General features: G+C 36.1%; 3 protein-coding genes, 1 long non-coding RNA gene and 2 other non-coding genes across 6 annotated transcripts; 2 read left to right on the forward strand and 4 right to left on the reverse strand.

Annotated features, from left to right (window-relative positions):
* The first annotated feature begins 21,320 nt into the window (after positions 1–21,320).
* On the forward strand, positions 21,321–21,393 carry Trnak-uuu (transfer RNA lysine (anticodon UUU)). The gene has a single exon. It is a non-coding gene; the product is annotated as a tRNA-Lys (tRNA).
* A 2,726-nt stretch (positions 21,394–24,119) lies between these two features.
* Trnak-uuu (transfer RNA lysine (anticodon UUU)) lies at positions 24,120–24,192 on the forward strand. Its single transcript has one exon. It is a non-coding gene; the product is annotated as a tRNA-Lys (tRNA).
* Positions 24,193–28,867: 4,675 nt separating this feature from the next.
* LOC140143370 (uncharacterized) lies at positions 28,868–37,428 on the reverse strand. The gene is made up of 5 exons (XR_011857748.1): positions 37,303–37,428; positions 35,482–35,597; positions 33,989–34,121; positions 31,078–33,530; positions 28,868–29,052 (listed from the first exon to the last, which is right to left on the reverse strand). It is a non-coding gene; the product is annotated as an uncharacterized lncRNA (long non-coding RNA).
* A 594-nt stretch (positions 37,429–38,022) lies between these two features.
* LOC140143414 (atrial natriuretic peptide receptor 1-like) lies at positions 38,023–65,341 on the reverse strand. The gene is made up of 20 exons (XM_072165269.1): positions 65,278–65,341; positions 61,473–61,618; positions 56,350–56,505; positions 54,998–55,133; positions 53,002–53,096; positions 52,472–52,678; positions 47,245–47,307; positions 47,062–47,139; positions 46,312–46,416; positions 45,933–46,004; positions 45,120–45,288; positions 44,141–44,290; positions 43,674–43,842; positions 42,757–42,906; positions 42,255–42,378; positions 41,656–41,724; positions 40,122–40,296; positions 39,345–39,443; positions 38,262–38,353; positions 38,023–38,091 (listed from the first exon to the last, which is right to left on the reverse strand). Exons 1-20 carry the CDS (start codon positions 65,339–65,341, stop codon positions 38,023–38,025), a joined length of 2,388 nt encoding a protein of 795 aa, XP_072021370.1.
* Positions 65,342–66,767: 1,426 nt separating this feature from the next.
* LOC140143415 (uncharacterized) lies at positions 66,768–67,445 on the reverse strand. The gene has a single exon (XM_072165270.1). It carries the CDS (start codon positions 67,443–67,445, stop codon positions 66,768–66,770), a length of 678 nt encoding a protein of 225 aa, XP_072021371.1.
* Positions 67,446–76,476: 9,031 nt separating this feature from the next.
* On the reverse strand, positions 76,477–121,539 carry LOC140143416 (atrial natriuretic peptide receptor 1-like). The gene is made up of 22 exons (XM_072165271.1): positions 121,116–121,539; positions 104,577–104,722; positions 103,944–104,099; positions 102,926–103,061; positions 102,561–102,655; positions 97,202–97,340; positions 96,695–96,779; positions 95,756–95,877; positions 90,835–90,893; positions 88,469–88,546; positions 88,223–88,327; positions 85,226–85,297; positions 84,478–84,640; positions 83,359–83,508; positions 82,861–83,029; positions 82,296–82,445; positions 81,846–81,969; positions 81,360–81,428; positions 78,024–78,198; positions 77,306–77,408; positions 76,757–76,847; positions 76,477–76,545 (listed from the first exon to the last, which is right to left on the reverse strand). Exons 1-22 carry the CDS (start codon positions 121,537–121,539, stop codon positions 76,477–76,479), a joined length of 2,880 nt encoding a protein of 959 aa, XP_072021372.1.
* Positions 121,540–121,896: the final 357 nt, after the last annotated feature.

The raw sequence follows: 121,896 nt of genomic DNA on the forward strand, positions 1-121,896 counted from the left end.
GCAGGTTCAAAGACCCACAGAAGGAAGATGACAAAACAGAGTCCTGACCCTATCCGAATCCTATTTTGACCTTTACACAAATAAACCACCAGCCCCCTTCTTCATCACATAGGCCTACAATATTTTTATAAAAACATCCAGCATGTCCAGTGTTAAACAAAAATCTTTTTGTATTGCGCTGGTATAGGAGTTGCAAGGGCCTGATACTTTGCTGATATCGAATGATGAAATTCGCCATCTTCCTCCTGTGAAAAAATTTGAAGAATAGAAGGCTGACGTTGCGCCAAAACACGCACGCCTATGTAAGCGTATAATTATGCCTATTTAATGATAAAATGAACTACCGGTACCACTAAATGTTCTTGTCAGTGCTGCAGTGCAAAACTTCTCTTAAACATTACATTAAAATAATAATAGTTACATTGTAAATTGGAACTGACACCAATTTTTTTCAGGAATACTTGTTTGTTATAGAATTACTTTATACAGGGTATCCCATAAAAAATTACCGGGCGAATAAATTTGGACGTAAGTCGAGAAATAGACATCAGAATCCAAATATCTAAAAATCAGCGTATAGCCCATCTTATTTTGCATCTTATACGTAAATTTTACTGGAATCGGTTGACTTATTACGAAGAAATGTGCGATTACATAACGCATACATCAATTCACTTCATTCCAAGTTTGAACGAAAGACCATTCAACACAATGCGCACTAGTGGTTAACTGTCAATGGGCTTCATATTTTGTACCGTGAAATCCTTTTCTTTCTTTTCAAATAATCTGTTTCTTGCAAAACATTTAATTATAGGTTTTGTTCATTGACAACCTGCAAGATATTGTAAATGAAAGCTTGCATGTAAGATGATGCTCGGTACTAGTAAATATTTTTTTCGTAAATGTTGATATAAGTTGTATAAAGAATTATTGCATAAAGAATTCCATCTGGCTTAAAAAAACCACATTATTGTTTTTGGAATATTTTCAAGAAATTGTAATACAAAGTATAAATCTTTTAAAACTTCATGTTGCATGGTATCAAAAATCACGCGTAAAGCTGTAAGCACTTGTTCATTGTCATTCGTGGCTCAAATGTTCTTTGGAAAGTTAAAATATCAAATATTTGCACAACATAAAGAATTAAAGATGGAAAGCTTCCAATTGCAGAAATCAGAGTTTTCTCGGACAAACTTTTATTCATCTTCAGTGAAAGCATGAATAACATAACACCTTCGGATTATAAAATAAATGTGGACTAAATTTAATGAGATACACAAACTGTAGGAAGCGGTGAGCGAGTATGAAAAAAGCGCCTGTTGATCAAACTTGGAATGAACTGCATCGATGCGCGCATTATGTAATTGTTAATTTCAACCGAATCAAATAAAATTTTTGCATGTGATGCACAATAAAATAGGCTATGCGCCACATTAAATTTTTTGAATGTGATGTCTAGTTCTCGACTTACGTTCAATTTTATTCACTCGGTATTATTTTATGGGACACCCTGTATTGATTCAGTAATTCATTTCGAGTCATTTTGAGTCTTTCTAGAAAAAAATCTGACCGTGTTTTTTCTCTATGCTTAGAATTTTTTGTTGCGTTATTGGGTTAAATACATTTTTTGTTACGTATTGAGCTCTGGTTATTTTTATAGCAAATTATGGTGATTAGGTGCATTTGTTTGTTATTGAATTACTTGATATTGACCCAGTAACTCATATTGAGCCTTTCTAGAAAAAAACATTGGACAATGTTTATTCTCTATAGGTAAGGTAAAGGTAAAGGAGACGATCCTGTATAAACAGTGATCGGAGTGCCCATCTCTCTTTCATTGGCGATTGGGCCAGACTCCTCCATGTAATGTTGCTATAGGGGATCGCTACACCTCCTCTACAGCGAGTCTGTTACCTTCCCAGCATTTAATAATGCCGGTACCCATTTAAACACCTGGGTGGAGAGGAGTAATCTAGATAAAGTGTCTTACTCAAGGGCACAACACGACGTCGTCGCCGGGACTCGAACCCGCAACCTTCCGATTATGAGTCAGTGCCCGTTCCGCTAGGCCACCGTGCTCTATACTTAGAATTTTTTGTTACGTATTGGAATCTGGTTATTTTTAAAGCAAATTATGGTTATTAGTTTTTTTTTAGTTGTTTTTTTAGAATTACTTTATATTGACTCAGTAACTCATTTTGAGTCATTTTGAGTCTTTCTAGAAAAATAATTTTGACAGTCTTTTATCTCTATATACTTAAATTGATTTTCAACAACTCTTCCTATACCTTTGTACAGGAGCCAACCGTTGTTAAACCGTGATGAACCCACACTTTTACTGTAGCGTATACGCGAACGCGAGCGAGATTACGTGGCATTGGCAAAGAGTGGCAATGATGAACTGACATTCCTCGTAAAATAATCGTGAATTATACGATATTTAGCTTCTTTTCGTTGTTGAAAGGATTCAATCATGTTTCACCGTTGTTCATCACCGTTTAACAACTCGCGTCCGGCGCGTCTGCGTGGTTTACTTCGCTCGGCAGCCCTCTCGAAGTAAACCACGCAGACGACGCGGCCGCATCGTTGTTAAACGGTGATGAACAACGGTGAAACATGATTGAATCCCTAATACATTTTTTTATTACGTATTGGGCTCTGGTTATTTTTAAAGCAACTTATGGTTATCAGGTGCGTGTTTTTTGTTATAGAATTACTTCATATGGACTCACTAACTCATTTTGAGTTATGTTGAGTCTGTCTAGAAAAAATATTTTGATAGTGCTTTTTCTCTATACTTTTTGACCAGCCGAGAGGGGTGGAAAGCGATTTTTGGCACACATTCATGGGCCGCTTTTTAAATAAAACGCTCTAAAAAGGCTTAGGAAAACAGTACGGAAACGCTTTAATATGCAAATTTTTCTGCTCGCTGCGCTCGCAACATTATGTGATGCGATTAAGCAAAATCAGGCGCAACTCGGAAATATTGATTTTGAGAACCGGATGTTCAATTTCAACGGGATTTTCAGCAAAAAAAATTTGTAAATGCTTTTTATTATCCTTTAAGGGATCTGGAATGAGCGTTTTGAGCGTTTCGAGCGTTTCGACAGTATTTTTAGGGGACATGAGAGCACCTCAGACGTATCGAATTGTATTCTAAATACGAAGCATGTATATCTGATATCAAATAATTTTCATTTTTTGAAAATCACAATATAATACAAATTTTATGACAAATTATAAAAAATTGATATTTTTCAAATTTATGATATATAACAGTCCTCGAAGTAAATTTTACAAATCTAATGATATATTCTTAAAGTGTATGTAGATGGGAGGAAAAGCCGACGATCAATTGAAAATTTTGACCTTTTATATTGAGGATATGGATTTTTTCCCAAAAAGCCCTAATTTTTTTTTTTTTTTTGTTTTGGGGAAAAAAATCCATATCTTCAATACGAAAGGTTAAATTTTTCAATTGATCGTCGACTTTTCATCCCACCTACATACACTTTAAGTATAAATCATCAGATTTATAAAGTTTACTTCGAGTACTGTTAAATATCAAAATATCAATTTTAATGATTTGCCATAAAATGTGTATTACATTGCGAATTTCAAAAATCAAAATTATTTGATATTAGAAGGACATTCTTCGTATTCAGAATGCAATTCGATATGTCTGATGTGCTCCAATGTCCCACAATAAATACTGTCCAAACGTTCATACCCCTTCCCTTAAGAAACTGGAAATTTAATATTTCCGAGTTCCGACTGATTTTGCTTGATCGCGTCACATATATCTAGACCATTTAAGGTTTGCAAATTGGGATCCCAAAAATTTGGCATGTGTAAAGGGGGGGGGACGACGATTTTTTGGCGGGCCGTTCGGAAATTTTACTCCCCCGGGCTCATAATTATTGCACAGCCCGTTATTTCAGCTCAAACTGAACAGAAACCCTTCCCGACAATTATTACCAGTATTATTTCAGATTTTTGAGTATAGAATAACAAATCTAAAGTAATATTGTAACATCGATCAATCAATCAATCAATCAATTTATTTCATCCATTCATTATGCAACAATATAATTATGATACAATGAGTTTACAATAAGGATGTATTTTATATGCAATAATAAAATGGAAAAAGCAACTATTTTTATGAAAAACGTCAATGAGATGGACGAGGACACTGCTAAACGCAGAGCGTGAGGTGCAGTGCCCTCGGCCTAAAGTTACAACATACAACATTTGACCAAAAAATAAAATACGCACGGTACAATTTTCACTAAAAATCGTGCAATGAGTGCCTATGGACGAGATAGTGAAAGCAAACAGGGCTGTCCATGCACTGGGCACACAATTTGGAGTGAAATGATACATAATTGGAAAATATAAAACTGATGGTAAACTAAATAATGTACCAAAAAATTAGGGTGCCGACATAAAGCTGACCTGATAGCAAAAATGAGAGACCGTTTTAAAGTTGCAATGAAACATGAATGTAATTACGATTCACTTGGCAAATATTTTCCAAGGAGATGTTTTTTCATGTGTTGTTTAAAAACAGCTACTGAAGGTGCGCTTTTCAGAATTGGTGGTAAATTATTCCAAAGTAATGCACCTTGGATTCTGATGGTGTTATATGCAAGGCACGTGTTCGTTTGCTCAATATGGATATCACCTGCATGACGAGTGTTGTAGTTATGCACATCACTGTTGATAGTAAAATAATTTTGATCAAGTAGGTCGCTATGGATTCCATGATTATGAAAACCATTTTGTCTGTCTGTTTGTTTGTTTATTTACCTAGGATGAGGTCCATGGGAAAATCCACTGTCCAAACCTAGAAAAATTCGCGTGTTATTATAGGGGATTTTAATTTTCTGTCCCTCCTATCTCCAGGTGAATTTTGAATGACCCCCCCCATCGCGGGTTGGCATTTTCATTACACTCTTCAGACTTGTGTTCGGGTTTGTTTTTAATTTGACATGTAGGCCTATTTGTCATAATTTAGCGCTATAGGACCTGCTTTCTAAATGTATAGCTATAACCGTGCTATATAAATATTATTATGTACCGGTATGTAATATTATGTAGGCCTATGGGGGTGGAGTGGGTGCAGAGGTGTGTGATGTGGGTAGTGGGCTGTATGTAGGGATGGTGGGGTGGTACTCAACACATTAACCATGACTTGCAAGGCTCATTGTTGCCATAAATGTTTTTTCCTTTAGGTTAAATACCACTAATAGGCCTGGGCGATACATTGATATACGACGAGTATCTATTTGTTTTCATGGCATTCGAAAAGACTGCATTAAAATCGCTGAAATTGATCAAATTATATAGCCAAAAAAGTACTTTTTAGAGTTAGATGCTTCAAAATGGTACATTTTCTCTCATTATATGACATTTTTGTTGTAATAGTACCAAAATTCATACGCACGGCTTCGGTTTTTAGTAAATATTCGCCCTATCATATTGTAACTTTCAGCTTCGAGGGCGCACTGTCATTTTAAGGTGTTTACGGTTCAGTGCGTTAAAACAAGAAAAGTCTCAGGTCAACCTATGTTGAATTTTTGATCATGTGGCATCTAAATCATATAGTTTCACCTGATATTAGTGGCATTGAACTGTGAGAGTTCTGAATATGAGAAAATTCCACCCGAAATTAGGCATTTTCCCATTGAAACCCGTGTAATACATAATTAGTGGTATTTAACATTTAGGTCATTTAATAGGTTGTTATAAACTTCCATGTTTAACTTTGTATTGTTTTGGCTGCTTCATTATGACTTTCGGTGGGTTTCCAAAAGCAATTTCAAACAAACACAAACAAAAGGCACTATACCCATTCACCTTCATGACAATTGAAACACTAGGTCAAGTATTAACATCCAAGTTATTCTGTTTTTAGGCAAGCAATTTTTTATTAATTGCTTGAACAGGTTTTTGTTTAAAAACAAAAACCTGTTTAAATTAACAATAATAATGAATGATTCTTATAAGGCACAATCTCTTCCGATGAGGAACTCAAAGCGCGTAAAACATGAAATTGACAAACAAACATAAAAACAATCAATTTACAAAGATTGGTTTTAAGCTGGCGTTTAAATAACGAAAGTCTGGGGATGTTACGAAGGTTATTTGGAAGTGTGTTCCAAACAGTTTGCTTGATAAAACATACAGCGTAATATTTATGTTTTGTACTGAATGAAAGTTTTGTTTAAAATATTGCCCAATTGCATGTAAGATTGTTGATTTTTTTAACCAATTGGGCAAAGTTGTTTTGAGGAGAAGCAAATTTCAACACATTGGTCCGATGATCACGGTGATGATGAAATCAAATAATTAATCACTCACGTGATGAACTTCCTCATCGTGCTTATAACATGATCAATTTCATAGGAGCGCTAGGCCTGGAAATTTCTTTGCTATATTGAAGTTCTGGCAACACTGTAGCCAGGCCGGGCACCCAGAGATGTCGATCCACAATGCTAGTATTAGCCTAAGATTTCACGCGTGGATTTTCAAAAATTTTCAGCCGGCAGTAAAAAATGGGGGAATCAAAACGGAAATTCTGACAAAACTATGATATATCGCTCACGGTGATGTGCGTTAGAAAGTTGGGAAAATCCTTCTTTAGCGAACTATATTACTTTGAAAAGCTAAAAGGTTGATTCAAAAAAAGGCTCGCGGCAGAGTTGAAGCCTATCAAAATCGAAAATCTTACACTAAATGACTGAATTTCACGCCTAAGTTTAACACTAGGATTTGAAAAAAATACAGTATCAAGCATTACAGTTTTTCCTGACATTTACTGAAAAAATTAAAATTATTGCTTTTCATTTGGCCGAGAAAATTAATTTTACATTGAAAAGGTGCAACTCAAAATTTTGCTCATTTCAACACCAAATTCGATCGTTTGTATTGCCTCATTAAATGACTGAGTGAGCCTTGCATAACAAATGAATTGGTTGTCCTGCGTAGAGACTGCATCGGTATTCTAGACATATCAGTGAAAGCACAGTTTTCTCTAACATGACACCTCATTTGTCACCACTGCTCATTCCACTGCTGATTAATTTAACTTGGAACATAAAGAGGTATCAAGGCAAATGTGTCAAAATTGTCATTTTCTGTGCTGTATAGCAATGGCCTAATTGTTTCTGTAGCTTATACCCTTATCCCGGCGCTGTGCTGTTTGTTATATTACATGTTGTAATGCAAATCTTTATGGTAAATTTTACATTTTTCATTTTCAACCTTCTCAGTTTTCATGTTCCAAGGAAGATGAATAGGTGATTATAAATGACAATTAAAGTGACTGAATTGAGATTATTTTTTATTCATTTTATTTATTTATAACATTCGCCGAAGCCAGGCTAAGCCCAATAGTGCTCAGAGGCTACTAAATTCATGGAATGTCATCCGGATGTGACGGGACAGGGATATGGGAAGAGGTCCGATTTTAGATGCAGGAGGAAACCCGGAGCACCCGGAGAAAAACCTTCGAGGACGAACATGGATCGGAAACCAAACTCACATGTGGTACCGCGGGGAATTGAACCCCGGTCAGAGTGGTGAGAAGCGAGCATGATGCAGTCTTTCCTAGAGTAGAATTCACCAAGACCTTTACAGGACTTAAACCCCATTAAAAGCTATTAAACCAAGATAACACTCATTGAGAACAGCTCAACTGATTAAATCAGATCTTCTCTGGTTAAATCCACACTACACATGTTTCTGTTTTACCTGTGCAATGAACAATGAGCTGGTATTATAGTTTCAGTTGGGTGAACGATTATAAAGCAAATGCAAGGTAGCAATACTGTGTGGGCTTTTGTTACGAAATGAGACAATAGTCTGCTTATTGCTAACCAGTATTCCTGAAAATGAGAAGCATAATGGTTGCAGATTTAACACGGTTTGGAAATAATTTCTTCATATTTTTTGGTGTTATCTGTCGTTTACATATCCTTCCTAAAACACAAAAGTGCGAATATTTCCAAACACCTAAATTAGCTAAAAATTTAGGACATGTTACAAAACTATATTTTCTAGAATGGCAGAGAATACCTTAAATATTTGCCGGTTATTTTTCACACATTGACGTTAACTAGGCAATGTAATATTACCTATAACATACACTAAAACACCAAAGTGCGAACATTTCCAAACCTAAATTAGCTAAAAATTTAGGACATGTTACAAAACTATATTTTCTAGAATTTCAGAGAATACTTTAAATATTGGCTGGTTATTTTTCACACAGTGGCGTTAACTAAGCAATTGCCTATACTTCTAATATACACTATGTGTAGAGGTCACGCGTCAATGGTGAGAGCACTGTGTATAGGAAAACGGACAGTAACTGCAGTATGATGGGAAGACCATTACACTAATCCGCCCTCCAGTTTTACGTTTTATGACACGACATTGAACATTCTGACAATCCAACAATATATTATACTTATTCGACCTCAGATGACTTTGAACAATTTTGGGGCAAAATTGTGATCGACAATCTGACAATCTATGTACTTAACTGAGCCAGTGGCGTAGCTGCCGGGGGCAGGGGGGGAATTGCCCCCTGGCAATGACCCCCCTGGCCCCCGTCCCATTTGGGCAACCGCCCCCCCCCCTAGCGCAGGGCAAAATAATAAAGGAGTGAGAGAGATGGAAAAAAGGGGAAAAGAAAGAGAAAGAGAGAATCCATATGCCAACGATATAAGGTGCGGATAGAATTTTGTTAAAAAATGGAACTATATTACATCAAAATGAAGTCGCTATCCCTTGTATTCCATTTTTTTTTGCTCTTCACTTTTTCAAACCACCGAAAAAAAATTTGGGTCAACCTTTTTGAGGAAGGGGCGGCAAAATTTTTGTTTGGTTGAGTGGCCCCCCTCCCTGGGAAAATCCCAGCTACGCCACTGCTTCACCTCGGATGACTTTGACTTGACCCTCAACATTTTTGCGCTTACACCCATCATGTCCATAACAATTTTAATTCTAGCTACTTCTTGTCAACTCTCTAATTCCCAACTCTAAACTTCTGTCTGTTTGCCTTTTCTGTCTTTACCATACCATTTAGTATACTACATTTGTTTTAAAAATTAAATGGCTAAAACTGAAAAAAATGGATTGGTCACGATTAGTAAGGTTAAGTGGGAGAGATCGAGTAATTTTGAATGATTATAAGCAGTACTGACTGGCATGATTTTGCATGTAAATTAGACTTCAAGGGCCAGTCGTAAAAAATAATGACTGTCAACCTATTTTTCCCAACCAGAGCCACCTACATCTGCCCTATAGCCTAATACTGGCTTTAAATTGACTCCCTACTTTCAAAACTTCCAAGCTAAATTTGTGAAAATATTACCAAAATTATTTCTTATCATATTTGTATTTGCCTATGTCTATGAGAGAGAGAGAGAGAGAGAGAGAGAGAGAGAGAGAGAGAGAGAGAGAGAGAGAGAGAGAGAGAGAGAGAGAGAGAGAGTTAGAGAGAGAGAGAGAGAGAGAGACATGCAGAGTAGCTAAGAGAAAAAGAGAGACATGCAAAGAGAAATATTATTTGTATAGACTATGTGAGAGAGTAGGATGTCAATAGAAAGTGAAAATTAAATTAGCCTTATCGATGTGGAAATCTCCTTTTGTTCATAATCTATTTTTATTTTATATCGCGGCAACGCTATCACGAGATAAGCTTAGAAGATGATAAAAAAATTATATACTTGTATTTTCCACTTCATTACTAAAATCTGCCTGGTTCAGCTAATGTTCAAATGATAAAGGAAAAGTCTGCATGCTACTAACACACGCATAGCATATGGGAAACGCAGCAAACAGGTTCTAACATGTTTATTAACAGAATTGAAATACAATTTTGGTTTTAGTCTGTCTGTTTGTTTGTTAGTTACCAAACTTAATCCCAACCATTTTATGTAAGTGCCAACTGCAACTGTAACACAACTTATGACAGGCTACAAATTATACTTTGTGTTTCCAAAAAAGGCAAACACAACAACCCTCTCGCCCGATCCTACAAAACATGGAACACTAAACTGATTTTGTAGATACATACTTTGAATGATACATACCATAAATATTGGGCAATATTGAAATTGATTTTTAGGGTCATTGGTCATGATTTAAATGATTATAAGCAGTACTGGCATGATTTTGCATGTAATTTAGGTAATCCCCTTTGAATTTTTTCCTTTCTTTGATAAATATAAACCGGAGATCAAGTCAAGTCCATTCAAGGGAAAAATCCGGACAAGCGAACTTATTCCGACAGTGTAACCTCCAAAACGCATAACGTAACAAAGAAATAGACACACTCGAATTTTTTTTTTTCTTCGATAAATATCAACCGGAGGTCAAGCCAAGTCCGTATAATGTGAAAACATCCGGACAGAAGAACTTTTCCGACAGTGTAACTTCCAAAACGCATAACGTAACAAAAAATTAGACCCACTGGAATTGTTATCTTTCTTCAATAAATATTAACCGGAGGTCAAGTCATATCCATATAATGCGAAAAAATCCGAATAAAAGAGCTTTTCCGACAGTGTAACCTCCAAAACGCATGCATAACGTAACAACAAATTAGACCCACTCATTTTTTTTCTCATTTTTTTCTTCGATAAATATTAACAGGAGGTCAAGTCATGTCCATATATGCGAAAAAAATCCGGATAAAAGAGCTTTTCCGGCAATGTAACTTCCAAAACGCACAACGTAACAAAAATTAGACCCGATCGATTTGTTTTTCTTTCTTCCATAAATATTAATGGGAGGTCAAGTCATGTCCATATATGCGAACAAATTTGGATAAAAGAGCTTTTCCGACAGTGTAACCTCCAAAACACATAACGTCCAGAGAAAAAACACTGTTAAATAATCTGTTCTAGAAAGACTCACAATGAGTCACTGGGTCAATATAAAGTAATTCTATAACAAACACATGCACCTAATAAACCTAATTTGCTTTAAAACCAGAGCTCAATACGTAACAAAAAATGTACTAAGCCCAATACATAACAAACAATTCTAAGTATAAAGAAAAAACATGTCAAAACTTTAGAAAGACTCAAAATGACTCAAACGAGAGACTGAGTCAATATAAAGTAATTCTATAACAAAAACATGCACCACCTAATACCCATAATTTGCTTTAAAAAAACCAGAGCCCAATATGTAACAAAAAAATCTAAGTATAGAGAATACGTAACAAACAATATCTAAGTTCTGAGAAAAAAAACACTGTCAAATATATTTTTCTAGAAAGACTCAAAATGACTCAAAATGAGTTACTGGGTCAATACTAGTATAAAGTAATTCTATAACAAACAAATGCACCTAATCACCACAACTTGCTCTAGAAATAACCAGAGCCCAATACGTAACAAAAAATGTATTGAGCTCAATACGTAAAAAAAGAGAAAAAACAATGTCAAAAATCTTTTCCTAGAAAGACTCAAAATGACTCAAAATGAGTTAGTGAGTCAATATAAAGTAATTCTATAACAAAAACATTCACCTAATAACCATAATTTGCTTTAAAAATAACCTGAGCCCAATACGTAATAAAAAATATCTAAGATCTGAGAAAAAACACTGTCAAATAATTTTAGAAAGACTCAAAGTGACTCATAATGAGTTACGGGGTCAATATAAAGTAAGTTTATAACAAACAAATGCACCTAATCACCATAATTTGCTTTAAAAATAACCAGAGCCCAATACGTAACAAAAAATGTATTGAACCCAATACGTAACAAAACCACTACGGAGGGAGTATGAATAAAGTAATTTTAAATAGATTTTAGTTTTGTTACGTATTGGGCGGGATGATTTATTTTTTGCCACTTTTTGTCTAGGTAGAAGAGATTGAACCCAATACATATCAAATTGTTACGTATTTGGCTTTTGTTACGTATTAAGTTCTTACATACGATGTGTTTAGAAATAACTACGTTGCCTAACGTGATAACCACGTTATTTGACGTGGTTATTGTTAACCACTGCGTGGTTGAAAGACAACTGTTTTAACTAAAATCTAAAGTCTATCATTTGAGCATAAAAATAAGACGAAGAAGAAGAAATAGGCAGAGAAGCCAGGGGGTGCCCATTTTTGCGCTGTAACTGCGAATGTTCATCCACTTATGCACCATATTTTAATTACCATTTTAGTTTCAATTCAAGAGCAATTGTTTTTCACACGCGCATTTATACCATACACTTATTTTGTCGCCAAAAGGCGCTGGATTCACTATACTTCAAGAAGAAAAAAGAAAATAAATAAATGGATATTATGTTCTCAACTATGCACACACACCCTAGTATTCTTAATTAAAAGTATAGTCAAAATGATACTTACTTCTTCTTCTCTCTACTGCTGCTTGCAAATTTTTTATCACCGTTTCTTCATCAAATGAATTCATCATAAAATCACGTATTCTAATACCGTCATTTCCTAATGAATTCAAAAGACTTGGAGTAAGAATAGACCTCCAAAATGCGCGGGTGTTGTCCCAAATTATGGAACACTGCTTCCAACCATACTTCCTGAAAACAACTCTCATAAATTGAACCAAGTTAGAAAGTTTATTCGAAGTACGCGTCAGTGTTGTGTACCGGGATTTGTTATCCAAAATGCTCGACGTAGAACCACCAGAAAGTAAAGGTATCTGCCAATGCGCACACAAATCAGCAGCAGACTGTGTTTCAGGGCTACACAGAGGACCAACGAATGCCGAAACATGATATTGATAGTATATATCAGCCGCGATACCCGGGGCACTCATCGTCATTGCTCCGCAGTTGTTATCACTTTTTCGAAAAATGTAAGACATTGAAAAATTCAAATATTCTCCCGTTTGAACTCGACGATTTACTTCATCAAATGCAATATCAACAGATGGTTTAAAATGCAGGTAATCTATATCAAATGGTGCGTCATTAAGAATAAGACCGACTAAGATTTCGGGTATTTGGTCTGATGACACCATTGATGATATAAGAACATACAATACAATTGCACTCCAAATTTCCATTGTGCGTAATCTGTTTCTCTTCTGTGATATGTAAAGTATTTTAAGAAGGTGTGCTTTCCACGCACAACAGTGATTTGAACCAATAATAACCATTCAATCATGCCTGCAATATGCCCATAGAGGGCACTTGTTTAGATATAATATCAATCAATCTGATCAGTACATATTCTAATTTCAGCATAAAATCAACTAGAAACGTCAATAATGATTAAGTCAATTATTTCTTCATTTCAATCAGCTTTCTTTATCTGAAATTTTTATTTGATTTATTAAAGAAATTTGAGGGTCTGCTCTTTGCATATGCTAGTTTCTGGATTAAATAATTCGGTAGATACCATAAAAACATTAATTTCCGTACCTTAAAGGGGTACTACACCCCTGGCTAATTTTGTGCCTATTTTTACATTTTTCTCAAAAATTATAGAGCATTGGTGACAGGTAAGATATGTATATTATAAGGGCAAGGACTACAACTACTGCACTGGAAATTCAGCAACTCAAAGCAAGTAGATTTATTGATCAAATACTGGTTTTCCCTCACTTTAGACTGTAACACCACAACTGTTGTCTGTGCTGAAATAAAATTTCCAGTGCAATAGTTGTAGTCCTTGCCCCTATAATATGCATATCTTACTTTTTGAGAAAAATGCAAAAAATAGGCACAAAATTGGGCAGGGGTGTAGTACCCCCTTAAACTAATCATTATTTACCCTATCAAACCAAGTGCATAACGTTTCATTCTGTTTATGGTAATTTGTCGGCCCATGGGCTAAATACAACAGCAAAATGCCTATGACTTTGACTACCGTAAAACACCGTCTACAAGCATATATAGTGTTTTTTATAAAAGCTTAATTAATTCGAAGCAAGCGTTAATATACCAATACAATAGATCGGTCTTAAAATAATACTTGTTTGTATATGCTTGGATCCGTAATTTATTTGCTCAAACTCCATAATGGCGACTGGATTAATGTAGCTTTCATCAGAAGCACACTATATGCTTGTAGACGGGGTTTTACGGTATTTCAATTTAACTTACTCTATTTAACATTGACGAACATGTAATTCTATGAGCAAATTCATTTGATATTTTGAATTGGTTACCACGCAAACAGCATGCGGATTATTAAATTATCAATTTTTCCAATCATTGCGCTGACATTTCTTATTTAGAAATTTTGTAGTTAAAATATCACGTTTTACATTATGTTGAACTATAACATGATAATAATAATAATAGAGACGTTGTGATTCCCACACGCCGTGATTGTACGTCCGTCTATCTATTCAAAATCACTCTCCTGTGACGGAGTGAGGCTGCTGATGTAGCCAGTATTGACGATTCTGCACGTACAAAATCAACGCGCAGACAATGCAGAAATGCTCAAAAGTCTTACTTTTTACTATATATTAAAACTGTTAAGAATATTGAAAATTCGAAGTAAAGTCCAACTATTAATATGATTCATTTTGTTTGTAATAAATCATTATAATAAAGCAACAGTGAGGTGTGCAAATTTGCTTTCATTCATACGTGCGGTTCATACGCATAGAATGTCCAATGAAATGTGTGTGAGATCGGCAGTATAAAAAGAGGTTGCGATATGTGTTCATATTTGAAACAAACGTCCGCTTGTATAAATTGTAACACTGCTTAATTCTTGTTTGATGTATATAGAATTGGCTTCATTATTAACTAAATGCAAACTATAGATGGCGCTATTTATCTTAAATCATATGTCTTTATTTGCAAGGGGTAGGTGATTAATACTGCCATCAAAACAGCTGGAATAGTTGAAACAAGCAATAAGGAAATTTAATAAACACATTTTATCAAGCAATAAACGGAATTATGTGTATTAAAAGCTTGAAAGAGTAATATCCAGTTACTAAATAGCGCCACCAATTTGGTCATAAAAGCTTTGAAAAATGCTATAAAAGTGAATAATTTTGTAAAACAGGGAAAATTTAAGTTGAGAATGACTCAAAAGCATGTGTAAACATTAGCATGATATCACATTTAGCTGTTTAAGCCTAAAATTTGGTTGTGCATGATGTTTTGTTTGAAAAACTAATAAATGATCCCATCAAACAACCGTGGCTTCACTTTGCTTATGCAACGCGACTAATTTTCCCCACGAAAAAGTATCATTTTGAAAATAAAGCTCTATGATATATGCATGTAGTGGTCCTTAATATAAAGATGTTTTGTTTTGTTTTGTTTTTTGCAACCAAAATATTCGGGAAGCACTAAAATACAACTGTACATACGCTGGTCAGTTTTGATTGAGGACGACGATTTTGCAGTGAATGAATCTGATCAGTCAGCCGCCTGGACAACCAATTCTTTAGAAATGCTTAGTCGCGCTAAAAGTCGATCGATACATGTAAAAATCAGCACAATTCAGAGATACAACTTTTTGCTATGAAATTAATTTTCTCGGTCAAATATAAAGCAATATTTTTTTTTTCTTCAGTAATGTCAGTTAAAAACTTTTTTATACATTTTTTAAAAATCCTGGTGTTAAAATTAAGCATCAAATTGTGTCTTTTAGTGTGATATTTTTGATTTTTATAGGCCTTGAATTCGCCTGCGAGCTTTTTACGGAATTCATGTTTTAGCGTCTCAAACTAACATAGTTTGCTAAAGAAAGATATTTCCCACCTCTGTAAAGCACATCGTGTGGGTCTATATGTTATAGTTTTGTCAGAATTTCCGTTTTGTTTTACCCTTTTTCCATTCATCCTCCGAAAATGTCAAACTAAGTAAAAGTAGGTAATGGTGAGTACTTTTATCTCGAGAGCAACCAGCAGAAATAGTCGATATTTCCTTTGTTGTTATCCAGGTCAATTTTTCATTGAAAGCAAATTGCCCGACCAGCGATTAAATCCCCAATTGGGTGTTCTGGTTAAACATGATCAGTAGGAGCGCTATAGGTCTGGGAATTTCTTTGCTATATTGAAGTTCTGGCAACACTATAGCCATGCCGGTATTCCTATTAAACCCAGGAATATCGATCCACAATGCTAGTACTAGCCTTAGATTTCACGTGTTGATTTTGAAATTTTTTCAGCCGACAGTGAAAGATGGTGAAATCAAAACGGAAATTCTGACAAAACTATGATATATCGCTCACGGTGATGTGCGTTAGAAAGTTGGGAAAAATCCTTCATTAGCGAACTATCTTACTTTGAAAAGCTAAAAGGTTGATCCAAAAAAAGGCTCGCGTGCAGAGTTTAAGCCTATCAAAATCGAAAATCTTACACTAAATGACTAAATTTCACGCCTAAGTTTAACACTAGGATTTGAAAAAAAACCCCAGTATCAAGCACTACAGTTTTTCCTGACATTTACTGAAACAATGAAAAGGATTGCTTTTCATTTGGCCGAGAAAATTAATTTTACAATGAAAAGGTGTAACGCAAAATTTAGCTCATTTCAACACCAAATTCGATCGTTTGTATTGCCTCATTAAATGACTGAGTGAGCCTTGCAGAACAAAAGAATCGGTTGTCCAGGCTGCTAACTGTGATTGGTGTGTGTTGCTATATTTAGAAATGATGTACACAGATTACGGATTGTGATTGGCTCATGGTGATCTAATGAGATATTTTTAGAAATGCTGTAATATGCTATACATAGTTAAGATTGTTCTAGAATGGTAAAAAATTATAAGGGGGAACTCTTTGAAAGTTTTGCTAGCCAGTGTTGGTACAAAAGTCTTAAAACTTTTCGCGGTTCTTGTGCGTGTTGGAGAGAATAAAGTACGCCAAAGGCGGTAGTGAAAGCCAATAGTGCTTATTTGTTTGTCGATACAAAGAAGCGGCAGACTGAAATATCTCCATCAACGAACTATGGTATTTTGGTGGACTAACATAGTGTGTTATGTCAAGTGGAGCAGAAAGCTTGCTCAAGAGATCTCCGAGAGAGGAGCTTATGGTCAACACAGAAGACCATTTGGAAACACTATAGTATAGCAGCTCGGATAGTGAAAACATATTCTTCAGGACTTGGACTGAGACTGTGGTAGACAAGGGGTTTCCCATGGATAGACAGGATCTTAAACATTGCCAGATCTCAAAGGAATCTCATCAGAAAGGCATATGGACCGTTCACAAACACTTGTTAGGGGGCCTGATGCAAAAAAATTTCATCGCGAAAATTTTTGCGGGACACACCCCCTTTACAGATCTCAACATTTTCTGCCCCCCTCCTCTTTTGACATGAAAATTATGGGTCAATCCCATAGAAAAGAATATAAACTCAAGTTTCCCAGGAAAATTTGTGGTCATTTTTCAGACCCCTCCCCTTTAGGAGGGTCAAAACTTTTAAGGGCCCCCCTTTTTGCATCAGGCCCCCTAACAAGTATTTGTGAACAGTCCCTTAGTTGAGTAAACATGCTTAAGAAATTCTTGTAGCAATATTAAGATAAATAATAAATAGATCTATGTAATCATAGATCATAATAATTATAATAAAGAATGTGTTTGCGTGTTGGCTGTTGAGTGAACTCGGAAGTATGTGATTTTGGCCTGGGTCATTTTAGTGACCATAACAACTTTAAAACAAAATATGACATATTCTGTAAGTCAATTATTCTTACAGAAAGGTCAAACTTTTAAGTTGTTTTGTTTCTTATCGAGAGCTTTTTTCTCTTCATTATTATGATTATAAATACAATGGTTTCCTCTCGCCCGCTCCAAACACACAAAAAAAGTTACGATCATACAAACTTTTGCACCCTGACCCATTGCCACTATCACATGATCAGATGAACTGCATTACACTCTTCGTATTTAGAATTTAATTAACACTGTCACTCACTAATTATGATGCAAACTCTGATATGCATATGATTTCATGTTATTGCACAATGAGCACTCGACAACATTAATGAAACTTTTTTTATTAATTTATTTAATTACCTTTTTTACTGTTGCACATGATTACGTATTGGTTATAATTATCAGAGAAGACGTTCCCTGTGTATTGAATATAGAGAAAGCAATTATCTTCTTAAGGGGTCGGTTCATTACTGGTGGACACACGATAATTCACCCTAGCCTAAAGGCCGGCCAGTTCCAAATATTGCTTAAGTACTAGGTTCTATGGAGAAACCAATTCTTTTGTTGTGCATTCACCCATATAATAATAGCAATCAGATTTTGGGATGGATGTATGCACAGTGATTTGATGATAACAGAAACACATCATCATTATTTGCCTTTATTATGGATGAGTAACCAAATGTTGACATAACTGTAAGTTGGAAATGTATTTATCTTAACTCCTCAACACTGGTCACTAACCTTAGTCAATGGACTAAATCTACAGAACTTAGCCATAGCAAATCATGGCTAACTCTTTGAGCTGTGTGAAGGATCAAGAATATCTTCTAAGGTATTGTTGAGCCAACTATCGAGTGACCACCGAGTAATGAACTGTGGGACCTGAGAGCACATCAAACGTATCGAATTGCATTTTGAATACAATGAGTGTCCTTCTAATATCAAATAATTTTTATTTTTTTAAATTCGAAGTAAATAAAATAAATCTAATGATATGTACTTAAAGCTGAGATGAAAAGTCATCCTTTGTATGAAAATGGGAAAAATTATATCGCGAATTAAAAAAAAAATCAAAATTATTTGATATCAGAAGACTTTCCTCATATTCAGAATACAATTTGATATGTCTGATGTGCTCTCATGTTCCGCAAAAATACTGTCCAAACGTTGCTAACAGAGCCCTTAATGAAACTTTATTATTTTTTTAATTAACTTTTTTTTTATCTATTGCACATGGTTACGTATCGTTATTATTAGAGAAGAAGTTTTCTGTTTATTGAATATAGAGAAAGCAATTATCTTCTAAAAGACTCCGATTAAACATTGCAATAACATTTAATAAGCATATCGTGTTATTCCAGTTTTTTAAATAACTTCTTCGTGGAACACTCCGCTGTGTCTGACAGTGATGTGAACATTTTGCCAACTTAAGCAGCATTATTCTGCTCCACCGTATCAGCACTATTCATCAGCTATTATATTAACAAAGCTATTATAATTACAAATAAGACCTTCTTGTAGACATATAGGCTAAGTATTGCAGCATAAAGGGGGTACTACACCCCTGCCCAATATTGTGCCTATTTTTGCATTTTTTCAAAAATTATAGCGCATTGGGGACATGTAAGATATGTATTATATTATAGGGGCAATGCCTGTAACTACTGCACTGGAAATTTTTATTTCAGCAAGACAACAGTTGTGGAGTTACAGTCAAAAATGAGGGAAAACCAATATTTGATCAATAAATCAATAACTACTTGCTTTGAGTTGCTGAATTTTCAGTACAGTAGTTGTAGTCCTTGCCCCTATAATATACATATCTTACTTGTCACCAATGCGCTATAATTTTTGAGAAAAATGCAAAAATAAGCAAAAAGTTGGCTAGGGGTGTAGTACCCCCTTAAGCAGCATTATTCTGCTCCACCGTATCAGCACTATTCATCAGCTATTATAATTTACAAATAAAACTTTCTTGTGGACATATAGGATAGGGCCTACAGGTACTGCAGCATAACAGTGATATGTTAAGAACATCATCATGCATTTCAATTATTGCATTCCTATGGATACAGCATTTGCACAACAGAATTTTCTGTAAAGTAATAATTATGATAATTGTTATATAGTGTAATGATACCAAAATACTGACTAGATCGAAATACACTACACAATATTATTATTTTTAGAAGCTTAATGACCGAAACTTTCTTTTTTAATAACTACGGGGTGGGGTCTTCTCCTCTTAGGTATAGCCACCACCAACACACTGAAGGGTCTATTGTTCTATTGTGTCCGATTTGAGCGCTGACATATTGGAAAATGTTGCCAATCAATATTCATGAGAGTGTACATTCAACGTCCAGTTATCGAAATTGGGTGATTTGTGTTTGGCAGGTGTGAAATATATCTGACTGGGTGTTCTAATTACGTAACGCATCAAGGTTTGGGCATCATTGAATGGCTGCCTAGTGCTGTTATATGCTTAGATTCTATAATAATAATTATTATTTTCTTTATTCCTTCATTTATTTTCCTTTCTCTGCACTTATTCTTTCTTATGCAAACACTTAATATCCCTGAGCAGTGGCGTAGATTTCTTTTTGGCATGGAAGGGATTTTTTTTAAAGTACCCGGTACAGTGAAACTTATGGTACAAATGCGCGAGAAATTTTAGCATAGGCCTATTGAAACTAAACTGGTGAAATATGGGACAAAAGTGGGATAAATTCGCGCGAAGCGCTAAAAATGGCATTTTGTGGCTAAAATGTCAACATATGAGGTTAATTTCGACAGAAACAAATACACAGGCGTCAATATGGGGTGGGGGTGGGGGTGGGGGTGATTACATCGACCACCCCCCTGGCAAAATATTGGGAGGATTTAGCCCACCCCCCGATCTACGCCTATGTAATTTAGAGCCCTGTGACTCCATCACTCTCTTTCTCCCTCTCCCTCTCCCCGTCTTCCTTTCTTTTTTGTCTTCCTCCCCTCCCCTAAAATCTCGATCACCCATCCGCTTCTCCTCTTTTCACCCCTCCTTCACTACTTCAATTGGCACTGGCTTTTAAAAATGGATATTCGTGATATTAAGAAATCCATTTGATTTTATTGAACATGCCTATAACCATGATAACAACATATATAGCTGCGAAGTAGTTAATTATAGAAAGTGACACAGATAGACCTAATATACCTGGCAGCAATGACACGTTGTTACGGACAATCGATCAGCAACTCTTGAATTTATTTAAATGAGGCGCCTAAATTAAGATAGGTGGTAAATAGTTCTATATCGACGGTAAAGTGTGCTTTTGTGTTTATGCGACAAATCATGCACACCCTTAGGTGTTATTATAACAAAAGGTACCTCTCGTCCGTGTAGGCGCTTTCACGTGACTTTCATTTGATCACTTATTGACAGTAGCCTGCCTATTATAGCGTTAATGCGCTGTCAGGTCAGTAACCGATTTAATGGCGGACGCCCTTTGTCCCGAACAAAAGGTACCTCTCGATGAATAGCTTGGCGCAAACTCTAATTGGCACAAAGGAACAACATGCGTTACGTAATGTATTTCCTCTCCTTTCTTTTTCTAACCTTCTTGGCCACCACTATTAATTAATATCGCACATAGTTGTTATTCTTGATATCAATATTGTTATTGTCTTTATGTAATATTAGCCCGGTTAGCTCAGTCGGTAGAGCATCAGACTTTTAATCTGAGGGCCAAGGGTTCGAGTCCCTTACCGGGCGCAACTTTTTTTTTCATTAATTTAAAGCTTTATTAAAATCTTTCCACATTTCTATAAAAACGAGGAGTGTATGTATTGCAATTGGATTTTTGACTTTTTTCTTGAATGCAAGAGCTATTTTGTATATATATTTGTTTGAAATGTCATTAATTGTGTACAATTAAATTAATATATTATTTATTTTTTATTTATTATTTATTTATTTATTTGGCTTCATACACTGGTTACAATATCAAATAACAAAATTAGATACAAGATGGATAAATATATTGCACAAAGTAAAAGTATAAAAGATATATATATATATATATATACACATGTGAATAAAACGCACCACGGATCCAGCACATGTAGGAGAGATACCAGTGTAGAGGATTATTATTATTAAGCAAAGCTATCAGTTATCTTTTAATTGCAATTTAACTAGTTATACATAACAGGCTAAATCGTTTGTAGGGCTTACACGTATTGCAGCTTATAGTGATAAGTTTACATCATCTTGCATTTCAACTATAGTATTCTTATGGATACAGCGTTTGCACAACAGCATTTCTTGTAAAAAAGGGTAATGAATTTATCACATTATTCTGAATTAATAATTAATATGATATTCGTAGTGTGATGATCATTGGTAATAATGAAATACCAAAATACTGACCGAAAACAAACAAAAACCCAACAATTGCACCATTCCTCTGAAAACTCACTTTTTAAATCATCTATATGTGACCATCCATCTCAAAGCGCTCGTAAAGTCGGCAAATTGTATTTCGAGTTACAGTGCAAAATGTACATAAAGGTTATAATTATAATAAAACGGCATTTATCCACGCTTTCTGAATACTCAGATTCCTCAAAGCGCGCCACGGGTCGATATGCTGCCAAGCCCCAAAGGGCAGCGCAAGTTGACCTCAATGATGAGTGTGACGGACAACAGGCCCGGGCTGATCCCCTGCTCTTTACGAAAAGACCTGCAACATTTACATATCCAGATATTGCTCTTCTGGTACATGGAACCACCATTTTACGTGACTCTCCGAACCACGGCATGCTATGCACCCACTGTGGTGTCTGCACTTTTAGGGCCACAATGAGTGGGATAGAGGATAATTGAAAAAGCTCATTATCTTACAACCTTCCGACCGATAGCTTAGCACACCAAACTACACATGATGCAGTCATGTCTACAGTAGAATTCACCTCGACCTTTGCAGGACTTAAACCCCATTAAAAGCTATTAAACCAAGATAACACTCATTGAAAACAGCTCAACTGATTAAATCATATCTTCTCTGGTTAAATACACACAACATATGTATCTGCTTTACACGTACAATGGAGCAATGCGCTGGGATTATAGTTTCAGTTGGATGAACGATTATAAAGCGAGCGCTAGAGAACAATTCTGTGTGGTCTTTGTATACGAAATGAGACAATACGTGCTTATTGTTAACTAGCGTTCTTGAAAATGAGAAGCATGGTGGTTTGCAGACTTAACACGGTTTGGAAATAATTTCTTCATATTTTTGGTGTTATCTGTCGTTTACATATCCTTCCTAAAACACCAAAGTACGCATATTTCCAAACATCTAAATTAGCTAAAATTTAGGACATGTTACAAAACTATATTTTCAAGAATTTTAGAAGAGTACTTTTAATATTGGCCGGTCATTTTTCACACAGCGACGTTAACTAGGCAATGTACTATTACCTATAACATACACTAAAACACCAAAGTACGCATATTTCCAAACATCTAAATTAGCTAAAAATCTAGGACATGTTACAAAACTATATTTTCTAGAACTTTAGAAGAGTACTTTTAATATTGGCCGGTTATTTTTCACACAGCGACGTTAACTAGGCAAATCCCCATACTTTTAACGTAGGCTATTAGTAGAGGTCACGCGTCAATGGTAAGAGCACTGTGTATTGTGTATAGGAAAACGGACAGTAACTGCAGTATGATAACCACCCTCTACCTCTAGGCTAATACTGTAGCCTTCTACAGGGTGGACTAAGGATGACCACCATTTCCCTCTCCTCTGTTCATCCGCAAGTGGACTGCCGTTGACTTTGGAGGTCGTAACTCATCCGCCTTCACTACCGATGCTAACTGCTAGTGCTAGCACGCTAGATCCGCCGTTGGTCTTCGCCATAACCCTGGCCAGGGAAGCTAAAGTGGGTACCCAGTGCTTGCCCAGGGCATATTCATGTACCTAATGTTTGGCCTACATGTCTCTCATTTTAGTGTCAGTCAAACGCCAATCCTTAATCCTATTGTTAGTAAATAGCTCTAGTCTTTGTTTCCTTTGGCCAAATCCTGTTCAAGTGGTGGGTTAACCAACAATCAACAATGAGAGTACATTCCTGAACCTCGTTGACTTGGGGATGATTTGAAGTGACCGTCAATTTTGACAATTTGATATGTATTACCAGCGATGTGGAAAAAGAGAAATAATGTAGCATACCCTTTTACTGAAGGAGCAAAGTTTAACAAAACATAACTCCGCTTCTGGATAATGTTTGAAGTCAAATGATATATCATTGTAAAGCTTATGATAAATATTTCCTAAACACGGAAGAAAACAAAATTGACCAGGGGCCGACTCTACGAGCGTTTCGACGTGGACGGTCACATATGGTCTTCTCCTCTTTATCCAACTACCACTATTAATAACATTACAAATAGTTGTTAGCACCGATATTATTATTGTTATTGTATAAGCCCGGCTAGCTCAGTCGGTAGAGCATCAGACTTTTAATCTGAGGGCCAAGGGTTCGAGTCCCTTACCGGGCGCATGTTTTTATGCGCTTAATTATTTTCGATTTTTGATGACACTACGATAATCCATTCGCTACTTGCACGGTTCCGCCATTATGCACTATGTGCGGGGAGAGCCTCGAAATGGCAGCATACATGAAAGGAAGAATTATGTAACCTTACACAGAACGTTATGACTAGTTCAATTCCCATATAGTGCATAATGGCGGAACCGTGCAAGTAGCGAATTGCCAGACATTGTAAACTAAACTACTAACAAAAATCTTACCAACGTAACAGTCCGGTAAATTAAATTACTGGTAATAAGTGACTAATATCCGACCGTGTGAACACGCCTTTTGTCAGTTAAAGTGTTTTAGTTTGTTAATTATTGTTACATGAGTGGTATTAAATCAGATTCTGAGGGGTGTACAATTGACACCCCTTTGCGTTTCGAGCTATCCAAAGTCAAAGTTTATTCAGGGGTCAAAATTAAAAACTTGCCCAATTTTGTTCGAACCTACATGAAATTATTGCTTTGGTCATAAGGTTTCAGAAAATAATATAGTTTTACATTATTATCTACGCCTTATCGTTGTGGAGCTATTATGAGCAAAAAGGTCGAAGGTTAAATAAAAAACTGCACAGTGATTAAAATAGAAAAAGGCCCCAATTTTGATCTCAAATTGTTGGTACTATTATCTCAATCTAATAAAGAATAGTTTGAACCACCTAGAATGACTCGTTGCTTTACAATCATCCCCCAATGTTGACGCCTGTATGTGGATTTCTGACCAAATTAACCTCATATTGGGAGCCCCCAAAGTGGAATTTTTTGCGAGTTTATTCCAGTTTTGCACCATATTAGGTTCAATATGGCAATTGTTTTCGCTCGCTTTGTGCGCATTTGTACCATCAACTTATTTTATCGCCAAAAGGTGCTGGATTCACTATACCTAAAGAATTTTTTTTCAACCACATCCCCCAATGTCAAAAAGAAATCTACGCCAATGCATTTTTCGCGGTTGTACAGTGTGGACCAAAAACAACTTTACCCAATTTCAGTGGGTGGTTGCTCGAATTGTAGAAGAGCTATTCATAATATTGTTACATATTCTAAATGTAGTAAGAAATTATAGTGAAACCATCACTAGATAAAGTGCTCAACTATAAAATATAGGAGCGAAATATATTATTATTAGTGAAATTACCACATCGTAATTTCACTAATAATAATATATTCTAAATTCACTAATAATAATATATTCTAAATGTATATATTTCTAAAAGTATGTGATGAAGAAATGAAAGCAAAAAAAGCTAAATTAACAAAATTGTGCTAGTTTTACGTCCGAGGGTCAAAAATCACTTTGTCCACACGTAATTCAATGGGACGTGTCCGATTGCTAAGAGCAAGGCATACATGTAATTGGTAAACACGTTTGGCTTTTCTTTGAAAAGTGATGATTGTTTTACATGCATGAAAGAAATACAATCAATTTTAACCCCCATTTACTTGTCATGTACTCGAACTTCACTCCTGTCATTGACCAACAATTAGCATAAAAATTACACAATTACAAAGGTTTTATCTGGCGCAATTTTTGAATTTTAAATAGGCCTTCGTGCATTTTGTGACCGCGTGGCTTATTTCTAAATAGGTTTGCAAGGTGTCAAGATAAAGTTCACAACATAAGAGATGACTTTTATGGCAGAGGTATACTTAAGCTTACTTAATTAAGCAGAACAGAAAGCTTTTTGGTAGTACAGCGTCAATTTTGGATTCGTTTCCCGAACGTAAGATCCCACCGAAACCTACCATAACACTACATACGAACAACTTTCACAACCTCGGAAGTGTGATGAATAGATGCAAAGCACGGAGCGGACGTCCAAGAACTGGTGGTTCAGCTGCAAATATTGAAGTGGTTCAAAGGGAACTTGCAGCTAACCCCAGAGTCAGTTGTCGACGTAACAATTTGCCGAACATACCACGAACGCAAAAAGTTAAATAACTTCAAACTTTCTTGTAGATAACATTTCGTAATGACAAAAAAATCAGGTCTGAGGTTACAATTACTTTGCGCATATTTGAAGAGAATTGTTTATCTTTGCAGCGTGAAAGCTGCATATCATGACGAAATATCATAGCTTGACATTTAAATTCTTCATGTTTGATTTATTTGATTGTGTTATATAAAATTGCTGAACAAATTTGTGGTTCTCATTCTTTATCGAACTCGCCATTGCAATTAAGTGATGCGACGCGACAGCTAGTAGGCCTTCGCGTGGACAAAGTTAATTTTGACTCTTTGATTTAAAACTAGCGTCACATTTTTAATTTGATACATTTTTTGATAGTTTTTTCACCAAATACTCTAAAGAAGATGTTCTTTACGAATATGTGAAAACAATTTGCAACAGACTTTTCAGTTTTGAGATATATGAACCTTTTAAAGTGGGTAAAGTTGTTTTTGGCCCACACTGTACAGTATGGTCAGGCGGTGTAGGTAGCGCCTGTTCCTGGATCAAATGTGGCAACAGCCTTGCGACGAGGCCGATCAAAACGGCAAATCAGACGGCAACCCGGTTGACCCCGATGCCGATCAGCTGTTTTGTGTAAACATTGAATCAAAACACGGAAGTCTGCAAAAATAGCGACTTTGCCATCGAAGGCAGAATATTACATTATTTGTGTTTCCAGGGAGTTGAAGCAATGTATGGCAGTCGTATCTGGAGTACTGGACAGGCAAGCACTTTACACGTCAAGTCATTCAACGACTGACATGATTGCACGATTCGGTTGGGACCAGTCATACACATACTCTCTATGCACCACCATGCAATTTTGTTCACCGGGTTTGTTCATGAACCATCGTTATACACCCAGGCATACTTCTTCTTCTTCTTCTACGTGATAATCAGCTGAATCCAAAAGTCTGGATTTGATAGAAACATGTTCACTCCGAGTCATGAGATGATGGATAAAACTATTGAACAAGTTCACTAAACAAGCCATGAAGCCCCGGCATGAAGCAGTGCAACATCGCCAGCCAATACTGAATGTTGGGTGCGTGAAACCGAGCATACAGCATCGCCATGTCAAACATGCAGAATGATGTGACCGACACAGTGTCAGTGACAAGAACCTGGACTCGACTCATTTTAAATGGGGGAAAGCAAGCTGCACTTAGAAATGGACAAGCAGTCGCCTTCACCAAAAAAGCAAGCCTTGCTATAATCAATAGGACTGCGATTTATTACAAACATGTATTTCTTAAAACTCAACCCCTGCATAAATCTTAACGGCATTACCCAAGGACTTGGAACATGAAACTAATACTTGTATGATTGTGGAAATAAGAATAAAAATTGAACGTTTATTGATGAAAGCTTTGTGTAAAGTGTTCAAAATGCATTTATGCAACTTTTAGTATCATATATATTCCCCAGCCGCAATGTAAACAGAAGGGGGTGCACCGCTCAGTCCGACATGCCTCTAGTCCGACACACTGCTAGTCTGACTTTCACAAATTCCCTATGCTCAGGGGTACGCCAGTCCGAAAATGAAAACCACTGCAACAGTCCGACACGGCGCTAGTCCGACTACACAGGTTGCATATGCACGGGGGTGCCTCAGTCCGAAAATGAAAAACACTGCGTTAGTCCGAAATAAGCATGAGCTAGTCCAAAAATGAAAACCATTGCAAGTTGCAACAGTCCGACACGAAGAAGTCCTACATGCCGCTAGTCCGAATCTGAAAACACCTTTTCATTACGACACACTGCTAATCCGATTTATCCGAATCCGAAATACACTGTGCTAGTCCATATCTGGAAAACAGTTCTTCAGTCAGACACTGCACTAGTCCTAAAATGAAAACCACAGCACTAGTACGAATCTGAAAAACACCTCGCTAGTCCGAATATTGGACTAGCGCAGTGTTTCCCAGATTCTGACCAGTGCAATGGTTTTCAGTTTCGGACTAGCGCTTTGTTTTTCAGATTTGGAATAGTGCAGTGATTTTCAGTTTCGGACTAGTGCAGTGGTTTTCATTTTCGGAACAGCGGTGTGTCGGACTGGCAAAGTGTATTTTAGATTCGGAGTAGCGACTTGTCGGACTAGTGCAGTGCATTTCAGATTCGGACTAGCAGCATGTCGAACTAGCGGAGTGTCGGACTAACGCCCTGTACCCAACAGAAGCCCTTTAGCAAAAACAAGCAAACCATGTTTGGATTGCCTATTGTTTATAAATGTGTGATCTGATCTGATCCACCCATAAGGGTATAGTGCAATAACTATGTATACCCCCAGGGTGAAGCAATTTTGGCACAGATATTTGCCCGGGATATTTGGGTATCGTTTCAATATTATGCCCTAAAAAGATGTAGAAACATTTAAATGTGCAAAATTTTCTGCTCGCTGCACTCACATCACACAATTGGGCCATTTCAGGTTTATATTGGGGTTCCCAAAAATCTGGCATTTGTAAAGATTTTTTGGCATCAATCTGTGAAGTGGTGTGCACAGGTATTCCCAAATGAGGGACCAGGGTCTTGATCCCCCCCCCCCCAACTGCTCAAATTTGACGACTCACTGAAATTGGTAACCCATAAACCATAATCCCCTTGGCTTGGTGCATTTCCACAGATAGACTGACAAAAGTGGAAGTCCCCTTTGTACATGCCACAACATCTGAATGATACTTGGTTTTCAGAGTGTCTTTAGAATGATCTTGTTTTATTTTGCAAATTAAACGAGGTACATAGACCTTTTATTATATACAATAGACAACATACAAACTTAGATGCCATCCTATAAATTTAAATATAAATAATAAATTCAGTATCTTTGATACATGAATTGGGCCATTTGTGTTTATGTTATGTTTGTACCTGTCACTCCCAACCGAAGTGCAATTAAAACCCTAATATAGCTCAGTAAGGACACTAGGAAAAACAATCAGACGGACCAGTGTATACTATAAATTATTTACAAGTAATTTAATTAATAATAATAATAATAATTCATTGAGTTTTTCTCCATCAATAAAAAAAAAAACAATACAGAGTTAACCAGAAAACTGGTTACCGGATGATATAACCTTATGTTTATGATCTTATTAAACCACACTGATTTCCTAATACAATTTGTTATGAAAATGGACTAAGTCCACAATGACCTGGATTAATTAATTACTTCATGAACATTCCAAAATTTGTCAAAGTACAAACACTTTTGATTCCAAAATTCAAATTACAAATATTTTCAAAGTACAAATAGGATCTTTGTTGAATAATAATCAACTATAAAATATTGCAAGTCCAAATATGAATGTTGATGACAATCGATCTCAGAAATATTCTAAGTCCAAACGTGAATTTTGATGAAAAATTGTAAACACCAAGATTATTGTTTAAATACTTTTCCCTTCCTTAGTGTACTACATTTTTAACAATTTTGATATAAACCCCAAACTTAATTTACTTGTGCACATTCGCGATGGATTTCGAAGAATCTTTTATAATTTTATAAATACCATGCAGGCGAATATAACGTCTGAAAATGCATTGAAGCGATGACTTGAATATTCGTTGTAATTACGGAGAAATACAGTTCATAAAATTGTAGCGAAGAGTTCTGAGATGAAATGTTGAGTTGACCTAGTTGACCCTCATGTAGACTTGACTTTGACCCCAGTTGTTTCCGGTTTTCCACACTCAGGATAATCAGATAATTACAGGAACAAAACGGTGGACTACAGATTGAAAAATACAAGACCGAAAACATACTAAATTTCTGTAGGCCTTCTTTTGATTTACACATATTGTTAATTTAAAACATAAACATGGACTGAAAAGTTTTCTGATAAAACTTTCAGAATTATGACGATATTTTCCCGGCAATTTATTTACTTTCTTTTAAACAAAATCATTATCAAAATCATATTTATAATAACCTTTTACAACCTTTCAAAATCAATTGCACTTTTGTTGTGCTAGCTTTTGATGCTTAATTTTGTTTCAAAAGGCGACCTTTAATTTCTCAACAATTCCTTTTTAGAAATTATATTTCTACAGATGTTTGGTCATTTTCTTTTTGTTATGACCGTCCAAAATTGATTTTGACCTTTATGGTCATTTTAATAAAAACCACTCTTAAAATGAACTTCATTCTTTTTGTAGTTACCTCCAAAATTATGTCACACCCTTAATTTGCATCTAATTTGCATATTTATAATCTTCATGCTACACTTGCATTTATATGCGACAAAATGTCTGAAAACCACACTTTACATAATAACATTTTTCATAAAATTAAATTTTACTTACATTGGATCCAAACAAAAAAAATGGTGACTTGAACGACTTCCCCTCACACGGTGGTCAATTTCTCGGTACTGCCATCATCAAACACAGATGCAAGACCTCTAGACGGCACCCCTTGAGCTCGCAACCACATAATTACATTCGTACCAATACCTTTATTGGAACCATTATTTATGTACATACTCTCGTATAATTTGCTTGGATGCAATTATAGTATGTATTAGTAGCCTTTTACGCGACTCATTGAAATCAAACCCGATTATTCGGGAGGTGGTATAGATTGAAAACCACGTCTTTCCTCGTTGGATGTTAATGATCAAGTGACCCACCCAGTCATCCACGCGCTATCATTCAGCGGGATTCGAAACCTCGGCCTTTCCCGTACAAAACTAAACAATTGGTATTCGCATCCGAACATCTACTTTTTATTGTTCTGAAGTTTTCCCGATCGCCGTTTCGTTGCTCCGATTTCGCTTTTGACTGAACACGGTCATTGAATCTATACAACTCTTGGACGCATAGCACAAATCGAGGGAACTATTATTTAATGGCTAAATATTTTCACGAAACTCAAATCTGACGTGACAGTACCTCAACCTAAATCACGATTCAACAAACTTGAATAGACAAAATAAATTTCTGATCCATCAATTAAAAATTGACAAATCAAGTCAGTTTCAAAACTTTGACTGACCAATAAATCCCAAGGATCAAGACCTGATTAAGTGATCAGCCTGAAAACCTTTAATAAATCTGATAGATCAATTGAAAAACTATTTCCAAAATAATTCTGACCAACCAACGATCCCCAAAAATCAAGATCTATTCACATGATCAGCCTTCAGCTATTTGAAACTAACCTGTTTAAAAAATAATTGGAAATGAAAATTTTGATTTTAAAAGCAAATGCCAAAAATCAATATCTGAATTTACCTTCCCTATAAATCAATCAATCTGATCGATCAATCTATTTCCAATAATCAATCTGATCAATCAATCATATCAATACCATTTCCAAAAAATGGACAAATTTGACAATGAAAATTATTGATCAATCTATTTCCAATAATCAAGCGATCATAATTCACCCTTGCAATCAATCTGATCAATCAATTGTATCGATCATCAATACTGTTTCAAAAATTTAAAAAGTTCGACAATGAAATATATTGATCAATCTTTTTCCAATAATCAATCTATTCAAGCGATCAGAATCCACCTTCCCAATAAATCAATCAATCTGATCGATCTGCAATACCATTTCCAAAAATTTACTTAAGTTTGACAATGAAAATTATTAATCAATCTATTTCCAATAATCAATCTAATCAAGCAATCAGATTTCACCATCCCAATAAAGCAATCAATCTGATCGATCTGCAATACCATTTCCAAAAATTTACTTAAGTTTTTGACAATGAAAATTATTAATCAATCTATTTCCAATAATCAATCTAATCAAGCAATCAGATTTCACCATCCCAATAAAGCAATCAATCTGATCGATCATCAATACTGGTTCAAAAATGTGTAAAGTTTGACTATGAAAATTATTGATCAATCTATTTCCAATAATCAATCTAATCAAGCGATCATAATTCACCCTCCCAAAAAATCAATCAATCTGATCGATCAATTGTGTCAATCAACAATACTGTTTCCAAAAATTGACTAGTTTGACAATGAAAATTATTGATCAATCTATTTCCAATAATCAATCTAAAGCAAGTGATCAGAATTCACCTTCCCAATAAATCACTAAAATCGATCAATTGTATTGATCAGCAATACCATTTCAAAAATTGGCCAAAGTTTGAAAATGAAAATTATTGATCAATCAATTTCCAATAATCAATCTAATCAAGCGATCAGAATTGACTTACCTAATAAATCAATTGATCTTGTCGATCAATTGTACTATCGATCATCTATACTGTTTCAAAAATGTATATAGTTTGACTATGAAAATTATTGATCAATCTATTTCCAATAATCAATCTAATCAAGCGATCATATAAATTCACCCTCCAAAAAAATCAATCAATCTGATCGATCAGTTGTATCGATCCACAATACTGTTTCCAAAAATTTATTAAGTTTGACTATGAAATTTATTGATCAATCTATTTCAAATAATAAATCTAATCAAGCAATCATAATTCACCCTCCCAAAAAAATCAATCAATCTGATTGATCAATTGTATCGATTTGCAATACTGTTTCTAAAAAGTTTGATAATGAAAATTATTGATCAGTCTTTTTCCAATAATCAATCTAATCAAGCTATCAGAATTCACCTTTCCAATAAATCAATCAATCTGATCGATCAATTGTATCGATCAACACCGTTTTCAAAAATTGACAAACGTTTGACAATGAAAATTGTTGATCAATCTATTTTCAATAATCAATCGGTACAATTACCAAATAGGGTACAACTTTCCAGACTCGAGCCCAGACCTCGTTTACGGAGTTCAGGGTTGGGGTAGGGCAGTCTTGTAATAAGACTAGAGTAGAGTTGCACCCTATTCTGTAATCGCTCCAATCAATCTAATCAAGCAATCTTAATTTACCTTCCCAATAAATCAATCAAAATTTACCTACATGTATACAATTAAATTACAGTTTAATACAGGCAACACCTTTTGGTTTAGGATGACTTCAGATGCAATGCAATGCAGTTTGTTTGTGTGTGTGTGTTTAAGCCATTCATTTGTTTGTTAATAACAAGCATGTCCCTGGTGGTTTCTTCTCAGTGAGACCATGCCCTACTTGCCCAATGAGCACAATCAACTACCACAAAGTTCTCTAGATTACACCTTTCTTAATAGTCTGACATTTTCCCGCTGCCACAGATGTTGCTTTTTCAATTCCCAACAGGATTTTCAATTGTTGGCTACAATATTTGCTTAAATGTTAGCTCTATTCTGTGCCTTGTTCTTGACATTTCCAATTGTTACGTGCCGACTGAATTCTTGGTAGTAGTAAAAAGGCACAATGGCAGGTCCTTCTGATGAACCATTTTTGAAAATGTGAAGATCCACCTGTTCAACAAATAAGAAAGTCAGAAATTAGTGGGGAAATAAAAATTTAATTGCATTTTTTTGGGCATGTTTAAAATGCAATTATCAAAATTTTGCAAAAATTTTAGAAGCGAGTAGGCCTCACTTGCCTGAGGGCAGTACTGGCAAATACAATAATATCCACCTTTGGGCCACAAGCTCGCTATTTTACATTTTTCTTTCAAATTTGCACTCTACACATTAATTTGGTTGTTAATTCACTCAAAACTACTTGTACACATGGGTTACTCATGCTTGTTAAGGTATCAATTATTGTTAGAATCTCACCTAGCATAAAAAACCCAGAGTTCAGCAATTTTGGTCCCCATTCTTGATAATACTGTCTCCTATTGAAATGCTTTATTTGCATAGCACTATTAGCATACCTATACTATCTTTTCAAGAAGGCTCTATTGTAATAAAAATATATATATACTTACATATACAGCTCATACAATGCAGGATTGAAATACACTTGCTCGGCAATACTGTGGTGGCAATCCTTTCTTACTTTTGGTCGTATTTGTTTGTGTTGATGGGTCCTTGATTCAGAGTCTTGCTCCTATCTGAGGTCTGAATGAAAAATGTAAACAAAAATTTTAAATGACTATTATCAGTGTTTGATTTAAAAGTCAAAAACTCTCTTTTGGAAAAATAAGCAGGTGAGTTTTTCTCACCCATCTACACACCCTGTATCATTTTCAAGCAATTATCTTGCATTATGTTAGCTTTAGGATGTGTACAGTACATGAGTGGTGAAATTACTACATGTGAGACAGGCAAGTTGTGCATGTCACATATCATTCACCCATTGCACAGTTCTGCCATATGCGAGGAGAGCCTCAATCTGGCAGGATGTATGAACAGGAATTGAATTGCGTAATGTTACGTAATACTTTCTTTCATATCTATTGCCAGTTCGAGGCTCTCCTTGCATATGCAACCGTGCAATAGGCTAATACACATACCGCTAGTACCATTTTCCAAAATACATGAAGAGTTCAGATGCCTGTTCAGATGCAAAATCCGATATCATTTTTTCTCAAAAGGCAAATATATCAAACAAAAAAATAATAGAAAATATATGCTACTTTTGATAATATTAAAAAATTAACTTAAAAAAGGATGTCACTTTCAAGCCAGCATTATGGGCATTATGTTGGCACCATAAAGTCAAAAAGTTTGTAAATATGGCATTTATCATTTTGCATATCTACATTGTAATGTATAGTGAGCAGCCCGTCACTCAGAAGACCTGGTAGTCAAAAGACCCTATTCAGAAACCCATTATTCAGAAGGCCAACTAGTCAGAATGTTCTGAGTAGCAGGCCTTCTGCGTAATGTAATTTCTGAATAGTGGGCTTTTTGTAGTATTTTATGTAAAAGTCCTACCTCTGACTGCTGGTTTTCTGGCTAGCCAGCTGTATCTGTTACCCAGAAGACCTGCTACTCAGAATGCCCACTATAAGTTATAACCAGGGACAGGCGATTTGCGCGGAAAAAAATAGCAAATTGCGCGGAACTTTTTTTTTCAATGCAAATCATGTATACCTAAATTGCGCGGAAAGAAAGTTCCGCGCAAATCGCCTGTCCCTGGTTATAACCCTAACCAGGTTTTCTGAGTGGCGGGTTACAAGTCTGAATAGTGGGTGTGCTTCTGCAAAGGGCCCTTTAATCAGAATTAGGCTTGTTAATTAGAATGAGTAGCAGGCTGTTTGATTAACAGATTTCTGATTAGCGGGTCTTCTGGTTAGCGGATCTTCTGGTTAGCGGATTTTGTGGTTAGCGGGTCATTTTAAATGAAAACAAGCCTGCTATTCATAATTTTGAATAGCTCGGACCTTCTGGGTGACAGGTTTTCTGAATAGTGGGCCTTCTGAGTAAGTGAGTAACGGGTCTTCTAGGTGACGGTAGCCCGTAATGTATTACTTACTATGCTTACAGGTTGGCCAGCAAAGGTCATTTTGTTTTCTAGTAGATGTGGTGGTCTGTCAGCTTTTTTTCTGTTCTGGGTTGTACATGTTTTGATGTACCAGTAGAGTTGCCATCCTACAAGTGAGGAAAATAAAATTGATTAAATCAATTGGTAATTATTTACAATAAACTTGAATGTAAACACCAAGTCTCTATAGTATCACCTAGTCATCACTATAAATAGAGGAATACAGGTCAGGTAGTAACTGGACAAACAAGGCATGAGAATGGCTTTTGTTTTTCAAAACTGCCTGAAAAAGTGTGTGAATCGGCCAAGGCACCAAACAGGCTGAAAAAAATGTGTACAATTTGGACATCAAAATAGCCAGAATTCAGGCAAAAGCCTGAAAATTCTCATGCCTGACAAACTGCAACAATATAATTTGGAACAAAATATGTGGTGTCAATTATAATTATAAAACATACTAATAAGCCTCACCGGTCTTGCGCTTTTGCCTCACTGTTTTCCCTGTTAAAATGAGAAACTACCCTCAGACATCCTCACAACGGGTCCATATTAGGGCCATGAATGCGGTGTATTGTGGAGAAACAGGGCACCCTGAACTCACGTTGCCTGGATTCAAAAGATGGTGACGATTGATACGGTCACAAATCTGGTCATTTTACAAAGTCTTCAAATGTGCTCAAAATTTACACACACACACATCAAATTAGCCCCAGGTACTAGCACACCTCCATCACTATGATTTCCACTGAATGAGATGCCTACCTTGGACCTATCCAGGGTGTACACAAAATATAACTTTTCACATAAATTCCACTTCCTAACATTTCTCACATAAAGACTTGAACATAACATATTTGGTGTATGAACATGTATACACATTTTGAGCACATTTGAGGTTGTAAAATGATCATTACAGTGATCAATATCTTTGCCATGTTTTGAATAATCTTCCTATATATAGGCCGTCAGTGTGATGTCATCACAGTGATATGAGTTTATGGTGCCCCCGTTTCTACACGTACATACGTCATTAATCATGGCTCCATGGACTGTGGGGAAGGAACAACTAGGGCAATGATCAGTGAATATATTCACAATAATCGATGTTTCAGGTTATCCAATCCCAAAATCAGGACGAAATAACGAGCACGCGAAACATCGATTATTCACAATAATCGATTTCAGGTTATATATGTGAGGAACGGTATGAAGTGATCAAGTGGTGTTTATGTGAATAAGTGGTATTTTGTGTACACCCTGGACTAGTCCGAGGTGCTCTAGCGATAACACTCCGATCGACCATGCAATCTATGTAATGTTTTTAAGTAGTAGGCCATTAGTGCAATGGAACTGCTACGTGAACGAGCTAACCCTGAACCAGTCTACACGTAAGACACCTCCGAAGTGGAGAAGTCAGTGGAAATTGTAGTGACAGAGGTGTGAGTACATCGGGTTACAGTACAACACTGAACAGCGAACCTGTATGCTGTACGTACCCTGTCCCCTGGTATGTTGATTTTTTTTTTCATCTGGATGTAAACATGATAACTAGAAAGGATAAAAATCAACTCAGTACATGGCATCTACACACATGACACAGTACATACACCAAGCATTTTTGCCGAGACCGAGTGTGTCTATGCCGGTGACTGACTGTACATTGCAATTGCATTGCCATTCATGCATTATGCATTGTTTTTTGCCATTAAATTTTGATTGATGCTGCATGACATGCAGGGCCATCCACAAAGTACATGTACCGTTTTGCTTCTACCGTTTTCACACTGTGTAAACATTTATAATTATACGCACCGTATCTGTCTACCAATCCCAAAATCTGGACGAAATAACGAGCAAATTCACGAGAAAATTCTCAGCACAAAGCGTTACCAGTTACCACGTAAAACGATCATGATGACAGCCAGCGACGCAGCAGTATTGTGAGCGAACAGCTGATAGACGGCGTGATCGTGAGCTGTGACCTCGTTCCGTTATTGTAGATTTCAACCGTTATTCATACAAAACTTTCAAAAAATAGTACGTAGAGTGGGGTACTTTGCAGAACCCCAACGGTTTTAGAGTAAGATAATTTTACTTTAAAAGTACATAACACATTTAAAATTGTTTGTGGAGGTTTAATGATTACATGTTAATCCAATGGCGGCATCAAAATTTAGGATATCGCATCCACCACCGCCTGAGTATGGTTGCACACAACTGCAACCTTGTCAGTCAGTACACATGAGAAATACGAAAATGACCCCTGTCTGCTCAGAATAAATCATTATGGCTTTCCAATAGTGACGAACCCCGTATATTTATAAACCGTTCCTTTTGTATTATATTGACTGAATGCAGTTCATAACAAGGACGGCTTATTGTAATCATCATGGTATTTATTATTATGCGGGAATCATATTTAAGGTGTGTGCATATCACATATTGATCATCATATCATTCTCATATAAATACTACAGTTATGTCGAATATGACATGGCCGGGCTTGTGAATTAAACATGAGACCCACTGTCTTCAAGCAGTCAATTCTTTGCCTTCGGTTGAGTTGTTTACCAGCCAGTATGTTGTTTGTGTGCCCTTTCCCTACATCAAAAATAAATAAAACAAATTATGTCATACATACTTTGTTTGTATGTTACTGATATTGGATTTATCCATAAACAGTGCACTAATGCGGCATTTTATGTTATTGTATATGGTAGTAGATAAATGAATAAATTAAGCTATAATTAAAAGTTTTTATCCATAAATACCTTCATCTCTACTTCTCCACGAAGCACTGTCTCGAATGTCTCAAATGTGTCCAATATCTTCTTGGTTGAAGAGCTAATGTGGATTTTTAAAGCTACAAATTGAAAAGTAAACACATTCCCAGTTCTCTTTGTACAGAAACAGAATCTGACCATGAAAGGTTAACTTAATACTTTCAAGGAACAATCAGGGATCAATATTTTGTACAACTGCGATTTCTTTCTGTTGTGAGCTGCGCCAACAATGCCGATTTCGTAAATCACTGCAAGGACCTCAACTTTAGTTCTGCGAGTTTGAAACTGTTATCCTCATGCATGCATGTATGTTGTACAAATGTACAAATCAAGGAAGTAGTTGCTTTCTTTTAGACGATTTGCCCTCTGTGAATTACAGTCATTATACCATATTTTTCTGTACGTTCTATTGTTACGCAAAGGCAGCCTTTTCCAACTGGAAGAATGTTTGCGGGAAATCGCGGTGGCGAACTGAGAACACAACGTCACCCAGGAAGTCTTACGCACGGATGACGAGACATCTTTAACCAGTCGTCTTAGGGCATTTAAATAAAGGTACTTAATTTAATGCCCACGTGGTGACCAGATGGGACATGACATTGCAGCGTCTAGACAGGATGTCTGGAAAAGTGACCTTTGGCACAGCTGGTGGTCTTCCTGTGTATTTTAATTGGAAACGCGGGCTGCATGTCCAAATTTTCTAGCAAATTTGACATTTTTTTGCAACTTTGTAGTATTATTGTAAGAGTTTCCGTCGATAACTTTTTTTCCGTCGATCAAACCTTTCAAAAATTAGTTCTTGAAAATATACTAAAAACAGAATCCCCCAATGCATAATTAAGTTGGCTTTTAAATGTTCAGCAATTTTATGATATTTGTCTGAAAATTCCTATCTCTTAGCATTGTAGCACATCTACTGATCACTAGACGGTCTTCGTATGGCGGCGCCCATGTGTCACGTGGGCATTAAATTTAGTGCCTTTTATTTAATACCCTATGGTAACTGAAAACGGAGTAAACGTCTTTCGAACTTATAGCCGTAATTATCAAAATCTATAAAACAAAACGCACCTTCCCCATTGGATTCCATTCTAGATGCTGTGTTGACTGTGTCTCCAAATAAACAATATCTAGGCATCTTAAGACCAACTACTCCAGCCACACATGGGCCTGTTTTTGAAAGATACACGTAGGAAAATGAAGTTGGTTTAATAGAACAAGTTGTTTGTTGTCCTTGTTTATGTATATCTATTGTTTGTTTGTTATTTTTATGTCTTGACGAAAGTTAGAAGAAATGTATTTTACCTATACTGATAACTATTCTGAAAGTTATTATACTTAGTTCACTGGATTGGTAGGATGAACAAACTGTAACCTTCCCCAGCGCAGCCAGCGTACATACACGACGCTCTAGCCAACTGAGCCACAGAGACACGCTGGAGAAGAGCGGAAATCTATTTCTAAGGTATTAGGATCGAATGATGCTCGTCGCGTCGCATTCCTAGCGGAAGGCATCAGAGCGTGCCTCTGTAGCTCAGTTGGCTTGAACGTCTTACTAAAATTACGAAGGTCGCCGGTCCGAATCCGGCCAGATGCACTGAGTTTTTCAAAGATTATGTGCGCTGGATGCTGTGGGTAAAGATTACAATTTGTTTATGATATAACTATTATGTAGCTAAAGAAAAGAGTAATAAGATGATGACGGATGATCATCAGATCATGATGACGTTGACTATTATCATGCCTGCGACGGCGACGATGATGATAATGATGTTGATGATGAAAGTGAAGATGTACGTTAAGTAGATATTACTGTACAGGATAAGACATGTCAGCTGGTAATCAAACCTGAGTGTACACCGGCCCGAAGCTGTAGTCGCTTATCTGGTACATGTCTTATCGTAAATGTATCAACAGCTTTGAGTAACGCCAATGACATTTTCGCTATCTCCTTTGCATGTGCTAAACCATTGGGTATAGGTAAACCAGAGACAACCATATAGGCATCACCTATTGTTTCAACCTGAAAAATAATTTGAAATTGTTAAGAAGGAGATCAAACGTTAAACAAATTAAGCAAATAAATTGTTGGCGTTCGCACAGTTGCCTATAACGGTTAACGCGATTAACCTATGATCGCAAGGTTGGTTGCGAGTTAGAACACCGGCAAGGCCAGAATGTTCTTGGGAATGAAAGTTTATCTCGGGTTTTCTACTCCACCATAATGTATAATAGTGAGTTGCTAGGGGTAGTCATACCGGCGCCGTTGTTGTTAGAATAAATACAAATCGTTTTAGGTTAAATACCACTAATTATGTATTACACGGGTTTCAATGGGAAAATTACTAATTTCGGGTGGAATTTTCTCATATTCAGAACTCTCACAGTTAAATGCCACTAACACCAGGTGAAACTATATGGTTTAGATGCCAAATGATCAAAAATATCTCAACATAGGTTGACCTGAGACTTTTCTTGAACACTGAACCATAAACACCTTAAAATGGCAGTGCACCCTCGAAGCTAAAAGTTACAATATGGTAGGGCGAATATTTACTAAAAACTGAAGCCGTGCGTATGAATTTTAGTACTATTACAACAAAAATGTCATATAATGAGAGAAAATATACCATTTTGAAGCATCAAACCCTAAAAAGTACTTTTTTGGCTATATAACTTGATCAATTTCAACGATTTTAATGCAGTCTTTTGAGATGTCATGCAAACAAATAGTTACTCGTCGTATTTCCATGTATCGCCCAGGCATATTAGTGGTATGTAACCTATAAACAAATTCAAAAGGCGTTACTCAAGCAAGAAAAATGGTTTTGTGCACTTTAGATCAGTAAATCACAAGGCCGAGGGAGCACGGTGGCCGAGCGGAACGGGCTACGACTCATAATCAGAAGGTTGCGGGTTCGAGCCCCGGCGACGCCATCGTGTTGTGCCCTTGAGTAAGGCACTTTATCTTGATTACTCCTCTCCACCCAGGTGTGAAATGGGGAGCTGTTATGAATACAGTCCTTTGAGCGCCGCCCATGCCTTGGGCATTGTATGGCAGCTGACATATTCTGACGGCGGAATAAATGTAAAGCGCTTTGGTACATGTTCACATGTGAAAGGCGCTGTATAAATACCAACATTTATTTATTTAAAACAGCTTTTTATACAAATGAAAAGAATATATATCTTGAGCAAAATGAATTAAACAAACGATAGATTATCAAAAAGGTGAAGATTGAATTTTTCTTCAAATCAAAGTTGATGTGAAAAAGCACGAAAATAATTGTCATTAGTTGACCAAGGATTTCCATTTCCTTTGAGAGAAGAACATAATAAGCAGAGTATAATGCCTAATATTATTGGAAACCCAATAACATACCTTATAAACGTCAAAATGGCCAATTATACCGTCAAAACAGGTGTACAGATCGTTTAACAAGGCAACAACCTGAAATAGATGTGACAAAATTATTATTACAATTAATATGTCGCTTTTAAACAATGGTCAGCAGCATGCTCATGCTTCCTCGGAAGAAAAGTTATTGGCGTAAATGAAACATTATAGGGCATCAAAGAACTCGTTTTTACCATTGTATTACGTTATTGGTTGTTGGGCGTGTGGTGTTTTTTGTGTGTCTTGGGTGTTGGGGTAGGGGTGTGTGTGTGGGGGGGGGGTGGGTGTGATTAAGAACAAAAGTCCTCGGTTTGATAGTAATTCAAAGCAGAATGAGGTTCTCGTTGGGGTGTATTTACAGGTATGTGGGGGTGTGTATGTGTATGGGGTGTTGGTTTATTTATGTGGATGAGTGCGGGGTGGGTGGGCGTGTGCATGTGGTACCTGTGTAAAATGTGTTTCGTTACACGCTGGGGTTTCGGGGTGGGTGTTTACAGTGTATAAGTAGTAAAATGTGTAAGGGGGTGCGCTGGTGGTGGGTCGTGTGTGCGTATATGTGTATATTCCAATTCGGAAAAGAGCACCTGCATTGGAGTACTAGCAGCAGATAGTGACGTAAAGCCAACAATATCACTGAAGAAAATCGTCACCATTTGAAAGGTCTCTGGGTCAACGGCATTGCCACGCTTTAGTTGATCTGCAACAGATCTTTAAAAAAGTAGATGTCATTCAATAGGACTAATGTGTTAAAGTATTCCAAGGAGAGGTAAAAACACATAAAAGACTAAAATTGTGATTGTTTAAGAGTTCGCGGGACGAGTGCACCAAATCGGTATAACTTGCTATAACCTTACTTAGTATCTCTACACCTCGTCATTCCATTAAGTACTCAAGAACGTATCCAAGTAGTATATTTGGGAGCAAACATGGCAACTTCAGCAGAATAACTTCTTCTCTAGAATGAATAGTAAATGGGCCAATGTTCTTGTTTCTTTTAACGCGGTGTGTTGTTATGTTCATAATAACCCCATAGTTATGCAATGAACCCGTAAAAATAGGTCTTCTTGTAATACACATAATATTTACTTTGGCAAAACTTCGTACAGGAGAGTTTCTGCTCTTTTCTTCTCTTCCAAGAACGCCGCTGTCCTATCCTCTACAAGTGTTTCTAGATTGTTTGCATACTGCTCCATTCTCGTTAGCAAGTTGTCTAGAATGTTTTCGCTGTTGGATTCTCTGGAATAATTAAAATGATAAATTAATTCACTTTATTCGTGAACATCGCATAATGACGAATGATCATGCTACTATGTCCCTATATAACATATGAAGTGTCGTATGCATGCAATTCACTTCAATACCGCTAAGGGGTAATATGATTGTGGTCAGTTTAAAAGTGGCATATGGAACTTTGCAAACGAGCAATTTGTAGCGAGATCAAGTGAAAACATACTCATATCATTAGAAAAAAACCCCGACTGTAGTGTTTACCTGGAGGAGTATTGGTGAGTGGTATTATAGTAGAACATTTAGAGAATAAAAGATACTAAATTAGGATTTTGTCTTTTGCCTATCCAATATCTTGAGGGAATATTTTGAGTAGTGGATGCAGGTGCAGCCGGTATCCACTACTCAAAATATTAAATTGATAAGTAAAAGTGCTTTTTCCGGGAAAAAATCAAGCTACTTTTGTAATTACATTCCCGTTGTTTTAAATGAATGAAACCGTTGCGAACATCTAAGCCGCCGAATCGCGTTCTTAATTCGCGCACGTGTATTACGCGAACGCATTATAGCGTGGTCATTGAGGATCTACAAGCGTGCCGCCGTTGCCTGTCGGCGCGCTCGATGTCTTATGACTATCCACTATCGTGTCACAATGTATAGATGAAAACCAACCAAATTGCGTGTGTTCTAGACAAGACGCACCAACTGAATTAGAATTACATATACTGCACTTTTACTATTTTGTTAGTAGTTTATTATTTGGAAAAAAATCGTACTTGTTAAGTTTACGTAAAGATGTCAGTAGAGCTTTTGCAGTAGGACGATCGTCTGGTCTCTCAGCCCAGCAGTGTTGCACCAATTGCATCAGTTCTTGAGTTCCGTCGTTAAGATTCACAAAAGGTCGAAAAGGTGGATCACTGACTTGTTTTAATTTATTCAAAATCTCTGTGAAAATAAGTAAGTGTTCATTATATTTTTATTTACATCGCAAACTTGGAGTGGCACTACATATTATCATCTGTTTGTTTACGTTTGTAGGCTATGAAACATGTCTCATGTCTAAAGTTTTCTGGCATTTAAAATATTTAATATTGGAAAAATAAGACCTTTCGTTTGGTGGGGTGAACGTTGGGGAGGGTGTTTCTTGCAATTGACGCACACATACTTAACATATATTTACAACTCATTTGTAATGATTTGAGTAATTGCCTCTGACTTTTCAAGTTTTTATATAAATACTTACCTTCCGATCCAATATTCAATCCTTCATTTTCAAATGGCGGATTTCTTGTTGTTATTTCAAGCAAAACCATCCCGGCGCTATAAATATCACCTTCCTTCGTCGGAGGGCGATTTGCGTCACGTAGAATTTCAGGTGCTTTCCACAATAACTCTGAAACAGTTTGATAATTAAACTTTTATCTTAATATTATTTTGAAATAGATATCATATTTGTTAAAATATCGTACGGAAACTTCAGAATGTCAGACTCACACCAAATTGCCAATTTTACAAGCGAAATGTCATGTACACTTATTGTACATCAATATCAATATTTGTGTCTTCCCTGGGTAGAGGTAAAAGAGACGAACGTGTGTTCATAAGCCAGAAGGTCCACCTCTCTTTCCAACCGCTTGGACCAGAATCATCCATGAAATTTTATTGCTACAGAAATCACTACACCTAGTGCCACTGGCATTTGAACCCACGACCTCGTGATTATGAGTCGAAGTGTTAGAACACTGCGCCACCATGTCCCCTAATGTCTTCCGTAAAATTAGATGAATAATAATGCAGACACGGAGTGTCTGTAAATAAATATCAAAACAGAAGCAGCCTTTTGTCTTTTTAAACAAATCATGCGTGTTTACCGAGGGCAAAGTAATACAGCCCATACACGTTCAATCTTATTGATCAATATCAAAGACGCTAGATACAAGAGTGGATACAAAATTTACCATTGAACTCGCACAATGGTATATTTTGTATCCACACCTGCATCTAGGGTCACCAATATTGATCAATATTTTGATCGTGTATGGGCAGCATAAGGATATTTTGATATAAAATCAATATCCACAATACAATGATGAACAGTTGTGTGTTGCAAATCCACATAACGAAATGAGGCTTCAACTTTGTTTTCACACCGTGCTCAATTTCGAACCCTTTAATGTTTAACGAATTTTGGGGTATGGAACTTGAAAATTGTTTGATATTACTCTCTGTATTTTGCGTTGTTTCTCGTCCTTCGTCATGTTTAGCCCACTTGATGAATTCGTAAAGTCCAAAATCTGTGAGTTTTAAAACGAATCTGCTATCGATGGTACAGTTGGATGAGCTCAGACGCCCATGGATACCTAAGACGCTACCATGGAGGTAGTGAAGACCCTGGAACAAATTTGAGATATACTCTCAGGTATGAGAGGGTAAATCAGCCTCAATCTAGTGTGCCTTCCTACTCTGGTCCCACCAAATCTGGTACAGATATTTACAAACAAATAGTGGATATTTACAAAACAAGACATACGGTTGTTAATCAAGTGCCGGAAATCAATTGGCCACTTTACGGACTGATGCAACTGATGCAGCGAGAGTGGGACCAATTGGTGTTGGGACGAATGTACCAATTTCACGTAGTGTATATAATTGTTTTGTAAAGATCCACCAATTGTTTTCTAAATAATGTACCATATTTGAGTGGGACCAGGGTGAGACAGCCCCAGTAGAGTGGGGCCGGTTGACGCACTCATACTTAATGTCGACTTAATTACTTGATCATAGAGCATGGAGCATCCATAAGCTCCCACAGGCTCCCAATTCTTCTCATATTTATGTATATCCACCATGTCCACGTGATCTGAGGCCACACTTTATATTCACAACATTTCATGGCTTTAACATAATTATGTTTCGTTTGGTGCTGTAAACATGAAAATATATCCCTTTTAATGTTAGTACATTTGGTTTTCTGGTAATGACCGCCCACATTACCTTTTGCTTTATTCAAGCAATAAGCATGAGAAAAATATTACCTTCGCCATATCAATCATCAGTGAGTGCTTAAATGATGTGTCCAACTTGAAGGAGTCATTTTGAAGAACATCCTTTTGACGAGAACATTTCATAAAAATGATTGTTAGAAAAATAAGTCAGGCAGCATTGCAATGTACTTTTTGTAACATATTGCGCGCGCAAAGCCAGATATTGCCATTTAACAATATTTATTTTTGGTCAGAATCATAACGGGATGGATGCACGAACCACTCCCTCGACGAACATCAGGGAGATTTTTAACAGCCCCCTCATTCCCAGCAGGGATTCATGCGCAGCAGACTATTCAGGACAACAATGCTTTTGCATGTATTAGTTGATTCTGTTAACACCGTAATGTAATTGCTTCTGAACACTCACCTGTAAGCTTCCTTTTGGACAATATTCTGTCAATGTACAAACGTTTGGCGGATCTACGCATGCGCCAATAAACCGAGTAATGTTTGCATGTTCCACTGAACGCATCTGTACAAAAAGGAAAGTGCTAAAAATTAAATCATCATACTAGTCCTACTTTTTGTGGTACCAAGTGTTTAAACCTAGTCTACCTTACCAAATTTTTCGTAGTTTGGGGTTTTGGCGCCCAGGGCAAGGATACAGAGCTCTAAACTTGGAAGAAATGTTCGCCGACTGAAATTGCTAATTGTTGACCTCATATTTTTGGTGTCCAGTACGCTCGAGAATCTAAAAGGGGTGTGTGTGGGTGGGGGTGGGTGTGTGTGTGTGGGGGGGATCAAAAGGATCAACAATTTCATACACTATTTTATGACCCTTAATTTTATAAACAGGGGAAATTCGGCGCCCCAGAAAAGGCGGCGTCCAGGGCACGTGTGCCCGCCCCCTAGCTACGCCACTGAACACAAACGAAGGAAGGAGGGATTATGTATTGTATCTAGTGATAGCAAAAGTACAAATATACCCCGCAAGCTCACTATGACGTAAGAAAGTTAAAGTAGACTATTCTAACAAAATTCTAACGAAATTCCAAGTGAAATATCCAGAAATATCTTGTTTGTTCTCGACTAGCCAAAAGAGTCGTATAATTATGTCACAAAGCAAGTCGTGTTTACAAATCAAGGGCAAAGCCCATCCAGTAGTTTTAGAACTTACACTTTGCATTTCTCTAAGGACAGGTTTCGATAATTCGACTCTTGATACTGCTAAGTTTTTCACCACAACAGTTCGTCCCTGTGTTCAAAAAAGAAAAGAAAAGACATCACAAATAACTTGCATGAAGTATACATTTGGATAACATTCTAATGTAATTAATGAGTTTCCAAGGATGTTACTTGCCTCTATACTGGCGAGTTTGGCAAAGATTTGATTAGGTTTTTCTTCCATATTTCCCGATAATCCCTGCCAAAATACAAACAGAAAAATCATGAAAATGCAAAATACAAAAAGATGAAACATCAGTGTTATCACCGTCCTTGTCCTTGAATAACACAATTTTCGCTATTCACAATAAGGGCGCCGCCAGCGGTTTGCGATGTAATCGTGATGTATCATGGGAAAAGGTCGACATCCAAGTCCGCGCAATACGAATATTACCATGCTATTACATAGGAACACGTGACAATATTTTTTAGTTTGTCAAAATAAAGGTGTTACACGCGAATCGATACTCAATAATACTTAATAATGTGATTTGAAATGTGCACAATTAATTTTTCTCTATCGATTTGCGTGTAATACCGTTATATTGACGAACTAAAAAATATTGTCACGTGTTCCTATGTAATAACATGGTAATATTCGTTTTGCGCGGACTTGGATGTCGACCTTTTCCCATGATACATCATGATACATCATGATTACATCGCAAAAAGCTGGCGGCGCCCTAATTGCGAATAGCGAGAATTAATTCAGGATGCGTGTAAAACATAACACATACTTTAATTGTGACACAATATTTTGTAATTGCAAATTTCAATGTAAATCAAGTTCCATATGGGCTGTTCCAGTCGAAATCCATAAACCCTCTGATGAAAGAAATTACTTTAATCTCTCAAACAGGTAGCCCCATCGGGAAGCTTAAGATCATGTCGTCCATAGAGGTGTAATGATAGCATATATGTGACCATCCATCACGAAGTGGTAGTAAAGTCGGCTCTAGATCATTTTCTGTGTATTGCACAGTTTGAAAAAATGCACTTTCAGCTTTAAAATGACACCTCAACCAGCTTTATCGGACATCTGGAAGTGAAGTTATGGTTCATCAAAAGTCAAATTCCTAATATACTTTACATAGAAATCCATTTACTGTTTTTGATTATATATCAAAATCGAAAATGCCGACTTTACGACCAGTTTGTGGTGGATGGGCACAAATTATGCAATTAGAATAGCACTAGTTACCAGCGATAAAGACTTCTTAGATGAAGCATTAGATTTGGTAGTATCTAAGAAAACTATATCATCATAACGTATTTTCCAAGACATATTTGCGGCTTCAGCATCAAGGCGTATTTTCCTGTAAAATAAGAAAATTCACTTTCTTTTACATGTATCACTGATCGTGTATGTCTTACAGAAGTGTAGTTCAAGGATGTGTTCAATTAATTTACATCCATTCACGCCCCCTCCACACAAACACACCCCAACCCACAACCACATGCATTGATGGAAAATATTAATTGGTCGAGGTATGAGTTTTAAATTGTTGGACGAGAAGTAATGGAGTCCAATATTTAAAACTCATAGCGAGATATTGGGCGTAGAGTATCCAATTTTGTCTTTATTATGTTTTGGATCGAATATTTTTACACACTTTGATTCATGAAAACAAAACAATGATATATACATATATAAATAAACTCCCATTGAAATACGTGTAAATATACATGAAAGTAAGTTTGTTTTTCTACCCCATGTAAAACCATTTTTCATATTTTGGTAACACCCATGTCTTAAATAAAGATTGAAATTTAATTTAAAATGGGTTTTTTGACACAAGTTGAGACTAACTTTTAAGCTACGGGGACCTGAACAGCGCCACCCTTATTTTCAGCTTGCACGAATGCCTCCTTACCATGTCCGCACGCGGATTAGTTTCGGGAGCCAAACATTTTGACCAGATCAAGATGCACCATTTTGTGATATTCTGAATATTGATCAATTGCATATCTTTTAATTTAATTATAATAAACAATCATGGCTACTCATCTTGCTGCTAAGGGACACGCACTTGTTTTCACTACCGACCTATGTTTACCGGGACTATAAAGGGTTACACCAAATGCGGAAGGTTAGTGGTGTGCTGCCATATCCCTGTTGTTTGTTGCAATATATAAGTTTTGGAATAATTACGGAATATTCCTCCGCGCTGTTCATTGGTTCCGTTGCAACGAGGCATTATCCCTGGCTTCACACCTTTATATGGTTCTCTCCTTTACAGTTAGGACGCGGGACTACCAATTCTTTAGAAATGCATAGTCGCGCTAAAAGTCGATCGATACATGTTAAAATCAGCACAATTCAGAGATATGAAATTTATTTTCTCGGTCAAATATAAAGCAATATTTTTTTTTTCTTCAGTAATGTCAGTTAAAGACATAGTGCTTGGATATACATTTTTTTTAAAATCCTGGTGTTAAAATTCAAGCATCATATTTTGTCTTTTAGTGTGATATTTTGATTTTTATAGGCCTTTAGTTCGCCCGTGAGCTTTTTACGGAATTCATTTTTAGCGTCTCAAACTAATATAGTTTGCTAAAGAAAGATATTTCCCACCTCTGTAAACCACAGCCTGTGGGTCTATATATTCTAGTCTTGTCACAATTTCCGTTTTATTTTACCCTTTTTCCCTTCGTGCTCCGAAAATGTCAAACTCAGTACTTTATCTCGAGAACAACCAGCAGAAATAATCGATATTTCAATTGTTGTCAACCAGGTCCCTTTTCCATTGAAAACCAGGATTGCCTGATCAGCGATTTGGTAGCCCAAATCCCCAATTCTGGTAAATGAGGTGAATTTTTGAAATTTGCTCCCGTGATAGCCTGCAATTTCAATTTATAGGGGCTATGGATTCCATGATTATGAAAACCATTTTGTCTGTTTCTTTGTTTGTTTATTTACCTAGGATGAGGTCCTTGGGAAAATCCGCTGTCCAAACCTAGAAAAATTCGCGTGTTATTAGAGGGGATTTTAATTTTCTGTCCCTCCTATCTCCAGGTGAATTTTGAATGACCCGCCCCCCCCATCGCGGGTTGGCATTTTCATTACACCCTTCAGACTTGCGTTCGGGTTTGTGTAGGCCTATTTGTCATAATTTAGCGCTATAGGACCTACTTTCTAAATGTAGGCTATAGCTATAGCCGTGCTATATAAATATTATAAGGTACCGGTATGTAATATTATGTAGGCCTATGGGGATGGGGTGGGTACTCAAGTCATTTTAACCATGACTTACAATGCAAGGCTCATTGTTGCCATAAATGATTTTTCCTTTAGGTCATTATAATAGGTTGTTATAAACTTCCATGTTTAACCTTGTATTGTTTTGGCTGCTTCATTATGACTTTCGGTGGGTTTAAGCAATTTCAAACAAACACAAACAAAAGGCACTATACCCAGTCACCTTCATGACAATTGAAACACTAGGTAATTTCTTTGCTATATTGAAGTTCTGGCAACACTGTATCCAGGCCGGGCACCCAGAGATATTGATCCACAATGCTAGTATTAGCCTAAGATTTCACGTGTGGATTTGAAAATTTTTCAGCTGGTAGTCAAGAATTATGGAATCAAAACGGAAATTCTGACAAAACTATGATATATCGCTCACGGTGATGTGCGTTAGAAAGTTGGGAAAAATCCTTCTTTAGCGAACTATATTACTTTGAAAAGCTAAAAGATTGATCCAAAAAAATTCTCGCGGGCAGAGTTGAAGCCTATCAAAATCGAAAATCTTACACTAAATGACTGAATTTCACGACTAAGTTTAACACTAAGATTTGAAAAAAAAAATACAGTATCAAGCATTACAGTTTTTCCTGACATTTACTGAAAAAATGAAAATTATTGCTTTTCATTTGGCCGAGAAAAAAATTTTTACACTGAAAAGGTGTAACTCAAAATTTTGTTCATTTGAATACCAAATTCGATCGTTTGTATTGCCTTATTAAATGACTGAGTGAGCCTTGCAGAACAATAACAATCGGTAGTCCCGCGTCCTAACTGTTTATGGACAGCGCGGAGGATAAGACGTATCGGAAATTTGAAATAGACCAAAACGAAGTCGATTAAGTAAATAAATTAATTAAAAATAATTAAGCAGTAGAGTAAGTAAATATTGCTGTCGTAATAATATTGATTTCTTTATTACAATCATCAATGGATGTTTTGATAGGACGATAGGTCGTTGTAGCAATTATTACGTTTTTGAAAAGGGAGTGTTATCTGTATAATTAAAGATAACGAGTTTATTCCTTGCTTTTGTGCCGGTATTAATCGGTCAAATAAAAAAAACATTATACTTAAACGGCACAATTATAAAGCATACAGTCACTATTAGCGTTACATTGATTACCTGTAAATCAAAGGTGTAGCGAGAATAACAACTGCCAAAATGCAAGCCATAATTATCCCTATGATGACCAGTGTCGACAATTCATCTAAAATAAATAAATTATCAATTTAGATCTATACAGGTAAAATATTTATTCAGGTAAGCAAGGTCTGCAATTTCGCAGTTTTCAATAATAATTAATGACAATTTGCGTCACTTTTTATTACAAGAATATCGATTGCTTTAAGGGATCTAGAATGAGCGTTTATTGCGTTTCGACAGTATTATTTGTGGGACATGAGAGCACCTCAGACCTATCGAATTGCATTCTGAATACGAAGCATGTCTTTCTGATATCAAATAATTTTCATTTTTGAAAATCACCATATAATACAAATTTTATGACAAATTATAAAAATTTGATATTTTTCAAATTTTTGATATATAACAGTCCTCGAAGTAAATTATATAAATCTAATGATATATTTTAAAGTGTATGTAGCTGGGAGGAAAAGCCGAGAGTCAATTGAAAATTTTGACCTTTCATATTGAAGATATGGATTTTGTTCCAAAAAGACCTAATTTTTTGTTTGTTTTTGGAAACAAATCCATATATTCAATACGAAAGGTCCAAATTTTCAATTGATCGTCGGCTTTTCATCCCACCTACATACACTTTAAGTATAAATCATCAGATTTATAAAGTTTACTTCGAGTACTGTTAAATATCAAAAATATCAATTTTATGTGTATTAAATTGCGAATTTCAAAAATCAAAATTATTTGATATCAGAATGACATTCTTCGTATTCAGAATGCAATTCGATATGTCCGATGTGTTCTAATGTCCCAAAATAAATACTGTCCAAACGTTCATACCCCAGCCCTTAACAAAACCAAAATAGTTGTTATTTGGGCTCATAAACATGCATCTATTATGTTGACTCGAATTTTGTCTGTCCGCCCGTAGAACAGGTTTGTGGTCTTCTAATTGACATATTATGTACCAACGTTCTCTACTTTATCATATTCATGTTCACTCCAACTTTTCAGGAAAAGATGTACTGAGTAAGATATACCTTTTACTTTGCATTCCGGATTTTCATTATCAAACCCACAAAACGGCTCATCTAAAGGTGGTTCTGTGCGTCCAGCAGGCCAGACTACATCCTGAATGACTTCATACGTGTTGGAAGAGCCATACAAATTGGCAACCACCTGAATACAATAAATAATATATGGAATTAAGTTATATGGAATAGGTAATATCGGTCAATAAAATGCCTAATTATATTCTAGATTTAAAGGCTGCAACCAGGATTTTTTCCAACTCCCGTAAATCTTTCTCACGTGACCTAATTCAAAATAAGCCGCAACATTTTGGGGGATTAGGACAAGATGCACGGTTATGCATTGAAAAACAGCTTTCCACTGAGAAAAATGAATAACCTCGAACTCATCACTGAGTCCATATAATACGAAGGATGCAATAAACAGTGATTTTGGTTCGTCACTATGCGAAAACTAAGAGGATTACGTACCTTAAGTATCCCTTTCTCCACATCTACCATATTCCATAATGAATAGTCCCCGTCTCTATCACCGTTGGCGTCAATGTTTATTGTACCAGAAATTCCTAGAATAATACCATAATGGTTACATAGGGATGACACAGTGGCGTAGCGTCATAGGGGAACGGGGGCACGGGGGCACGTGCCGCCCCATCGATTGCAAAATTTGGAAAACCCCATAGGAAAATTGCCGAAAAAGGGCCTCAAAGTGCCCCTTCCCCAAAGAGACCAAGAGCCCCCAATCATGGTTGGTGCCCCCCCCCATATGATGACCCAAGCTACGCCACTGGGATGAAATACAGTGATAACAAATTGCTGTTTGCATTTTGAACATGGAACCAATTGGTAGCATGTTAATATCGGACTATTATCTAAATTGCTGAAATGAAGTCCGAAGGGTCTATAATTGCTCCATTGCTTTACGTGTTATCAAGTAGCAGAAATGTGCTGCCACCCATAGTGTTTTATATATAAAGTGTTGGCAATTCATCATTTGGTGGTTGGAAAGCAGATAATGCAAAATGGATCCACCAGCTCCACAACACATCTTACATTCAGAGGCGTCGAAAGCGGGGGGGGGTGGGTCCCGAGGTTCAGGGGCCCCGAGCAAACTAAGCGAAAATGAAATAAGAGGAAAAAGAATAGGAACGAAAGAAAGAAAGAAAGAAAGCGTGGGCCCTGGCTTTAATGATTATACCTGGGCTTCAAGTTCAGATGTTAATGAAAGCAGAGCCTTGATGACTGATATTATGACACTCACCATACTTAAAACATGTAGCTCTAATTAAGTGCAGTTTACGTATTGCCAATTATATTGAGTACTAAATTAACGAAACTAAACATTAAAGCGGTTGGGCGGTTTTTCATAGTGCAGTTGAGGTTTGATACAATTATAAATGCTATTAAATTTTCCTGATTATGTCTTCTGTTCAGTTAATTTACTGTATGAAAGTATGTGCCTTTATAGGCCTATTGTGACATAATGTTTGTTTATTAGTACCAAGTAATAAAAATTGCAAACGTAAAAACGATTGCTTTACATTGCTTTTGACATATGCGTGAATCCCGGGGAGATTGGGATAACCCCCCAATATTTTAATAAATATTGACGCCTGCACTTTTGCACCATATTTCACCATTTTAGCTTCAAAATGGCGAAGATGTTAGCGCGCTTCGCGCATGTGTACCATAAACCTACTCTGACACAAAAAGGTGCTAGATTCATTATACTTCAAGAATTATTCTCCATCCCCATAACAAAAAGAAATCTATGCCACTGGCTTCAGACGTGTTAGAGGAATGAATCTTGTGCGATGGTATTATTTACGTTGAAAAAATATCCATAGTAATACAGACCTTCTTCTTTGAATTGAATGTGCATGAGAGAATGAGAGATGGACGTAGGACTACATGGGTAAGGTATTATGGCTGATAAAGGAAATGTTAAAAGGGCGGCCCGCACTGCTCCTTGTCCATGGGCCCCCGAGACTCTTGTTACGCCCCTGCTTACATGATCAATATTATGAGTTTAAAATTTACCGGATTTTTAAAAGAACTAATAGTTTTGATGACTTTACCCAATTACCAGGTGTTTTACAAGGTTGAATTGAATCCATCTCTAAAATCAACACTTTTCAGTTCTGTTCAATTCATTTGTTCCCATTTCAATTCACAACAATATTGCAACACATGCCAAGACTTCCAATTAAATCTTCCTTTCTTTTTCAATATCCAGCAAAATGTTGATTTGTTCAGCATAAAATAGAAATGTTTATTGTAGAATATTGATTCGTAACTTTTATTTATATACATATCAAATAATTTGAAATTTTTATTTGATTGAAAAGCATAAAAATGGAAACAGGTATAATTGTAATATTGTGTACGACTTTACAAAAGGCGCTCGGATCTTTCTTGCTGCTTGAGTAAAATTTATTACTCTCTACTCGGATTGATTTTGACCTACCTTCAAAAGATCTACCCCACATTTTCTTGGTGAGAGCCAATCCATCTGAGACATTGCCGTTTTCTGATAACGTTTCATTTATTGCCAGTGAGTACAAAATAATGGAATCATGGGTAGCTGCCTGCAGATAGGCAAACTGAAAACAAATGATAAGGAAATCATTGTATTGTCTCCTCATATTATTAGTTTAAGGGGTACTACACCCTCGATAAATTTGTGCCTATTTTTGTGTTTTCTCAAAACTAATAACACAGTGGTAACAAAAGTTATGTATATTATAGGGGCAAGGAATCCAATTACTACACTGAAATTTCAGTGACCCAAGACAAGTGGTTTGTTATTTATGATAAGAAATAAGGTACAGCTAGCATGTACCTCGTTTCCTATCATATATACTAAACCGCTTGTCATGAATCACTGAAATTTCAGTGTAGTAATTGGATTCCTTGCCCCTATAATATACATAATTTTGATTACCAGTGTGTTATTATTTTTTGAGAAAAATGCAAAAATAGTCACCAATTTACCACAGGGGTGTAGTACCCCCTTAAAGCCAAATACAATTACTCAACCTATTTCTAGCATCTTTAATGTATAACATTGTTTGAACACAATAAAGTAAAAACATGTCAAAGATTTGGAAAAAGAATTAACGTTCCATTAATTTGTGCCGTGTTCTTCTAGCGACAATAATCACGTAATTCCACTATATATATTCTGGGTTGCTTTTGATTAATATTAAACGATAAAAGCCAAGATAATGAAAGCAAACTATAATTGTTGAAGGCATTATTCTTTGACATTAGACAGTATAGGATCTATAAAAAGTAAGTATAAAATACGTGAGTCATTAAAGCCACATTGTAACATTCCATATTTATTTTTTTCACAGAATGTTAGTTTTCACTGTCAGATGTCCTCTTTTAATTTTGGCCCAAACAGAAGAGGCAATACAAAGAAAATATCTATTTAATACCAACGCCTATGTCGCCAATGCGAGCTTCGAATGTAACTCGGGTCGGTCTTTTGATATATTATGACCGTCCCACACGCCACGTTTGTACTGTCTTATGAACATCGCGTACGCGTTCGACTTATATTTCAATAGTAATAATTAAACGCCTCGTTCAGTCGTTTTATTCACAATCTCGAATTTTGACAAAGCAACACCTAAAGTCTTGATTTTTGCTGGGAATGTTAGTTTACTAATGTACATAACAATCGTGTAAAAACAGAATTTTAAAAATATTGAGGGCGTCCTCCACACCAAATGTTATAATATAGCTTTAAGTAATTCATCAAGTCATAATAGTAAGTAAGCCAGTAAGTAAATTACTATTGCCTATACATACACTTTCCCCGGGTGGACGGGTAAAGTTGAAGTCTTGTTCCTGACGAAGATCATGTGCTTTTATAAAATCTCTGAATTTGTCGTTATCCGGCTGGTACAGCATAAAAGTTAACAACGCTTGATATGCAAACTTGGCATCTTCATCACGGGCATCGTTCTTCAAAAATAAATAAATAATTATAAGACATACAATTCAATATAAAAAAATTAAAACGTTTTAAATAAGTTATATTGTGGGTTTTGGTTTAGGTAAAAACGTTTTAATAACATACAAATGTCGGGTTATATAAAGGTCATGAAATCGTTTTAAAACGTTTTGTATGAAAACACACTACAACAATATTTTTAAAATGTTTTCGAAATGTCATTGTAAACTATTTTTGCAAACATTTTTGGCCAAATATTTTGTCAACACTTAAATAACATTACATTTATAACAATAATATTTGCACCCAGCAAACACAGAAATGTTCTTAAAATGTTTTTTACAAAACGTTTTAATAACATTTAAATATCGGGTTATATAAAGGTCGTGAAAACATTTTTAAAACGTTATTGTAAATATTTTGGGCAAACATTTTGTGCAAAATATTTTTTGAACCCCAAAATAACATTCTGTTTAGAATGATTTGTACCAAGTTTTCAAAAATGTTTTTGGAATGTTATTAAAACGTTTTTATACCCTTTAACCCGACATTTAAATGTTTTCTGTAAAACATTTGTGTTTGCTGTGTAGTAAATTACCAAAAAATGTTATTTAATGTTATGAAAACGTTTTATACCATTAATGTACCCTTTATATAAACCGACATTTAAACGTTTTCTGACAACCTTTTGCGAATGATGTCGAAAACGTTTTGTGTTTGCTGGGTATGTCATGCAAAATCCTTAATAACTCATGTTTACAGTCTTAGAATGTTATGGAACTATTTTATTTTACCTTCAAATTATACAGATATCGTATAACAAATTTGCACGACAAAAAATTGGTAATATATACATTAAACCGACTAACCATGTGACCCAAAATGACCAAACTCTATAATATGACTACCTTTGAAAAAAAAAAATGATGAAATGGCACATTTTGTTATACAAACTCTGTATATAATTTGAAGGTAAAATAAAATATATCTTGGTGTAGATAAAAAAATAAAATAGTTCTATGACATTCTAAGACTGTAAATATGAGTTATTAAAGGAGTATTTCGTGATCCTAGCATCCTCTTTTTATGACATTTTTCAGTACATATCCACGAAAATGAATATTCCCAAAATTTCAGTTGATTCCGATTTTGCGTTTGCGAGTTATGCATGATTATGTGTATTACACTGCTCCATAGACAATACGTTGTAATTTCGTTCTGGTGCACCAGACCTAAATTCAAATTTCACGATATCTTTGCTAGACGAATTAATCTGCAAGAAATATTTTGTACATAAACATTATGTAGCCAGAGTATTCCAGTGATATAAAAATCTCAACTTTTTTTGAGAAAGTGTGGGGATGAGGCTGTGGATCACGAAATGCCCCTTTAAGGATTTTAGTGGAAATTTGGGATTTTGGCCGCCATCTTGGATTCGGGAAAAAATCGAGGTGGGCCGTGGGCTTTTTTTGATCCTTTTAATCTAGTGTGCTTTTAATCTAAGCAACGTATGTGACAAGTACATGTATGGTTCTGGTAGTTTTTTCCTGTGATAGACCTGCCTATACGCTGTCAGGTCATTTAACACATTTTGATAAGTTGTACACAACAATACATTATGTAACGCATTTTAGGAAAAAGACACTAGTGACAGCAGACAAGACACTTGTATATCATGCAAGCCTAGTGATATATTGTTTCTTTTGCATCACGGTTGTTTGATGTGATCATTTATTAATTTTTCCAACCAAACATTATATAATGTTCAATTCTAGGCCTGGACAATACTAACAGCTATCACACTAATAAACACATATAATTATATTCTTTAGCTATATTTAATCTAGATTTTCGTTTCTATATCAAATTTATTAATCTTTTTATGCTTGTTTTGAGGTATTTTTATTCTATAAACCGTACATTTGTGTGCAAATTGAGGGCGCTATTTACGTATAATTTTAAATTTGAATTAGCCAAACAATATGACTTATTCCTTGATTAAAAGATTTATGAAAATTTTCTTGCCATTTGTAAGTCATTTTTCCGATGTTCTAATACCATTATACAAGAGTCTAACCCTTGTAAAGATGCAAACAAGATTGAAGATTATTCAACTTTTCTTTAAAATGACTCAGTTTTACATGCAATCAAACAACCGTGGCATTGATTAATCAATACATGAATAAATTTTCATTATAGGGAGAACTCGAGTCCATCTTGAAAGGACTATGAAAATTTGGCTAGCCAAAGTCTAGCCAAAGTTAAATTTGGCGTAGGGATGAGTGATGATACGTAGTAATTACTACTCTTTTGTTATGAAAGTCAAACAGATTGTTATTCAATCAAAGCTCCTATTATGTAAGGGACAATACGCTATAGAATTCAGTATGATTGCATGCTAGCTATTCGCTATCGTAGTCCGACGTCACTTCCTGCCGAGGTTACAGCTACTTCCTTGGTGATGGATCACGCCGTTTGCATAACAACGCTATATACGCTGTACTGAACAAAACGACACGAGACGGTCAATAAATCACCTGTAAATTCAACATTTTAGAATCCCGATTAAAAGCCCAACATGGGCTGATGTTATCCATAAAATGTTCCCACACAAGTAAACGCTGTGATTGCATATTATTTCGTTTCCCAAGTCACGGCAAACCAGAGTATATAAATGTGGGTTTTGATGACTCGATCAGAGAATCGCCATTGGTTTGTATATAGAATTCGTAATATCGACCCCGGATATCGACTCACCAAAACACCGTTGATGTTCATCTGTTTGAAAGTCAAGTTTTATCCATTTCTTATTAGTTTCACTGCCTTGCCAGCTTTTGCAAGATGTTTTTCCTTTGAAATCATGAGGTTACAGGTCTTAAATATGACTGGTAATTAATAATTTTGATCTTTTGATGAGTAAAAAATTACGGTCGAAGACGCCATACCGCCCGCCACAGTGAGAGGCGGGACAGGGGAATTCCCCGATGACGTATGCCGACTGGCTTATGTACCATGCGTGTGGTTGGCCCGTTAGCAATGAATAGCGATTGTGGCCAATCACGACGGTTAATAAAATGATTTCTTACAATTTGTACAACATTTATCTTTAAAATACAACTTGATATTATGGTTAAATTTGTTGGCTGTATGTGCTAAATACCATTATATTATATTATATTATATTAATTAATGAAAATTATCTTACCTTTTTGAATAAAAATTTTAATTATATATTGATTGATTCATTTATGGATTCGCTTATTAATGTATTCAATCATTTATTCATTTATTTACTTATTAACTTATTAATTTATTTATATAATTATTTACATGCTACTACATGCTGACAAGTAGAACTACACACGGCATGCAGGAATCCCTGCGAATTCGACGAGTGCCGAGTCGATGAACACGGCGAAACATTGATACACATCTTATCGTTCTTTTGGGTTTTGGCTTGCTTTTACTTTTGCTTGTTATTTTGCCACATTCAGGATCAATGTAGAAAAAAATAACATGATAGAAATCACCTCAATTTCTCCTCGTCTAACAGTTTTTGTGTTGATTTCGGCGAATTGATGCATGATTCCATACATTGAGATGGCAATTTGGCTGTGCATGAAAGTCGCTGTGCATGAAAGTGATCCAGTCGCTATGGTAACGCTCCGAGGTCACCGATATGACGTCAGGACTACGATAACGAATTTGTAAATGAGAGATTTAAAGATGATGTTTTGTATGTAAAAAGATAATATTTCAGTATAAGGGAACAAACCAAAAGATCGATTGCGTCTATAAACGTAACTAGTTTCGTTTCTCAGCCGACCCCCTCCCTCCCTGCCAGAAACGTAATAATGAAATGTTGAAAATTTTGACATAATGATAATAATGACACATTCTTCAGACCGATGTTTTTGTACAAACGTAATCGAGTATTTTTACCCCCTCCCCCCTAAACGAAACTAGTTTCGTATATAGGACGTCATCGATCTTTTGGTTTGTTCCCTAAGTAACAGCACAATTGACATAATGTCATATTGACCATAGAACCCATAGAACTCCATGTTATAAAAATAGCCAAAATACGCGGAGTTGACTTAAGGGGGTACTACAACCCTGCCCAATTTTGTGCCTATTTTTGCATTTTTCTCAAAAATTATAGCGCATTGGTGACGAGACAAGTAAGATATGTATATTATAGGGGCAAGGACTAGAACTACTGCACTGGAAATTTTATTTCAGCACAGACAACAGTTGTGGAGTTACAGTCAAAAATGAGGGAAAACCAATATTTGATCAATAAATCAATAACTACTTGCCTTGAGTTGCTGAATTTTCAGTGCAGTAGTTGTAGTCTTTGCCCCTATAATTTACATATCTTACCTGTCACCAATGCGCTATAGTTTTTGAGAAAAATGCAAAAATAGGCACAAAATTGGCCAGGGGTGTAGTACCCCCTTAAAATGGATAGAAACCTCTCCTGACAGTCATTACGTTACAGCATTTTGAGTAAAGAATAACAAAATTAAAATTTGCTGAAAATTGTACATTTATGGCTTTAAAAAACAACACCTCATTTATATGGACTCAATTAATTTTTTCAGATTTTCTGCTCAAAATAATTTGAATAATTTTAGCTTCCCATGTCATTGTGATATTTATTCCTGCTAAGATACTAAATTATGTACTTTCAAATAGCAACGGATAATTTCAAGAGCTTTTATGGGCAAAATAGTTTTACTAGGTGGGCATTTTTGGGCAATGGGCAAGTTGAATTTACTAGGTGGGCAAAATAATTTACTGTTATTTTATACCTCCATGTTGCCCATACCTTCACTGTGGAAAACACTTAAAAGTGTGTAAAAGTGTAACATGATGTTACATCTGTACATGTTTTTTCTAACACTTCGAATTACATTGTAGGCTATCAGCTGCAATAGCATCATCATAAACACTACAAACAAGTAATTAAAGATACCTGCTGCCAATTATCGTCTCCAAAGATACGTTTGTTGTCGAATGGTTGGACGCTGAGAAATTGATACTCCCCATCAGTGAGTTGTAGATCTAAGGCTGCTAGCATTAATTGACGTACAACCGTCCCATGTACCGACAAAATAATTACTAGAAAACAAAACAGATAAAAAGTTTACGTATGCTTAAAGTGTACATAAATTGATGAAACAGCAATTCCAAACTTTGGAATGCTTTATTACTTTTCAAGATCAAAGGTGATCTTAACTCTCTTCACGCGGGTGTCGACTGCAGACGACAAGTTTCAAATTTTTTTTTAAAATTCAAAAATTTCAGAAATGTAAATTTTCATGACCATATTTGGAATCAGCATGAAAAATGCATTAAAATGAGTACAAACACGCCTAGTATTGATCCAGTAGTTCTTAAAATAGCTTTTGATATTTTGAGAAAATATTTCAAAACTTGAACTTTTTCCATTGAAGCGCATGGCTAGCACGCAAAGCATTAAAGTAAGCGCTTTAAAAATTGTATCGGTGTAAATTTTGTGTAGTCACAGAAAGCAGTCGAAAAAGCCATCTACTTATTTATTTTTATCTAAGGAAACACATCTTCATTATACAGACTGTAATAATAAAATTTATACAACTGCAATTTCGCTGTTTAGGAAAAAAATGAAAGAGATCGTGGCAACAATGTTATATGCAATGAAATCAGTCACATTATTGGAAGACAAAAAACAACAACTTTACCTCGTGTCTTTATTAGTTCCGGCTCAAACGCTACACTCTATTAATAAAATCTTTTGAATGCAAGAGAATAATTACTAATAAATAACTTGTTAATTACTTCTTGAATGCAAGAGAGTAAATACTAATAAATAAATTGCAAATTACCTTTTGAATATAAGAGAGTGAATACTAATAAATAATTTGCTAATTACCTTCTGAAAGGTCATCCAGGTGCTAAATGTTTAACTTCGCCCGAATGGGCTTAAACTTGGTGAAAGTAATTGTACATATTATGGGATCATGAACAAAACAAAAAAAGGACAAAGGTCGTATGGTGTCAAACGTTAAATATACCCAATTGGGCTCAAACGTGGTAAAAATAATCCTCGATATGACATTTATATTTAAATGCTATTACAAAACAAAAACAAAAAATTAACACCTTTATCATTTTATATGGAAAGGTTTCTATACAAAAACGAGTGTCTTATAAACCATCAGTTTCCACCTCGACACACCTGAGCACACATTTTCGCCAAAGAGCTATCAAGCAAGCAGTGGATTGTCCCCACACAGTATTTGATTACACTACACGGTTGAGTGCATAGCAACGTAGGAGCTGTGGAGCTTCTAGCTGGAAATTGGTCCTCTGTGATTGGTTTTTGTCGAAACCTCAAGTATTCCCTTCATCCAATCAGATTTTTCTATATCAAGCGAAAGCTAACACTTCCCCCTAAAAACGCTTTCCGTCATTACGTCAACAGATAACGCAATTCAATGTTATAGCAAGGCAAATGTGGTAAATCTGAAGAAAACTACCTATCCAAGCACATTTTTTTGACCAAAATGTAGGTTTTAAAAGTCAAAACTTCTAGTGTTCCTTACAATATTTTTCAAATTTTATGTCATTAAATGAAAAAGCACACTTATATTGTCCATACACTAGAGTCACTAGAACGAGCAATGGCCCATTCTCTTTAAATTGCAAATCTTGTCCAAAAAGATCCCATTTTCGTCATACGGTTGTAAATTCAATGAACTATGACTTTGCAAAAGAGCGCTTACAAATTGATGTGTAAAAATTGTCTGGGTTATGAAAATTATGAAAGGAGAAGAAATTAAATTACTAATGCAACTGAATCGAAATAAGAGTTCGGTTATTAAGTTCATCCATGCTAATCACTAAAGAGTCCAATTAGCGAATTAGTATTTTAACAGCATATTATAGGTCAACAGTATGCTTTGAAGTGGAAAACCGGTTACTATAATAGTGATTTAAGGTTAGCCGAAAGGTTTTTCATGCGCTTGATTTCAGAGGGGCGTAAGTTCATAACAGAAACAGCCATGCAGAAAATGAACAAGCGTACCGGGAGGTAAGCCTACTTTAATAATTAGGCCTATAATAGAATATCGATCCACGGTCAAGACATGAAACTTGGCTCAGCTCGTGCCCGGAGCTCGTGATGCGGCGGGGGATCAAGCCGTTTTCGGCAATTTTCATGAGGACTTCCTCTGGCCCCTATGCCCGCCCCATGAAGATACGCCACCGTCTAGAAAATGTGTTGATATTAAATTTATAGAGCCTTATAGATATCTTTGATGAAATAAATAAATAACATCAACAACAACATCATGAAGCAATTATTTGTAAATTGAATTTGGGATTATTCAACAAGACAGACTTAGCAGGCCTACAAATTTCTGAATTATATAAAGTGAAAAACAATCAATCACTGTAGTCAGCGAATCAATCAAAGATACAAAAACTATAAAAGAAAGAATAAAGAAATAGTGAATAAAAAGAAAGAAAGAAAGAAAGAAAAAAAGAAATGAAAAAAGAAAAGGAGAAGGGAAGAACAGAAGTAAAAATGAGAAAAGAGGGAAAAAACCCGAAATTTTAGCCACACGGGGACTCGAACCCACAAAAATTAATCATAATAGATTCAAAGTCCAACGCGCTATCCGCTCGGCCACACTTCAGCTTACGCAATTGATTGTCCTCGAAGGGGATATATAATTATAATTTGACGCAATGACTTGCGTCCGCATAATGGCTCTTAGAATAAACACGCATGTCGGCGCTGAAATTTTGGACGAACCCGATGGAGAAAAACCTCGTTTTTTGCAAAAATAGCTTCAATTTGGAGTGAAAATCAAATGGAATAGCAATTGGCAGAATGTTGAGAAATAATGTAGGTATTCAATTGTCTAAATTAACGTCCCGTAATCAAGATATCGATAATTTCACAAACCAGCTTTTTCTCAAGCAAATTCTCCAAAATTTTCCCCCCAAACGGGCTTTTAAAATTTAATCGGTACTGTATTTGGTTCTTCCCCATGGCAACATTATTTCTTTGATCGATTTGTAGTACAATACGAAAAAGAAGAAAACAATCACTCGGCGTGGATTTATACGGAGCGCACATTTGAAAAAAAACGTCATGGAACGTGTTTTTTGTCTTGTGAACATGGTGCGTAAAAATGCTTTAAACGAAGGATTTTCAAACTTATTCTAAAAATTTGTATATAACACACACAAAAATATTAAGCTACATCTAATGCACCAACATTTCACTCGCTGCGATATTTGATTACTGAGAAAACTCTGTTTTAGAGAACAACTTTATACGTCTTTTATACGTTTTTTATACGTTTCTTCGTGTAACCTTGAGGCAATATTAAGTTAAAGGAATCAATAAGGGGATGCATTAGTAAAGTTGACGTTAATATAATTTTTGTTGAACAAAATCATGAAGTAAATATTAAATTTATTTAATAATATTACATAAACAGGTGATCTAAAGCCACATAGCATTATTTTGTTTAACATTTGTCTGAATTCTGAGCACTTCTGGGCTTTGAATGGCTTCGGCCGAAATTTGATTTATAAATTAATAGCAAATGTATCTATCAAATAAGTACCAATAAATGCTAAAATTATCGCGAAGGATTATTTAGAGCTGAAACGGGTTTTTTTCTGCCACGAAGTGATTACAAATAACCAGGTTACCAACTTAAAAACCACACTATTGGAAGTGGTTATTTTTAGAACTTAAACTTATAATGAATAATACTTACTTCTTCCTCTCTCAATTGCTGCTTGCAAAGTTGTTATCACCGTTTCTTCATCAAAAGAATTCATCATAAAATCCCGTACTCTAATACCGTCATTTCCAAGCAAGTCTAAAAGACTCGGTGTAAGCACAGACCGCCAAAACGCGCGGGTGTTATCCCAAATTATGGAACACTGCTTCCAACCATACTTCCTGAAAACCGCTCCCATAAATTGAACCAAATTAGACAGTTTATACGAAGTACGCGTCAGTGTTTTGTACCTAGATTTGTTATCTAAAAGTCCCGAGGTAGATGCACCGGAAAGCATAGGTATTTTCCAATGAGCACATAGATCAGCAACAGGCTGAGTTTCTCCGCTACAAAGAGGACCAACGAATGCCGAAACATGATATTGATAGTATATATCAGCGGCGACACCCGGAGCTCTCATCGTCGGTGCTCCGCAATTATCATCACTTTTTCTAAAGATGTAAGACATTGAAAAATTCAAATATTCTCCCATTTGAATTCGACGATTTACTTCATCAAATGCGATATCTACGGATGGTTTAAAATGCAAATAATCTAGATCAAACGGCACTTCATTGAGAATAACACCAACTAAAATTTCGGGTATGTTGTTCGATGACACGGAAACTGGTGTAAGAACAAAGAGTGCAATTGCACCCCAAATTTCCATTGTGTGTGACTGCAGTTTATCTTCTCCAATACGCACAGCACTTAGTCTATATCACTTGTAAGTACGCTTGCCACACTCAGGAGTGACTTGAATCAATAAATCTAACTATCTCAACGTGTTGTATTTTTACTTGAAATAAAAGACAAAATATATGAGAATAGAGCTATGTCTGAAATATACTCGTAGAGGGCAGGTGAGGTATTATAACAATCTTAATAATCGTTGTGAACACGACTTATTGTCAAATAATACAAGTAAAAATCGGCTGAATTATATTGTTGTGTTGAGGCGATTTAAACGATCAGTTTACAGCGAATGCCTTGTCGCGCTCGGCGAATCGCGTAAAGCACTTCGTGTATTAGATAGGAACGGAGGGCTCGAATGCGATTAGTTAATTTAGATATTGATATATTACTATTTAATATTAATATTAAAGCCACACATAAAACTAACAGATGTGGAAATAAGAATATAAACTGACCAGTAAACAGATCCATGCCTTCAAGATAAAATAAACTTACTTGTGTTAACATCTGGTCAATAGCCTTTTCGAGATATGGCGGACACAATAGGATTTTTTTAAAACAATAACACGATTAAAAAAAACAAGACATTTTTGAGTGACAAAACCAAGTGAAAATTAACTCACTACAATATTTCGTCCTTCACGTCGGAGGACTTCATCAGGTATGACTGATATGGTCATCTGATCCACTTTCCCGGGAGATGGGTTTCCGGTTGGGCTTAGACTCTTTCGCAGTCTTCAAAAGCGGATCATATACGTGGCTAAGGAAATATGTGCCCTCCTCTCTGTTTAAGGTCTTGCTCCCCTTCTTCTAATCTCCATGGCTTCTTGAACTTCTCTAGACTTCTTGTTGTGCTCCCGCCCAAGGATCTTTGAATCATCCCAATTGATAACGTGGTTGGCCCGGGCAACATGATCAGAAATTGCTGATTTGGTCTGTTCTTTTTCTGATAACTTGCGTTCAGATCGAGTGTACTTTTTGTTAGTGGCCTTATTGACTTCAGCTTTGTGTTCTGACATCCTGGTTCCAAACATGCGAGATGTTTCACCGACATAGGACTGATCGCAGTTTTGGCATCCAATTTCAAAGATACAATTGCCTGTTTTTTCTTTCTCGCGTTTGTCCTTCGGGTGTACTAAGATACGCCTGAGAGTTTGGTGAGGTTTCATGGCCGTATCTACCTTATGTTTCTTGAAAATTCTTTGAATGCGCTCCGACACGCCATTAACATATGGGATAACCACCATGCCTTTGCTTTTCTCATCAGTGGTCTTACTTTTCTTAGAGATTGGTTTTTCAGCGTTTTGGATTTTGTTTTGCATTTGATCTTTTACTTTGTCCATCGTCCATTTCGGGTAGCCACAGTTTTTAAGGGCTGTGCGAATATGCTCTTCTTCTTTGATCTTATCACTTGTTTCTGTGACGACAGAGTTCATACGATCAAAAAGGGTTCTGATAACTCCCATTTTTTGATGGAGAGGATGCTCGGAATTGAAATCAAGATACTGATCAGTATGGGTGGGTTTTCTGTACACAAGGAGTTTTATGGAGCAGTCTGGTTTTCTGATAATAAGTGTGTCCAAGAAAGGAATTTTTCCATCTTTCTCTTTTTCGAAAGTAAATTTAATACTGTCTGTTGGGTCTATTGTATTGAGGTGGTCCGTTAGATTTTGTATTGAGGTGGTCCGTCAGATGACCATATCAGTCATACCTGATGAAGTCCTCCGACGTGAAGGACGAAATATTGTAGTGAGTTAATTTTCACTTGGTTTTGTCACTCAAAAATATCTTGTTTATTTAATCTACAAACCTGATGAACTTATTCAATGAATAACACGATTGCATAATATCATAAAATTGAATGTTTTCACCCAATTTATTGGTCTCACTATAAGTTTTGAAATATTGGGCTCGCCTGTGTCTCGCACAATATTTTTAAATCCAACAGCTTTACCAACGATCCAATTTTATATCAAATATGGACTTAAAGGTCCGTAACCCGATCGACAGCATCACCCCCCCCGATTTTTTGCATTGTTCATTAGGTTTTGGTATCACATAATAGATACTATTTTTCTCATTACTATCCTGAAATTTGACGCTCCAAGTCGATGTATTTCCGGAGAAATCATGAAACACAGCGGTTTTTACAGGCTACCAGTTGTTCGCATTTTACACGACACGGGAGTTTTGGGTAGTCATAGAATGAAATCGGAATAGATTCGGAAGACTTCACCCCAGTACCAATTCGTCCGCAAAATACATCAAATAGGCCCCTAATGTCAAACTATAGATGGCGCTATAATGATATAAAACAAATAACAAAAATAAAGAAATACATAAGAGGCGAAATAAATAAGGAAACATGACCTATGTTGTCAAGCATGATACGAGGAATATGAAAAAAATTATGAGAGCACCTCCCCCCCCCCCATTAAAAAAATAGTTAAAAAATAAAACAAAGAAAAATCATAAATATGTGAAAATGTGCATCATATAGCTAAAAATAAAGAAATAATTAAGCGAAGTAAATACAGCATGGGCTATCTTGTCAAGAATGATAATGAGCGCAGTGATATGTAATGTTTTTTAAGATTAATCAGTATGAATAGAGGGTATAAAAGTTTACAGGGGCGAGCCGGTTTTCAGTGCCAAGGCGAACACTTCCTGTTTCCACCGGGACATGCGCTCGGCCGTTGTTTCGGGATGCCTGACCAGAATGCAATTCAGGCGTACCAGTGAAATTGTTCCCGTTTTCTCACATAGATTGATAAAGGGGACAATATTTGACATTGTATGTAAGTTTGAAGAGAATCCATATCCTAAACCGATATGGTTACCCTCCTTTAACTCATATAGCACACCTAATACTACATGTATATTCACACGTCCTTAGAACCATATAGCCAATCAGAAAAGCCGTTAGAAAAATACGCTTAGTGCATTAATATTGTATAATTGCACGGGCGCACAGTCCACGTACTACGCGCAGTGCTTTTGCGAGCGTTCGCATCGCGTAGGATTGATACATTTTCCTGGCGAGTTGATGCATTTATATTTGCTCGTATTTTCCAACATTTTTAGTGACAAATTTGTTATAAAATTAGCAAAAATCGAAAAATTGCACAAAATAATGCACTTGTACTGAGATGTTGATGCGTCTAATGCACTCCCCCCTTCGGGGCTTGTGCATTAGACGCATCAACATCTCAGTACGCGTGCATTATTTTGTACAATTTTTCGAGCAACAAGTAATGCGCATTTATTAACCTATAATTATTCACCGTTTTCCCGTATTCGGAATCCTGCAGGTGTCGGCTCTTTTGTGATATTTAAAACAAAGAAAATTACATTTTTACTATTTATCAACTTATTCCTGAACCTCAACTAGCCATTTTTTCCCCGAATTTCCGTACTTTTCTATTATTATGGATTCAAACGCTTGTGGATGATTGGTCTGAAATAGCCCAAGTTGGGAGATGATTGGTCCAGGGATGTGAGACTAATTCTCCAATGCAGTATTTGTCGCAAAACACACGCAAAACATTGAAGTAATGATATCGTCTTTCATATAAATAAAAAACAAAACAAACGAAAGCATTGTTTAAATGTTCAGGGTACGATAGAAAGAGCCATCGGTACATATCGGGGAACCGATAGCGCTAAAGGCCAAAATTAGACGTTGCGCCTTATTCGCCTTTTACTTCAGGATCTGTGTTGGCGTACAATCCAGTTGACCATGTAATTTAGGTACGCGCGAAATTGCAAAGAAGGAATAAACAAGCAAGCATATGCGTTAAAAATCCGATGATGAAACGATAAATGGATTTTCTTCATCTTTTAAATAAATTAGGGACTTACTATAAACAGGATACATAATTATTGCACTTCCCTCAGCAAAGTACGAATAAAAACATCTCAAGGTCACTAACGTCAAAGTTTTAATATGCAACTAGCTTTTATTATATGTGATGCGATCAAGCAAAATCAGTCGGAACTCGGAAATATTGATTTTGAGATATAGCCAAACAAAGGACATATTTCCTTTTGTTTCCCTTTGTTTTTGAAACTCTTTAATTGCTCAGATCTTTGGAAATGGTTGTTCAATTTCAACGGAATTTTCTGCAAAATCCAGATTTGTAAATGCTTTTTACTATCCTATAAGAAATTGAAAATTTAATATTTCCGAGTTCCGACTGATTTTGCTTGATCGCATCACATATTGAAAATGCATTATCTGTTAAATCTTTCAAAGGAAATGCGATTACTTAGGGTCTTTTCAGTTTCTGTTTTCGTATTTGTTTCCGTTTCCGTATGTCATTGGTTAATATTCTGAAGTGTTAGCCTCTAAGGTGTGACCCAATCATTTATTCTAGCCTTTTGTTACTTATTAATAACTTGAAGCAACCCAGCAAACACAAAACGTTTTCGTCATCATTCGCCAAAGGTTAGAAAAGGTTGACAGAATACGTTCAATTGTCGGTTATACAAAGGGTATATAAAGGGTATAAAATATATGTTTTCATAACATTCATAAACATATCTTCCTGCAAATATTCTAACATAATGTTATTTGGGTGTTGACAAAATATTTTGTAAAATGTTTGCAAAATATAAAATGTTTTCACTACCTTTACCCAACCCGCAATGTTATTAAAACGTTTTTACCAAAACCAAAAACCCAACATATAACCTGTTTAAAACGTTGCTGGGAAGTAAATATTCGTATTCGTTTTCGTAAGTTTTGTAAATTTCTGACTTCAAAACTCCAGGTAAGTTGGTACGTGCTCATTTAAACAAAAGAAGTATCTAAATTTTGCGGTACAAAATTCACGAGAAATTGCATGGCTTCATTTACGTGTGTGTACTTTTAAAAGCCTTGGCGTGACTTGCTCGCAAAAATAGTCCAAAATTTATACTAGTCAGTGCTTTAGTTATAGGCCCTACGTGTGCGCGTAATCACGCAAAAATCGGTCAATATGATTATCAAACAGCTCGCGTGTGCGGTAAAAGCATGCAATACAAAAGTATTTCATTCACGCGAAACTACTTAATGATTTCATTCATTACCGTAGCAATTGGAATTGGTAATCAGATAATTGCTATAGACAAGATTGCAGCCTCGAATCTACTTTAAATGTGTATTATTTTTCATTCATTGACCCAAGACTGATAAAGATTGCAAATTGCGAAGTAGGAGAGAGAAGAGAGTCGGGTGAGAGGAGAAGATGGTCGGGTGGAGGGATGGGATAGAAGAGGAGAGGAGAGGCGAGGAGAGGTGAGGAGAGGATTGGTAGGCGAGTAGAAGAGGGATGAGTTAAGTTTATGCTATTCAGTTTATTTGAATTAACCCGATATTGTGAATGTTTATTTTTGCGGAGCTGAATTTTGTCAGTCATCTCAATATACTTGAGACTGAACAAGTGAGAGTGGGAGGTGGCAAGGGAGAAAGAGAAAAGAGGGAGAAAGCTCATACGTGGACCTTTTGTGATTTAAGGGGTAATGTTTTTACTCAAAAAAGTGGACCTTTTCATTCAGATTTGCATTTTGTCACATTAATGTGAACCAACAACATCAAAGACGAGAGGGGCGCTAGACCACTAAAAATACCGGTGTTCCATAATCTTGTCTTATCCAGCCTTTATTGACACAGGCATCGACCTCTATTGAAATAAGCCGATTGGTACTTCAAACTTAACAAGGAATTCAAATCACAGATCAACTCACTTAATTCCTTGCGTTTTTAGTTTCTGAACAATAGACTTACGAAAAGATAAAAAGACCCAAGGTAGATATTCAACAAACAATCACCATTGCAGTTTGCAGTTCTTAATGCGTCGAAAGCTGAGACTGAAAGTCTAATGAAAATTAAATCTAATGAAATATTCGTAAAGTGTTTGTAACTGGGAGGAAAACCAGACGATCAATTGAAAATTTTGACCTTTCATATTGAAGATATGGATTTTTTCCCAAAAAGACCTAATTTTTTGGTATTTTGGTATTCCATATCTTCAATACGAAAGGTCAAATTTTCAATTGATCGTCGGCTTTTCATCCCATCTACATACACTTTAAGTATAAATCATCAGATTTATAAAGTTAACTTCGAGTACTGTTAAAAAATCAAAGATATCATTTTTAATCATTTGCCATAAAATGTGTATTACATTGCGAATTTCAAAAATCAAAAGTATTTGATATCAGAAGGACATTCTTCGTATTCAGAATGCAATTCGATATGTCTGATGTGCTCTAATGTCCCACAATAAATACTGTCCAAACGTTCAAATCCCATCTCTTAATTTACGCGCGCAGTAATAAAAAACAATTACAAGCTGAGGACGTAAATTAGTAGTAAAGCTTTAATTTAAAGGCGGGTAAGGTTGATGGAAAATTAAATCAAACGAATTAAAAATCATAAAAGTGAGTTCTTACAACATTTACTTTATTTCAAAAATCTTTTATTCAGGCAATGTTGCATTATTTCATGATACAGACCATTTTATGAACAACTATCAAGTAAGTTGACAAATATCTTAAGCGTCTATTTTCACCCACAACTGTGGACTTCCTCGCTTTAGAAAGAATTTAGTGTTTTAAAATGTTCTCCGTTGTCTGTAAAGTCAAAGGGTCCACAGTTGCGGGTGAATGCAGCTAAGTGCGTGGGTGGAGGTTAGGGTGCGTTGTTGTGGGGTGTAGACACATGTGTGCGGTGAGTGAGCGAGTTGTGTTTTTTCTTAAACTTCTATCCAAATGTAATCTTACACTAAATTAATATATTACAGCCATTTCTATAGTAGATAAGCATTAAGTCTATTGCTTCTACCCCGGGGCTTCTACCCCTTGTATTCCATTGTGTAATTAAATTATTTTTTTTAAATATGAAATTGAAAATGCGACTGGATTACTGGACTTGTTTATATAAAAAGTGCACATGGATCTAATTATCAATTACGATCTAATTATTAATTACATCGAATGTAATATAAATACTTAATGTAAATATCATTTGTAGTGTCAACAATGTTAAAATATCTATAGCTACCACTATCATTGTGTAGTTTTCAATTATGCCAACAGAGGTAAGGCGAGTGGGATGGCAGCCTGGCAGGAGCCATATGTTTGCCATTTTAAATTAAAAAAAACTTACTTCGATGTGTTAGGCAAGGAAGCCAATATATCATAATCGCATTTATATCTAGGTTTTGCGGTTCTTGAAACATCAAAACGAAAATCATTCACAAGGAGCCGAAATGAACCCTTAAATCAAGCCTTGGGATCCGCTTTATAAAAAACATCTTTATTTATCTAAATGTTTGAGTGCGAACACCGTTAGGTCATGCTGCCCTCTGACCCGTCTTAAGGACAATTAATACAGGCTGAGTAAAAAAGAAGTAAACTCATGTTTGATGGGCTGTAACTCGAGATCTGCAAGGAATCTGCTAACAATAAAAACACAACTGGAAAGAGCGAATTCTACATGTCTAAATAAAAAAGAATTGTTGCAATTGCTCACAGCAAAATAAAGTTATACTCATTTGAATACAACAAACCATTTTTGTAGCTGCACACGGCTGATTGATTTTCATTCATTTCAATTTCGACGAATCAGCAAAGTGCTAACAGGATTTATTGTTTAAAAGACAACTTTTGCTTTTAATTAATATTCAACAAAGTCCATGACGGTACTATAGTTTGTAGGGATACCAATTCAAGTCTTTACGAACGATCCGGCAGAAGCTTGATTGGGGAATGTTGGGTAAAGGATTCAGCTGATCTTTGGTCTTGCTGTAACGCATGTCTAATTCTAGCAATGTTCACTTGTGATCTAGCAGTTCGTGGTCTGCCTGAAGCTTCCGACTGTCTGTTCCTTAGTGTCACATTGAGCTTGTTTACATTCTTATATACTGCTACCTTGCATGAAACCCGGTTTGCTGTAGGAAATTGGAGACGAAAAAGACGCTGAACTTCAGTGGGACTCTTAGTTTCATCATACGCTCCAGTGCGGAAAAATTGTGGTGCCATTGTCATTTGGCCCGTTTTATTATAATATAGTGCAATGAGGTAAAATTCATATTGAAAAGAGCCCTTTAACATGTAGGAATTATTGATCGAAACCACAGCTGCCAGAGAACTTTATTTGCATTTGAATATCGCGCCTTACCAATCAATATAATAGGTAGGCCCTACTTGGGAAGTGAATCCGTGTGCAGCAACAAAAATGGGTGGTTGTATTCAAATGAGTATAACTTGAGTTTGCTGTGAGCAATTGCAACAATTCTTTTTTTATTTAGTCGTGTAGAATTTTCGGGAGTGAATGACTTCTTCAGATTGATGGTTCAACCAAATGCGCCTTTCATTTGTTTATTTGAGATGGCGTAGCGTTGCAACCAAGTCTCTATGATAAAGTGCTAACATTAAGCACTTTACACTAGTAAGTGCATTTAGTATAAGTGTGAAATGGGTGTCGGGTTGTCTCTAAGTATGAATTATAACATGAGGAAGCGATATCAATGAACGCGGAGACTCACGTAGTATACAAATATTGAATGTTTGTGAATTCAATGGTAAGAATATTTTCACGGGGTGAAATATGGATTGTTCCATTCAACTAGGCTTTGCCAAGTTGTATGGAACAGTTCATATTTCACCGAATTCTTTCCATTGAACGAATAAAACGTTCACTATTTGTTTTATACAATTCGTATATAAATTCCTCTTCTAATTTATTTCATAAATCACCAGGAAAACAAAATGAATTAAATAATACCTCAGATATATAATATAGGTTACCCACTTTACTCATGCGTCACTTCTAACAAAAGGCGCTGGTTCCCGTAGTATTCCTCATTCAAACCAATTTAATGCACGACCTCGGAGTTACCTGCATGACTTGTGGCGGGCTATTTTGAAACAGTCATGGTTGCACATGCAGGTACTTCTTTTGAAAGTCCTAAACAAGGTATAGCAGTTGCTAATAGGATATGCAGCTTATACGCCGTAGAAGTGACGTAGTTAATCGGATTAACTACCATAGCAATAGATGAATACAATTTTGGCAATATCGCCCAGCACTACAACGTTCATGCGGTACCGATACATTGAACCATAGATTTCAAAGAAATGCTAATCACTTGCACCTGTAAGATTAGTCTCTTTGAAAATAGCGGTATCGTATTCAATCTATTATTTGATTGAAGACAGGTGATGAGTGCAACCTGCTGCAGTGCAGCGCGGTATATTCAAAAATTGTATTCATCTATTGCTATGGTAGTTAATCCGATTATGACGTCACTTCTACAGCGTATAGAACACGGATAACCTCTATTGTCGAGTCAGGTGGAAACAACTCGCTACGCTCGCGTGTCTGTCATGTATGCTATGACTATTGCACTCACGTGGAGTGCAATAGTCTTTTTGCAGCTGGCCGCTAAAATAGCAAACATTATCAATAGCAATGATTGGCCAATCAAATGACAAGAATCTTTGTATGAGTAAAGACTGGCGTGTGATGAAAATTATATAGTTAGTTCTGACTGACTTGCGATGTAGGTCAAACTTAGAAGAGGCTAGCCATGCGGGGCTCTTCTAAATTGAACCTACATCACAAGCCTGTCAGCGTTTGTCGCCGTCGCTTCCTTGCGCTTGATTAAAGTATGAAATGGCTTACAGGCTGTTTGGAAGTGGCATTTTTAACTTGACAAAACCTTGCGGAACCTTAATGGTAAATGCAACGACATTACTTAATTACAACAGATGGCGCCATCACCGCGCTGAACTGCGCAATATTATCACTTTAAGACTGTTGTAGAGTGCTTAATATTAAAACTTTGGCAGAGAGCGTGGGTCACAAGTTGACCTGCTACTTATTCCACCAGCTCTACCACAGAGAAGCAAGATATTTTAAATGGCTGTATCAACTTAACTGTACTGTACTGAGCGGCTGCTTTACCGCGTTGAAAAACCACGGGCCGTGACCGGGGCCGTAGCCGTGACCACCTGCGGATGTCACTGGCTGCACTCTCGCTATACACTGGCTGTGTCGGTACCGAATGCTTATAAACTCTAAATTGTAAATCTACGACAGTTATGTAACTCCTCATGATGAGTACTCGCATCTGCCGCCGGGGTCCCGGGCCGGGGTCCCGCGCCGGGGTGACCTAGCATGGTCGCAGTTGTACTTCCACACTACGGCAACATTGTCACACGGTACATAGTGATTAAAGCACAGCTATAACACGCCTTTTAAGAGAAATGTATGAGAATCTGGTCCTTGCATATTGTTGTGGTTTTCCGATACTTACGAACCCTAAATAATAATAAACCGTTCCTTTTGCATTATACTGTCTGAAGGCACTTCATAACAAGGACGGCTTATTGTAATCAGCGTGGTCTTTTAATATATGCGGGAATCTTATTATTATCACACGATTGCTACGACAATTAATATGTCGAGTATGACGTGGACCTGTGAGTTAAACATGGGATCCACTGTCTTCAAGCAGTAGATTCTCTGCCTTCGGTTGAGTTGTTTATCAGCCAGTAAGTTGTTTGTGTGCCCTTTCCCTGAAGCAAAAATATAAGCGAAATAACGAGTTATGTCATACCTATTTTAAATTTGCTTGTCCATCTTTATACAACGTGTTTTTGTATTTATCCATAACAGTGCACTAATACGGCTTTTTGTAATAATTATAGTAGTAATAATGATATTGCAATAGAGATAATTGAATAAATCAAGTTATAGTTTAATCGCTAAGTTTTTATTTATAAATACCTTCATCTCTACTTCTCCACGAAGTACTGTCTCGAATGTCTCAAATGTGTCCAATATCTTCTTGGTTGAAGAGCTAATGTGGATTTTAAAGCTATAAATGGAAAAGTAAACACATTCCCAGTTCTCTTTGTATAATTAAAAAAATATGCACACCTTAAAGTATAGAGACAGAATCTTACCGTGAAAAGCTAACTTGATATTTTAAAGAACAATCTGAGATTTTATGTACAACATAACTTCGATTTCTTCCTGTTATTTGCTGCACCAACAATACCGATTTTGTAAACCACTGTAAAGACTTCACATTTTTTTTCAAACTGACATTTTGCCCTCTGCGAATCAAAGCCAATATACTATGTTTTTCTGTGCGTTTCTAATGTTGCGCAAAGGCAGCCTTTTCGAGCTGGAAGAATGTTAGCGGAAAATCGCGGTGGCGAGCTGAAAACACAACATCAGTCAGGATGTCACGGATGGTGAAACGTCTAAAACGGAGTAAACATTTGTTTTGTACTTATAGAACATATATTGTCACAATTTGTTAAACAAAACGCACCTTCTCCATTGGATTCCATTCTGGATGCCGTGTTGACAGTGTCTCCAAATAAACAATATCTAGGCATTTTCAAACCAACTACTCCAGCTACACATGGACCTAAAGGGTGAAACATTCACACACAAATAAATAGATAAACTTGTCTGTAAAATGTTAAAATGAATTGTTTCATAATCATCATGAAACAAGTCTATGAGGGTGTATTACAATACATGTACAAAATTTTCTTGATGGTTGATTTTCATGTTTTTGCTACTTGTGAGTTTATTCTTTTTCTGAGACATGATGTATGGATAAATGGAATGATTTGGTTGATTGACTGATTGATTTATTAATTTATGATTGATCGATTGGTTGATTGATTGATTGATTGAACGTCCAATTGCTACATTCAGCTTACGTGGATAGGTCTGACATCCTCAACGCCAGCATTGACTGAGACGAAATAATGTTTAGTTGTCACTAGATGGCGCGAATGATCATACATTTTATATAGTATCCTTTATCCCATCATGCACTATTCCAGGGTTGCGTGGGATTACTCTCATCTCCTCACACGAGGTTCAAAACGGTTCAACACGATGCATAAAATCCGATCGGACATGAGAATATCGTCAGCGGAAGTATACCATGGAATGGTGCATTGTGGGCTGTAGAATAAACATGAATTACAGATTTACACAGCAACAACACAGACGTAATTAAAGGCCTTACCTGTGTGAACCCCTGCACGAAGTTGTAGTCTCCTGTCTGGGACATGTCTTATTTTAAACGAATCAACGGCTTGAAGTAATGCCAATGACATACCCCCTATTTCCCTTGCATGCAGAGCGCCATTGCGTAGTGGTAAGCCGGACACCACCATATATGCATCACCAATAGTTTCAACCTGCACGACATGGTGGAAGAAAAATAATCCAAAAATGTTTTCAGAAAACTATACAGAATCATCTGCCATGCATAATGTTACCATTAAACATTATAAATTGTACCGCTAAACCGCTAGCTGCAAGTGCGCCTCCGCAGTCAACCAATATATATGGTCAATTCCAGCGAAAGCGGACAAAATTCTCTCTATGTTAACTTTCCACTTTAAAATGTCATTAATAAAGGAAATCACGTTATTGATGGAGCATATCATGTCACGTCCAATGTGCTCTCTTTGTGCATATAGGCCTTTACTAGCAAGTCATACCAGGGGACAAGTTATGATAGCTTAAATGAATTGGCGTTACCCACGAATTCAAAGATAAAGCACCATATATGTCATTGAATGTCCGTCAATCAAAATGAAATTATTACCGTTATAAAGACGTTTGCATGATCTCTCATCATGTGTATACCGATTGAATTCCAACAAAGTTTGTGGACTCTAGAGGCCATTAAGTCAATTTGGCTAATAATTTTGTTACCCGCGTATCAAAAATAAAATGATCGTTCTGAAAATGTTAAGTGAATATGCCATAAATGACTATATCATGAAACGAAGTTTCGTTCTATAATTCTGAGGTCCAAGTGATTATTTTATGCAAATACGTTTTACCCATAAAATTCCATAAAATCAAATTTGACGTTACCCACGTATCAACTGTTACCCACGAGTCCAGCAAATATAATTGCCATAACTTAAATTAACATTTAATGACTTTGGACACTGAATTTAGTTTGACAAGCCCTTAAAATTGTAAATCGTAAAAATACGTTCACCAAAAAAAAAAAGAATCTACGACGGTTTAAACTTTTGTTACCCACGAATCCCGAATAGATGCTAACCTTGAAAAATAAGGAGATTGTTTATTTTAAGTTTAAATCAGCACATATTCAAGCCATGGGTATGCTATAATTTTGACAGTACTTACAGTTTATACACCTAAGAAACGCAAACCCCAAACGGTACTATAGTACTTATAGCTTTACCCACGAATTCGGCGTTACCCACGAATCCAAGGATTTACTCGTAAATTATATGTTTCTTATGCATCTTAACATTTTGAAAACATGCGAAATAGGTTCCAAAACAGTCCTGTTTAATAGCGTCCTCTTGAAGGTATACTGAAGCTGCATCATGAAGTTTTGATTGATTATCCTAAATTACCATTTTTGGGTAAATGCAATTGGTTAGAGAAACAGGAATCATTGAAACACAATGGAGGAATAACCGCATGGTGGTTTCCAACCTTCTGTAATATTTTCTATTTTGCAGCTTACCAATACATACCTTCAAATATGTGTTACCCACGAACATTTTGGTTACCCACGAATCCCTACTTAAATTATAGTTAACAATGTATTGATAGTGTTTTAGTTCATAGGAACTGTCAAACACGAGTTAATAGAATATTGCTGCATGAAAATATGGAATGATTTTACTAAAATAATAATATAAAACTGTTTGCTCTGTCTATTTAAATTTGGCAACTTCATTATTCTCAAAATTTTTATACCCAAAATGCCATAATGATCCATTCTAAATATTCCATGTAGTCTGTATTTTGATTAAAATTCATTTTAGTGCCATTGCAGCCTGAATTATTGACATACGGAAAAGTATTTTTTATTTTTATTTTAAAAAATTAATAGGAATTGCTATTTTCCAGACGCTGTTACCCACTAATCCATCCGAGATCCTCATCCTGCGACGAGATACAAAATCTAACTTTATATTTATATGAAGCATTTATTCTAATCTTTCGAAATAATACAGTAATGTTAAATGACATCCACTTTGGAAAGAGTTCGAAGAATTGACACAATCTTAACTGTACACCTGGTTCTTTCTTAAAATTTGTAATAACCAAAATATTTCTTTGTAGATATATGTAATAAAATTCTATTTTACGTTCAAAGTCTTCACCGATTTCTAGTGTATATGAGTCACACATAAAATATTGAAAGATATTAAAGAAAGTGAAATTTTATGGCGTACAACAGGTGAAAAATGCTTGAATTCGTGGGTAACATGCATACGCGCATTTAACACTTTATTTGGTCTAGCAAGAAAAGTTATTTTTCAATCCGATGGCACTTCCACCTGATGATTCACTAGACATGATCGTCTCATTTGATAAGTCTAGAATTGAAAAGGAAAACATTTTCAAAATGGCCCCCAGAGAGAATTTTGGCCCGCTTTGGCTGGAATTGACCATATAATCATTTTGTTATAGCGCCGCCATGTAGTACATTAAAGTGCCTTTTCTGACAAATACGGATTTGGTAGTGCAGCCACGATGAAACAGTCTGCAGCGGCGCCAAATATTCTCTACATAATATTGTTAACCATGTTATTATTAGACTCAAGAGGACGGAATTACCAGTCACTAGGAGACCATTTTCCGTGAAATATATGTGACTGGTTAAAAAATCCCTGAAAAATCTGTGTTACATTACATATTTTCACGAATTTTTCAACCGATCGTATTTGTGTCTCCTAGTGAGTATGTTTATCATAAGATGCTACCTGTTATTGTGTGCGAACTTGTTCAAATATATTTCCTGAACAGTGGACTTCGGGTATATATATAAATGCGCTTTAATAAATGCCCACGTGACATCTACAAGTCGCCATACCGTTTTCAACCCGGCTGTACACAAATTCCACACGCAAAAGTATAGGCGAAAATAAGAGCAAAATAATTTGACCCGAAACATAAACTCTTTATTTGGATTTGCCATTACGGGAAAAAATAACGACGGAAAAGCTAGATATAGCTGATTTAAAAACTTATATTTCATTATTTCCGTGCTAAATGGGCGTGGCAATTGGCCATATTGATGACGAAATGGGATTCTTACAGCCATTAAGGTCAGAACTGCTTGCTGCCAATGATGTTATTTGATAATTTTGCACGTGATGGTATGGAACTTAGGGGGGCTGTCATTTTCGTCGGAAGGAATGGGTAATGAATTTATTTATTTGGGAGTCAAGAGAAATACCCCCTAGTGCCGCCACCGTGAACATAACCCTGACCCTAATTTTAACTCTCATTTTAACGTAAATTGCCGAAACTATAACTTCAGCCCTTTTCGGAATAATGACCCTCTCAAACTTACCTTATAGACGTCAAACTTGTCAATTGTACTATCAAAACATGTATACAAATCATTAAGTAAGGCAACTACCTGAAAGTAGAAGAGATATTATAAAATATATTTTAATTACTATTATATTTTTGTAAATATTTTGTATGTTTATGTTTTTAATATTGTAAAGCTTTTGGTATCTTTTGAAAATGCGCCAAATAAAAGCCGTACTAATGATAATAATAATAATTATGTAATAGTTCGTCGTTAACCACTCCATTTAAACCTGGTTGCACGCTACATTGAAGCATCCAAAAATGAACTCAATGTGATATAACAATAGTGATATAATAATTCTATGGCTTGTTGACTGCAAGATGTTTGTGCGCTTGTTTGTTAAGTTTCTTTCTTTTTGTTTAATAGTTAGGGTACATAAATACAGTTGCAATTTGCCAATACTCCGATTCAGAAGAATCAGAAGTACCCTCTCCTTAAGGCCACCTATGCCGACGTTACCTGCAAAGGCGTGCTAGCTGCAGAGAGTGACGTGAACCCGACGATATCGCTGAAAAATATTGTTACACTTTCAAACGATTCTGGATCTACGGAATTGCCGTGCTTAAGTTGGTCTGCTACTGATCTAAAAGACAAACGAAAAAACCCCAGACATTTACACTTGATAAGTCGCAGCAGTTTATAGGTCAAAGTGAAATGCCATGCCCGGTGTGGCAGCTTCTTGGCTTGTTTTAGGACCTGCACGGTTTAGAAATATCAACTTTAATCTCATTAATTAAGTATTTGACATTCGCGATTCGCTTCCAGCAATGCATCTACAACGCCATTACAACATTTATAGGCAATGTTTTGCAATAACGAAGATTTGCTGACCACAGATTTACATAATTTGAGCGGAGAGCTGAGTAGATGATATCATTATCATTCCGTTAAATTTAAATATGAGCTTACTTCGGAAGAACTTCATATAGGAGTGTTTCTGATCTTTTCTTCTCTTCCACAAGTGCTGCAGTCCTATCTTCCACCAGTGTTTCTAGATTGTTTGCATACTGTTCCATTCTTGTCAATAAGTTGTCTAAAATATTTTCGCTGTTTGATCCTCTGAAAAAAGTAACACACAAGTTAGAGCCCATTACTGATCTTCCCCATTTTATGGTAATATATAGCTCCTTAGTGTCGAATCTTGTCGTTTTGGCCATTTATGCGACTTTTTCCTAAAGTAGTTAGAACTTAAAGTTAAGCCCATCCTTCATTAATTTAATTAGACCTCTCACATTTTGATGCGCTAATGCTGTCAATTGATTGGTCAGTTGTGGCTTAGATTTAGATTAAGCTATTAAAGAAACATTCACCCCAATGTTTCTTCCCTAAATCCCTGTACAGCCCCTTACCAGGCGCCAAAATTTTATTGCGCGTGTTCAAGCGTACACTTCAAGATAGTTATCGTGAAAATAGTTGTAATCTCTTTATAATCCCCTCAGTCTTGATCTCACAAGAAAAAATATTCGACTCTTACTTGTTCAGTTTTCGTAGACCTGTTAAGAGAGCTTTAGCGTGTGGTCGATCGTCGGGTTTTTCTGACCAGCATTGCTGCACTATCGGATACACGTCTTTGCTCTCGTTATCCACTTCCATACGAGGACGAAATACGGTCTCCTCGCCTGATTTAAGCTTTTCCAAAATTGCTAAAAACAAAAAGAGAAACATATAGAGTAGTAAGACAGAAGAAGGATGCTCAAATGACATTTTTTTACAAATTTTATAATGCATTTTTTCTATTGTATCAGCAGAAATGCCATACAGCGTTACTAATTGCCACATTTTGTGGGTCTAAACTGCTAACGAGTTTACACACAATCAACCCTATGTTTTATTTGACAGTCACAACGCTGGCGGAGAAATTGAAACAAAGGTGTGGAATCTCTTGGATGCAAGTACCACTTTGACACCCCTTTTTGACACCCCTTCCAAAGATTATTTAAATCTTTAACAGTCGTTAGACTCAACAAGTTACCATCTGTTCCAATGTCCAATCGCTCATCGTCAAACAGCTCATCTCTTGTAACGATTGCATATATCACCATCCCAGCACTGTATATGTCACTTTCTTTTGATGGATCCATAAGAGGATTTCGAAGGACTTCAGGGGCTCGCCACAACAATTCTGCAAAATGGTACGAAATAATAACTTTGAATACAATGTACATTTTCGGGAAATCCCTGGGGTCTAATGGGGTAGATAAGGACAGAGCGCCCTGCACGCAGAACCGATAAAGTCATCTACTCCAGCTGCTTGTTGCCGGTTCTTTATAAACATGATAAATCAAACACTGAATTGAAAACGCGGTACGAAAAGCAACACCAAATATTAGATCTACTCTTTCGTGTATAGGTAATGATAAATAATGATAATATTAAATTTCCCAGTGTACACTCATTTCATGTAATTATTGCTAAATTTTAGGAACTCAAGCACATCTCAATTTGGTACGTTTCGTCTGTGTTGCCCGATTAACTCTACCAATTTTGGGACACAGTCGGCTTCATTCGCCATTATGGTAGAGTTTGTATGGTAACGGTACAACTATACCAGATGCAAGAGTGTGCTTGCACTTATTATTCAGCAATAAAACGCTAAAACAATGGTCCACAGTCAAGTTGAATATATGTAATTCAATTAAATGTATTTTTCCTATATATTATGCTAAAGTAAAGTCAGTTAGGGATGAAATCAAAACTCGACCGGCGGTTACCGGCGGTTGTACCGCGTTCTATTGTTTAGAACAATAGAAATTGGCTCCAACCGGACGGAACAGCCCGGAACCGGCGGTCGAGTTTTGATCTTATCCCTTACCATTTCTGTAGTATTTGGTGCTGTTTTTGTTAGGTCCCTACATTTCGTAACAGGTTGCTCAGTGTGATTTCAAGTGATTTTCAAGGAAACGACAACGTACTGGCTCGAGTTTGGCGATCTACGTTGCTGGGGTACAAGCGCGAAGGCTTATGGAATTGACCCAAATGTCAACAACGCTACGTACATCAAAAGTTATTCGTTGATTTATTTATTGTTAAAATGTGTCGGGTGCTGTATGTATACACGTTTTATTTTATAGAATATATCAAATATTATTACTGTCATTGCTGCAAGTCGTCGTGTCTTCTTGTTTAGCTGATTTCAGGAATTCATGTAGACCAAAGTCAGTAAGCTTTAACACGAATCTGCTGTCTATTGTACAATTTGATGAACTCAGACGACCATGTAGACCCAGCACACTGCCATGGAGGTAATGGAGTCCCTGAAAAGAGAGGTGGTAGGCCTACTTGTTATTGCACTGAACACAGAGATATAAAATTGTTGGACCGAAGAAAAAAATTAAGAAATGCAAACAGTACAAATAAATTAAATAAACTATAAGATATAGTCGTCGTATTATGCGTTTGTTATTTTATCATCCTTACTGTTGAGGGATTTCAAATGTTTTTGACAGCGCTCTATTATATTAAATTATGGGATATCTTCTAGATATTGTTGTTTTGTTGTTATTGTTATTGACGTTCATTATTATTAGAAGCTCATTATATAAACACAAATGTGAAATACAGTTCTTCATATTGTAACTGTTGAGGTAAAAACAACAATGCACAAAGTAACAACATAACAAAAAGACTCATTGTTATTCTAAGAGGTGAAATTGCGACCTATATCGGCGGCACATATGTATCTAGCCTTTCCTAGAGAATACCTCTCGGGCACCGGCACGGTTAACACCCTACTCTTTTAAAAGTGACTGCGAACTATAAAAGACGAAGTACTTTCATGGTTCATTTACCTAATTACACCAAGGGGGAGAGTGCAGGTCTAACAATCTATTACTACATACCTTTGCCATGTCTATCATGAGTGACTGTTTGAATGACGCATCCAGCTTGAAAGACTCGTTCTGAAGAACATCCTAAAATAAAATTTAAAAGGTCAAAGGTTTAAAATATCCTAATGCTATTTGATGTTTGCTTAAAACATATGCCAATTATTGTAAAGAACTTTTTCAGTGCTCATTTATTTTTATTTATTTTTGTTAATTGAAATAAGGCACCATAGCCAAAATTGTTCGATCTTTGGATCGATCGTCGATGCTGCTTCGATACTTGTTGTTAATGAGCTATCGACTTAACTTTTTCAATAACCTGTATTTGCGTCCGCGTATTTAAAACTTATTAGAGAACTTGCGATTTCCAAAAGTACGTATCATACGCCCGAGCATCTATTCAAAATCACACACATAGGTGTACGGGCGAATGATACGTACGTTTGGAAATCGCAAGCGCTCTGTGATTAGATCATACACACGTGTATATTCACAAGGTTATGAACCAAATACAATCAATGTAACATGTTGTTGGTCAATACATTACATACAATTATTAAATATTATCATCATTTACAATAGTCAATTGATATTTCATAGTAAGGATCGACCAAGCATCGATAGCTGATCGAAAGACCGAATAAATTATGGATCCATTGCCTATTATTCTCTAAATTTCTTTAGATTAGATTACCATATTACAACGTAATAGATTGAAACCCAAATCCAAGAGATTAAATTTTTTTAATCTTAATTTGGATTAGTCTTGGGATTTTTATCTATTATAATAGTCTTTGTTGTCCCTCCGGTTGTACCTCGTTGTTTAGACCAGGTTTAAAGTTAGATTCCAATTTCCTTTCTCACGAAGTAATGGCTAAGAGTAAACTTGTACAGTTGTGTTTGGGAGTGACCTTCTCTCCTTTCTCCTTTTCCTGGCTATATAATGATATTCTTCCATTTCCTGCTTTGTTTATCAAACCTATCTGGGCCAGGATGAATCTTATTAGCCTACACTGGTTATCCAGGCTTGTGCATTTGTATTGTATGAGCTTGGAACGGTCCATGGATTTCCCATGAATTAGCATCTGTCCCTCACGGACCAACCTGGGTAACATATCAATTTGTAAGCGTTCTTTTTTAAAAGTCATAGTTCATTGAATTAACAACCGTGTGACAAAACAGGCGAAAATAGTAACTTTTTGCACAGGATTTGCCATTTAAAGAGAATTGACCATTCTAGTGACTCTAGTAATATATGAACAATATAAGTGTGCTTTTTTATTTAATGACATAAACTTTCAAAAATATTGTAAGGAACACTTGAGGTTTTGACTTTTAAAACCTACATTTTGGTCAAAAATGTGCTTGGATAGGTAGTTTTCAACAGATTTTCCACATTCGCCTTGCTATAACATTGAATTGTGTTATCTGTTGACCTAGTGATGAAAAGTGTTTTAGGGGAAAGTTTGATATAAAAAAATCTGATTGAATGAAGGGAACAATTGAGGTTTCAACAAAAAACCAATGAAAGAGGCCCATTTTTAGCTAGAAGCTTCACAGCTCCTACATTGCTATGCGCTAAACCGTGTAGTGTAATCAAAGACTGTGGTGGACACATTCACTGCTTGTTGTTCTCTGCTTGGAAGCTCTTGGGACGAAAATGTGTGCTCAGGTGTATCGAGGTGGAAACTGAAGATTTGGCCTTGGCGAAAATATGTCACATGCTGTTCCAATTATTATAAAGGAATAGTTTGCTGCCCTTATAATGTCTGTGCACTCATAAATTGACCTCTGAGCGTATTGGGTATAAACGCATCATACTCTATAACTTTCTTGTTGAATGGTGGCCTCGAGGTCACTGAACTGTGTATTTGGAGATGATGTCTTTTTTTGGGTCATCATCATCATCATCATCATCATCATCATCATCATCATCATCATCATCATCATCATCATTTACACTATAGCCACAATAGAAATCTTACATTAACTGCAAGCCATCAGAAAAACAAAATATTTAAAACAAATTATTGTTTTATTACTGCGCGCACAGTTTCAACAACAACATCAACTGCTAGATTATGCTCAAATGAAAAAAAAAAAAAATCGGGGGGGGTGGTCAGACCATGTAGATGATGTTGAAGGCTAAGTTGGTCGTGTTATTTCGTCAACATGCTCTATAACCTGGTACAAAATGGGGCGGCGATTTGCCATTCTGCCGGATTATAATGGCACTTCTATTCCAAACTTATTCCTATAGATAAACTGAACTGAACCAGAGATGATGGAACTAATTATCCCGTGGTACTTTCAATCCGCTGCGCACGGTATCTGTAATACGAGCTGCTAGTAGTCTTCCAAGGTGCTTTTGCGAGGTATCACATTGGTGATACCGTCCATCACTAAAATATCAATCTTACACGTGTAAGAATTCTTAGGCGTGTAAAATCTTAGGCGTCTAAGATTTCATTGGTCAATAATTGAATACGCCCAAGATGATTGGTTGTTTGGGATTTCTGGTCCGGTGATTCGTTGATTTAAGTCTACCGCGAAATTCTTAGACGCCTAAGATTGCATCTTAGACGTCTAAGGTTAGGCGTATTATCTTAGGCGTATTTTGAAGATATCCGCCATCTATATGATGGTGGTGTGTGCGTGCATGGGGTGCGTGCATAGCTCGAGGCATGAAAGGGGCGTTTCGTGATCATCTCCAGCTTTAAAAAAAAAGTTGAGATATTTATACCGGAAACCTCTGGCTGCATAATGTTTGTGTGAATTGTGTCCAAAAATATTCTTAAATTGCAGATTCATTCGCTTGGCAAAAATATCGTCAAATTTGTATTTATGTTCTGTTAAGAGTGGTGGAGTAGATGCAATACACATAATCATGCATAACTCGCAAACGAAAAATCGGAATCAACTGAAATTTTGGGAATAACCTTAGCTTTTTCGTGGATGCAAGAATCACACAATTCTCCTTTAATAAACAGTCTCCCTTATTATAATACGCACCTGTAAACTGCCTTTCTGACAGTATTCAATAATGACACACACATTGGGTGGATCCACGCATGCGCCAATGAAACGGGTTATGTTGGCGTGCTCAACTGCACGCATCTGTTGAAATGGATAATAATTTAATATCAAAATCAAGTAAATTATGTTATCATGGTTATCTAGCATTTGATTTTGTTTAAAATAAACTTTAATTTAATTAATTTAGTAATTTATTAGCGCGGTTTAATATGCGTAACGTACATTCCGTAGCTCCTTCAGCACATTTTTCGATAAATCAACCTTCGATATTGTTAGGTTTTTGACAACGACAACTCGTCCCTGTATACACATAGAAAGAATTATTAGTATCGTTATTTTGAATTATTGCTATATCATCATCATCTTATGTTATTACAGACTTGACATTTAATATGGAATATTTTTTCGTAGAATTCAAAACTCCAATGGGTCTCCATGAACAACATGGGCTAAATATTAATTGGGGTGTGTCAGGATATGGTGTAAAATAATTGTTTGACAAAAAATACAGGGTGTCCCAGAAAAAATTACCGGGCGAATGAATTTGGACGTAAGTCGAGAAATAGACATCAAAATCCAAAAATCTAAACATCAGCGTATAGCCCATCTTATTCTTCATCTTATACGCTAATTTTGCTGGAATCGATTGACTGATCGCGAAGAAAGGAGCGAATACATAACGCATGCGTCAATTTACTTCATTCCAATTTCGAAAGAAAGGGTATTCAACACAATACGCACAAGTGGTCAACTGTCAATGGGCTTCATATTTTGTTCTGTGAAATCCTTCTTTTTAAACAATCTGTTTCTTGCAAAACATTTAATTAGGTTTTGTTCAAATTTAAAAACCTGCACGATATTGAAAATGAAAGCTTGTATGTAAGATGATTCTCTGTACCTTGTAAATATATTTTTTCTTTAAAGTTGATTATAAATGTTGCATAAAGAATCATTGCATAAAGAATTCCAGCTGGCTTAAAAATTTCTCACACAAATTTATGTTTTTCTATCAAAAGAATTGCACGAGTTAATGCAACATTCATGTTGCATGGTGTCAAAAATCACACGTAAAGCTGTAAGCACTTGTTCATTGTCATTCTTGGCTCAAATGTTCATTGGCAAGTTAAAATATAACATATTTGCACAACATAAAGAATGAAAGTTGGAAAGCTTCCAATTGCAGAAACCAAAGTTTTCTCGCACAAACTGTTATTCATCTTCAGTGAAAGCATGAATGTCATGACACCGTCAGATTATAAAATAGATAATGTGGACTAATTTTAATGAGATACACAAAGTTTAGGAAGCGGTGAGCGAGTATGAAAAAGGCCTGTTGATCAAACTTGGAATGAACTGCATTGATGCACGCACTATGTAATTGTTCATTTCTTCGCAACCAGTCAACCGAATATACGATACATACAGGCTATACGATACATTTTAAATTTTTTGCTTCTGATGTCTGTTACTCGACTTACGTTCAATTTTATTCGCTCGGTAATTTTTTCTGGGACACCCTGTATGCTTTCCATTAGTTAACATTATGGCGGATTTAAGGAGACTGAATTTGATTTGTTGGGATTTGAGCAACCTTATTCTGATATTATCAAATTGATTGAGGTCTGATGTGACATTTTATACTGAACCTAAATACCAATAAATGTTCATCAGAACTGAAATGCACTTGTAATCTACAAGTTTTGAAAGTGGGAGAAGCTTAAAAAATATTGCTCTTAAAAGTGGTACGCACTCAGAAAGTTATAAACTTACAGTACGCAAAGCAACAGCATGACTGCATTGGACAACCAGGAATCCGCGCAGTTGTTTTTGTACCATAAGTTTATAACATTTGACCCCGGTGGCCCATTCAAACTTTCTGAGTACGTATCACTTTTAGAGCCATATTTTAAGCTCCTCCCATGTTAAAGTGTGATGAATGCCAATTGCTGATGAAGTTTAGGAAATATCACCTCAGACCCTTATAAATTTGATAATAACAGAACAATTTTGCAAAAAGTCCGAAATTGTGTCCCCAACAAAGCTCAAATTCAATCTCCCCAAATCCGCCATTTTACATGTTTTAGGCAAATTCGCTCATTATGAGCACCATAATTTAAACTAATGGAAAACACGTTTTCTATCAAACAATTATTTTACACCATCTCCCGACACACCCCAATTAATATTTAGCCCGTGCAGTTTATGGAGATTCCGTCCAGACCAGTCGTGGAATTTTGAGAAAAAATATTCCTTATTAAATGTCAAGTCTGTATATCATCGTCATCATTACCATTGGCTTTTATTATTCTATAATCATCATCATCATCATCATCATCATCATCATCATCATCATCAACATCATCATCATCATCATCATCATCATCATCATCATCATCATCATCATCATCATCATCATCATCATCATCATGATAATTTGCTTTTTATGCACACATACACACCCCCACCCCTCCCACACTTACACCTACATGCACCCGCCGCAAACTGAACGAACCCACATGCACAACATGTATACACAAATAGGATACACATTTTATCAACATCTCAATTTTATTTTACAACTGTCTCACCTCGAAATTGGCCAATTTGGCAAAAATTTGTTCAGGCCTCCCTTCAGTGTTTCCAGACGCTGCCTGCAAGCAAAATACATTATTAAGGTTACACCGTGTTTTGTCTAATTATTTGCTATGCATTACCAGTCTAGAAAATATATGATTCAGTATTCAGTGTTCAATCCTGTCTGGACAGCAATAATGATATAATTAATTTCGCACTGTAGCCTTCAACGGTACTAATATTAAAGCAATCCGGGAAGAAATCTGAATATTTTCTTAGATTTAAAAAGCTCTGTGTCAAATTGCGGGTAAATGCATACATTTTAATGCCGAAGTTGTTATTATACTGCACTAATATATTAATATATAAATCACAAAAACAACCCATTAGAGAATGAATTTGGAGAAATCCTTCTGATAATTACAAACACTCGCTGAGCAGCAAGACCTTCCGTCTAAGCTTTTAATCCGATAAGCTGATTATCTATTGGTTTTCATGAACTGGAAGACATTCTTTGATGTATTACTGAGCTCAATCATCTGAAATTACTGGAGCGTGAGCCACCCAGGCTGGTGGCTCAGCATAGTATTTTATTAACAGAAGGTTTTCTCCAAATTCGTTTCCTAATGTGGAATCTTTTTGCGCCTTGTATAGGCCAGTTTGTCACTTTTAAAACTGGACCTTCGTCCATTCAATTGCTTGTAACTTTACTACTTGAGGTCACATTGGATTCAATGTGGTGTCATAATCTGCAGGATTAGATAGTGCATCTATTAAAAATAGATTTACCTCAATATTGTTCAGTTTGGAAATTGTGATTATTTTTCCAAGTGTAAGGATACTTTATTGGCGCAGTATATATGATTCAGTATTCAGTGTTCAATCCTGTCTGGACAGCAATAATGATATAATTAATTTCGCACTGTAGCCTACAACGGTACTAACAAAGCAATCCTGGAAGAAATCTGAATATTTTTTTAGATTTAAAAAGCTCTGTGTCAAATTGCGGGTAAATGCATACATTTTAATGCCGAAGTTATTATAGCATGTATAGTGCACTAATATATTAATATATAAATCACAAAATCAACCAAAAATATCTCAGAACACGTCATCATTTTTGAAATGACAATCGGGTAAAATGAAAAGATCCCCGGGAAAAGATCAGGGTGAATAGATACACTTTAAGGAATCTGGAATGAGCGTTTTGAGCGTTTCGGCAGTATTTTTTATGGGACATCGACATGAGAGCACATCAGACATATCGAATTGCATTCTGAATACGAAGAATGTCTTTCTGATATCAAATAATTTTCATTTTTTGAAATTCACGATATAACACAAATTTTATGACAAATTATAAAAATTTGATATTTTTCACATTTTTGATATATAACAGTCCTCAAAGTAAATTTTATAAATCTAATGACATATTCTTAAAGTGTATGTAGCTGCCGACGATCAATTGAAAATTTTGGCCTTTCGTATTGAAGATATGGATTTTTTTCCCAAAAATACCTATTTTTTTGGTGTTTTGGGAAAAAATCCATATCTTCAATACGAAAGGCCAACATTTTCAATTGATCGTCGGCTTTTCATCCCACCTACATACACTTTAAGTATAAATCATCAGATTTATAAAGTTTACTTCGAATACTGTTAAATATCAAAAATATCAATTTTCAAACATTTGCCATAAAATGTGTATACATTGCGAATTTAAAATTATTTGATATTCTTTGTATTTAGAATGCAATTCGATATGTCTGATGTACTCTAATGTCCCACAATAAATACTGTCCAAACGTCATACCCCACCCCTTAACATGCCTATCACCTTTGTTAAAAGTGTTTCATGAAAATCTGAACTAAAGCAGATAGACAGATGTGGCCTCTTGGGTGAAGCTCGGCGTGTTGATTATACAAGCATGGACGATATTTATAGACAAATAATGATTTTCGTTGTTGTCGAGCCTCATTTGTTCGGCTCGAAATTACATACAAAATAAATTGATTTTATAAGTACCGCTTTATTTAAAAATGACAATACAATAAGTCTTCTTTAATATTACCAGAGTCCAATAATAACGTACCTTGAAAACCGCCCGGGGAAAATCGTTAATATTCTCTACTTCGCGAAGTTGGTATTTACGTGTAGGAACGATATTTTTATTTTATATTTTGCATGCATTATTTACTGCTTTAATTGAACTTTTGAGATTTCAGCAGTTTCAATATAAATGCAGAATCTTAATTTAAGGGATCTGGAATGAGCGTTTTGAGCGTTTCGACAGTATTTTTTGTGGGACATGAGAGCACATCAGACATATCGAATTGCATTCTGAATACGAAGAATGTCTTTCTGATTTCAAATAATTTTATGACAAATTATTAAAATATGTTATTTTTCACATTTTTGATATATAACAGTCCTCGAAGTAAATTTTATAAATCTAATGACATATTCTTAAAGTGTATGTAGCTGGGAGGAAAAGCCGACGATCAATTGAAAATTTTGACCTTTCATATTGAAGATATGGATTTTTTCCCCAAAAGACCTAATTTTTTTGGTGTTTTGGGAAAAAATCCATATCTTCAATACGAAAGGTCAAAATTTTCAATTGATCGTCGGCTTTTCATCCCACCTACATACACTTTAGGTATATATCATCAGATTTATAAAGTTTACTTCGAGTACTGTTAAATATCAAAAATATCAATTTTTAATGATTTGCCATAAAATGTGAATTACATTGCGAATTTCAAAAAATCAAAATTATTTGATATCAGAAGGACATTCTTCGTATTCAGAATGCGATTCGATATGTCTGATGTGCTCTAATGTCCTACAATAAATACTGTCCAAACGTTCATACCCCACCCCTTCAGGCGAATATTTTGACTTTGAAGATTCTAATTATGCTAATGTTGTGACGATAATTCGTCTTTGCATAATTGAATATGAATATAGTGCCAGAAGCCATGATAGACGTGCAAAACGCAAAACAATCATGATATGACAATGCGGGTTTTAGCGATAGTCTTTTGCAGTTTACATATTTAGAAAGCTTTTTTCCACTTAACAAAAAAGATTTTCCACTTGAAAAAAAGATTTGAAGTGTTTTTTATACACCATGAACATCCTGATTTAAATGTAATACCGTAGTGTCTCTTAACTTTAACTAACATTATTATGGACCGGTCAAAAACCTCCTTGGCCATCCTACAGTTCACGACGGTATCTTTACTTTAACTTGTTTCGATCAAATTAAGAGTTTTAAAATTTAATTAACATCTCAATTGATAAATTGGTTTTCTAAACCTTTCACGAATTAATGTCCATTCTAAAGCAACGACCGAATTCCGTATTTTCCCTATTTGCAAAGTTCAAAATAAACAAACGACCACGACTACACACTGCAGCATTCAGGCGTATATTTTTTTTAAAGAAACGGCTCTCAGGATGTCATGCTACTGTCCTCATAGCTCAATTGACCAACACGCGTAGAAGTATCATTTTATGGGAATGGTTTGTTTGAATACGACTCAGTGTTATCCATTTTTTTGGTGGAAGTAAAAACCGATCCGATATTTATTTCTGATTGAGTTGCAGTAAATCATTTGATTGGCCAATTATTGGTACTTATATTTTTTTTTTATTCTATTATTATATACACAAATATTGCAGTTTACAATATCGTGACTGTATACTAATGTGATATTTACTCCGCACGATATACTTGTGCGATACATTCTTTTCATGTTCATTCAAGGACCTTGTGCACAGAAAATAGGAAAATGATTTAGTACACCAAAGGAACACCCCCCGAGATCTAGCATAAAAGCCACAGGACGTGAAATTGTCTGATTTACATAACTTATTTTTCGAGTCAACGCCCTTTATGTCAATTGTGTGTAGTTCTGGTTTCTCATGAAAATTCCCAAGTTGTATAAGGTTTGCCGATTCAATGAATATTCCTTGCCGAAATAAGTCCTCATTGATATATAATATCGTATTCTCACTAAACAGATGAAGGTCATCTGTATTGGTAATTTCCATATAGAAAATGTAAATTCTTGATACAAAATTAGTTTATATTAAAGGTCCGTGACCCGATCGAAAGCATCACCCCCCCCCCGATTTTTCTCATTGTTGATGAGTTTTTGGTATCATTTAATAGATTATATTTTTCTCATTACCATCCTGAAATTTGACGATCCAATTTGATGTATTTTCGGGAGTGTTGTTTCTGGATGCCGGACCACAATGCAATTCATGCGTACCAACGTATTGGCTTGCTAATTGTGCTAATTATTCACCTTTACGCTGAAAATGTTCTCGTTTTCTCACATAGATGCATAAAGGGGACAATATTTGAAATTGTATGTAAGTTTGAAGACAATCCATATCCTAAACTGATAGGGTTACCCCCCTTTAAGCAATTTATATTGTGATCTTTTCAATTACATTAAGGGACCGTTCAATATTTATGCCTGGAGAGTTTTAAACTGGAATCCGAATTTTGGGGGGTCTTGAGGGGAAATCTGAATTTGTTACTTGAACCGTGAGCGGGAATGTTTTTTTTCTGTTTAAACCACCAATCCCCTCTGGCGTAAATATTGAACGGCCCCTTATGCGATTGATCAATATCAAGGACAATAGTTACAAGAGTGGACACAAGGTCTACCATTGTGTACTGTACACACGATCTTCAATAGTGATTTTATTGTTCAGCCGTCAAAAAAATCAAACTAGATAATATGGCCCATACACGTTCAATCTTATTGGTCAATATCAAAGACCCTAGATACAAGAATGGATACAATATTTACCATTGAACACGCACAATGGTAGGTTTTGTATCCACTCCTGCATCTAGTGTCCCCAATATTGATCAATCATATTGATTGTATAGACGCATTACGCATTCAAACATACCAGTGAAAGAGACCGTTTTGATATGGAGCCAATGGATTTAGAGGTATCTAGAAAGACTAAATCATCGTATCGAATTTTCCACGACATATTCAAAGCTTCAGCATCAAGTCGCATTTTTCTATGTAACAAAACATTCATATAAAAATATTATGTTCTGAAAATCAATACACGACTGATACATCAAGAATAAAAGAACGGATGTTGAAAGTTAAATTTATCAGAATTCATCTTTATTATATAAGATTTAATTGGTCCGATTTTAGCTACATTTAATGAGTGGTTTATTCATCCTTTATGCAGTTGTCACAACGGCATGGTGTAAATCAGTGCAGTTTTTGATACTTTCATGGCGTATTGACATTGTTAAAGCCATATTGTATCATTTCCATACAAATATATTATATTTCTTTGCCATAAAAGCTTTTACCCTCAGATATGTCCCTTTTTAATTTTGAGCCGAACAACTGAGGTAAGCAATGAAAATTGGAATTTACTATCAGCGCAAATACGTGTTACTCCGTCGGTCATGGTACAGTCCGATCCTGTGATGTGTGTGTATGATCGTCACCCACGCCATGTACGTACCGGGGTACATACTGTGTTATGAACATCACATACACGCGTTCGACTATCATTTGCATCGTAATATGCGTCTTATTAAGACGGTTTACTCAAAATCTTGGATTTTGACAAAACTACAGCAGTTAAAAGTCGTAATTAAGCTTTACAATCGTGTAAAAGCAGAATTTTGAAACATATTGAGGGCGTCCTCCATCAGCAAATGTTACAATATGGCTTTAATTAGAGGTAAAAAAAATGGTGGGGTTGAAGGCTTTTTAGCTTATGGGAGGGGGCATTAACCCCCTCCAAACTGGCTTCAATGTTTATTCAAGGGAATACTGTATCTAAAATATTATTTTAATACAATACATTACCTGTAAATGAAAGGTGCAGTAAGAAATAGTATTGCCAAAATGCAAGCGATAGCTATACCTGCAATAACTAATGTGGAAAGCTCATCTGCGATAAACAAAATAAAAGAATACTGCAAGTCATAGTGGTCTGAAGACGCGCGTGTTTCAATGTAAATGTTAAGGATGTTTGGTAGGTTTGCATAGGGAGGGTGTGGGTTCCAGGTGGGGGTTTAGGTGGACATGTGTTGGGGTAGTATTTGGGGTGGGGTGTGGTTCGGGGTGGGTGTGTAAGGGGTTTGTATGTGTGTATGGGGTGTAAGAGGGCTAGGGATGTAGGATGTGTTGGTTTGCATAGGGGTGCATGCGCGAACACGTGGGTGTGTTCATCTATGCTTTTTGAATGCCAGCATTGATGTCACAAATTCTCCTCCTATATATAGTCAGAATAGTGTGCGCTGTTTCAGGACAAAACTTAAGACTATTAAGAATAAATTTTTATTAATAACAATACATTTCATGGCATTTTACCTTGATTGTTACATGCCGGATTTTCACCCTCAAAGCCACAAAAAGGTTCATCTAAAGGTGCTTCTGTCTTTCCCGCAGGCCATGTGACGTCTTGAAACTCTTCATAGATATTTGAAGAGCCATAAAAGTTGGCAACAACCTTCAAATAGTAAATACAATACAAATAGAACAAATAATTAGCAAGCCGCATTATCAAAGTCCATTTTGGTATACACCTATAACTTCAAACACATATGGAAATGAAAATGAGTAACATTTAAAAAAAATAACGAAAAAGGTCGAAGGAACGTTTGTGTGGTGAACATGGACGGTGCAATAGAAACAGACTAATAAATCATGCCGATAAAAGCGATGAAGGAGATAGGACACGCCTGATGGAGCCAGAGCATTTGACGGTAACCATTGAAACATTGCATCTAATGCTGAATATTTTGTTCAAAAGATATTTTGAGTATTAAAGAGGAAGCCCCGCCAGAGCAGTTCTTTTTTTTTTTTTTGGGGGATCCACACTACCCCTGTGGAAGTTTTAGCTAAAGTCTTCCACAGAGGGAGTATGAATACTTGAATAGTAACTTGAATAGACAATTGCGTAACTTCCATTTGAAATACTCACTCCAGTTGTGGAAGATATAGGTAAAGCCATATACAGGGGGAGTATGGGTTTCAAAATGGTTAAGCCTGACTAATTACTTTTGAAAAATATACTCCCTCTGTGAAATACATGTCCAAAATCTTCCACAGGGGTAGTGTTGATTTCAACTGGAATAGTCCAATTCTGTCAACTAAAAACCAAGCATACAACTTCATAATTACAAGTAATGTTGGAAAACCTTTTATTTTATAGGGGAAACGGTTATTATTTGACAATCCGGTCATATCCACGATAAACATTCGTCATAATTATACCAAGATGCCTTTTGGTTGAAGAGAAATTCATATCTCGTTTTGATAATACAATGGTGTGCTATCAGATAAATGAATCATATGTCGGATGTGTCGGAATGATTGATTTGATTATAAATATGTTTTTACAAATTACCAGTTCCTCTTCTTTTACTATCATCCAAAGTTGATTCAATGAACAAAATACGACACGCATATTATTTCATAAATATCTTCATAATTGTGTGTTTAATATGACTGCGCAAAACGTAATTTTATTTGCTGCGTCAATTAACTGAGAGTGACCCATAATATTCCAAAATTATGGCCAGGGATGTACGAATTATATAAAATACTGATGTATCATATTTTCTGAATCAAAATCGAAACAGGTTAATTGATAAATAGTCTGCTTTATTTGCAGTCCCTTTTTGATAAACAATTTACCTCAGCTATGCCTTCCTTAAAACAAAACACATCCCCAGTGACCACTATACCCAGAGAAAATTAAGGCCTCTTTATCTTGGGGTATACCTCTTTATCTTGATAATTATTTCCGTTCATCAATGTGGTCTTTGGGGGAGTGGCATGGGGTTGTCACCCCCCCAAAAAACCCCAAACACACAATCCAAAAAATATAATTTTACCCCCCCTCCACGTAAAACCAACCCCCCTTATAATTCAACCTGTAACTCTCTCCAGAGAGGATCTCTCCTATACTTCTACGCTACTCAAATTTGGTACACTCACCGGAGCTCTTTCACGGGCGTCTTTAACGGATGTTATTTAGGGATTCAATCATGTTTCACCGTTGTTCATCACCGTTTAACAACGATGCGGCCGCGTGGTTTACTTCGCGAGGGCAGCTTTAGCTGCCCGAGCGAAGTAAACCACGCAGACGCGCCGGACGCGAGTTGTTAAACGGTGATGAAAAACGGTGTGAAACATGATTGAATCCCTTTCAACAACGAAAAGAAGCTAAATATCGTATAATTCACGATTATTTTACGAGGAATGTCAGTTAATCATTGCCACTCAGCCTTACAAAAACTTCGATGATTTCTCTTTTGATATCAGCAATAAAACTACAGAATAAAACGGCAATATTTAGCCGCTACCTGAAAAATACTGAATTCAACTTGTAAGCTGGCATACGCACAAAGGTTCCAGGCATGACGAATTGTACGCGCTCTCGCGTAACGCGTAGTCTCGCTCGCGTTCGCGTATACGCTACAGTAAAAGTGTGGGTTCATCACGGTTTAACAACGGTTGGCTCCTGTACAAAGGTATAGGAAGAGTTGTTAAATTGATGTTATCGTCTTCTATATGCGCCGATTTAATTACGCAGAAGGTGTCATCCACATAACGATACCACGTACGTGGTAGGTGAGGAGCAGACGCTATATATATAGAGCAATGCATTCAAAGTGTTTCATGTAAGCATTCGCTTCCAACTGGCTACGTGGGCTGTTCATCGCACACCCAACTTTTTGCTGGTAATATCTTCTTGTTTTACGTCATTTATATCTGTGACGGCATGGAAGGTGTCTCAACAACATCACTAGCAGCAATAAATCTACAGAGCTATAACATTTGCTGAAGACGCTGGTTGACACAGTAAAAGCGCTCCGGCGAGTGTACCAAGTATTTTGCTTTCTAGCTTATTTACGTTTACCGCTACGTATGACTATATACATAATTAGATTATAAAATCGTTAATGCATTACAGCTTTGTGTAGCTCTATATAACGTATATATTATTGAATTCGTGACACTCCGAATTTAATTATTGTTTTCATTTGTTACTGCCTCCGGTGGTCTATTAGTGACCTGGAAAGAACTCGGGGAAAGTGAAATATAAATTCTTAAGGTATTTTATATTTGCTGTGATTATTGTTGAAACATTTGTAGCCAAATAAGTAGAGTACTTCCTGTAAGAGCGTGAATGGTAGTGGCTTTAATAAAATAATATTAATTTTAGTAGTTGTTATAAGTATGACATTTTTTTTAATGAATTGTTTAACAGGATGGATGTTTGCGCGTGGCCCGAGGCGTGTGGTGACTGCGCGAACTTATGAAAGGAGAATGGATGGCTTGTTGTCGTTTCTGCAAGTTTTGCATAATATTCTAACAAGTATTTGTTATTTAATCTATTTCATGCCATGTATGGTGACGTAAAATCGGTAATATATTCGACATCAAATAACTGACTCAAGAATTTTTTGGTTACGGTGACCGTAAAATTTGGACCAAAAAACCAGTTTTGCGGGATTTTCTCCAAAACTGCATTTTCGCCCAAATTTGGCCTCATAGATAGATTCATCAAGTCATTTCCATTCTAAATATGTATACATTTATATACTTTGACCAACAATTTGGAAGTTATGAGGCCCGAAAGTTTCCATAATTCCAGGGTTCTGTTGAGTAATAGTCTGATGTAGGTCTACAACTATACACTATTACCAGTTCTTGCCCTATGAGATCGCAGCTTTAGGGGATTGGGGTGAGATTGTGAATAGATTACACAAGTGGAGTTTCAATTGATCCTCATTGAAACTCTTGAGAACTTCTGGTCAGATTTTATCGACACTTGCCCTTTTTTCTTTATTGATGACTTGCTTTACTGCCTCATACACTTCCTGATCGAAGGCATCTGTTCGTATATCAAATTCCGGATGCACCAGCGGCATGCTCTATCAACTTATCCTCATCGGTGATGACTGGTGGATTCCCGATTAGCTGTTAAACATGGGAATACCAAGAATGTAGTGTAACACTATGTGTGTCCCCTTTGACCTGACCTTTCTTGGCAGCTTTCCTTCCATGATCTTCATATACCAGTACATTTGTGGGTATCCTTCAGATATGATTTATGCACTTCGGCTGGGCACTCTCAATTCTGGAATCACTCAAGGTTGTCTCTTTGTGGTGTCTGTGGGCCTTTTGTATCACCTCTTTTGTAACCTCCTGTATGAAGCATTGATATGTGAATGTAGCATCTTCGTTGCACCCACTTTTACGTTGTACGACACTGCGCATCTATTTTGTACCTTAACTATACACATGTCTTGTTGTTGCGTCTCTTGTACCAAAACCCTCCAGTTATCTCCAGATGTCTTGCCGTTTGATCACAAGCTGAGACGTACTTTTGCTGTAACAACCCGGTGATCAGATCCAATGCTTGAGTTGTAGGTGTAACAATTGAGATTACTATTAATCAACTTCCTGCGTACAAGGATTGTTGAGTCAAGTTGAGTCGCAGCTTCTATCAAAAGTCCAGTAGCCGTTGAGATTATTCAGTGTTCTGACTCTTTCTCATTACGAACGAGTTGTAGGTGTAACAATTTAGATTACTATTAATCCACTTCCTGCGTACAAGGATTGTTGAGTCAAGTTGAGTCGCAGCTTCTATCAAAAGTCCAGTAGCCGTTGAGATTATTCAGTCTTCTGACTCTTTCTCATTACAAACTTCAGTTGGGCAATATGTGCTAATATGATGGTGGTTTTAGGACTTCCTCCAAAGGCAGCACATATAATCATGGGTGTTATGCAATTGCAGGAGCGAATTGTCTCCTTCGTCTTCGCACTCAGTAAAATTCCAATGCCTCCAACTGCTATGGCTGCTTTATTCCTCCTTGCTGATCATGCTGATGATGATGATACCACATACCAGATATCCACGACAGATATCATAATGTCTAATTGGCCCATCTGGGTGGACTATTATGCTCATGTAATCTAATTCATGATGTCTTGGTTGTGATGCTTAGCTAAGCCACGCATTTCCTCTTGAAGGTAATTACTCCATAGTATATAAGAATGATTAATACAAATTACATAAATAGATTATCTTTGATTGTTCCTCCTCTATCCATATCTGTGCACATCCGGAGGTGTGGTGACGGGAATTGGAGTGTCATCTGTGGTCCAGCAACGGAGCTAGTGCTAGCTTAGCATTTTAGTTGTAGCAATCATATAAAGCCTTTCAATATTGGTGAGTACTGTTAATGGTCGCAGCTCCTATCAACAGTTGTTTGGCAATTTTTTCAGTGTCCGTTGAGAATGTGCAATGCTCTGAATTCTTCTTCCGCTCTTTGCTCTTGTCACCAACTTCTCCAACCATATATCCAAGTATTTAGCTCATCACGGTCTCAGGAGATCCCTTTTTCCGTTTCTGAGACTGAATCTCTAGAAGACTAGATATTTTAGCGTCTAGCAGCAGCATCACCTTTGACCTTCTGAACTCAACCACCAAATTGCCGGCGGAACTGAAACCTTACTGTTATTTTAAGACTTACTCGGCGTCTTCCTCTCAAAACATTGTATCAAAATGGATCGGTTATTATTGTTGTGGACTTCAACGAGATTGACACAGTGGATTTCTTACCTTCTCTTATCATTTGGTAGGAAATGTATCAATCAATAGATAGAGTTAGTGTCCATTAATTAGATTGTTATTACCAGAGTAAACTTTTACCTTAAAGACGCCATTCTCTGTATCCACCATATCCCACATGGAATAATCCCCATCTCTGTCCCCGTTGTCGTTTACTTTGATCGTACCATAGACACCTAAAAGTACAAAATGTGAAATAAAATAAGTCTAATTGAATTATTGCTGCTGCTGTTGTTGAATGAATATGAAGACAACGACGATGACGTCGATGGTGATGATGATGATGACGACACTGATGATGATTATTGCGCTACTACGGAGTCAAAGTGTCGACTGAAAATACCAGGTTCCCAATTTTTGTGTGTGTTGTGACCAAAGGTTTACACTATACTAAATTAAATGTTGAATGGTTTTTTAGAGAAGTTAAAATTCACTGTTACAGTTACCTTCAAACGTCCTATTCCACATTTTTCGTGTCATCGCCATTCCATCTCTGACATCACCGTTTTCAGCCAGTGTTTGGTTAACAGCCAGTGAATACAAAATCACCGCATCATACATTGCAGCGGATAAGTAGCCAAACTGTAGAATAATGTCGATAACATAAGAATTAATTGGCGTTTGTGGGTTTGTAGGCAGTTAGTGGCGTAACCAGTGGGGGTGCAAGCTGCCCCCGGACACAAAAAAACTGGGAAGAAGAGCAAAAAATTGGGAAGGGGAAAAGGGTGAAGGAGAGAAAAAGATGGAAGAAAAAGGGGAAGGAGAAGAGAAAAAAAGGGGACAAAAGAGGAAAGAGAAAGGGAAAGAAGAAAAGAAAAAAGAGGGAAGAAAAAGGGGAAGGGAGAAGAGAAAAGGGGAAGGGAGAAGAGAAAAGGGAAAGATAGAGGAAAGAAGATCTATACTACTTTCATTGTGAAATTTGTACTCTGAAACACTGATTTTTTAGCTTCTAATATGCCCAAAACCAGGACCCCATCCGTTTATCGCTTCGCGGCAAGCCGCTCGCACATAAATACTAAAACTTTTGGTCAAAAATTGGGAAATTTTTCAATCTTGCCCCCCGGAAGGTCAGGTCTGGTTGCGCCCCTGTAGGCAGTGACGGTGTCGGTACCACTAATGGGGAATTTTCACTAGCCTAAATATAGAACTATTGTAGGGCAAAAGGTGACCAAATGAATTTAACATAAAGCAGCCTTTTGAAACCAAACTCGTCATTTTTATTATTCAAGCCATATTGTATTTTAATTTTTGTTGTTTTTGCTATAATTTGTATTTCTTGAAAAGGACACGCTTCGCCTTCGGGAGGGACTCACATCTATCCTTGCTCTTGATGATTCTTTTATGTCAAATTTCACAGGGCTTGTGACCCCACAGTTGGTGTAGCTAACACTCCCACAGAGGTGGTTGTCACGGAACTTTGGCCTTATAGGGCCCACATTAGGTCTCCACACTGTATATACTTACGTCATCACCGGGGGGACGACTGAAGTTGTAGTCCCGTACTTGTCGCAATGTGTATTCTTGTTTAAAAGCTCGAAATTGTGCGGTATCTGGTTCATACAGTTGAAAGTTCATCAGCGCTTGGTAGGCGTACTTAGCATCCTCGTCCCGGTCGTCATTCTGAAAGTCAAAATGTGTTTATTTGAACAGCAAAAATATATGTGCGTTAATTCCGTGCGAAATACGACGTAATGCAAGTTATTGATCGAACATTGATATGTGTTTAAACTTCTACTTATGAAGATGAACAGTTTTGGTGATATGCTTAATTGTAATAATAAAGTTAAGCAGGTTGTTGCAAACAAAAGTGTAAAGAGTAAAATCGTTAACAATCAAAATATATCTGTGACAATATTTTGGTCTTTGTTATTTTCGTAATTTCGCATACTGACGAAGCCCACATTACTATAAACCATCCATCTGTGATGTAATAACTATAGAGGGCGAGGTTATCGATTTTTTTTTAAACCGGTGTTGAGATCGCTCCCCGCGCTCGGCGACTGCCGTAAGATACTACATGTGGTAAATAGGAGCGGTTTATAATAGGGTGGTATTCGTAGGTATGCATAAATTACGGCGAATTACGCATATGTATACCTGCTTCCAGTTGTCATCGCCAAATATAAACCTATTGTTGAAAGGATAAAAACTGAAGAATGCGTATTCCCCGTTGATAAGTCCCATGTCATATCCTTGTAACATAAGTTGCCGTACAATAGGTCCAATTACAACCAGAAGAATTACTGTGTGAAGTAAGAACAGAAAGAAACACAGAACAAAAATTAAATTAATCAAAGCCTCCTGTAACATTTGTTGAGGAGGACGCCCTCAATAGTTTTCAAAATTCAGTTTTTTACACCATTGTAATTAGAGAATAATGTATTGTTTTTAGCCGCTAGAGTGTATTTATCGTCTCATATATGCTGACAATGAAAGCTAACATTTTATGGAAAAGAAATACCAATCTATTTTTATGGAAATGTTACAATATAGCTTTAAAGGAAAAATATAGTGGGAGATAATTTGGATCTCAGAACTATGGGGAAAATTGCTTCCTTGTCAGCAGCGTAGCCAGCCTTTTAGTGTGAGGGTCAAATTTCATCCCTAAACATTGGGGTGGGGATTTTTTTATTTATTTATTTGTCCCATTAACACATACGCACATGGATTTATTATATTCACATACTTTGCAAGTGATGAATCCGAACATAACCTCTTAATGGTAAAAGGTCACATGTTAGTATGTTAGTCAATTAGAAGGAATCGGTCCGTACCGAAGGGAGGGTCATATTAATCAACACTGCCCATTTTCTTCCTTTTTGCCAATTTTGCATAATGAAAAATAAAACACCTATATGGGAAATTACCACACAAATTGGTAAACAGGGAGCAGAATTCTGCACCCGCGAACCAGCGGGAATTTCAAATACATACAAATCCCGCTAAATGCAAAAAGATCGATCACAACCGACAAATAAAGGTAAACTAGCATTGAATGAACGATTAGCTATGACAAGAACCATCTATGACTTGTCAAAACCTTAAGATTAGATTCGATTTAGATAGATTTCTACAGACAAAATATCATACATGACATTATTCATGGGGTTCCAAAAGAGAGTGGAAGTAGGTGCGCCGCTAGGCGCTATGGGTAATCCCAGGACCCTTTACCGTACCAATACCGGGCCATTTGGATCGTGCCAACACCTGGCCAGTTAATCAATTTCATGGTTGGCCCGGTATCGGTCCAATTATGGCAATTTTACAATTCGGCAACATAACGTTGGGCCAGTATTGGCGTGGAACAGGGTTTCCGTGTCCGATAGTAGCCATTACGAGCCAGAATGAACCCTATATCGGGCCAATACCATAATGTTTGCTGAGTAATAGACTACACCGTAGTCCACTTGCCCATTGTGCATACTCTGGATATTGTATTTTTAAATTTTAAATGCTTAAAAGCTTAAAACTCTGATTTAATTAATGTGTGCACAATTGATAGATTTTCACAACTGATCTTTTCAGTCACCGTACTCCCAACAAAATATTTTTTCGAAATGGACTATACATAGTCCACTTTATTTTCATTTGAGCCTTATCTGGTAGTTGATATTTTTTGGTGGAAACCAGGCTCGAAGTTTAAAAATGTGATTTAAGAAATGTATTCCTTTGACAATGGTAGTGATGATGATGATGATGATAATAATCTAGAGATCCCTTGTTCGAATCATCGTCAAGTTTTTTATTTATTTTTCAAATGTCATTACCATCGCATATGAAATTGTAAACCAAACGCAAGGTACAGAAACTAGTCTTGGGATACTTGAGGACCATGAACCGTATTCGCCCCCCCCCCCCTTCCCCCGTAACAATGTTGATCTGGGTCTTATGATCAGCCTCCGTGTTCGGACTCTGCAATTTTGAATCCTACACGGGAGCCTAGTAGAACCCAACATTGATTGGAGGGGAGGGGAGGATGGGTGTTAGCAAAATGTTAAGGTTTTAGCACTTCATTTGCATTCTTAATAAACAAGTAATAACTTTCAAATGAAATGACGTTTAGTCAAGTGTTTGCTTAAACATTGATGGGGGGGGGGGTAAAGGAATGTGAAACATTAATGTTACATTATTATAGAGCCTGTCTCGCTCACGAGTTATGTACAACCAGACATGCGTTTTTCTCCCTTCATAATAGTTTACAAAGTGAGCCTGTTTTAACACACAGATGCATAGCGAAGCATATAATTGTCTCTTTCGAGGACAACATTAGAACTTTTACAATGACACAATTTCCAGTTCATTTCACTAGGATTCACAACATGCTGATCTATCAGGGGAACAGTTCTTAAACCTCAATACATTTATACATTCATTGAATGACCTTTGAAGATTTGGGTACAAAAACTCAACTTGGGGTCAAATTTTGCGCTATGATTATGTAATTGAGGTTATTGGACTGTGCCATTGGACGAGGCTCTTATGGTCCATAGTGTTTGCTTTGAAAGGATACATTACGTAACCAAATTAAATCGGCATACTCCCCTCGAACATGTTGAAGGACGAGCAAGGTCTGCTGACCTTTTATAACGAGAGGCAAATTATGTACTACGCATGTTTGTGCGTAAGCACACTTGATTGTCATATACGCGTACTGTGTTCGCATACGTTTCGCATTTTGAATAGTATGCTTAGGCTATAATGCGCAATGCGTTTTGGGCGTTTAAATGTTACAAGTAAAATGTGTTGGAGATGTTTGTGCGTATGTGTATGCACTAGTAAATGTCATATGCGTACAAGGTTTGGCAAGTCTTGTGTTGATTATTATATACGTGCGCCGTTTGCGGGGTGCGTATGTATGTGTATACACTCGCGTATGTCATTGCGTATACTGTTCAGTAAGTCATGCATTCAGCATTATGTGCGTGCGCAGGCGAGGAAATGCGTATTCATGTTTATTCACTCGCGTATATCCTACGAGTACACTGCGTACAATGATCGCGCGTCGGCATGCGAGGTGGACAGATGTATCTTGTCACGCGTGTCTTTGGCGCGTGCGTTATCAACAATAATTATTATGAATACTGCCCTGATAATTCTAACACATTGAACCTACTTAATACAAGCAATACTATATAGTATATACACGCATTACGTATGTTTAAAAAACCTTAACTTTTTTGGTGTACACCAAAAAGCCTTGTTTCTTCAAAATAATGGACTTTCAAAAGTGGACTACTGACTTTGGATTGCGGTTAACATGTTTAACCATAGACCCTGGAACGCGGTTGTCAATGGATGAGATTGTCTGATTTCGGGCCTACTAAAATTGGCCATGATGTAATGCATCTTTAAATGGATCTGGCTTGTGATTGGTCGCCCAGATCTCGTTATGGTTTAAATCCTCCGGGCACCTGCCATTACCATTAATAACTACATGGTACACAACTATGCGGCCTTTGTGTTGGCGGGAACATTAAACTCTCAGTAAGTGCATGAGCGCCTCGTGTACTTGCTTGCGGTTAAATTGGATTGATAAACAAGTATGATTGGCAGTGTGTGTTAAGGGACTAAGTCCCCGGTCAAAGTCCTGTTAAAAATGCAATGTTCATAGTCGATTTTTAACTCGGACTTTCGCGATTAATAAACTGGTAGATTCTAAAATCAGAATTGTTCAGTATTGAAGTGCCAATATAATTATGACATTATGATATGTTGCATTCAATAATATAAGCCTACGTACACTTTACTTTTACTGTCACTAATATAATTATATAAACTTTTTCATAACAATTTTATACTAGTATTTTGATGTTTTAAATATCAGTATAATTTCGAGTTCAACTGAATGCTTTCATCATGATTAATAACATGCTTTTATTTATCAAAAATCGACTATGGCATAGTATAGCTGGGTAATGGCAATTTACTATTGACTTATCCTTTATTTTTTAAATGGCTTAAAAGCCATTTCTAATCAAATATAGTTTTACTCCTATGCGGTTATCACTGACATGACTGGTAGCTAGCCCTGGACCGTCAAAAGAATTTTATTACCTAGTATTATAATTGAACCAAATCCTGCACGATGCAATCATGTTAGTGGACGCAGTAATCATTGTAATGCAGTAGATGACTTCATAAAAAGTTACGCAACCGTTACAAGCACTTCTATAGATTCAAAACTATTAATAGTATTCACAATGTTTTAACATAGAATGACACGTGGTTTATGTATGCGCATTTGGATACCCCTTTTGCCCAATTTCGTTCAATACTAATAACACATCAGTATTTTAAAGACAAACCTCTGACTTTAAAAGTTGCAGTACATTGTATTGATTTGAATCAAGAGCAAAGATAATGACAGGTTGTTAACGCTGAACGAAATTGGACGAGTGAGGTATCAAAAAGACAAAAGTTCACTCTCAATGATCATGCATGCTCTGCCAGCATGGCCTGCATACAATCCACACGACACTGCACTTAAGCTTAAATAGACTAACTTAAGCTTATAGCTTCAAAAGATAAAACAGACTGTATTTATCCATTTAACAAAACATTGGGTAAAAATAATCTATAATTTTGAGACTTATAAAATGGTCAAAATAGGCTTAAAACTGCATTGACCTGCCTCAGCGACGTATTTATAACAGCTGCGTTACTTTCTGTGAGGTTTTTATAATTCATGTATTTCCTAAAATGCTAATAAGGGGCTGTGCAATAATTATGAGCCCCCGGGAAGAGGGGGGGTAAAATTTCCGAACGGCCCGCCAAAAATCGCTTGCCCCCCCCTCGGCCTGCCAAAAATCGTTTGCCCACTCCCCTCTCGGCCCGCCCAAAAATATTTGCCCCCCCCTTGCACATGCCATTTTTGGGATCCCAATTTTCAAACCTTATATGGTCTAGATATATTTTGCTAGGACAGCCAGCAGGAAAATTTGCATATTAAATTGTTTCCGTACGTTATTTAAAACGCGCCCCATGAATGTGTGCCAAAAATCGCTTGCCTCCCCATCTCGGCTGGCCAAAAATTTCTTGCCCCTCCCCCCAATTTTACCCTCCCCCAGGGCTCATAATTATTGCACAGCCCTAAATGATGAAGCAATAATAAGAATACTTCGAATAACGCCAATGATTCATATCCAGACCACTTCAATACATACGAAGTAAAATGATCGAACCTTCAATGGTAATAACGTGAATTTATTTAGCTAACGACTAAAAGGCAATACTCTGATGCATGAATATGCGGCTTTATTGATTCCAATTACACGTGAAGTGAAAAGAAGACATTTATTTGCGGGGCCATAAGTGACGTGGTCGTACAGAGCAAAACTGGTCATTTTTATTTAGAGCAAAATTAGCGTTCAGTACTCCATTTTACATTCTTACATAAGCTGACTATTTCTTCAAATTTGGGCTTATTGTATTACTAAAAACAAGAAAAAAAAATAGACAAATAAACTTCAAACGCAATTTTCACAGTTACTTTAATAGATTTGAGTGACAAACGACCCAATGTATATTGCTTTAAGGTTTAAATGCTTAAAATAAAACAGGACTCTTAAAATAATAAAGACCCGATAATATGACAAAGTAATAACTTCTTCAGAGATCTAGAATGAGCGTTTATGGCGTTTCGACAGTATTTTTTGTGGGACATGAGAGCACCTCAGACGTATCAAATTGCATTCTGAATACGAAGCATGTCTTTCTGATATCAAATAATTTTCATTTTTTGAAATTCACGATATAATACAAATTTTATGACAAATTATTAAAATTTGATATTTTTCAAATTTTTGGTATATAACAGTCCTCGAAATAAATTTGATAAATCTAATGATATATTCTTAAAGTGTATGTAGATGGGAGGAAAAGCCTACGATCAATTGAAAATGATGACCTTTTATATCGAAGATATGGATTTTTTCCCGAAAAGACCTATTTTTTTGGGTGTTTTGGGGAAAAATCCATATCTTCAATACGAAAGGACAAAATTTTCAATTGATCGTCGGCTTTTCATCCCACCTACATACACTTTAAGTATAAATCATCAGATTTATAAAGTGTACTTCAAGTACTGTTATATATCAAAAATATCAAATTTTAATGATTTGCCATAAAATGCGTATTACATTGCGAATTTCAAAAAATCTAAATTATTTGATATCAGAAGGACATTCTTTGTATTCAGAATGCAATTCGATATGTCTGATGTGCTCTAATGTCCCACAATAAATACTGTCCAAACGTTCATACCCCTTCCCTTAAGGTTAGCAACTATTTTAAACTGTTGCGGCGATTTGGTAGTTCACATCATCTTGCGAATGGTAGTGAGCTTTGGCACCTTCTGCAACTTCCGTATGTAAGACAACTACAATAGCAGGCTGTTATTTGTCGTCCAGGTCTCCTTTAACCATGCGATGGGTATAGAAGTTCATCTTCCTGCATGACCCAGGAATCGTGAGTGTCGATAAGAGGCTCAGTGATGGTTACTGGAGTGGTGCGGGCATAGATTCTTACATTTCTAACATGATCAGTGCGCTTGATGACAGCAAATGTGTAATTTTGCGTTATCCTATTTCCATAACAGAGGACAACCACCCCAAAACACAGTAGTGAGACGTTCTTCTTGCAATGGAGATTTCCAAAAAGGTGGCGGTGATTTTCCGTTTCGAAATTCAAACAAGCAGACCGCAAATGCCTTCCGTCGGGAGAAGTCCTAGTGATCACCATAGAACTAAGTTCGCCATGTACCCGTGGTGGCTGAAGATTACAATTGATAGCCATTAATGTGTTAGTCTACTCAGTCTTAGGAACCGTGCACCGCGGTGGTGACGAGACCCCGATTTTCAGTGCCAATGGAAGATTCAAGAATGTCCCCTCCTCTGTGCACATGCCAATATTTTGGGTTTCCAGTGCAATTTGCATAACATTATAAAACGGTCTAGATATATAATGAGAGAAGAACGTTTCCGTATTGTGTCCCATAAAATGTGACAAAAACCGTTCCCCCCTTTCAACTCGGCAAAAATTGCTTTCTCCCAAATTTACCCGTTCCCAGGGCTTATAATTATTGCACAGTCCCTAAAGATCACCATACTGTGATGACATAAACTGTTCAGAATATGTAACATTATGTCCACCCTGACAAAAATATTAAATAACCAAATCCGTCAAATGCAGAAAAAAGCATGGAAATATTAATATAATATCATATTTTTCCTTTTCACATGTCCATAAAGGTCGCTTGTAAACGCTTTATTGCATCGTTTCTTAATAAATGTCATAATTTTGATCAAATAAAGGAGTATCTGTTATTTGTAGAGAATAGTTTCATTATCATTGAGGTATAGGACTTTTTATTTTTTCGGAGAAGAGCAGGTAGGGCAACTACTTGATTATATGTCTACATGTTCATACTACATACCCTGAAAATTTTAGAAAATTCGCACGAGTCCGTTTTTTTAAATCACATTTTGTTCCTAAAATGGGGTTATAGCGCCCTCAACGGGCACTCTCTCCATAGGGCTACATGTAAAGACCAGTTATAGATAAATGGCCCTGAAATAAAATGGACTTGTGCGAATTTCCTCAAATTTTGCATATGATGTAGATTTAACATCTGGAATGTAATGCAAGTGATGTCGTTGCTGCTCTCCTAAATTCATTTTTAAAATGTCCGCCCCAGACCAAGGTGAGAAATCAAAAGAATTACGCAGCCTATAGGAAAAATAGTCGTCTTAATATCAACACATACTGAGTTTTTATGTATTATGGGAAAAAATCATTTTCGCTTCATGCATTTTGCATGTTTCTAAATATAGGTTGTGCTCGATTTTGATTTTTGCTTTCGCAGCTCAGAGCATGAAACGTATGTGTTGTTGATTATGTTCTTCATTATGTTACCAGTAACTATGACTACATGTACATTTTCTCGTTAACCCCAACAAACTGTTTCATGGTGTCCATTAGGAAACGAATTTGGAGAAAACCTTCTGTTAATAAAATACTATGCTGAGCCACCAGACTGGGTGGCTCACGCTCCAGTAATTTCAGATGATTGAGTTCAGTAATACATCACAGAATGTCTTCCACTTCATGAAAACAAATAGATAATCAGCTTATCGGATTAAAAGCTTAGAGGGAAGGTCTTGCTGCTCAGCGAGTGTTTATAATTATCAGGTTTTCTCCAAATTCATTCTCTAATGCGGTTGTGATGTCTCATTATAAATCATTTTATTTCATTTCATTTCGCTTTATTAAACATGTTAAGCCAAAGATATATTTCCATTGTGGTCCTTTCTGCCATTGTGAAGATATAAAATAGAAAAACATGGATTGAACTTTACCTTTAGAATAACAACAAAAATACAGTATTGTAAAAAGTAATAAACATCAAAAGCAGTTCTGTATTAAAATTGTTAAAAGAACCCGGACCAGCCTATTTCATAGTTTGTTTTGTTCACTGTCATTTTTAGCGGAATGTTTCCACAAACACGATTTTTATTGTATATACACTTCAAAAACAATTTACCCTTTATCTTCAGAAAATAATTACACGATTGAAATTGGTCTTAGTCCACGTCGTCGGGCGTATCATACCAACACTGACTGGGAATTTGAACTCAGCAAATGCTTTCATGTATGACTGGGCTCATATTGATTCCTCATTTAATAATGATTATGAGCCCTGTCATACATGAAAGTATTTGTTAAGTTAAAATTCTCAGTCAGTGTTGGTATAATCAGAGAAAATGAGAAAAGGGGAGATCGCTCGAACATATAATCCGATTACCCACAGTTAACCTCCATTCACTTTTCTTTGTTTGGGGTACTTAAAATACCACTTGAAACTTCCTTTGTGGTAATCTGTTCATCCGCCACACGCTCGACTGATTCGGTAGTTCTCTTAGTGGAGAAAATATTCCACACACGGAAGTACATTTTCGCAGCCAAATCATGCTTGTTTTCTTTAAAAAAATAATACTAATCAGGGTGACCATGATTTTTAAACGAGTGAAAAAGCATTGTATATATCGCAACTCCCATTAAAAAAATCAAAAGTTTTGTTAAGTTACGGAAAGTCAAGCATAATTAATTTTCCAGTAAAATTAATATAAGGGTAAAGGAAAAGCAATTTAAATGATAACCATTTGAATATTTGCGGCAGTTTACGGAAACTTAAAACTAGTGTAATCAGTAATTCAAACTCGTGTCAGTTTCTCCATATACTCCCGTTTTGTGTCCAAACGTGTCCAAAAATGCTATTTGGATCCAAAATGAGGGTCTTTTTCACAGGGATCTCGGGTCAAACTTAGCAGCCGGTCATGCCAAACAATACAGAAATTATATTTCGCGGTTTAGAGCTAGACAGTCGTGACTCGCAAAGCCACTTATCGTATTAGCTTATCAATCGGATTAGATCATTGTTTCCATCAATAAGCGGATGCACACATTATTTATTTGATGTGGGCAGCGAGCGACCTCCTCTTTTATCAGCTTCTCTGGTATAATACGCCAGATAACGTGTGCCAACTGAAGACCCATTCTAATCGCATAATTATTTTAAGATATAGGGTCAAATGTAAAGGGGAACTTACTTTTTTTGAAGTGTTTATAACCTTCTGCACACTAATCGCTATTACAAGACCATAATACATTAATAAATTTATTTTTAAGTGCTTGCTCCCACATCCGATTTCATCTGCTGACGATTTTTGAAGACTTTGATGTTTAATAACCGGCGTCTCGTCCAGAAAACACACAATGCTTTCCTTTTATTGCTTCTGCATCATTTATCACTTTTTATTTTTCAAATATTTTGTCTAATAAGTAAAAAGATTACACAAAAATCGTGTGTAATTCTTATTATTAAAACACCCCAAACAAGGTATGTGTCATAAAATGTTTACAATCGACATTGAATGTATAACTATGTAAATCAAAATCTTCATTTTAAAACGGTTTGAGAAATGTTATTTTTTCATCTTACCATAATAATATAGAAATACCCATTAGAGTACAAATGCTTTTAGGAATATTTCTTCGTCAGTTTAGCCAACTCGATGGATGGTAGCAAGTAATAAACCATTTAATACTCAAATAAAGAATTCACAAAATCCAATGCAGCCAGTATAAATACGCCTGTACCTCAGGACTATTAAATTGTGCATTGCTTGTGTATATATGACCTGCTATCACGAAATAAGCGAAAAGTCGCAAGTTGGTAGTTTCCAGACATTCTGATTGCTGTGTTGATGTTCTTTGTTTGCCGAGCACCTATACAAGCCAGTGGTATGTTCTTCGTGAGTAGCCCATTGTGCCCCCATTCACAAAGGACATAGACATACTATTGGATGAAACAGGTGTATGTGAAACAAAGAACACCAAAGCATAATTATAAGGTCATGTTTTTTATACTGGGCACCTAAAAAGGGTGGCTTTGTTGCATTCGTACTCATCAAGACGTGTTTACATACAGCTTGTTTATTTGATATTTATTATGAGCTTGTTTAGTACTATTTTTTCCTTAGAAATTGTTCTTTCAATTTCTGAAACAAAAAGTTATGATTTTCATTTGTACTAATTACTGTAACTCGTTAAGTCTAATTAGTCAGGGGTGGCTCATGTGGCGGAGGATCATGTGGCGGAGGATCACAGTGCTGTACAATGGTGATCCTCCGCCACATGATCTTCAATAAACATTATTGATGGATTTCTACTTCTGTACTTGATCTCAGCCAAGTAATATCATATTTAGCATTCATTGCCTCAGTATGTGTTAATTAGACAATTAAAAATTACTAATTACTTGTTGCTACATTAATAAAGTTTGTTGCCCTCTATGTATTTGAATAGGGATTTAATGTAGGCCACATTCAAAAGGGTGCTATGGGCAAACGAAACATGATAAAAGACTCAAATTTCTTAAGCAGACCTTGGTTGTGATCCTCTTCATGCTCTTTACTTCAGTAAACTAAAAACTAGTAAAACAAAGAAAGTTTGCGACAAATCTGAAAGAGCGCCCTCATGCTCAATTTTGATCCAAAAAGTCCATTTTTACGAAAACGCTTTGTCGAATTTTCAAAACTGGATTGTTGAGCTTATTTTACATCTAGTTACATGCCTCAATCATGAAAATTTGCATCTCCAGTGCCAGATAAGGGGTCTTTTGAAGAAATTCATATAAATATTGATAGATTTTTGACCACCCTGTATTTACATAATTGAAGTACTTGACCGCTAAAAGTCCCATATGGCTGGGTGGGCAATTAAGTTAACTATATTAAACATGTGTCAAAACTTTACATTATCAATGTACGTCGAGGGATGACACCCCTAACTGAATTAATATTTTCATCCTCATTTTGCTTGTTACACCCTGTATATTATATGGGTCACCCTGTATAATGACTCCCATTGTATTGTTTCTGAAATCGTCTGAGTATATGCTCTCAGAATATATACTTTTATTGGGTTCTAATGTAAACTTTTGAAGTTATAGTACCAAACCTGTAAAAGCATGTGATTTGTTTGAAAAATACACATGCTACGCAACTGGTGCCCAGCATAAAAAACATGACCATAAGCTAGAACGTCTCGAAACTACCAACTTGCGACTTAACGCTTATTTCGTGGTAACAGGCGACATAAAATAACCAAAATAATGATCCTTGTAAACTGCAACTTTTAATTTTTTTTTAAACACTACTGAGTTAACATTGAACGACATTTGAGGACTTGGGTATCAAAATTAGCCATCGTTCTCTCTATATTAAAATATTCTAAATACGATCGATTAATTTGAAGCATTACTTTTTGTGAAATCTTTAGTCCGTGTGGCATATCTCATGTTGTGCGAGACTTATGACATCTAAAGTTAACATTTGACAACTAAACCAAAATACACAGAAAAGGAGCAACATGATTGCACATGGTTGCTTAGTACTTCGCTGACCCATCTATATACAGCTATATGTGACTGGACGCAGCGAATCAGCCGTAAAGTCGGCCCCGGTCAATTTTGTTTTATTTCGTGTTTAGAAAATATATACCATAAGCTTTAAAATGGTATATCATTTGACTTCAAACGATATCCAAAAGTGGGGTTATGATTTGTTGAACTCTGTTCCTTCGACAAAATTGTATTTTTTAACGATTCTACATGTGTCTCTTTTTCTACATTTCTGGTAATAAATATCCAACAGTCATAATTGGCGGTCATTTCAAATCATCCCTAAGTCAACGAGGTTCAGAAATATCCTCTCATTGTTCATTGTTGATTATACATACCTAGACAAAATACAATGCTTTGTTATCTACCACTTGAACAGGATTTAGCCAAAGCAAACAAAGACAAGAACTATTCTATAGAAATAGGTAGAAGCTTATTATCCTCTTCAGCAGTAGTATTATTGATTGATTTAAACAGTGTTTGATAAGATACTTGTCGCAACGAATTGATACACCTATGAATACGACCTTCACATACATTTTACACTTTAACTCAGAATACAATTTGCCGGGTTTACGGCTGATTCGCCGTGTCCACTCACATATGTTATATACAGCTAGCTTTTGGCTATAAAGACGGCGTATGTCAATGTGGCACCTCAGTGATAGAAACTTCAGGAATGTAAAAATGCAAACTTTCGTTAAGGAAGGTGCGGAGGCAAAGTAGCCCGCGGAGCCCTCTCAGTAAAGTGGATCCTGGACTGGAATTAAACGGCCTCTTTCTTACGTCTTACTAATTACAACAGAGTTTTGCATTTTTGAAACAAATGTTAATGTAGATCATTCTGAAAAGCGAAAGCCATCTAGTTAAGATTATGTGTTATAGTTAATAACTAGTAAGTAGAAGATATATTTAGACTTAAGTCTTAAGATTCCGGTTGCTATAAAATTAGATATCAGTTTTACTCCCGGTTTCACTATTAGCTGTTATATAATTAGGGATTGCATCAAAACTCGACCGCCGTTTCCGGGCGGTTCCGTCCGGTTTCTATTGTTCTTAACAATGGAACACGGTTCAACCGAAATATGTACATGCAGCTCATGTTGTTTGATGGCATGTAAACCTATAGTCATTTTTAAGTAAAAGTGAACAATGATGGCGCTATTCATCTAAAATCTTGTTTGCATCTTTACAAGGGGTAGACACTTGTATAATGGTATTAGAACATCAGAAAAAGACTAACAAATGGCAAGGAAATTTTCAAAAAGCTTTCTGTTATGAAATATAAGGAATAATTTGTATTATTTGGGTAATTTAAATTTCAAATATACATAGCGCCCTCAATTTGCACATAAATGTACAGTTTATAGAATTAAAATTACCACAAAAAAAAAAAAGATGAATAGTTAGATATAGAAACGAAAATATATGTTAAAAATAGCTAAAACATATGTGTGTATTAGTGTAATAGCGGTTGGTATTGTCCATGTCTAGAATTGAACATTATATATAATAATGTTTTGTTAGAAAACTTAAAAATGATCACATTAAACAACCGTGGCATCCATCAATACCCATTGTTACGTGACACTGACAATGAATTTTGTATTTTTGAATTTTACATTGGTCAGTCCATAGAAATTAAAGCCAATATTTAATATTCTCCTCTCTTTACGACAAAGTATAGTATCTCGTAATTATTTGACCATGTCTAATTTGAAAAGATACTTATTTCTTATGGTGTAATATCATAACATATCATAACTAAATCTTGATTGTTTTCTTAACACTTTAAAACTAATATATGTTGTCACCCTTACTCCCTGTCCCTCTTTCCCGCTCTCATTCTCTCTTTCTTCCTTTTTTTTCCTTCCAATCTTTTTTTTCAGTCTTCCCTTTTCTCCATCGCTTATCTTTTCTCCTCTGTCTGTTTTTGGAACTGTACTCTTATATTTTCCATTTTATGGATTCATATAATTTACTCGGCTATTGTTCATGATAATTGTGCCATATCGCACCCACAAACCCATAGTTGCATCCATTACGTTTGGGTTTTGGAAAGAACCTTCTGTTAAATCATGCATGACTCAATTACAAATCTCTACATCCCTTTCTTCTTGTCTATTGATATTTTGAATAGTGTTTATCTTTCCTAATAGATAGCACCCTGATCGATTCTTCCTGCATATCAATATGCTTCATTTACATTACATTACAGAGATCGGACACTAATCCCTACCATAACAAACCATGTAAAGGTGATATAACAGGTCTATATTACAGGATTAGATTAGTAAACTATGATCTATTTGCAAGTATTATAATATATTGATTGAGCAGGAAAGATGTGATACTATTTTTTTGTATAGTAGTCTAGTTGCCGGCGTGCGATATTTTTTTTCCTAGTCAACATTTGCATCACATAATACATTTACATGATATAGGCCTATGACTCATAGTATGAGGCTGGATTGAGCTGTGTTCAGTTTTATACGGCGGATTTATTGCCATAATTATTACCTCTTACTTAACAAAAGAAAAACAAATTTATTCCAATTAAAATTCTACCAGGGTTCGAACCCACAACCTTTTGATTAACAGTCGAGATCGAATACCACTACGCTGTGAGTGCTTCTGCCAGAAATGCGTTTGTTCATCATACTTATTGATTACGGAATAAATCGCAAACACACGATATATATATATTACTTGTCTATTACTAATAAATACGTATATATATAATCTCCAATCTATGCGGTTCCTATGCAAATGTTGACTAGTAAATTAATATAGGCTGCCGGCGGCGTCAGGTATACATAGAATGTTTTTTTTTTATGATGATGACATGTATGATGCAAACTCATAGGTTTTGTGCGTTTGGCAATTTGGGAGGGTGGGGATGGGGTTCAAAATGACCCCATAGGATTATAAAATCAAAATTTCAATTGCTCAAATACCTCTTTCAAATATATCAAATTATTTACATAAATAAACAAAAAAATAAATAAATAAATAAATAAATAAATAAATAAATAAATAAATAAATAAATAAATAAATAAATAAACGAAAAAATTGAACAAATTGTAGCGTAGTATTAAAATCATAAATATAACCATTGCTGGCAGGAGGACTCGAACCAACGATATTGACATTAGCAGTCTGATGCTCTACCATTGAGCTATGACAGGATCTAGTGATAAGGGTCGAATTTTTAGCTTATACAGTGTTTGTCAGTGTTTGTCCGCCTCGTGAAAGAAAGAAATATAAAATCTCAATTTTTAATTTAAATTTATTTGATAATTTTCTAACCTATATTTTCTTTAGAGCAGGGACAAATATTTCCCTTTTATCTAATTTGACCGCTATATAAGAATCTACTTCTTTTATTACTGATTTAATTCCACGATTTGTTCCATTAAAAGGGCATTTCGTGATCCACAGCCTCATCCCCCCACTTTTCTCAAAAAAAGTTGAGATTTTCATATCACTGGAATACTCTGGCTACATATTAAATGTTTATGTACAAAATATTTCTTGCAGATTAATTCGTTTAGCAAAGATATCGCGAAATTTGAATTTCGTTCTGGTGCACCAGAACGAAATTACAACGTATTGTCTATGTAGCAGTGTAATACACATAATCATGCATAACTCGCAAACGCAAAATCGGAATCAACTGAAATTTTGGGAATATGCTTTTTCGTGGATATGTACTGAAAAATGTCATAAAAAGAGGATGCTAGGATCACGAAATACTCCTTTAAGCAATATCAAAGATTAATGTCACACATCTCACAACAGATATTTAGTTGGCTTAGTGGTCTTCCACAGTGCTGTTTAACCTGGAGGTACCGAGATCGATTCCCACCTCTGCCTGCAATTTTTTTTTAAAGACTGGGAAATAATAACCTGACATTCGCCGCTGACATTCGTACTTCAGAAGCGGAAGTTATAACTTGTTAAACTTTGCTCCTTCCGTAAAAGGGTACATTATTTTGGCACTACATTATTTCTTTTTTTTTCACATTGCTGGTATTAAATATCAAATGGTCATAATTGGCGGTCACTTCAAATCATCCCCAACTGAACTAGGTTCAGGAATTTCCTCTCATTGTTAATTGTTGATTAACCCACCACTTGAGAATAAAGGACTATGATAGGTGCAACAGGATTACCTACGGGATTATCTCAAGGATATAATTCTGTTCTCCATCCTTTTCTTACATTTTCTCTGATATGTGCTAGTGTCAATGGTTATTGTTAAAAGGCAACAAGGTGTGTAATTGCAATATTTCCTCTGAATAGGAAAGACTCTCTACATCGAGTTATGTATGCTGGTGGTTCGCAATACTGTTATTTAAGAGAAGGTATCTTCCAAATCCAAATCCAAATGTCCAAAATAATAACATGGTACATGAAATATTTCAAATTTAACAAAATTTAAAACAATTATGATATGTTATAAAAAGATTGCCCATGAATATACCAGGTTAGGCCCTTGCTCTCAACATTATGTTTATAACAATTATTATGTCTTGCTTGTTGGGCTAAGATAACAAGAGGGCCCCAGGAACTATTTTCTTGCTGATAGCTTAAATCCGCCACTGGGCAGGTGTAACATGTTGTATAACCTATCACATTTTGAGAGAGAAAAAAAATCTTAACAAAAACTTACTTCTTGCTTTTTCAACTGCCGCTTCCATTATCGCTTTAATATCTCTGCCAAATGAGTTCATCTCAAAGTCTCTAAGCGTTACTCCGTCTTGTCCCAATATATTGATGAGACTTGGTGTAAGAACAGTCCTCCAGTAGGCTTGGTTACTGTCCCAAATAATCGAACATCTCTTCCAATTATACCGTCGAAATATAGTCACCATAAAGTCCACTAAGTTTGAAGCTTTAAACGATGTTCGCGTCAGAGTTCTGTATCTAGATTTATCATCTAAAGCTCCAGATGTAGACACACCAGAAACAATGGGAATGTTCCAATGAGAGCAAAGATCCGCAACTGGTGCGGTCTCGCCGCTACAAAGAGGACCGAAGAATCCCGCGACATTTTCGTCGTAGTAAAAATCAGCCGCAAAGCCTGGAGCATCCATGGTTGGTCTACCACAGGTATTGTCGGTGATTTTGAAGACGTATGATGTGGTAAAGTTCAAATATTCTCCATTGTCAACCCGGCGTTTAATTTCATCAAAAGCTATGTCGATAGAAGGTTTAAAATGAACGTAATCGAGATCAAATACCACATCGTTTAGAATTACACCAAGATGAATGTGGGTGTGATTGCCATTTGTGAAATAAACAAAAAACAGAAAAAGTATAACAATAAGTAGATGCTTCATTTCCACGTCTTTGATCGTTTCTGCATTTGAAAGTTAAACCTATCACTGCCTGGATTCTCTTAAGAAATTGCCTAATGATAAAACGGTATAGGTAATAACAGTGTACTGTTG

This window comes from Amphiura filiformis, unplaced genomic scaffold, assembly GCF_039555335.1.
Source record: "Amphiura filiformis unplaced genomic scaffold, Afil_fr2py scaffold_21, whole genome shotgun sequence".
NCBI classification, from domain to species: Eukaryota; Metazoa; Echinodermata; class Ophiuroidea; order Amphilepidida; family Amphiuridae; genus Amphiura; species Amphiura filiformis.

Excerpts from the sequence above, each read along its gene's own strand:
- LOC140143416 (XM_072165271.1), bottom strand. The coding sequence starts at position 121,539 with ATGGATGCTCCAGGCTTTGCGGCTGATTTTTACTACGACGAAAATGTC. Across the intron at positions 104,100-104,576 it reads GCGATGACAACTGGAAGCAG|AATGACGACCGGGACGAGGA; the intron begins GTATACATATGC and ends TTTGACTTTCAG. Across the intron at positions 78,199-81,359 it reads ACAAGTTTGACGTCTATAAG|GTTGAAACTATTGGTGATGC; the intron begins GTAAGTTTGAGA and ends CATGTCGTGCAG.
- LOC140143415 (XM_072165270.1), bottom strand. The coding sequence starts at position 67,445 with ATGGGAGTTATCAGAACCCTTTTTGATCGTATGAACTCTGTCGTCACA.
- LOC140143414 (XM_072165269.1), bottom strand. The coding sequence starts at position 65,341 with ATGAATTCTTTTGATGAAGAAACGGTGATAACAACTTTGCAAGCAGCA. Across the intron at positions 44,291-45,119 it reads AACAACGCAAAATACAGAGA|AGTTATTGTGGAAAGCACCT; the intron begins GTAATATCAAAC and ends AAACTGTTTCAG. Across the intron at positions 41,725-42,254 it reads CTGCTAGTACTCCAATGCAG|GTTGTTGCCTTGTTAAACGA; the intron begins GTGCTCTTTTCC and ends CATCTATTTCAG.